Source organism: Cavia porcellus, unplaced genomic scaffold (assembly GCF_034190915.1).
Source record: "Cavia porcellus strain 051 isolate PalLab524CR breed Dunkin Hartley unplaced genomic scaffold, mCavPor4.1 scaffold_22, whole genome shotgun sequence".
Taxonomy (NCBI): domain Eukaryota; kingdom Metazoa; phylum Chordata; class Mammalia; order Rodentia; family Caviidae; genus Cavia; species Cavia porcellus.
In genome coordinates, this window is record NW_026947505.1 from 26,934,363 (window position 1) to 27,078,541 (window position 144,179).

The 144,179-nt window shown below is 37.8% G+C and overlaps 3 protein-coding genes and 1 pseudogene across 9 annotated transcripts; 3 read left to right on the forward strand and 1 right to left on the reverse strand.

Annotated features, from left to right (window-relative positions):
- Window positions 1-9,067: 9,067 nt before the first annotated feature.
- Window positions 9,068-103,716, reverse strand: Serac1 (serine active site containing 1). 6 transcript variants are annotated; one of them, XM_063232956.1, is made up of 17 exons: window positions 69,598-69,729; window positions 56,208-56,296; window positions 54,334-54,370; window positions 52,033-52,169; window positions 50,451-50,540; window positions 46,660-46,791; window positions 44,722-44,843; window positions 43,503-43,631; window positions 34,199-34,312; window positions 33,138-33,300; window positions 20,605-20,755; window positions 19,251-19,392; window positions 18,265-18,359; window positions 16,972-17,069; window positions 15,841-16,023; window positions 10,766-10,909; window positions 9,068-9,858 (listed from the first exon to the last, which is right to left on the reverse strand). In XM_063232956.1, exons 2-17 carry the CDS (start codon window positions 56,293-56,295, stop codon window positions 9,722-9,724), a joined length of 1,962 nt encoding a protein of 653 aa, XP_063089026.1. In that variant the 5' UTR covers window position 56,296; window positions 69,598-69,729; the 3' UTR covers window positions 9,068-9,721. The 6 variants fall into 6 exon arrangements, with proteins under 6 accessions (XP_063089026.1, XP_013006541.1, XP_063089027.1 ...); XM_013151087.2 differs by lacking the exon at window positions 69,598-69,729 and having other exon boundaries at window positions 50,451-50,556; window positions 52,033-52,129; XM_063232957.1 differs by lacking the exon at window positions 69,598-69,729 and having other exon boundaries at window positions 50,451-50,556; window positions 56,208-56,263.
- On the forward strand, window positions 69,710-78,197 carry Gtf2h5 (general transcription factor IIH subunit 5). 2 transcript variants are annotated; one of them, XM_005003134.3, is made up of 3 exons: window positions 69,710-69,848; window positions 70,607-70,679; window positions 77,773-78,197. In XM_005003134.3, exons 2-3 carry the CDS (start codon window positions 70,645-70,647, stop codon window positions 77,951-77,953), a joined length of 216 nt encoding a protein of 71 aa, XP_005003191.1. In that variant the 5' UTR covers window positions 69,710-69,848; window positions 70,607-70,644; the 3' UTR covers window positions 77,954-78,197. The 2 variants fall into 2 exon arrangements, with proteins under 2 accessions (XP_005003191.1, XP_003468487.1); XM_003468439.5 differs by having other exon boundaries at window positions 69,745-69,883.
- LOC100716448 (proteasome assembly chaperone 1-like) lies at window positions 79,167-88,778 on the forward strand (annotated as a pseudogene).
- On the forward strand, window positions 91,034-105,687 carry LOC134472168 (uncharacterized). The gene is made up of 3 exons (XM_063233340.1): window positions 91,034-91,166; window positions 102,398-103,133; window positions 103,652-105,687. The coding sequence occupies exons 1-3, from the start codon at window positions 91,034-91,036 to the stop codon at window positions 103,842-103,844; spliced, it is 1,062 nt and encodes a 353-aa protein (XP_063089410.1). The 3' UTR covers window positions 103,845-105,687.
- Window positions 105,688-144,179: the final 38,492 nt, after the last annotated feature.

Sequence of the window (144,179 nt, forward strand, 5' to 3'; positions counted from 1 at the left end):
TGGTGGAATGGTTATGTTTACAGGCTTTTCCTGGACTGAGCGACTCTTCAAATTATCTAGAATAGAGTCTCCAGAGGCAGCAGTGCCCAACACTCCTGAAGGGCAGTCGCATTAGTACGTTACCCATTGTTCTTACTTCCTTAGGTAGGCTTCGGAAGGATTAATTTTATTGACATTTTCAAATAACAACTTGATATTTATAAACTAACTTTTTCATTTTAAAAAAAAAATTTTCATTAATTTCAACTTTAATTTATATATCTTTTTTTTCTTTTTTGGGGGGTGGGTACCCAGAATTGAACTCACAAGCTTGCACTTGCCAGGCAGGTGCTTTGCTGTTGAAATGTATCCCTGGCTCTTTTTCTATTTCTAAATTTTATTCTTTTCTAATCTTAATGAGAAGTTGAATGGGCTTTATTAATTTTAGTCTTTCATACTTAACAATAAAAATAAGTTTATACTTTTTAAAATAATTATACCCTTAATGGCATCCTTCACATTTTGGCATGAAATGTTCTTATTAATTGCTAAATTTTAAATTTTGCTTTTATTTTCTATTTGATTGAAGGTTTAAGGAACTAATTTCCAAGGAAAGGGTCTCTTGGTTATTTTTGCATTTTAAAATTACTTCTAGTTTTATTAGAGTGTAACCTAATGATATGACCAGTAAACATATCATTTTATTGTTTGTGGCTATGTGCAAATCGATTTTTTGGAACTGATTTCATCAATACATGTTTTTGTCTTTTAGCTGTAAAACACAATCTTTTGTGGGTAAGAGTGAGGTTGAGTCGATGGGTCAGCTCCTCTCTAACCTGCCGGGACAGGTTCTCTCTTGCAAGACGGATCTGCAGGGGACGTGAAGGCTATAGTTTTAGCTCTGCTGTGACAGCTTCCCCTGTTCTTACCAAGATCCTTTCTTACCGTGGTTGCGAACCTGTGGCACATGTGCTGCAGCAGGCAGCTTGTATCACTGAAAACTCCAAAAGGTTCACCTTCTGTGCCTTAGATTTTGTTAAATATATGTTGTTTGATGCAAGGCTTTCAGATCTCTAGAGGCTTTGAATAACTGATGGCCTTTGCTAATTCTGACCGGTAGAATAACATGTCTCTGGGGAGAGTGTGTCCCTGAATTCTTCATATGACTGTACCTGAATTCTGACCCTCTGGGCTCTCTGTTCATGACATGGTCTTACTTAACTATGAACCTGGTAAAGACACCTTCCTGCTGTGTTCTTTTTCTTTGAAACTATCTTAATGATTTAAGTCGAATTTTTTTTTTTTTTTTGCATTTTAGATATACAGAATACCATTCCTCACAGGGAATCTGCACTGTACACGATGAATCTTGCTGCTGCGTCCCCCCATTCCCATCCCTCTCCCCACTCCTCAACCCCTCTTCTCCTCACTTACAAAAGCTTTGTTTTCTTTATTTCCTTCTATTTTTTCTTTTCCTTTCCTTCCTTGCCCCCTCCTTTGTTCCCCTTCCCATCTGAACAGATTTTAAAATCAATTTGTAAATTTTCATTTTTAAAAAAAGCCTTTTGAAATTTTCAAATGGGGCTGCATGAACAGGAATAGATTATCTTCCAGAGATAATCCAGGAGCAGAATATATTTTTCTCCATTTAAGGCTTACATTAATGTTTCTCAAATTATTTGTTACTGAAAAAATTTAAGCATATATGAAGTCAGAGAGAGTAGTTTGAAACTTCATACATCAACTAAATGTTAACAGTAACATTTTGCTTTTTATTTTTTCCTTTGCTGAAACATTATATTTGATTCTAAACATTTTCAACAAATATCTCTAACATTTGTTCATAACTTTAATGCTGTGATTGTAGCTAACAATTTTTACTTTAAAATTCATGTGGTAGGTATACTGTTTTCTTAAGGCTTCCAACTACATTATAAGAAACCCACCTGTTGTGAGATGTCAGTTAGAAAAATGTTAAAGTAGTCTAAAACACACCTTGGAATTTTAAACTATTATATGTGACTTCTGTATGTCAGTTCTTTTGGATTATGTGGATGGTAATTGTGAAGAATGGATTGATTCGGCAGCATATATACTGAAATTGGAACAATAATGAGATTAGCATGGCCCCATTGCAAGAACTTTTTTCCCCCTCTCATTTTTGTATCTTTTTGGGTTTTTTTCTTGTCTCCAGAGCAGATTAGAAAATTTAGTACAATGCTCAATAAAAATGTTGATAGTAAGCATCCCTTTGTTACTCCTGTTCCCAAAAGGAAAGTTACAATATTTGTCATTATGTTATTATTTTTGTCTTCAGATATCCTTTGCTAGATTAAGAAAATTCTATTTCTGGCTTGCAGTGTTTTTCATTAATGGTCACTAACTTTAACAAAATATTTCTGCATAAAGGTGATGATTCCTTTTATATGCTAACAGTGAATTACATCAATGAGTTTCTCAATGTTAAGCAAAACTTACATTCTGTGTAAACCCAATTTGGACAGATATCTTTTTAAATATTGCTAGATTTAGTGTCAATAGTTTTACTTAGGACTTTTACAATGGCATTCATTAGTGAAGAGGGCTTGTTACCTTTCTCTTTTTGTACTGTTAACCTCACAAAATGAGTTGGGTAATAGTCTTTTCTATTAACTGAAGAAATTTAACATTATATAACTATTTCCTCCCTATGCTCATAGTAGTAGTTGTTAGGTACACAGGGATGATTTTGGAAAAAAATGTAATGCCAGCCCAAATTTCAGCTTGTGTGTGGGAGCTCCTAGAGTACCTACAAAGGGGAGTCCATGTCCAGTTTATCGAGCTGGGTCTTTTTGGTTAAGGACAGGGAGGTTTGGTAGGACAAGCTCAGGTGGGGTGAGGCAAAGATGGGGGAGCGAGAATACCTGGGTACATGGCCATTAGCAACGGCAGGCAGGGCTGAAGTGCAGGGGGCTCAGGAGGATGAAGGAATGGCGTGTGACTGTTCCCCGAGTTCGAGATCTTAGACCAGTGGGGGTCAGATCTGTCACCTTCTTGGATTTTTAAAGGTAACAAGGAACAAGCATGGGGGTGTGGGTTCTCATTGAGCTGCTTTAGGCTGAGCAGGGGTAAAAGTGTGGGGCCCATAAGGGGAGCTGGTGACAAACAAGGCAATGGCCACGTGAGAAGTGAACTGAGACATCTTGTGTTCAGACAAAACCGGGAAGACTAGGGGCAAATATGATTAAGAGGAATATTGAAACAGTGGGCCCAAGGAAAGATGTGTGAGCCAGGAGTTCCAAGAAGTGGGCAGGTAGCCAGGAAAGGTCCAGGATGAGGCCTGATTTTATAGGGTGGTGACTTGATCACATAGCCTCATGATGCTGTCTCATATGAGTCCAAACATCCTGGTGAAGAAACAGGCCCCCTGGTGAAGGACATAAAGCCCACCTTTTTGTAAACCAAGTCTAGTCCTTGATAGTTTTGGAACACAGCAGCAGCCAGCAAGTCGATTTGATCTTGCAGGTTTGCAAGTTCAATAGGTACCTGCTTAGATAGGGAAGAGAAACGGTGAAGCCAAGGAGTTCAGCCAGGCAGGCCAGTCAAGGTGGCGATGAGCTGAGGGCAGGACGTCCACGTGCAGCAGAGCCGTGAGTTTTATTTGCTTTTGGTCAGGAACTGAGATTGTCCACATGGGCAGCCACCAGGCAGGGGCTGGGGCTGAACTCACTTGGAAAGAGCTGAGAAAAGGTAGAGGCTTTAGCTGGTCTGGTGCCAACAGCGATGGCTTATCTGATTCCTATCAAGAGAGGAACTGAGTGAACAGCTCAAGAAAATCACTGTTTGCCAATGGCAATATGCTGGCTAGATCAATAGAAAGTGGAGGCAGATGGTGGAGACAACCTGTGTTGGAGTGAACTTGATAAAGATGTTCCACAGCCAGAGGCCAGGGATTACTTCTGAAGCAAGGTTGAGTTTGGGGGAAAGGGTATTAATTCTCATGAGGGAAAGGTGATGAGTTGAGCACTTTCTGAGAGAAACCTACTAGAAAAACAGAATGGCCTGACAATGAGTTTTGAGGTCAGAGTAAGGGTAGAAAGGTCAGCGGGAAGTGCTGTAATCAGGACCATGTAGGGTCTCTCCCATGTTGGATGAAGAGGGACCTTTTTAAGGGTTTTGAGCAGGGCCTGCTGGCTGGGATGGAAGGGAAGAGTGGGTGTGAAGGCTGGGCAAGGAGAAAGCCACAGTGTGCTCAGTAGTAGGAAGGTTCAATTGGCCTGAGGTGAACAGGAGTAACGTCCTAGGGATGAAGGGGACCCAGCCCTGCGGGCTGTGTGGGCAGGGCTCTTCATGGAAGAAGGCCAAGGTAGGATGTTTGCCAAGGGATGGTGGAGTTTAATGGCTGAGATTTGAGAACAAGAGAAGTGAGGTGATGGGGTCTTTTGGAGTTTGGGTGACAGCAACGTATTTGGCTCTTTTGTCAGATTTGTCAGGAGCTGCAAGGCCCAATGGGTAAGTGGAAGACAGCCTCCTTTAGTAGCAGGATGGCTGTCTGTTTTTAACATGGCTTTTGTTGGAGATGGAGAGTTCTGTACAGTAATAAAGTTGAGAAGAATCCAAGATTGTTTGATTAGGGCTGTTTTGCCTGTTGTGAGGTGTTTTCCTGGGGAGTGGCTGGGTCTCAATTATGTGACTGGAATTAGAAATGATAGTATATGGCACCTGGCAACCACTAGGAACTTAGGGACTTTTATCTATGAACCAGCCATTAGCTGTCTATGGGATGGCATTTTTATGCACATTGGGAGTGACTGAGATCATGACAAGTGGTTTGAAAGCAGCTGTGAAAGATAACCTGGGCTAGAGAGGGCATGAAGGTGTGGGGTTTTTTGGGGGGAGAGGAGCATTATTTTATAAAGGAGTCTGGCTATGGGCCAAAATTGGGGATCTAGAGCCAAAGAAACCCAGCAAGCCTGAAGAACAAGCGGTTTTTGGGAGGGGAACTGACTGGATGAGAGCAGTGTGGTTAGTTATGATGCTGTGAGGTGGGGTAAGGTGGAGCCCCAGGTACCGCCCCGCAGTCTGGACGAAGTGTGCTTCGGAAAGTGAGGCATGGGATCTGCAGAAGGGAGGGGCAACAGGGTAAGATACCATCAAGACAGCAGAGGCCTTTGCTATTCAAATGCAGAATCTGGTTGAAATTGTGGCTGTGATAGCCTGGCCTCGCAAGTGAGGACTGGACTATCCCTTGAGCCTTGAAGGAGGGCTGTCCAGGTTTACAGGTTAAAGCACTGGAGGAAGAAGGGTTTTGGAAGATGACTTGTCCAGGGAGTGAGAAGCAGGTCCCATCCCAGGAGAATGGGGCACTGGGGAATTGCCAGAAGTGAACGAAAGAGCAATTTAAGGGAGAGCTGCTGTGTAGGAATGGAAAAGGCTGGCTGTCAACTCCCCATTGCTGATACTGAAGATTTAACTGTGGGTCCCAAAATGTTGACAAAGAGGAATACACAGCCCTCACTTGAGGACATTTTTTAAATTTTTCATTTATTTATTTATTGGTCTTTTGGGATAAGGTCTTGGTGTACAGTTCAGGCCGGCCTTGGGCTCATTTTGTAGCCGAGGCTGGTCTCAAACTTGCAACAGTTCTCCAGCCTCCGCCTCCAAGTGCTGGGATTACAGACGCACAGCACCACAGCCAGTAAGGACATTTATTCTTTTTTAAATTTTTATTTTTATTTTTTTAAGGACATTTATTCTTGAGCAGAAGAGTGACCCTGAGTACTTGCGTGATAGGCTGTGGGCACAAGAGATGCAGGTCTGGTCAATCTCTCTCTAGAACAAGTCTCTTCAGGTCAGTAGGACAGGGCATGGGACTGGATAGCCCCAATCTCACTTCCAAGTTGTGACAGTCCAGTTTTCATGGCAAAATCTAGAGATGCCCCTGCCTTGACTAGTAGTTTTGACTGCTAGTCCCTTGCTATGGTTTCTACCTAGATGTCCCCCAAGACCCTCATGTGCTCATAGGTGGCACTTTTGGAAAGTGATTGGATATGGGGGGTTACAGCACATTTGCTGTTAGCAGGTGGACAGGTCTGTAGGAGCAGCCTGAAAAGACTCCTCTCCCTCCCCTGCTTCTTCCTGCACTATTTCTGCTTCTGGCCCACAATGCCCCTCTGCCAAGGCTTCCTGCCTTGGAGCCAGCCAACTATGAAATAATAGCCAAAATAATTCAAATTGTGGGTGGTTAAGCACTGAGTTCCACTAATGGGAGAATAACTTAAGGTGTACCTCCCCTGCTAAGATGTATCAGTCATTCCTTTTTTTTTATGTCTTCACTAGGAAATTAGATCAAAACAACCTACCTTCCTATCAGTGAAAGAAAAGCCTTCTGTCAAATTTTATAATGACTTTTTCAACTTAACTTTTTCCTAAGATATTTACCAGGTTACATAGCAAAGCCTGACCAGTGTACACAGTGGCTATGATAACTTTTACTGCTCCACAGCCTTTTAGAATAATGTATCAAAACAGCAAACACTCAAGTTCAGTACTACATGTAAGTACAGGAAAATGCACCCAGAATCTACCCAGAAATGTACATTACTCTAGAAATTTACTGCATCTGTGTAGTAAAACACTACATTAAAATACAGTGGTACCTTGGCTCATGATGCTTTTGTTTACAACCAGAAGCATCTCGCAGAATTTTGTTTTTGTTTTCAAACTCGCATTGGGTAACAAATACAAACGACACACCATGGGCATCTTTTCCAAAATCATAGGATAAAATTCATGAACTATATATTTAATTATATGATATTATTTTAAATCACACTGAAGGGGGCCAGGGATGTAACTCAGTGGCACATCACCTGCCTGGCAAGCACAAAGTCCTGAGTTCAATTTCTGGTACCAAACAAAGCTAAGGGGATAAAACTATGACTGATTAACAGTATTTCCCAAGTCCTTGTGGGCTTGAGTATGTCCATTATTTCCTCTGTACTATGAAGCAGTTTAGCTGAGCATCAAAATTTACTGTTTGTTTTTCAACATTACTGTTTTTGTTGCTGTTTTGTTTGAGACAGGGTCTTGCCATGCAGTTCAGGCTGGCCTTGAACCACTTTGGAGGCGATCCTCTTGCCTCAGCCTACCGAGTGCTGTGATTATAGGTGTGTACTACCATGCCCTGCTCAACATTACTGTTTCCAACATGAGGTTTTTGTTACTTTTTTTAGAGGTCTCTGCTTGCATTTCCAAATATAGCATTTTAATTATTTCCCTTTATAGACTTTGGCTTAATAAGATCTGTCTGGCATACCTGTAATTGCAGCACTGGGGAAGGCTGGGGCAGGATCACCAGGAGCACAGGGATCCCCACTCCTTTGGTTTTCACTGATAATATCTGTCCATTGAGTTTACAGTTGATTTTTTTTTTTTTTTTTTTTAGGCAGGGTCTCACTATGTAGCTCAGGCTGGCCTTGAACTCAGAGCAATCTTCCTGCCTCAGCCTTCTAAAGAATAGGATTACAGGAAAGTGCCACTAGGCCCACCCCTGGCTATTATCTTCTAATTAAGAATTTTATTTTTCTTTTCCATCTATTATAGTTCTGCATCCATGATGGTAATGCTATTTATATACTTTGATGTGCTGTTTCCACAAATTCTATAATTCTGCTAACTGGTTTGGTTTTCAATTTGTTTTCATGTCTCCACCTTTTTTCTGTGTATTACTTTGTTGTCCAAGATTATGTTCCATTTAGACCGACTCTTTGGCCTTCATTACACTTGTTTCATTTTGCTGTATTATGTTGCCTTTCACTTGGTATGATAAGCTTCATCCAAATCCTTGTCTTTCTGATAAATGGAGGGTTGACTCACCATTTTATAAACAGAATAAAAAAATGCTAAAGGCTTGCCTAAAAAACCACATATTTTGCAATATACTGGATGTCTCTTCCACCCTTCTTAAAAGCACAGCTGTGATAGTTATTAGCAATTTAAGGGAAGGTGTTTCATTATATTAATGTATTAAGGTATTTCATTATATTAATGAAGTTGCTTCTACTGTGGTTTATCTGCCATAGTTCGTGGAAAACAGAACCAAAAGTAAGCACCAAACCTATCAAACCTCTTCTCCCCATGTCATCCCATTAGCTAACACACTTAAGCTACATTCATACCACAAGACGAGTGGGTAAATCATTCATTTTGTGGCTATATAATTAAAACAATTAGAAGTTGATGCAATAGGGTTTGCTGATGACCTTGCTTACCTTCAAATGCTGGGCTCCATTTTCAGCTTTGACACTCCCACTCTACCCAAGTCCATCATCTTCACAATGTTAAACACAGACTTAGCATTTGAGCAGCAATTCTGCTCGAGTAAAATAAGTAAAAACATCTATCCAAAACCCCCCCAACTTTGTACACAAATGATCATAGCATCATGATTTCCTAATAGCCACATGAAGGACAGAACCTATATGCCCAACAACTGATGAATAAACAAATATAGCAAATTTGGGATAATTTGAGTCATAAGCAATAAACATGCTGAGATATATAATATGTATATATATATATATATATATGTATATAGAAAACACGAAGAAAACAAGCACCTAGGGGGCTGGAGGTTTAGCTCAGCGGCATAAGCACCTGCCTTGTAAGCAGGCGGTCGTGAGTTCAATCCCCGGTACTGATAAAAAGGAAAAAGACAAAAAAAAAAAAAAAAAAAAAAAAAAAAAAAGAAAACAAGCACCTACTGTATGATTCCACTTGTATGAAATATTCAGAGGTGGCCAAAACACAGATATGCAATGCATACCTGTGTTAGCAGGGGCTGGGGACACAGGAGTGGGGAATGACTGCTGGTGAGTTTCTTTTTAGAATAATGAAATACTCTAGAACTAGATGATGATGATGGTTATAAAACTAGCTATACTAAAAACCAATGAATTGTATGTTTTTAAAGGCTGGATTGCAAGCTATGCAAATTATATCTTGATGCTTATCCTAAAGCCTGTCAAGATTTTTAGTACCACTTACAAATGAGCAAAGAAAGTATACTTAGCTAAAAAAATCTGAAAATGTTGATACGATATATATATATGCTTACAACAGTTTTATTTCATACTCTGGTCAGTAATGGATTAAATCCTTATCTGGGACACATGATAAGCATAGGACAGCTATGGTCTGTAAAGAATTACTATAGACTGGAATTCTAAAAAATTTGTCCTCAGCAATATGAAAACAAAAACATGTAAGGAACTCATCCATGCATGACAACAGGTCTAACAAAGTTAATACTATTGATAACGTGTTAGACAAAGATTCAACTGAAAGTTAAACATTAAAAATTTAAACTGATATTTTAAAATTTACAGCACATGGATACCCAGAACAAAAACAGAATCTTCTATGGTCTAGTCCACTCTTCTCTCCATTTAGGCATTCTCTCTGTAGCATGTTTACGGTGAGCTGAGTTGCCCACCAGGGCTCCCAGGTAAGAAGATGGTCTCTCTAGCCCCAGCAATTTTGCTCAGTCACCAGGCCCAGCACTGTGGGATTTCTGTAAGCCAGAAGCCACTCCTTCTGTCACTGCCACTGGGTGTGCATGCTTTCCAGTGTGTGAATGGAGAGCCATACTCTGTTGTCTGCACCACTCTAGACCACGCTGCTGCATCCTACTCAGGGCTTACATGGTAAGAGTATCAGCTTTCTTGCACGTATTCACATAAAAAATGGAAGAAGCCAGCAGTTAGTTTTCAAGATCTTTGGCTAAAGTTTCACGGATGAACTGTAGAGTACGCTGGTACAAAAAACCATCCTTTTTCTTTGGCTTACAAATGTTTAAATGGTTAACATCCACGGGAATTAGATCTCCAATGCCTAAGTCTAAAAACAAAAATGTCAATATATGTCAATACATCTAAAAGGCTTTCCCCCCCTTGTCAGGACTGAAGTCAAACGGGTAGTTTTTAATGCTATCTTGGTTGTGATAAACCCCACAAGATAAAGGGAAGTAAAAAGAAAATGTGTTAGGTATATGTATCAACTCCCCACAATAAATGTAATCATGTACTGCAAACACGTACTAATAAAAATTTAAATTTTAAAATAGGTTCAGTCAAGCTGAGGAATTGACTGTAAAGGAAAGCATTTCAAGGACTGACATGTATGGGGGAGCTACAGTACAGACAGTAATACAGGAGGCCATCAAGAAGAAAAGTTTGAGGCCTACCCTCAAGGAGGCTGTAAGTTTTTAACCTGTAATAATACCTGTACTGGTAGGTATTACCCATTTCCTTCTACTCAGGACCATGAAGAAGCTGTAGTTTTAACATCAGTATTTTTACCACTTTGGGGTGTTGCTTGCTTGAATATATCTTCCATTCACTAAAGCTTCTGGGCCTTTACATCCTACATTTACTAAACCTTTTAAATGAACAGATTTTTTAAAAAATGTTTCCAAATGCAGCTATCTGTTGAGTTGTCCCTTTTAATTCAGCTACCAGAGCGCCTGGTGTGACCTGCAGCAGGGAGGTTACTGCTGACACCTTATTTACATGTAGGCTGTTAACCTTTGTTGTCTAGTCAGTTAAACAGAGAGGGGAAGGGTAATGACAAAGCTGTACGTTTTCAGGGAAGTTTTAAACTGTGGCTAAAACAATAATAGAATTAGATTTTAGATCTTTGTTAAAAGTATCTCCTAAAACTGAGAAACTGGATATAAACTGATACGATTAAATGTGAGGTACTGCCCACTAGCCATCTAATGACCCAAAAGTTTCAAGAATTTTACCTGCTGATTCCTCAGGCACCACATGGAGTCTGATCATGTTGCCAATAGTTGTTGGCTGTGTCTCTACAAAATTCAGCACCTGGAACTTTTTATCTTTAGCAAACTCCAGAAAGTCATCCTGTAGTGCTTTAAGTGCAGGAGAATCTGTAAAATTAGAATAAGAATGTGACAGGTTCTGCTTACCACGTTTAAAATAAAATGCACTGATTTTTCAAATTTAGAGGCCATCAAGATTCTAACTCAAGATGGTGGCCTGAGAAGCCACTGTATGGTTTCAAATACAGGCAAAAGCCCCTCCTCCCCCAAAATTGAGAGGACACAGATAGCGGGGAAAAACGGTTTCACCACACTTACTGGCTAACCGGAAGCAGAGTCTAGGATATTCAGTGTATGAGACTACAGAAGGCCCTCAGTCTCCCATGAACTTTCCTGCCTTTTCTAGCCTCTTGCCCTCAAATATGAAACGGTAGCCAAGAAAAACAGCACCAGGCATCAGAGGAAGCCTACAACCTTAAAGATTACTAGATGAGCCTGGCAGAAAAGTCAACCCAACCACAGAAGAAACAAAGCCAAAGAAGGAAACAAAGGAACTTTTATCATTATTATTATTATTTGTGGTTTTTGAAATTGAACCAGGGTCTCTCACACACACTAGATAAGCATTCTATTGCTAAGGTCCACCCCTAGCCCTTTTAATTTTGTTTTGAAACAGGGTCTGCCTGAGTTGCCCACGGAGGCCTCACACTTGCTATCCTCCTGACTTCACCTCCTGAGGTGACACTTGGCTCAAAGAAACTTTTAAAAATCTTCTAATTAGCATCTTAAGAATGATCTGAGTCAATCCCTGGTACAAAAAAAAAAAAAAAATCTGAAAAGAAATGGAAGCAACAAGCTAGAAGAGGGTACTATGAATAAAGAGCCTTCAGAGAAGACAAATGAAGAGTCAAGACTGCTGAAAAGAGGTGACCTGCATGTAATTCTGCCACAGAGAAGAACCAGGGCAACAAAGGAAAATTTGTATTTCAAGGAAATGTTTGAGGAAACCTCTGAAATCAACAAGGCTGCATGGAGAGACAAAAAAGGCAATCTAAAGAAAAGAACAAAAAGCAAACTGCAACTTCAATTGGCTCCCTGGCTGAAGGGATGCTTACACTGCTGGGAGAAGGGAAATGGGCCAGTTCCCCAGCCCTGCTTGTAGCAGCAGGCCAGTAGTCCTAACTGCAGGGAGCTGGGCTGGGGCACATCTCACTGGCCAGAAGACGGCTCCTTCCACGTCTAGAAGCTTCAGGATCAGCTGCTGTCACTGCCACAGACCAAGTCCTACCTGTGCTTGCTCCGTGAGAGCCAGCCCATGGAGATTTAGTAACATGCCCCTATGTGATCAACACATAACTGAAAATATTTACAAGGAAACTTTAAAATCCCAGAAGAAAATGAAGATGATAGTATCACAACATACAAAATTTACAAGATCCAGCTAAGTAAGTAGGGAGCAGGAAGTCTTTAACAATAGAGGCATATACCAAAATACAGAAGAGCTGAAGTAAACAACAGTGTACTTTTAAGAACTCAAGAGCAAATACAAACCAAACCCCGAATCAGTGAAAGAAATAATCAAGAGCAGACAGTAAGTCAAAGACAATAAGGAAATGATACAAAGAATGGATAAATAGCATTTCTTGGTTTAGCTAGATTAATGAAGATGAAAAGACCCAAATAAAATTAGAGATGAAAAAGACATTAAAATTGATACCAAAGAATTTTACAAGATAAGAAATGTTAAAAATATAAAAAGCCTAGAAGAAATAAACTCCTGAATACACACAATCTACCAAAACTGAATTGAGAAGAAACTGAAAATTTAAACAGATCAATAATAAAAATAAAAATGAAGCAGTAAAAAAAATCTCCTACCTAAAAAAAGTATAAGACCTGATGGTGTTATTGCTGAATTGTATGCAACATTTAAAGATATAATTCTAACAAAACACTGAAAGAAACTCTGCCAAATGTTTTTACAAGGTCAGCATTATCCTGATACTAACACCAAAATTACAACAACAAACCACAGATCATATTCCTGACGAATACGGATGCAAAAATTCTCAAAATACTAGCAAATTCAATAGCATGTCAAAAAGATCATACATATACCACAATCAAGTGGGATTTATCCCAGTGATGCAAGAATGTTTCAACAAACATGAATCAATAAATGTGACCACATCAACAGAATTAAGAACAAAAATATATTTTAATAGATGTACAGAAAGCATTCTATAAGACTCAATATAAAAACTAACCAAATTATGCATACTTAAGGCTATACATGAAAAACCACAGCCAATATCACATTGGATAAAGAAAAGCTAAAAGTGTTCCTCTAAGATTGAGACTTTCACTGCTGTTATTTCATACAGCATAGGAAGTCCTAACAGTGACATTTAGGCAAGAGAAAGGAACACAGGATATCCAAAATTGAAAAGAAGTTAAATTATTCATGTTTGCAGATGACATGATTTTATAAACAGAAAACCAAATGGTTGGTCAAAAGCAACATAATTCCTGTTGGAATACACAAACATTTACTAAATTTGTAGGACAAAAATCAACATAAAAAGGATTATGCTCGGGCCTGGGGATTTAGCTCAGCGGCATAAGCACCTGCTTTGCAAGCAGGCAGTCGTGAGTTCGATCCCCGGTACCAATAAAAAGGAAAAAAAAAAAAGAAAGGATTATGCTTTTATATACTAATAATGAACTTGATGAAAAAAGATGACTTCGTTCATAATAGTTACAAAAATTCAAAAATAAACTTAGCCAAGAAAGTGAAAATTTCTACAATGAAAAGTATAAAGAATTGATGAAAGAAATTATTGAGAATGCAAGAAAATGGAAAGATACTTCATGTTCATGGATCAGAAGAATTAGTATTAAAAGTACCACACAACCTAACAAAGTGATCTACAGGATCAGTGCAATTCTCATCAAAATACCAATGACTTTCTTCACAGAAGTACAAAAAAGAGCCCTAAAATTTATATGCCATGACTGAAGACTTAGAATAGTTAAAGCAATCCTGAGAGCAAAAAATGCAGAAGGCCTCATAGTATATGACATTAAAATATACTACAAAGTTACAGTAGTCAAAATATCATGATGCTATCAATTAAAAGACATAGAACAATGCAACAGAGTAGGGAAGCTAGAAATTAACCATACTCACATGAATTATTAGTCAACTTATTTTTAACAAAATGCCAAGAACATACTCTGCAGAAAAAGCAGTCTTCATTAACTAGTGTTTGCAAAGTGCACGTGCGTGTGTGTATGTGTAAAAAAGGAGAGGAGAACCACGGAATGAAACTAAGTCCCTTCTCTAACTGTACACAAAGCAACTCAAATGATCAAATGTAAAAAACTAAAAAAAATAAAATTACAATTAGAAAACACAGTGAAACACTTCAAGACATCAATATAGACTATGTTTCTTTAGGTAGGACCCTAAAAACAACATAAATATAGTCAAGTAGAATTCTATTATCTTATATTAAGAAACTTCTACAAAGCAAAAGAATTAAGAGATAATCTACAAAATGGGAGAAAATAATTTACAAATATTCATCTGTCTAGTGGTTAGTATGTAGAATACATAAAGAACTTAGGAAACTGAACACTGTAACACCAAATAATCCAATTTTAAATTAGGCTACAGAACAGACACTTCTCAAAAGAAAACACTAATGGCCAGCCAACAAGTATAGAAAAGATGTTCATTCTCACTAACCATAAGGGAAATGCACATCAAAACCATGATGAAATACCACCTTACTACAGTTGGCATAGTAATCATCAAAAAGGCAAAAAACAAGTGCCAGTGAGGATGCAGGAAAAACGAAGTTTTATACACTTCAATAGATGTAAATTAGTATAGCCATTATAGAAACAGTAGGAAAATTCTTCAGAAAACTAAAAAAGGTACCATATAATCCAGCAATTCCATAATATACTAAAAACATACTTGCACCCTCATCTTTATTGCAGCAATATTAATAAAAGCTAAAATACGGAATCAACTAGATTCATCAGTTAGACAAACAGATAAAGACAGTGCGGTATATACACACAAATATTTCTGAGCCATAGGAAAAGAATGAAATTCTGTCATTTGGAGCCAATATAAAGCTGGAGGTCATTAAGTGAAATAAGCCATATTCAGAGAGAGAAATGCCATATATTCTTACTCATTTGTAAGAGCAAGTCAATCTCAGAAGAACAGAATACAATTAGAAACTGGGAAGGATGCAGCATTGGGAGAAATGGAAAGAACCTAAGTAAGTGGCACAGGCACCAGTGACAAGGAATTAGTTCTGGTTTTTCTATAATAACTACTAATAAAAAATAATCTTTATTTTAAAAGGACTAGAAAAGCATAAAATTCTCAATGCATATTAATGACTGAAGAGATGGAAATGCTTATTACTTTATTATACCCTGCATTTATATACCAAATTATAATAATGTATCCCATAAAGACAAACAAATATTTCAGTTGAATTCAACAATTTTGAGAAAGACAAACTCCACAAAGCAGAACAAAAAGAAAATATGAGCTAAGAGACAACTGGTGTATTAGGCTCAATCCAAGGAGTCTAAATTCTAATTAGTAGCTGTTTCAGGGAAAAAATGCTTACTGATCAAACATTTCATCTATTTTGTAGTACTTTATAATAATATGCTAAAAATCTTAAAAGTTTGTGTTTAATAGTTGATGATTTTCCAAATTTAGGAAAAATAATTTACTAATAATTTGGAATAATACTTAAAGCAAAACATTATGTACAGCTTTTCTAAGTGCTTAAGACAATACTACCTTGTGGTTATACTTGAGGAAATAGTGGCTTAAGAACAAAAAAAGAAAGTATCAAAGAGAAAAGTCCAAACCAGAAATTTTCCATGAATAGGCTAAATAGTCATATGAGTAACAAAATGAGATAAACTCAAGGAAGAAACTAGTTTTCTCTTCCTATATAATTAATATTAATATAGCCCAATTTCTTGTGTGACAAAATTACCTTTACTAAGTTCTTTTACTTCCAAAGAGGGAAAGAGAAGATAACGAATATTGACAGAGTATTCAGCTAAACGTGATCCATGATGAGGGACACTGTAAAAAATTATTCCTCTGGTATTCTTTATAACAGTACTCATTTCTGGCTTCTTGGAGGCTTCCAACAGCATCTTTTTGACAAGAAGACCTAGCCACAGAGAAGAAAGAACAATGGTGGATAAGCCATCTTCTTCACCACTATTTTTCTTTGTAAAAAGGCAAAATAAGAAATAGATACATTATTTTAAAACCAGTTAAACAATAATTTTTTGTACTACAAAAACCAAGTCCAAGATGTTTCTGATCCTCTAGAATTCACAGTAAAAGCCTACTAACAAGGTAAGACTAGAAACTTAGTCTGCAGGTCATCTGAGCTGGGTGTCCCATCACTGAGGTACTGCAGCTCTCCACCCTGCCACCTGGCCTGCACCCAGGAGAACATTAAGATGCAGTTATAGTTCCACCAAGGACACCCAGCTGCTGTGGAAAAGGCACCTAGGAAGGCATCTTTTCTTCGATCATCCTACCCAGGTAGTATGTCCAAAGAGTACAAAGATGGCGACCACAGATCTTTGAGGTTGTAAAGGGCTACAGCCACTTTTCTTTTAGCAAAAAGGTGCCCTGGGCTCGGTCATCCTTTATCTGAGCATTTTACCACATAAAGTAGGCTGGGGGCCGTAGAATGGGCATCTTCAAGGTAGATGGGAAAAACAGCTGGGTTGGGGGAGACTGGGCAGGAGAGCAGCATGGACACCAAAGAAAGTCTGCAATGGTGAAGGAGAAAAGGAAGGATGAAAGCCCCGGGCTACCCAGGAATGCTGGCTTATCCAAGTCCAACTTGTAAAAATCCTTCAGTGTGAGGCTAATTACCAGAACACAAAAGCATCAAGTTGTCAAGCCCTGCCCTCTTGCATGGTTTGTACTAGCTGTCCCACTTCTAGAAAAGCAAAAAGCAGGGAAGAAGAGTAGCAATGTTAAAATAGGGGTGATGGGCTGCTGCAAGTAGGTAAAATAGAGAAAACAAAGAATTTCACATAAACCCCACTGACTTGACAACTTCACAATGGTCATTCTGCAAAGATCAAACCATCCTTACCTCCCATGCTATGTGATATCCAAATTACTGGCCTATCCCCAACACCAGCAGCTTTGAGCTTCCTAAGAAGTTCGTTGCTTCTGAATGCAATGGACTTTCTGAACAAAACGAAAACAGGAGGCATGACAGGAGGCATGATCTCCCAAATCTATCTGCTACTAACTTTATAAGTCAGAATGCTATATACTATATTTTGGACTGAAGGATACCCTTACTTGCTCAGTTTCTGAAGATGCTCATTCTCTTTCTGCAACATATCAGCACTCGCATAACTAGAGCCACCTAAGTACAGAACAACCCATTCATATACTAAAGAGTATTGTTTTAGCATCTAATGTGTCTGACAATTTTTTTTTCTTTTTTTTTTACCTGAAGATTATGATTTAAGTGTCTGACAATTTTTATAGGTCTTAGCTCAGCTTCCCCTAGCACTCAGGGTGTGTGTGAGTTCCAATTCCACTGTCTAACTATAGAAGTGTCTCTAGAGACTATTGTCTTTTGTGCATTTTGGTTCACTTGCATTCATGCTACAAATTTTAAGCTTTCATTATTTTGGTTTATTATTTAGAAATATACTAAGAAGTCATTCAAATCAGTGACTTCAAAATAGTAATTTTAAAACTAAAGGAAAATTTCAAAACTATCCAGGCTGACAGAGTTCCCAAGAGAAATGGGAGGGAGACTGGATCCTGCTGCTTGCCAAGCATCTTCTCAGGCACTTCTGCAGGCTCCATGCAGATGGCAGTATTTTAATAACACTGGGTAGACTTTTTCCCTCAATCTATACATGAAGGTTCCCACACAGTAATAATTTGTGTAAGAGTGGAGTCAAAGGCAGGACTGGGCTACAATCAAGGTCCCATTCCCAGAAAACCACGGCTGTTTCCTATTTACTCAGCCAGGATATGGGCTATAAGAGAGACATAACAGCTGAGTTTACTCAGCATCTTTCCTCTTTGCCTCCTTTTGCCAGCATGGTTGTGAACACAAAAGCAAAATACATCACTTTTGCTCCTGGTAGAAATTATATACTGTTACCGAATCCATGATCTTTCATTATTGAGTTACAAAGGAACTAGGTTAGGAGCTCAATACTGACAATTATCTAAGATTTCTTCATTATTTTTATAAGAAAACCCTGGCTGGGAGTAGAGCACTTGCTTGGCATGTACATGGCCCTGAGAGTCATCCCCAGGACTAAAAACAATTCTGCCTATAGTATTAAAAGATAAAAATCAATTCCCATCTCAGAGGATCTTCTTCATACTCAGTGAATATCTCCTCTAAAGTTACCTTTCCATTGGGCACCTTGCTCTCCAATCACTGAGGCTGGTATCATACTCCACAGATATAATTCGAAGAGCAGGACAGTCTCTTGCTAACCATGTCTAAGCAAAATGAAAGTTATATAAGAACATGCATGAATTTCCACCTCCTCAACTTACTTATTAGTTGAATTTGTATCTAAAGGCCTCATGCAATGAACAACTAACTAAAGATGACATTGAAAAGTTTGAAGGTGACTATAAAAACAAGGATTCTATGTTTTTGTATCTCTGGATAAAACAATATGAATGCATTGCCAGTATATTCTCAATATTAACCTGCAATAGCCCAAAGCAAAACTTGTTTTTGGAGTCTAGATCCAACAGGCTTTTAAAAGCATTTAGTCAAAAGCTACAATCACAGACTGTAATCCAACAGAGAACTTTGGTACTGAGAATTCAAGGATAATAGTGACAGTTACAGGTCATCTTTGGGACCCCTGATTTTATGGTCATCTTCATACTAGTTCTCTGCCTTTGTGAAGGTGAGCAAAAGGTAGTCAAGGAAAGCCCTGGAAACTATTCCCACCTATATACAGCATCAATTCAAAATGAGCTTTAGTTAAGTTCCATTAAGTGAATTTAATCTAGAGTTGACGCCCTTCGGAAAAAATAATATAAAACAAATGAAAAGTAGAATTACTTCTTCAAAATCTTTCTAGCTTTATATTATAAAGATTATAAAATTGATTACATAATTATTTATATTATGCTTCAATGTAAGTGAGTTATGTGCTTATCCCTTCTGTTTTACTTGCAGAATATACTTTTAGAGGCTATACCCTATAGAAACTATGTAACAAGATCACAAACCCAGCTGTTAATGTAAGGTACTACAGGAGTCTCCTCTCCAAACCACAGGAAGAGAAAAGGTGCAAGTCATAGGGAGACTGCAGTAACAGTGGCACTTCAGTGTGGGTGCTTGAGCAGCCAGCCAGAGCCGCTGCTTCTTACCTTGGGCCAGCATGTAGTGTACCTGTCTTCATCCTCCCAAGCCTTTGCAATCATAACCTGCTCACTGTCCTGCTGGCGCCATGTTTTGAATGCTGCTCCCATAAGGCCATGAATAAAAAGGACATCGGCTTTAATGGGTTGACTAAGAGGAGAGAGAGTTTTAAAAAGAAGCAGAATAAATGCATTATTGCTATGTTAATATTTTATGTATCATTCTATGGGTGATGCTTTGGCAGGCTTATTATGTGACATAAAACAAGGATTATGGCAAGTTTGAAAGCACAGTGTTGCTGAAATATTCCTGAAGGACTTTGGCCAAAGAAATACACAGAGCACACTCACTGCTCTCCCCATAAAAAGGGAGCTGTGCTTAGCATATCAGCCACAAAGGACTACAGTGAGCTCAGTGGCTCATCAAGTGACAGGCGCTATCATCAGATTACCCTCTGAACAAGTTTGTAAGAATATTCTAAAAATCAAAGCAACGAAAATTGGTAATATGTTGATACAGTTTCAAAGCTAGTACATACGAAATTTCAAAATTTTATTAAAGAAAACTATATCAGAAATAGAGTAAGTGAGACGTCAGGCTAATATATTCCTTCTTTGGTGATATTAAAAATTAAAGGCAGTGCATTAGTTACAAACTATAGTATACATGCAATCATGCAACACATACACAGCATACATTTTATTTACAAACTGGAATTGAACCGGCAATCTCTTTCAAATTTAAAGGGTTTTCTGGGTATTTCTTAAAATTATTCTTAAAGCATGAAATGAGCATACAAGAACTATGTACTTTTTTATTGCCACCCTTCCTATACTTACTGCCTCACACCACTGGAAATAATAACCAGCAATAACCTTAAAAGAACAAGAGTCTATTTTATTTTATTCCTTCCTACTCATGTGTTGACTCTCAGCATAAACTTGCTCCAGCCTGGAGCTCCAAGCCCACACTGAGGTTCATCTGGCTGCTTACATCAATGAAGTCTCATCTTCTTCCAATTCAGAGTGACCTCTGCAATCCAAATCAGTTCCTAACGCAGATCTAGGTGAAAATGCTTCGAAACGAAGACACATTACAAAGTGTAAGTGCTACAGAGCCTAACAGGTGAATGCAACCTCACTGAAGTGTAGCTGTCTACCGAGATCCCTGATGATTTTCTTCTTGTGCCTTCAGGACACCCTTCAGTTCTTGTGAGGTTATTATGAATAAATTGTTTCAGTATTAATAAGGTATTCAGTATGAATAAGGTATTGAACTTACCTAAGTATGCAGAAGTATTAAAACTTTAAGCCTTCTGGCTTTATGTGCCAAAAAAGAACACCACCAGTATTGTTTGCTCACCTTGTTCGATGCTGGGGATGGAGTACATACACACCATCCTGATATTTCTCTTGCACAGTTTCTCGGTCTAGGTTAGCTAGAGTTCTGGCAGCGTGTGAAGCCTCCATAATGTGCTGAGACTTCAATGCTTCTGCCATTATTGACACCCAGCCTAGTGAAAAGAAAAGATCTAAATACTAACACAAATCTGTCTCACACTGTAGAGAGGATTCAAATGGGAACAATCTGTTGGAGAAAGGCAAACCTCAAGTGTTTGTCTTGGGTGGGGGAGCCTGAAATGCTAGCTCCATTTTGCCCCGGGAGCCTCAGTCCCACAGTATACCATCATGGATCCCCAATTACAGATTCCTTGAGGGATCTCACAGAAAGAAAGAGGGGTACAAGAACCATCTTATCTATTCAGAAAATCTAATACAAACTGCAATTATTGGAGGTGAGATCACAAAAGGGAAGAACTGTGATGTTTTACTTTTTGCAAGAATTATAAAACCCCATGGGTTAAAACACACCTGTAATCTTAGGTAGAGGCTGAAGTAAGAGGACAGTGAGTTCAAAGCCAACTTGGCCTACAAAGTGAGTTCAAGGACAGCCTGAGTTACTCAGCCCCAAAACAACAAGGCCAACAGAAAATGCATGGATAATACTATATATATATATATATATATATATATACTATGTCTTAATTTATGGTTTATTTTTTAAAACATCACATATGCTCTCTGGCATGATGGCACATGCCTGTAATCCCAATACATGGGAAGCTGAGGCAAGAGGATGGCCATGAGTTTGAGGCCCGAGTACACAGTGAATTCAAGCCCAGCCTGAACTAGATAGCAAGACCTTGGTCTAGAAAAATAAAATAAAACTCCATATATGTAAATATGTATGCAAGTGCATGCATGCACACATACACACAAAACCACACAAAGATATAAAAAGGTACAGTACATCAAACTCAAACAGTTGTTACCTCTTAGAAGGAAAGTGGGATATAAGAGAGTTCTGTAAAAAAGGTAGGTTTAGGGCTGGGGATTTAGCTCAGCGGCATAAGTACCTGCCTTGCAAGCAGGCAGTCGTGAGTTCAATCCCTGGTACTGATAAAGAATGAAAAAAAAAAAAAGGTAGGTTTGATTTTTTTGCTGGATCTGTTTTCTGAGGTAGTTATAGTGAGACCCTATTTATACATTATTTATATAGCTTAAAATGAAGCTGAAAATGAGCCTTGAGATCAGACTTGGTCTCAAATTTCTATTCCCCATTTAAGTGCAGTTTTGTTTTTGTTTTTTTGTACCAGGGATCAAACTCATGATCTTGCACTTGCTAGGCAAATGCTTATGCCATTGAGCTAAATCCCAACCTTGAGTTTTTACACATCTTCATCAATAGTAGGTGTTAGCAGTATCTTTAACTTTTGTAAATCTAAATGCAAAATTTTGCAAGTCTGATACTATTTAGACTGATATAAAATATATAAAAAACGAGTAAAGACAAAGAATGCCTAAGGGAATGAAACAAAACAGGGTACCACAGAATTCAAATTGGAGTGTTGGGAGTAATGAGAGCTCACCAAAAAGAAAATACAAGTAATTATCTGAAAAGTTTAGCTACACAGAGGAGAGCTGGGTGTGGTGATACCTGGAAGGCCAGAAGGCTGAGGAAGGAGAACTGCAAGTCCTGCCTGGACAACTTAATTACTTAATAAAACCCTATCTATCTCAAAAAAAAAAAAAAAGTCTGCAGATATACCTCAACGCAAAGGTTTGGATTCAATCTCCAGGACTGCTGAAAGGAGCCTGGGGAGCAGAAATCAGTGGAGAAATGGGGTTACAAATTTTAGTTTGTTTTTTCTATTTTTATCTTCCCCTAATTTGTGTTAACCCGAAGGGCCCAGCTGAAAGGGAACAGCTAATTTTGCAGACTATCCAGAGACAGTGAAAGGAGATGAGAGCCATGCATAATTGGAGGCCTTGTAAGAGATGCCCCTTTCCCTATTATCAAGAAAAGAAATTGGGGTGAAGCTTAGTAGGGAGAAACTGAAATTATTTCAGTGAAGTAGGAGAAAAGGTCATCTCATGAGAAGGAAGACTATGAAGAAGGTAATACTCATTGCTAAACACACAAGGACATACTGCTAGAGAAATAGGGTTCTCTGACAAAAATGACAATGCTTTAATTTGTTGCTCTTGTAAGCACTGCAACAATCAGTCTGCAATGATTCTGGGCTTAGCCGCAGTAGCAGCAAGTAACAGGCTTCATATATGACTGGGCTCTTGAGCAAGGGAGTATGAAAAGAGTATCAGGAAATGGAAGTTGTAGATACTAGGAAGAATGGTTTACTGAAATGATGAACCAGGAAGACAAGCAGAGGAGAGGTCACAACAAATCAGTAAAACTGATGGACTGTGAGAGAAGCAGAATCAGAAGACAAGATTCTGGTAGAGAAAAAGACTAGACACAGCGGGAGCAGATGCGAGGAGGATTGTGCGGAGCCAGTTGAATCAGTGGTTCTTCAGGTGAAGCAGCTTCAGGCAGTGACTCAGTTGAAGGTCTGGCATGGGAGTGGAGTATCAGATAACTTAGGACCAACAAAGGTCACAGAACTGCGGCCAAGATGGCTAATGGGCTGTCAACCAGAAGAACTGAAAACATGGAACAGAGCAAGTTCCACTTGGAGAATGGTGAGCTTTTTCTGTAATACAATTTGATCAAAACTAATTTTGCTCCAGTAGCTATCCTGCTTAAAATTCTTTCATCTCCATGCCATCAATGAACCTGAAGATAGGTCAACAGAAATCATCCAAAGTACAACAAAAAAACAAACAAAATTAAGAGTATCGATAACCTCCAGGACAGAATCAAGAGTCTAATACATATTTCTGAATTTCCAAAAGAATGGAAGAGAGAAAAAGAAAAATACTTGGAGATATACTGGCTGGAAAGTTTCCAAATTTGGTGAAAAATGTCAACACACAGATTGATTTATTTCAGTGGACTCCAAGCAGGCTAAATATAAAACTCGCAGTGAGGCACTTTAAGTCTACACTGAAAATCATATGTAATCTTAAAAGAAAAAAAAAGTTACACATAAGAACAAAAGTGGGAAGAAAAGAATGTTTTCATAGGACAATGGATGCCAGGAGAGGACAAGATGACACTTTAAAAGTTCTGACAGAAAAAAATAACATCCACAAAAAAGTTTTTGTACCTTTTGATTTTTTACTAAATAAAATCAAAACAAGTATATTTTCAAAAAATGAAAGTTGAGAGAATTTAGAGCCAGTAGACCTGTAATATAAGGGTTACAGGAAATTACATCAGATGTAAATTTAAATACACAGAAAAGGAAGAGCACTGAAAATAAAAATTAAGTAAATAAAAGGATTTTTCTTTCTAAATCCTTTAAGTATCACTTTACCATTGCTATCTTGGTTACTTTTCACACTGTAGAGACAAAACACTGGATACCCAAAGTAAAGGAGGAACAGTTAATTTTGGCTCACAGTTTATAGAGGTTTCAGTCCACTGGCACCAAGAAGGGTGGGATGGCAGAGGGGCATCACAGAAGAGGAACAGGTCATGGTGGGCAAGAAGCAGCCGAGCACAAGCAGCAGCAGTAGCTACCTCTTTCTTTTATCCCTTCCAGGCTCTTTGGGTGGTGCCACCAACACCCAGGTGGGCATTCTGATTACCCACATCCAGAACTATGCCAAACCAATCCGTGGACTAAGTTAGTAATCACACACTCTTAATCCCAGCATCACATCCAGCTACCTCTAAAAAGTCCCATTTATGACCACATGAGGCTTTGGGGACACACCTAGACACAAGGCCTAACATTTGCTATGATTTGCCGGGTGTGGTGGTACACATCTGTAATTCTAGCACGTGGGAGGCTGAGGCAGCAGGATCAGTGTCAGTTCCAGGCCAGCCTAAGCCACATAGTGAGTTCAAGGCCAGCCTAAACTACATGGAAGACCCCATTCTCAAAAAAACAAAACCAAACAACAGCAACAAAAATTTTCCATAATTTGAATGTCTGTCCTCTGAAATTTGGGTGTTGTCAGCATGACAGTGTTAAGAGGTGAAGCCTTTAAGAGATAAATAGGGCATAAAGGCTCCTCCCTCACATGTGGAATTAAGGTCTTCCTGAAAAGGTCTTCGTGCAGCAGTAGACTAGATGGCTGGCTTCTCCTTCAGGCTTTGATCACGTGATAACACATCAAGAAAGCCTAACCAGACATCTTACTCTGGACTTCCCAGCCTCCAAGAGAGTGAGAAATAAAATTTCTGTCCTTTATAAGTTATCTAGTCTGAGGTATTTAGCTAAAACAGAATAAAATGGAGTAAGACAAATATTCAAACAAAAATAGTGAGAATGAGGGGCTGGGGATTTAGCTCAGTAGCATAAGCGCCTGCCTTGCAAGCAGGCAGTCGTGGGTTCGATCCCCGGCACCAATAAAAAAGGAAAAAGACCCAAAAAAAAGAGATTAAAAAAAAATAGTGAGAATGCATCATAACCCTAGAACACATTTTGTCAGGGATATGAACTGCAGTGTTGTAAGAGTCTCATATTATATGAAATGGCATGAGATTAATTCAAGGATGTAGTTAAAGATATAATGGTTTTAAAATATATACACACAAACCGTATAAAAATACAAAAGAAGAAAAAGAACAAAATGTAAAATATAGTCAATAAAATAGTCAAGAAAGGCAGGGCATGGTGATTCACGCTTGTAATCAGGATGAACATTGAGAGTTCGAGACCAGCCTGGGCTACAAAGTGACCAAGGCCAGCCTGAACTGCATAGAAAGCCTGTGTCAAAAAAAGACAAAAAAAAAAAAAAAAAAAAAGGCAAGAAAGAGAAAAGACCAAAATACAGAGGTAACACAAAGCTAAGAGCAAGGTGACAGTCAATATCAATAATTACACTAGAGGGCTGGAAATGTGGCTCAGTGATAGAGTTCCTGCCTTGCATCCACAATGCCCTGAGTTTGATCCCCAGCACCACAAAACAAAAACAAAAACAACAATAACAAAGAATTACATTAGGGGTAAAGAGACAAACACTGACTAATAGGAAGAGACTATAAAACTGAATCTAAAAGAAATATCCAATTATATATCCAATCTAAAAGAAATATGCAATAATATTCAATACACTGTTTATAAAAGATCCACTTTTTAATTAATTTTTCCCTTTTATATTAGTATATATTTCTGATATATACAAAATAAATTCATTACGGGGAATTGGTACATATACATACCTATCACATCTTGACCCTTTTTACTTCCCTTTTGGCTTCCCTCTTATTTAAAGTCACAAAAAGTGAAAGTAAAGAAAGAGGGAAAGAAGCTGGACACGGTGGCTGACACCTGTAATTCCAACACTGAGGGGGCTGAGGCAGGAGAATCACAAGTTCAAGGCCAACCTGGACTACACATGAGACTCCGTCTTGGAAAAAACAGAAGGGGAAAAGATGAAACTCTACAGCATATGTTACAAACGGCAAGCATAAGAAAAAGCCAGTGTGGCTTTTAAAACACTACACACAACGCAGACTTACAGGAAAGGAGTATTTCCAGAGAGAGCCAAAAAGGGAAGGGAGAGTGAGTGCATGCATCCATGTGCATGTATGTGTACATGTGTACTTGCTGGTCAAAGGATACAAACTTCAGACAGACAGGAGGAATACATTCAAGATCTCCATCATACAACCTACAGTTGGTAGTAATGTATGTGTAAAAATTCCCAAGAGAACAGGTTTTAAGTGTTCTTATCACCAAAAAAGTGAGGTAATGTATATATTACCTCAATTTATCCATTGCATGATGAATACATATTTCAAAACAATGTATACCATAAACATACCCAATTTGGTCAATTAAAAAATATTACAATTACAGGGGAAAACGAACAATACATATATATATGAGGGAAGAGCAATCACAAGGTAAATTAGAAAACATTTCAAATGGCTCTAGATGTATGAAAATATATCTAAAATTTGAGTGGTATATCTGGAGCAAAGTGAAAGAAATTTATAGCTTAAATGCCAGTGTAAGAAAATAACTATATTGATTTTAAAACACATCTTCAAATTTTTGAAACTATTCTCATCATGAAATGATGAATTTAAATCTCTTCCTTGAATATGGGTTAGTCTTAGAAACTACTTTGTAATCAATACATTAAGGTAGAAATTCCTCCCAAGGATAAGTTATATAAAAGAACATGTATCTGGCTTTTTCCTTTGAAACACTTACCCTTGGAACCCATCATGTTTCAAGGCAGCTTTCAGCCTGCCCAGATGATAGCCAATAGCAACCTGAAAGCCATGTGAGCAAGCTCTCATTCATGTGTGGTCCCTACCACACAGCTGTTACTCTTGCTATCATGCATGAGGCAGATGTATGCCCTGCCTACAGAATCTGACTCAAATTTGAGATTCCTGACAAAAATAAATGCCCACTAGTCGAACCCCAGAGTTCTGGTGGTTTGATGCATGGCAAGAGACAATTGAAAAAAGAAGAAAGGTTAAACCAGTGATCTAACCTCAAGCTATGAAAAGAACAAATTACAGTCACAATACGTAGAAGAAATAATAAAGAGTAACTTTTATATTTTTAAAAAGTTATAAAAACTCAAAACATTAAAGAAATATGCAACAGACGCCATATTTAGTTCTCAAAACTTAACACATGGGCTGGGGATTTAGCTCAGTGGCATAAGCGCTTGCCTTGCAAGCATGTAGTCCTGAGTTCGATCCCCAGTACCAAAAACAAAACAAAAAACAACATGTATGCTATTAGTCCTTTAGATAAAAAGGCACTAAACTCTGACCTACATTTTATCAAAATTAAATCTTGTGTTGGTCTAAACATACTCAAGGATTCATAGTTTGTAGTCTAAAGATATCAGAGTATTCAATTTCTACTGTATTTATAGGAATTAATATCTCCAGGTATGTGTATACTTATTTGCATCTGTGTGTCTATCTTATCTTGCTCTATTGAAAGAGCCAATAAACAAAGACACCTCAGGAGCCATAAGGACTCTTAGCACTTAGCTGTTGGGCTCCAATAATCATACTTCACTAAAAGGAAATACAGTTCCTCAGAGAAATGAGCCTAAAACACCGTATTAGGCCAGAAAGTAAGAAACGCCCTGGCAAAGACTGATCCTGGGCATACCACAAGGACACAGGGACCAGCTGGTTAAGACTACCACTACTAGTGTCAAGTGAGACAATCTGGCAAGTTATTAAATCCAGCAATAAGTTAGGAATCACTATGAACAGAAAATCATGTGTGCAAGCTGACAGACGGAAGAAGAAGAAAAAGAAAGAGGGGAAGGAATACAGGGATAGAGGGAAAGAAGGCTCTTGCTTCTAATAAAATGCCAAGTGCTGAAAAACAAATGAAGATGGGCTGGGGATTTAGCTCAGCGGCATAAGCAGCACCTGCCTTGCAAGCAGGTGGTCGTGAGTTTGATTCCTGGTACCGATAAAAAGGGGGAAAAAAGTGTAAAAAAAAAAAGAAAAACAAATGAAGAAAGTAAGCTAGAGTTGGGAAATCATTTTGTAACCATTAAGGTATAGGCTGGATCAGGCAGGAATTTTTGGAGTATGAGAAATTAGATATCTGCCTGGTCTATTAGTTGCAAAGGAGAAAATAAACTATACATTGGGCTTCTTTTTGGCGTACACTAAACCATATTAAAAATTATATAAGTTCCGGGAGAACATGGCAGACAGATAGCAGTAGCTACGGAGGCTCTCTGAAACACCCAGCTTAGAATCCAGGAATGGTGCTGAGTAAGGAATCATAAGCAAGAGGAGATATGCCCGGTGACCCAAGAACGAACTGGGCTGAGAGAAACCAACTTGGAATGCAATCCTGGTGCTATAACAGGAATAGATAAAGCCTCCACGTGGAAGCTGGAGCCCACGCCATTGGAAGCCGCGATTTGGGTTTCCAGCCGCGCAGCGGCTGCGTCTGCATCGGCGCAGCAGGGAGAGAGACATGCGGAAGCTCTGAACGGGATCCGTGAACGGAGTTCAGAGCGGGACGGGCAGGGAGCCATGCATCCACCTCCGGTGAGTGAGGGAAAACTGGGTCTCTTCCCTACGGTTTAGGAGACTCCAACAGAGGACATTCTAGGACCGGGCAGACTTGCGGGAACAGGGCGCTGCAGTGACTTCAGTCACCAATCCGCCTCTCAAGTGGGATTAGTGAGCAGTGCCTAGCCCACGTGACACTGCTGGCTGAGACCCAATAGGCTAGCACAGCCCAGGTCCCAGCTCCTGAAGGTGACCTGGAGGGGTGGGTCCCGCATAGGCTGTCTGGTCTGTAACTCCCTGGTGCGCTGCTGTGGGTGGGAACACCTAGCCGGCCCAATTCAATCAGACTGTGGCTGACAGGGAAGGAAGTTGGGCCTCCTATATACGCTTGCATATATAAGGAACAAAGAATATGGGAAGAGGCAGCAACAAGAAAGGGTCCTCGGCCCCTAATCCTGAGAAAGAAGCAACAGCAGACACAGCACCAACAGACATAAAGCGCTATCTTGAGAGCCTCATAGACAAGTTCAGGAATGAAGTTATTAATGACCTGAAGCTAGACATAAGCAGAATAGTTAGAGAAATGCTAAGCACCACCCAAGAAAAAAACAGATGGTGGAATGGAAGAACAGAAAAAAAGGGAAGAATTGTTTAATAGAGAAAATAGAGAAAGCATAGAATACGTGAAGCAGGTTCAAAGAGATTACCAGGAAACTAAAAAGTCTATTGAAAACTGGCATAACAGCTTGAAAGAAACTAAGGACAGATTATCTGAACTGGAGGGCAGATTTGTAATATGGGAGCATGAAATGAAAAACTTCTTAAAAATAACAAAGAAACACACAGCAACAATACAAAGGCTAGAAGATGATAAGAGGATCTATAACTTAAGAATTAAGAACATAAAAGAAGAAGTAGGGACACAAACAAATGGACTACGAAAGCTATTCACAGAAATAATCCAAGAGAATTTCCCTAAATTTAGCAAAAGGTAAAGATACTCAGATGTATGAGGCATACAAGACCCCAGCCACCTACAACCCAAACAGAGCAACACCCAGGCATATAATAATCAAAATTCCAGAAATCCAATATAAGAACTGAATATTAAAAGCCGTCAGAGACAAGAAACAGATCACTTACAAGGGAACACCCATCAGAATTATAGCAGACTTCTTGGCACAAACCATCAAATCACGAAGAGCGTGGGGGAAATAATTTAAGCTTTGAAAGATAATAACCTCCAGCCAAGATTGATATATCCTGCACAACTGTCCTGGAAATTGATGGAAAAACAAGGTGCTTCCAGGATAAAGATGTATTGTATTCTTCTGTCTCCATCGGTCTTAACAGGTTGTATCTTATTGGATTTTATTATATGTGATAGTATAAGCAAAAACTTTTATAGACAAGGAGATTATACAGAAACCATTGTTCATTTTCTGTTAGCTGGTTCTAAATACCCTGTAATAATGCAATTATCTTGAATGGTTTTACAGTGTCTTGATATGTTTGGTGCTACAGTATACGAAGTTATAGTCAAAGATTTCAAGGAAAGAGTCACTATGGTAACTACTTTTATGTCAGGATATCTTTTTTTATTTAAGGAGAAAAAGAAAAAAACAGAAAAAGGGTACAAGTAATACAAAATTTAAAAAATAAGCAGTAAGAAATCACTAATAGATTACATATTCTCATCTTAGAAATAGCTGTTCAAATTACAAAATTGAAGCATATAAAGTAGACTTTCAAACAGTGAGATACTAAACAAGATGATACTAAATACTTTCAAAACAAGATGATACTAAATCAGCACTAGCTATTATGATGTCTTGTTTTCTCTAAAATAGCTGTTCCTACCATCCGACCTTCTCTGCCTCATTTCTGTTGAGCTCTTTTTCTGTCGTTAGTTGTCAGTTTGTCTTCTTCATTTCACTTTCTGCTCCATTCATTGTGGCCTCTCTGCCACTGTTTCTGGAGTCTTGGTATTTTCCTTTTTTAGAATATTCTGCAGTATTGTCTGTAGAGTTGAATTGGTGGTTGCAAATTCCCCTAGTTCCTCTTTTTCCTTTTTATCGGTACCAGAAATCGAACTCATGACTGCCTGCTTGCGAGGCAGGCGCTTATGCCCCTGAGCTAAGTCCCCAACCCCTTTTTCTTTGTTTTTTTTTTTTTTTTTGTATCCTTAGTTTCTTTCAAGCTGGTATGCCAGCTTTCAATAGAGTTTTTAGTTTCCTGGTAATCTCTTTGAACCTACTTCACGTACTCTATGTTTTCTCTTATTTTCTCCATCAAACAATTCTCCCCTATTTTTCTGTTCTTCCATTCCACCATCTGTTTTTTCTTGTGCGGTACTTAGCATTTCTCTAACTATTATACTTATATCTTGCTTTAGGTTGTTAATAACTTCATTCCTGAACTCGTCTATGAGGCTCTGGAGATAGCGCTTTATGTCTATTGGTGCCGTGTCTGATATTGCATGTTTCTCAGGATTGGGGGCCGAGGACCCTTTCTTGTTGCTCCCTCTTCCCATATTTTTTTGTTCCTTTTATACAAGCGAATATAGGAGGCCAAGTTTCTTTCTTTGTTGGTTACAGTTTGTTTGAATTGCGCCAGCTAGGTGTTCCCACCCACTGCAGTGTACTAGGGAGACACAGACCTGGGAAGCCTATGCTGGGCCCGCCCCTCCAGGTCAACCTACTGAAGGCTTCACTGCTAGGGTGCACCTCCAGGCGCTGGGATCTGGTTTGGGCTAGCCTACTGGGTCTTAGTCAGCGGCATCACGCAGGCCAGGCACTCGCCACCAATCCCACTTGAGAGGGGAATATGTGACTGAAGTCACTGCAACAACCTGTTCCAGCTAGTCTGCCCGGTCCCACCATGTCCCTTGCTGAAGCCTCCTACTCTATGGAAGGGTCCCCGATCTGCTCACTCACCAAAAGTTGATGCAGGGCTCCTGGCCAGTCCTGCTCTCAACTCCACTCACAGCTTCCCACTCTCAGAGCTTTCGTGCCTCCCTCCTTGCCGCACTGATTGGGACGCAGCAGCAGCTGCAGGAAATTCAAATCGCAGCTTCCAGTAGCATGGGGTCCAGTTTCCACACTGAGACCTTATTTGTTCCTGTTATGTCACCAGGATTGCGTTTCCAGTTGGTTTCTCTTAGTTTAGTTCGTTCCTGGGTCAGCAAAGTATATCATCGCTCGCTTAGGATTTCTCACCCCGCAACATTCCTGGATTTTAAGTGTGGTTTCTCAGAGAGCCTCTGAAGCTGCTGCTGTCTATCCGCCATGTTCTCCCGGAAGTCCCCATGTCAGGATATCTTGATGTGAAACACTATTTTGCTTAAATGGTTATGTTTTGACCTGCGCTGTTCTGTTGTTATGCCCTCTTTTATCTCAATCCCCCCCTTTTTTTAAAATTACTTTTTTATTATCTTTTTAATTAAGGGAAAAATAAATAAAAAATAGCAAGATACATTATAGTAACCTATTTTGATTTCTTATTAACTTGATTTGAAACCCTGTATTGCCCTCACCATCTTGTTTTGACTGATTTTCCCTTATTCTGCTTTCCTTGATAGTACCAAGTTCGAAAGTATAGGCAACAACTGTGAAGACAATAAGATTCATTATGACACCCATTCTGGTTGACTATTATCTTGTTTTAAAGTCCTGTAATGTCTCCAGTGTTTTGGTTTTAGTCTTTATTGTTTTGTTCAATTTTATTATAACTGATGATTTAGGCAATTCTTCTTAAAATAGTAAGAGGCAGTATGGTAACCATTGTTGATCACCTTGTATTTTGTTTTTACATTATCTATTATGTCCATCCTTTTGATTTGACTGACTCTGTTCTGATATGTCGCATTTGGTTTTACTCTCTTCAAAAAAAGTAATAAGAACTGTGGGAGTAATATGACCCACAATGTATAATTGTCATTGTACAAAAGAAAAGAAAAGAAGGTGCTCTAAAGGTTATACCTGCATATATGTTTGAGTGTGTAGGATAGATAACCATATTACTGAGTTTTTTTTGGATCACTGAACAAAACTGTTTGCACTTTCACTGTTTGAAAGTCCACTTTATATGCTTTAATTTTGTAACTTGAACAACTATTTCTAAGATGAGAACATGTAATCTATTAACTAGTGATTTCTTACTGTTTATTTTTTAAATTTTGTATTACTTGTACACTTTTTTTCTCCTTAAATAAAAAAAATTATATAAACAATCAAATGATAAACATGGCAAAACTTGCTCTTCTGCTCTCAGTGAGTGTCACACATTAACTTCTTTAAGTCTGGATATCTGCAATCTCAAATAATTCCTTACCACCACCAAAATAATATACTGTAAGGATCCTAAGCAGTCTCAAGGCTATTGAAAAAAAATGTAACAATGAAAGGTAGCAGTGGGAAAGCAAAGGATTGGATAAAAAAATACTCAGCATACAATAAGGTTGTTACCTGAGTGCACTATTGCTGAATGAAGATGTTCGTTCAAAGCCATATTTCCAATGACACGCATTATACTTCTCTGGATTTTAGGGTAGTCCTTGTGTAGTTGGTACAGCCTCTGAAGTAGTTGCAAGCCGCCATTTGCTTCAATGCTATCACTGTGTGTGGGTATCTAGCATAATAAATTAATGAAAGCTTGCTTTACGTTGCACAATTCACTATACAAGATAACACAGCATGCTTTGGGGACAACCAGGTGGCTCCTGCTCTAGAACAGACAGGCAAACAGACTCCTCAAAATTCTTGTCTCAATTTACTTAAATAAACACACTCCTGTCTCTGTAGGAAGTACTTCAAAATTTGTGATTACAACAGAAAAAATTCCACAATGCCAAAAAATGTAAAAATCACTGGTATATGCTATAGTTGTATTTCAAGTGCACATAGAGGGATGGTGCAACTTTCAGAGCTTTCAATGATACAAAGAGCCTGCAGCAGCACAAGTGCAACAGGTTTGCCACCACAGGTATGTAATTATCTAATACTTCCTTTTTCCCTATCTTTCACATTTTTTGGCAGATATTTTAATGGAAATTAACTATCTGGTAGTATATGTAAAAATAGATCTGAGAAAAGTAGTAGAAGAAAAAGTAGCTGAAAAGTGAATGCTGTATTTAAACAATGGGTTTTTTTTAATTCTAAAAATAAGGATTTTTAGAAATAATTAGCAAAACTAAAGCTTATGAATTTTTACTAAATCATGATTATCTTTTTTTTTTTTTTTTTTTTTTTGAGATAGGGTCTCTATGCAGTTCAGGCTGGCCTTGAGCTCACTCTGTAGCCCAGGCTGGTCTCGAACTTGCAACAATCATCCTGCCTCAGCCTCCCCAGTGCTGATGATTATCATTTCTAACAAATGAAATGGGAAAGAAAGAAGAAATTTTAAAATAAGTGAAAAGCCTTTAATTTTTTATAATAAAGAAGTACTAGCTTTCTTGTATGAACCAACATATAGAATTTATTTCAACCTAACTATCCAAAGTAAACCACAAGTTTAATGTACAAATTACCTCAGAATGCTTTATTATAGCTTCCAAACCAAACATTTCCATTGTAGCTGACGGAACTTCTCCAAAACTCTCAGCATAAGGAAGTCCATTTCCTCCAAAACACCATAAGCCACCCTGAAATTAAGATAATTAAATTTTACTGAAAAATAACATTTCTGTGCTATATACAGTATTAGAAAGTTCTAATAAGCATGGATCTCAAAATACTTTAGAAACTTATAGGAAACTGTATGCCAACTTATTCGAAACTGTATGATGTTTATTAGAAAATACATGAATTATCAGAACAGAACAATCTTTGCATCTTTCTCCATTTTTTCTTCTGTATCTTATTGAAAAGGATAAAGAACAACACACAATTGTTTACTAAGTAAGAAAAGACTGGAGCTGATAATAATGTTCCAATGTTCTCTCTTTCAGTCACTAGTAATTTGTACAATATATGATTTCCAGATTATACCAACAGGGTCTCCTACAAGCCTAATAATCAAAAAAAAAAATTTTAAAGTAGTATGAGATAAATCAAAGACCACGAAAATAATGATTACTGAGTTTTCAATTCTTCCCAAGGTGAAATTCAAGTTCATACAGAATAATAAGAAAGAATAGCTAGGAAATTTTTCAAATAGAAAAGTAGTATAGATTATTCCTAAAAGAAATTAGAACACAGTATAAAGAATAAAATGGGGGAAATTTTTCCAATTCTTTCACAGATCAAGTGTTAATACCAGTACACAAAAGTATTTCCTAAATCAGTGTAAAACATACCAACAATGCTATAGAAATATGAACCACCACCATGCAGAGCATGGTGGCACAAGCTTGTAATCCAGCACTCAGCAGGCTGAGGCAGGAGGATCATCACTAGTTTGAGGCCAGCAGAGGCTATATAGTGAGTTCAAGGTCAGCCTGAACTACAGAATGACACCCTATCTCAAGAATTGAAAGAAAGGAAGAGAAAAAAAGACAGACAAAAAGAATGAGTGAAAGGAAAGAGGGAGAAATATAAGCAATAGTTATAAATAAAAGGTTCATGCAAAACAAAAATGCCTCTAAAATGTCAAATAATGTTTACTATTGTTCACCATGACAGCCATGTACACTGACTGAAAAACTACACTTTCATCAGATGGGTGAAGTTCCTAAAGGGTGGAAGATGACATTACTTGCTCCTGGTAATATCATTGGTAACAACAATGGCACAACTGTGGAGGACACCTGGACATCAGCTACCAGAAATACAAGTGCTCTTGCCCGTTAACAATTCATCCTATGGCAATACACACTGGAAAGTCTGTTTCTACAGTACTGTTTTTTAAAAGAATAACAATCTAAAACCCATCCTTAGGGGTTTGGTTACATAATTATGGTTCAGGTATAAAAATTTATGAGACTCTTCACATATAGTAATACACAACTGCTCCAAGAAAAACCTTAATGAAAAAAAGGTGGCACTGAACAATGTATCATGTATTACCATTTGTGTAAAAGATCATGTGTCTATGTGTGCGATATGTGCGCACGCGCGCGTGTGTGTGTGTGTGTGTGTGTGTGTGTGTGTGTGTGTGCGCGCGCGCGCGCGTGCATGCATGAGCTACTGGGAAGTGAACCCTTTGCATTGAGCTACTAGCTCTTTTATTTTCATTTTAATTTTTATTTATTTCTTTATTTTTGGTACAGGGGATTGAATTTAGGACCTTGTGCTTGCCAAGTAGGCATTTGTGCCACTGAGCTAAACCTCCAGCCCTCATTTTTATTTTTAGATACCAAGTTACTAAGTAGCTAAGGCTGAATTCTAATTTATGATCCTCCTACCTCAGCTTCCCTGAGTTCTATGATTAAAGTCTGTGTCACCATGGCTAGGTCCCAGCCCTTTCTAAATTCTGAGACAAGGTCTTGCTAAAACACTAACTTGCCTGCACTGAGCTTTAATTTATGACTCACGTGCCTCAGTTTCTCAGACTGCTAGTATTACAGGTGTGCATATGCACCACCACTCCTAACAAGTCTAGTGATCTCTGTTTGAAATAATGTTCATAAGGTTCTGCATCCTGAGTTAAGTTTATGAGGTTCAGGGCTCAGTAGACTAATTAAATACTGAAAGAATTTTAAGGACATTTTACAATTTTTATTCATGCTTTCTCCAAAATAGTATTTGTTTTCCAAGTTTAAAAATTCCAAAGATTCACATTATTTAAGCTGAGAACTGTGAAGAAACCAACTCACTGAAAGCTATTTTCTTCAGTGAGGATGGGTAGATTCTATGCTTAAGTTCATTAACAAGATGGATCAATGGCCTAGCATGCACAAAGTCCTGAGTTCAATCTCCAGCACTAACAGGGAAAAAGAAGATTTACGACCACAACCTGGTTCCCTAAAACCCCTCTTATTGAATCATTTAACTTCTTTTTACATTAAATGTCCCAAAGAAAGAAAGGGGACGGGGCTGGGGATTTAGCTCAGCGGCATAAGCACCTGCCTTGCAAGCAGGCAGTCGTGAGTTCGATCCCTGGTACCGGTAAAAATGAAAAAGACCAAAAAAAAAAAAAAAAAAAAAAAAAAAAAAAAAAAAAAAAAAAAAAAAGAAAGAAAGGGGACACAACAAAAATGACCTAGGATTTTAGTTTTTCTTGATTACTTTGTGTAGTATGAAATAATATAGTCCCACGTCAATTGGTGTTGCTGGCAAAGCTTGTTAAGGTATTTATGAACTGGCAGATTATGCAGTTAGTACAAGAAAAAAAGGAGTAAGTACAAAAATACTCACTCAGGGTATGGTGCCCTAGGTTGTATTCTTACCCAAAATATGAAAATAAGTAGACATATTCACTGCCGCTTTATCACTGGACAGAGATATACAAGACTAAATTCATAAAGCTGGGCATGGTAGCACATGCCTGTAATCTCAGCACTCAGGAGGTTGAGGCAGGAGGATCACAGTGAGTTTGAGGCCAATCTGAGCCACACAGTGAGTTCAAGGTCAGCCTGAACTACACAGTGAGACCTTATCTCAAAAATAGATTAAAGATTTAAGATATGCTACATGTCGAGTTTCACAAAGGAAATGAAAAAACAATTTCTTAAGGGTTATGGAAATGAAAAAGTAGAGAGGGTTGATACAAAAGGGCAAAAATAAAAATTGAAAAGCAACAACAGTAAGCTGTAAGAGAAAATGTCAACCAGGTAAGTTACTAAAGAATTTCTATCCATATTAGATTAATTATAGGTAATGCTATCAAACACTATATATAAATATTTTAAATTATAATTCTCAAATTGAGTATATTTGAATTAACAAGGTATTAAGGTATTTCAACAAGTTTATACAGCCAAAATGATTTAATATATAATGGATATTTTCTTACCATATTATCTATATTAAGCATAATCCTCAGAGTTATCTCTATTGTTGTCTTTGGCACACAAAAATACTTTGATTCTATAAGTAAGTTGCAGTACACCAAAATGTAATCCACTATTCTGTGCAATTTATATGAACTTATAAAATTATTTTCAGATTCTATAAAAAAAAAAAACTAATATGATTGATAGCATCAATTTGGGATTATAGGCAACTACACTGAAGAAGACAAGACCCTACAATATACATTCTGGTTTGATAACTGCTAGTTTTTGAAGTTCTATGCTATATACAAAGTTGTGTTTTTATTAATACTATTATATATAGCCAGTTCTATTGAAGATAACAAGAGACAACACAGGAACTATGGTAGAAGTCCTTGCACAATGGTCTTATATGTCTTTTTTGTTTCATGTGTTTATAGGAATATGTTTTGTTCTGTCTTGCTTTGTTTCGTTTCTACCTCTAATATAGAAAGAACAGAAATACATGTTAAGACTCATGCATGTGTAGAATCTATAAACAGTTTATGAGAGCTGATCTTATGACACATGATGAAATGAACAGATACTTTGAGGAAAAAGAGTCACTAAAGAACCCAGTGCTGATTCTGGTGTGTCATAATGTGAAACCCAGCAATAGTATTATTCTCTGTTCAGAGTGATATTAGCCTGCTTGGGTTTTTTCTATCTCAACACAATTGAAGACATGGATAACTGCATGTATGACCATATTTCTAAGTTTTTATTGAACAGTTGAACAGAACTGTTTGCAGTCTCGCTGTTTGAATTCTCACTTTACATGTTCCATTTTTGTATCTTGAATAACTATTTGTAAAATGACAATATGTAAACATCAACCAGTGATTTCTTACTGTTTATTTTTTCTCTGAATGCATGTATTATTTCTACCTATTTTCTGTTTTGTTTAGTCTTTCTTTAAATAAAATTTTAAAAAAAATTTTGATTCACAACAGAAATATCCCAACTGTTATTTACTTAAGCCAAACATAAGTTTGTACATAGCTCTTTTAGGAACATTATGATTCATCCATTCATTTTTGGTAATTTGTTGTGGGATTCTTTATGAGGCACTGTACTCCATATTGAGAAAGTTATAAGCTATTGGAAGAGTGTAAGAACATCTTTTAAGTAAGCAAGCAAATAAACATACTGTAAAATTACACAAGAAGTATTGTTACAAAGGGCAATCTGCACAGTGAACACTGGAAATGAAGAGAAAGTTTGAAGAGTTTCCCAGGTAAGACTGGAAGGCAGGCAACCATGTGACAAGCTGAAGATACCAGGTCCAAGCACAGAGAATGTTATGTGGATACATACTTGGCAAGGAGAGAAAAGGCCATCCTGGCAGGAGCTCAGTGAGTGCAAGGAGAACAGAAGGGGACAGATCAATAAAGCAGGGGGAAAAAATGATGTCAGGCAAGCTGAAGCCGAGGCCTAGCAAAAGATGTGAAAAAAAAAAAAAAACTAGAAATGAGCTGAATTTGTTCTGCTTCTATTACTTCCACTTGAGAGCAGATTTACCAATAACCAAAGTTAAGGGGGAGGGATTTGGGAGTTTCAGGGCAACAGTGATGAGTTTGTTCCAACAGAAAGGATCTCTGATCTGCACAGGTAGCATCAGAAGCAGTGTACCTGGTGGAGAACCTGAGGGTCTGAGGAAGCCTGACCACCTATCAGAAAGCAAGTGTCTAGCCTCTTGCTCTGTGAAAGCACTGAAATCTTTGTGCAGGTTTCCCGTATTCTCTGGCATTTAAGAAATCTACCACACCTAAACCACTGGTTAGGTTTTGCTATCACAACACAATGTCATACTTATATGGAGATTGGTATCCAGGTGGTCTTCATGCTATGAATACCCACATCAGAAAAACAAAGAAGCCCCCAATAAGTAAATTAATGGTGCACCTCAAACCCCTAGAAAATCAAGAACAATGAAAATCCAAAACTAGTAAAGGGAGGAAATTACAAAGATCACAAAGAAATTAAGGAAATTGAGATTAAAAACACAACAGAACTGATAAATCAAACAGCTGGTTCAAAAGAATAAACAAAATAGACAAACCCTTAGTTGATCTTACCAACAAAAGCAAAGACCCATATCAATACAATTAGAAATGAAACGGCAGCTTAGCAGCATAAATGCCTGGTTGGCAAACGCGAGGTCTTGAGTTCAATCCCTAGTATACGCCACCACCACTAAAAAAGAAATGAAACGGGGGCTGGTGATATAGCTCAGTGGTACAGTGCCTGCCTGGCAAGCATGAGGTCATGAGTTTGAGTCCCAGTACTTCCTCCCCGCCAAAAAGAAATGAAACAGACAAAAATCACAGACACCACTCAAATCCAGAAGGGTATCAGTAACTATTGAAGCCACAGGCATAGGGAAGGATTTTCTCAACAGAACTTAAGAAATAATACCAAGGTCTGAGGATTTAGCTCAGTGACATAAGCAACTTCTTGGCAAGCACAAGGTCTAAGTTCCATCCCAGAACAAAAAAAAAAAAGAACAAATGGATACACATCACATTAAAACACTTTTGCACAGAAAAGAAATCAATAGTGAAGAGATGACCTACAGAATGGGAAAAACATTTTTGTTAGCTACTCCTCAGAGGACTAACATCTAGAGTATATCAGGAACTCAAAAAAATTAAGATCCCTGCAAAATAGAAGATCCAATAAAAAAATAGTCAATTAAAATATAGACCTCTTGTACTTCTCAGAGGAACAAACAGTTTTTTGTTGTTTTTTTTTTTTTGTGGCATCAGGGATCGAACTCACAACCCTGCACTTGCCAGGCAGGCGCTTATGCTGCTGAGCTAAATCCCTGGCCTGAATAATAAATATATGAAAAGATATTCAACATCTCTGACCATTAGAGAAATGCAAATTAAAACTACACTGAGATTCCATCTCCAGAAAGAATGGCTGAGATTCCAATTTCCAGAAAGAATGGCTATCATAAAGTATCAAGTAATGAAAGCTAACAAGGCTGCTGTGGACCAAGGCAGAAGAAATCCTAGTACAACCACTGCAAAATCAGTATGGAGATTCCTCTAATTCCAGTCAGCCCACTATTCCCCTTCCAAGTATCTTCTCAAAAGAATTAAAGACATCATGTTGCAGTGATAAATGTATATTCACGTTTTATAGCATTACAACTCATAGTAGATAAATCTCTCTCTCTCTCTTTTTTTTTTTTATCAGTACCGGGGATCAAACTCATGACCATGCACTTGCAAGGCAGGCACTTATGCCGCTGAGCTAAATCCCCAGCCCAGTAGCTAAATCTCAGAAGTCGTCTGTATGTTCATCAACAGATGAATAGATAAAGCAAATCTGGTACTTATATACAACGGAATTCTAGACTGCTATGCAGAATAAATGAGTAATTTGAGGAAAACCAATGCACTTAAGACCACAATCTTAAGTGAAATAAATCAGATATACATGGTTTCCCTTATATGAGAAAACTAAAATATAAAGAGTAAAATAAAAAATAACAGAAAGTAGGGAAATAGCTCTTTCCCTACTGCTCTCCTCAGATTCAGGGCAGGCCCCTGCAAACCCACAAGCTGCAGCCCCTTTGAACTGCTGTATGGCTGATCCTTTTTTTCCAGACCCCTGTACTATCCTTGAAACTGACCCCCTAGGAGGCTACCTTCCCAATCTCCAATTAGTCAGACAACAGATTCAAAAGGCAGCCAATCTCTCATCTTGCCTTCTCCCAACATCCAACCCTACAAAGATGACCTCATTGGCAGGTCAGTCCTATTGAAAATTTACACCCTCAACCCATAAAAGCTAAATGGACAAGGTCCCCATAGTCATCTATAGTACTCCACTACAGCCCAGCAGCAGCTATCAGAAAAAATGTCAGAGGGGCATGGAAAGATCTCTGATTGCTTCCAGGACTTATAAAGAGGTAAATTTTCTGGCCAGGGTAGCCTTCCAGAACCACAGAGCCCCAGGATCTACTCACCACAAAAATGGAGGGCCCCGGCATCTTCCTAAAGAGGAATACTGTTTCTATGTTAACAGGGCAGGTTTCATCCATTACAGTCCAAAGCCTCTAGGCCAAGCCACCAGGTTCAAAAACAGGCAAAGGGTGACTACTCCATGGGATGGAGGGGAGGCTTTACCAAACCAGGTAGATATCCTGGCTTCTCCCCATACTTGACCCCCTGTTCCCCATCTTTCTTCTGTTATTATTTGGACCCTGCATAGTAAGATGTATAAGAGATTTTCTCCAAGGATAGATTCAATCCACGACAGCCTGACAGTTCCTCCTGATGGCCCACTATGACCACTGTCCAACGAGAACCCCACACTGACCTGCGCCGAGGACACAATGTCATAAAGCTGTTGCCAGCCCTTCCCTTCTCCCCAATAATTTCTTCTTTTTTAGGATGCCCACAGTCCCCAGTCACACATGAAGAAGCCCCGAGAAACTTCATCTCTTACCCCTCTTCTCTTTCTATAACACAACAGACAGGAATGTCAGGTTTCCAAACTAGACCCTGGCCCAAAACTAACAGAAAAAAAACTCCCCAGCAGATCTGTTACTCACACCTGGGGGAGCACGGTGTTCAAAAGGAAGCCAGCAGCATCCCCATGCAGCTCAACCAGCTTGTAGCTGCCCCCACAGCTCAACCTGCAGAGAGGTAATTCCATGAAAAACCATGAGGCATACTGTGCCTGCTAGCACTCCCTATACCCAACACTGCCCTTCTATCACCTAGCCTCAGATCCCCTACTCAGAGACCCAAAATTTTGTACCCCCCTCATTGGCAATATCCACTCCCCTAACTAAATTCCCCTATTAAAAACATGTCTTCTCCCCTTGCACAGGGCCAACAGGTACCCAGTCTGCAATAAAGTCCTTACCCGCTGCTTCAACCATGCCTGCCTGTGGTCTCAGTTGTGCCTCAGTTTACCCTAACTGCCACTATAAAAAAAGACAGACACAAAGGAAGAGAAATTTATGAGGTATTCAGGAGAAACAATTCAAAAATTGCTTTGTAGGGAAAAATCTGTAATACATGATGTCAGCAACTCACACAGCAAGCAATCTGTTCAGCCTAATGTCAGATTGCTGAACACCATCAAAAGGCATGACCCATTACTGACTCTGTCCACGAAGAGGAATCACCACTACAAATAAGAACTGATGTCACCAAAAAAATGAAATAGTACAAGAATCTAAAAGAGACTTCTTAAATTATTAAGGGAAGTACAGAATAGAAGGCAAGATGAAAGAACAGGATACACTGGAGAAGTAGCAAGAGCCAAGAGCAGGACAGCAGGCAAACAAGTTCAAAATTTGTGTTCTGCAGGGTCACTTCAAGAGATGCTGCTAAGCTGCACATGCAAGGAAGAAACTGAGCATGATTCCTAGTCCTTAATGTACACTACTGGGTGGGAATCCTATGCCATTCACCGAGCAAAAGAGGAATAGTTTTACAGAGAGGGCAGGTTCAACCTGTTAAACTTGAGATTCCTGTCATACACCAAAGCTCAGATGCTAGTAGGAGGATGAATAATCAGATCCACAGCTTAAGAAAGAATACAAAGTTAAATGTATCAGTTGAGGCACTATTGGCATATACTTTCATGTATCGGTGATACTTGAAATGTATTCATTTCACTTATATGTATTCATTCTTTAAGATTCAATTTAAGTTTCTACTTTTGAAGTCATAAATGACCTGTAAACAGAGTTAAACACTCTTGAAGTGTCTTGTATTGCTTTTGCACACTCCTGTGACTATTTATCAGATACCAGATGGCCTACTTTTGGCACAGCAAAAAAACAGAAGTCAGTACATTCAGTTTCTTTTAAGGATCCAGCTGCTGGCCTCTGGACCCTTAGAAAGTGTAAGCTCTCAATAACATTTTCTGAATAAATAAATGGACAGACCTTCTGAGCTGCCAGACTCTGACTGCTTTCACTGAGAGCCAAGGATGTAAAATACTGGATACATTCATCTAGCTCTGTTTGAGGTAAAGAAGCCAGCAACTGTCTGAGTTCTTCGTCAGTGGAACAATCCTGAAATAAAAGGAAAAGCAAATATAAATAAACTTAACAATTGATTTACAATTAAAAAAATACTCAAAAGAATCAAAGCCAAAACATATGCATATCTAAGCGTGTACACAAGCATACACAGGTATTAGCAGAGATAAACTAGTGCTTTGAGTTTTGCAAACAGTCACCCTTTAGGAAAATAATCATTTAATTTTGAACTCTACTTTCATGTCTGCTACTGTATCTGAAAGACCTACAGCAAATTTTAACTCTCTACCCCTCCTAGGCTTCTTTACACCTTGACTCAAAATGAATCATTATACTCTTTAATCAAAGTTATTGTTTTCCAAATATAGAACTCATTACAATTTCATTTTCTCTGATAAAACTCATTACTGTGTCATTTTCTTTGATAACTAGTATCCCAGATATTCATTCTTCTATTTTTAAAAAACTGCTTATGTTAAAGTTTTAAGAATTTGATTTCCTAATCTAGGGGAGGTTCTCAAGAAACAACCTTCAAATCTGTAGTAATGGTTCTCAACTGGGGGCTAGTTTGCTCACCAAGAAATAACTAGCAATGTTTAAAGGCAGTTTCAAGTTGTTACAACTGTGGCTATTTTTAGCTTCTTGAGAATAGAGTATAGAGTGCTGCTAAGCATCCTGCAATACCCAAAAGAGAGTTTTCCATAGAATATTTGGCCCAAAACGTCAGTAAGAGTTAAAAGTTGAAAAAAACCTCATCTACAGCAAACTCAAGTATCGATTTGCTATCATAGGAAATTACTCAGTTACGGAGATTCCCAGTTCCCAAAGACAGAAAATAATGAGTGAGAAATAGCTCCTCCTAAGGAATCACATCTTTGCTTTGAAAAATGTAATTTCAGTTTTATAACCTAGTTTACTCACTTGTGAAAAGCAACCAACAATTGCTTTTTGAAAATTTCTTTTGCACCCAAATTTAAGAGACTATATTGAATTATTTTCCAGGGGAAATAAAAAGGGCTAAAATGCAATACGTACAATATAAAATGAATATATTAATCATGTATCAAAACATGTACTAAATAAATAAAAATAAACTTTTATACTTTGTGCATATGTTACTTACTTCTTTTAAAGGTGGCAAACGAGGTGGTGGAAGAAAAAAGCGAAGATCACTGTCTTTGCTTCGTGCCAAACCAATAAGAGTTCTTGGGTCACAGGCTTGAGCAACTGTCCTATACTGGTAATCTGGCGTAAAAATGTATTTTTTAATAAATACCTAAACTAGCTTATAATTGTTATAGGAATTAAATGAAAAAATTACTTGAAAAAAATTGTAATTTTTAAGCTGTTATACAATATAATCCCAAAATTTCCCATGTATTTTTTGACAAATTACAACTACATTTACAATATTTGAAATCTCAATACTCAAAATCTTTCTCAACATTTTCTGTGTCTGGGGACTGAGTCACAGTCTGATTTCCTGGAAACAATGAAGCGCAAATAATGAAAACTCCTAAGTCAGTTTCTGTTTAACAAGTTTATAAATAATCCTGGCATTCAAAAGCTGTTTCCCTCAATATTCAAAACACTAAAAGCTGCATTGAAGTTTAAGTCCAGTGGTGATGTTACAATGCTTTGGCATCTATGCTACCCATGAATATTTAGATAATGGTACTCTGATTTAAACATGCCATTCTTTATTTATCAAAAACAAATTCCAATTGTTGAAGCTGACACTGTTTTCCAAAAGGGCAGCTGATAACTTCAGGGACTACTTCAGGATCAAGTGGAGAACTGTTTCAAAATCCATATGCCAGGGATCTTCTGATTTTTCTGATTTAGTAAGGCTAGAATGGAGCCCTGGGAAGTCAGACAATTTTTTGGGGGGGAAGCAGGTTTTTTAAAAGATGTTTATTCTAAATCTGTAATTATACTATACTTGTAAGTTATTATAATTATCACTATTAACCAATGAAAGAACTTACATGGAGGCAAAAATCTTATTTTGATTTTTTCTTTGAGAATATTATTCTTTTCTATTTCTTACTTTTTACAAGATGGTTCTACTAAAAAATTACAGTTTGGTCAGTATGTACTACAATCAGACCACATTTGAGCTTATCCAAAGTTTTATTGAAAAATCTGTGGTTTAAAAATGCAATTAAGGGGCTGGAGATTTAGCTCAGCGGCATAAGTGCCTGCCCTGCAAGCAGGCAGTCGTGAGTTCGATCCCTGGTATCGATAAAAAGGAAAAAGACAAAACAAACAAACAAACAAAAATAAAAATGCAATTAAATATTTTATAATTTCTAAAAAGTATAAATACACAAACAGGGTAAACTTAGCTAATTATTAGAGTCAAATTGACTGTCAAAGTGAAAGGAAATAAATTGTATAGCACACCAAGCAATTAAAAAATACATGAGTATCTTGGTTTACGTATTTATGATTTTGAGAAAGATGGCTGTGGTTATGATTGCATGGAGAAGACACCTATGGTTATTTTTGTCACCAGATAGAGTTTGCAAACAGAAGCAAAATTTTCCTAAACACTTTTGTTTAGAAACCAAACTACAAAAAGAAGCATTCATGAACCAAGGTATTATTCTACTTAAGTAGGAACCAAAAGAAAATGCAAGCAAAACACTAGACAATAGCTATCAGAATCAAGAGTTTTTTCCAAGGACATATGTAATCAAAGCTTATGTTAAAAATAAATAAATATGTAAGTTTTGATGCTGTTCTTACCAAACACATGTGGCTACGAGGCTAGCAAGTTTCCTACTTTACCACTGGAGCATCTTCTCAAAATCCTGAATATATTTTATATTAATCGCCCTCAAAATATTCAAAAATTTCCCCTTGCATCAAACACACTTATCCTATCGATCTTGGCAATGTGTCTTTCATTGTAATAAGTTTTTTTTTTACATATAAATATACACTGTATTTTAAGGTTCCCTGAATTATTTTCCTTCTTTCACTTCATTCCCTCCTCTTTTACACCAGAAGTCATGAGCTAGCTGATGGAGTTCCACAATTTAGGTGGTCTCATTACCATGCCAGCGATGGGCCTCTGACATTTCCCGCACAGCCTCCAGTCGTGCGGTCCTGTCCTCTGATTTGCTTTTCCTCAGAAGCAGCCACAGGGCACACTCATGAGCTTCTACATCAACCGTGCTAAAAGTGTCTTTGGGAAAAAAAAAGACAAACATTCAAAAACAAGACCATGTGAACAGCTGGACATTTTTATTCTACACTTCTATTTCACATAGTAATTTATATAAAATTTTTTTAAAAAGATAGTAATTTATATTCAAAATTCACAAGAAAGTTAAATCCATACACAGGCACTGATGATGAGTGACATGTTTGTTCTTAGCTCTCTCATCTACTCTTAAGTTTTGTGTGTACTTCTGTTTCACATACTAGTTTGGAGACCACTATGCAGCAGCTCTGAGCAGGATTTAAATTTTACTAATTGGCTTTATATGTTTATCTGTGAGTCTGTGCTAGGCCTAGACCCCTTGCCTGGTGATGGGAGCTGATTCATAGTAAGTCAATCTCTATGAATCACTGTTCCTGGCTGAGGTCTGTAGTGGCCTGTGAGGCCAGAGATACTTCAAAGGGCAAGATAAGGCCACAGCTGCGGACACTCTGGCTCCAACCCCAATTAACTAGGTAGAGACTGCAGCTGTAAAGATTACTCCTACAGTCTCACTTCTACCATGCCTTCATGATAAGACAGTGCTACTAAATTGACTTGATTTATGACTTGGAGACGTCCTTGAAGTGACTCCCAAGGTCCTGCTCATTGCCTGCGCTTTCCTCAGTCTCTCTGCCCTTTGTCCATGGTCCTAATATAAGTGGACTGATCTAGAGAAACTTTTGTCTTTACCCTCGAAACCTCGAGCTTAATTAAAGGGTTTTGACCCTACTGGAGCCCTAAAAATCATACAATTTGTCTCTTTTTATTTAACCTCCGCCATACACTCGTTTGGGAGATCGAGGATCTAGGATAGAACCAGATACTATAGTGTCTTTCATTACTTTGTCACTTTTTCCTCTTTCTCTCAAAAAAATTTTATTTTAGAACAGATCAAATATATAAAGGATTGACTATGCCTATCTCATCAGAATTTATTAACTTATTTTGCCATATTTCTTTCACCTATATGAGCTAGTGTGGCAAAGCTGAGAATACAGGCAATTACAAAATTCTGAACACATGCACAGAATAGTTCCCAAAGCCCTGCAAATGGATTTTTTTTTGCAAGAACTGAAGCAGGCTTTCAATAGGAAAGCCTAGAGCTGATGTCAGCCTGAGATGTGGGACCCCAGCACTGCTTCTCAGGATCTTATATAGACTTCTCACAGGTTTCCTCAAGATTATAAAGGACATACACATACCGTGAAGAACTTGCTATCACAGTTTTCTGCAAAGCCCCCGCTGCATCTTCCAGACACAGCATAAACTTTTATTTTTGCTTTTACTCTTTTTCTCTTCAATCAGCCCAAGCTCACTCTGCAGAGCTACTTTCTCTCCCACTCTTACTTTTTGAAATAAAATTACTGACTGCTTTTTTCCTTGTTTTGTTCAATTCTTTGTTTGAGATGAAAAGAACCTAGAATCTACTCCACTGGGAGTGGTGAGAAACCCAAAATTCAATAGTATTTAGTTGATGAGCCATTCTGAAGCAGGCTACCTAACAACATACATGCATGTATGTAAAAACTACTTGAAAGAAAGGTTTACATACACCATTTTATCCTTCCACAATTCAACTGGTATTCCAGAAAAACAAGCTGCATTCTCTTACATAAACAATGCTATTATCCTATCCGAGAACAATGACAAAAACCTTCCAAAGCCATTTTATATTCAGCCTAGCTCCATACCAAAGTTTTTCAAAAATCTCTCCCACCCAGCCCCTTTTTTATTACCTTCATTTAGGCACTAAGGATTAAACCCACAGACACTGTCACTGAGCTATGTGTCCAATCCTTTTAGTTTATAAAACAAGGTCTTGCTAAATTGCTCAAGTGGGACTTTAAGTTGCAATCTTATCTCAGCTTCCCAAATTGCTAGGATGACAGACATGCACAATCATCCCCAAAGTCACAAAAATATCTTTGAAGGGTTTTTTTTGCATTTATTTTATTGGTACATTTTAGATATGTATCAGATAATATTCAAGGAACTGGTACCTGTACATGACATGTCTTGCTGTTTTTTCCCCATTCCCTTCCCTTCAATCCTTCTTCCCCCGTAATTTACAAAAATTATGTTCCTATGTTTCCTCCTATTCTTTTTTCCAGTCCCTTGTTTCCTTTTCCTCTCCCTCTCTTGTTCCCCTTCTCATTTGAACATTTTCCTCCTACTTCTCTATTATACATTTTGGTTTCTCACACCAGTGAAACAATGTGGTATTTAAACAGATGTGTCCCATTTATTTCACTTATGAGTATGGTCTTAAGCTGCATCCATTCAGCTAGAAATTCCTCAAGCTTATCCTTCTTTATGGCATATTAGTACTCCACTGTATAAAAAAAATCACACACCTTAGCCAGGAGTGGTGGTGCATGCCTATAATCCCAGCACTCAGGAGGCTGAGGCAGGAGGATGGTTGCAAGTGCAAAACCAGCCTGTAAGATCCGTTCTCAAAACGCCAAAAACCAAAAGCAAAAACAAATCCCCACATCATCTTTATGCATAGATCCGTTGAAGGGCATTTGGACTGTTTCAAAGATTTAGCTATTACAAACTGTGCCACTATAAACATGGATGTACATATATTGTTGTGGAATGATTTCAATTCTTTTGGGAAGAGAGCAAGAAGGGGAACAGCTGGGTCAAATGGAACCTTTAGTTTTAGTTTCTTGAGGAATCTTAAAAATGTTTTAAAACCAGGATTTGTCCTGGGCATGGTAGCACACACCTATAATCCTAGCACTTGGGAGGTGAAGCCAGAAGGGCACATATTTGAGCCGATCCTGGGCAATTTAGCCAGACTCTATCTCAAAATTTAAAAAGCACTGGAGATGCAGCTCAGTGCAAACACTCTAAGCTCAATCTCCATTATCATCAGAACAAAACAAAAACAAGATTTGTAAACTCTCTTTACTGTCTTTTAATTGTAGAAAGTTTTCCTATCTATTCTTCTTCATGTCAACTTTGAAAAGAGCTAGACATGACAGCACATGCCTGTGATCCTAGTACTTGAGAGGCTGTGGCAAGATTACTGGGATGAATTCAAGGACAGTCTGCGCTACACAGTAAGTTTAACGCCAGCCTGAAGCACATAGCAGACTCTATCTCAAAAAAACAAAAAGCTTTGTAAGGACATCAGGTCAGCTTTTTTAGCACTAACTTCACACTGTAGATTTCCTATTTATAAAATCTACATTTTTGATGCAAGTCTCATTATGAGAAAGCATAGGAGTGGTATTTTTTAACAAGTTAAAATTCTGCAACACTCATCAACAGAATAGGTCACATTTAATCACAATATTTATTTATAACTATTGAACAACAAAGATAAAAATATGCAAATCAGTAAGCCCTTAAAATTAAATATAGCCAAAGAAAATAATGTTAATAAAATTTCCATAGCTATTAAACACATTAATATAATCTGGGCATAATGATACAAGTTTATAATCCCAGTTTGCAACCACAACTTTGGAGAATGAGGCAGGAGGATCACAAATGCAAGGACAGTCAAGGCTAGCCTGGACTAGAGTAGACCCTGTCTCCGTAAAGTCAAATATATACAATTTTTTTAAAAATCCCATTTAAATGACTTCCAGATTATTGATGAAGATTCAAGTTAAATGTTTGATACTTACCAGTAAATGGACTCTGTAATAACTTGGCTGATGCTGCCAATATTTTTCTTACTGCTTTGTGAAGTTCTTTTCTTGCCTGCCAGGCAATCCCTAAAATGATTACAAACTTAAAACCAAACATGCACTCTTAATGCTATGCTGTAATAGTTCAAAAAGAAATGCATAAACTCCAAATTTTTTATAACGAAAAATACAGCATCTTTATCTTTTTATTATCAGGATCAAAGTAACTTAAACCACACGGAAATATAAAGGTCTAACTTTAAAAATAAAATCACTCTTCAAGTCTTTGAAAAAGTAGTACAAAGAACACTAAAGCTATCAAAACTCATGTTTACGATTAATTTTATGTAGGAAAATGACTCTTATAAGTAGACCACCTAGAACTCAAACTTGAAGATACTTTACTAATGAGATTAAGCTTCACTATACAGGTAAACTATAAGATATAGCAATAATTTATGCAAGTCAAACTATAAAAGCACATTATAACAGCATGTTGAAAGGCAGGAAGGTGATAGAATAACAAACAAGATAGTGTAACGATACAGTTCATAGACCTGAAACAATGCAGTCTGCCCTGCAGCCTGCATAATGTGCTCATAGGCACATCCTGGCTGTCAGTGTAGGAACAGGTAGCAGTAAGTCAAGCTGGAGATTCACCAAGCTAACCCACATCTGATGGAAATATACTCCTCTGCTCTAAAGTCATGTTCACCAAGAAACTTGAAGGTTCACATGTGACCTAAATATTGACAAAAGCAATGTCCTAACTAATAAAGACAAGTTTTAAGCTTCTAAAGTTGATAAAAAAATGAACTGGTATTCATTTTACAATCATAATGAGTTTAGTTTGCATGAATAAAGCCCTTGGAGCAAAATATCAAGCAGGCATCGTAGTGTATACCTTTAATCCCAACACTCTGGGAGGATAAGGCAGAAGGATCACAAATTTGAGCCCAGTCTGGGTAACTCTGTGACTTGTTAAAACGCTATCTCAACGTCTACAAAATTTTAAAAGAGCTGGGGGTATAGTTCAGTGCAAAGGCCCTGGGTTCAATCCCTAGCACCTAAAAAAGACAAAAATAAAACTCTGACTTACATGACAAAATCTTATCTTTGTACTTGCCAAACTTGGGCCAGCCTCTGAACTAATGGCTGAAGAGGGAATTCCAGGTTCAGACTCAAACAGCCAGCTAATCTTCACTTCACTCAACTCTCGGAGAACTACAATCTTTGGTCAAATATGTAACTGTAAAATGTGAACTTCAATTACTACTTTAGGAACTGAGTTTAGTTCTGAGTCTGGTGATTCTTAAAGCCTATTTATCTTATTAATGCTGTAACTTAAATATACTCTTTTTTTTTTTTTTTGGAGACAGGGTCTTACTATGTAGTTTAGGCTGGCCTTGAACTTTACTAGTTCAGACAGCCTTGAACTCACAGTAATCCTCCTGACTCAGCTTCCAACATGCTGGGATTACAGGTATATCCCACCATGCTCTGAAAATAGACTCATTTTGAAATTCAGTAACTAGCTTCCAATCTTCACAAAGATGAGGTTACTTTACAATAAACTTACCATGACTTTCTCTTCCGTCTGAAGAACCTGTGTGCACATATATATATGACTTCATTTTTTCTGTTTCTACCACTTGAGTGTCTAATGTCAAAGACTTCTTCAGAGCCAGAATTTCATATGTAAGAAATAAAGATCCTCTTTAAAAAAAAAAAATCATAAATTATGTGATCTAAATATAACACAGGAGCTACTCTTTTTTAAACTTTTCATAGCAAAATTTATTCTTTATTGAAAACAGAGTAATGTGCAAATGACACTGTTTTCATGTGTATGTATATGTACATATCTCAAATTTAAATAATAGTTGCATAATTATGTTCAAAACAGAGTATTAGTGGTATCCCAAAAGCCATCTGTGTTCTTCTCCTTGACCTAACACATTTTTGTCATCCCTACAAGTAATTTTTGTTTTGATTTTTGCTGGTCATGATGGCCCACCCCTGTAATCCTAGCATTCTGGAGGCTGAGGCAGGAGGATTGCCATGAGTCTGAGGCCAGTCTGGGATACACAGCAAGACACTACCTTGAAAAACCAAAAACTGAAAAAAAATTACTTTGTATTTTCAGGTTGAGACATTTTTTACTTAAGCACGTTATTATTTCCAATAGGGTTATAACCAAGTCCTGCTGACAGGGAGCCATGAAAAAAAATTATTGTTCTGATTTTTGTGATTTTGTTTTTTAGTTTTACTACCTCTATATGGAACTTAAACAGAACTCAGTTTTGCCTCTTTTTGAAATTCATATGAATGAAATCACACTGTATATATTTATCAGCCTTCTATTTGTGTGATTTACTATTGCACGCAAGTGTAGTTTCTGCATTTGTATTTTGATATGATACACAACTGCATCAGTCAGATGTAACACACAGTTTACTACATGGATATGAGCATATTCACATACAGTATCTAATTTGAATCTATTATAAACAACATGATTATACATCTTCTATACCCATATTGTGCATACATGCATATGTTCTTCACCTAAAAGCAGAAACTTTCTGATATATCATCTCACTAGATACCAAACTGTATATAGATTTGTACAAATATATAAAGGTTTCCCCTTTTCCTCACAACTATATTCAAAGCCTATTTTAAATATGAAATACAAAGTTTGTTGCATATCCAAATAAAAATTTTTCCTTCCTAATCCAACTGACCAATACTTTGCTAAATCTATACACATGCTGCACTTCATCTGGACCCAAAGCTCATCAGCCTGTGCTGACCTGGTTCCCACCCTACAGCAAGAAAATCCAGACCCAGATACACCAGAGGAATATGGAGAAAGCTCCGAAGAATTCTCTGCTCTCTTGAGGATCCATCTGACCAGGTAAGAGAAGCAAATGTTATTCTATACTTTAATCACACTTTTCAAGAAAGACAAAGTTCTTAACTAAAAGCTGTATGATTTTCCTAACTATAGCTGTAATCTAAACAAAGGAACTACATTACAGAAAAGGGTATGCATTTATCCTTTGCTCAGAATGAGTCAAAGGAAAAAAAACTATCTCGGTATCTGTCACATCCATAAAGTATACTTCTTTATTGCTTTTAGATTAGTGAAACAAGTACACTACAGTATTATACAAACATTCAACAATATGGAAAGGGCTACACCAGCCATTGTACATGTGCCTCCAAGGGAGCATACGCTGGCAGAGACGAATCTGTTAGTCTTCTCGGTTGACCTAAACTTCCTTTCTTGGGAGCTTTAGGGCAGTTTCAGGCATTTTCTTTTTATTATTAATAATATACAGTGCTTACATAGAATAACAGGAATATGCATATAACATAGTTTGATAATTTCTACCAAACCATCATCCTGATTTTAGGGTTTTCAAAAATAATTTTTTAATTAAAAAAAACTTTATATATCTCAAAAAAAATTTTACTAATCAATTTCTAGCCTCTTCACCCACTTTAGGATCTAATATGAAGTGTTAAGAGTACAGAGCTTAGGGGCTGGGGATTTAGCTCAGCGGCATAAGTGCCTTGCCTTGCAAGTGTGTGGTCATGAGTTCGATCCTCGGTACCGATAAAAAAAAAAAAAAGAGTACAGAGCTTGGAAGAGTGACAGTGTGTGTGTCAAGAGCTCTCCTCACATCTACAATGCCAGCCAGGCAGAAACTCTAGTGTACAACTGGACCCAAGAGAAAATATCCCCCAGGCAACAGAGTACAGTAACTAAAGGTAACATTGAAGTGGTAAAACTGAAGTGATTAAATCATTTCCACTGACATTTCAAAGAGTAATATAATAAAGCCGACTAGTATTTACAGTTGACACTTACCCTAAAATAAGTGATCCAGTAAATTTTATTATATTTCCTTCAAAAAGAAAAGGAAAACATCAATGTAATGAATTTCACTTTTTTTTTTTTTTTTTTTTTTTTTTGTCTTTTTCGTTTTTATCGGTACCAGGGATCGAACTCACGACTGCCTGCTTTCAAGGCAGGTGCTTATGCCGCTGAGCTAAATCCCCAGCCCCTGAATTTCACTTTTTAAAGTGTGAATCTCTACCTATTTTGTATATACTAACTGGGTAAGTTTACTGTTATGTTTCTATTTACATAATTAGTTGGTATCAACACACGACTTCTCATCCTAAGATACAAACCAATCAATAAGCACTAGATGCAAAAATAAAATTTAAATGTGTAGCTTTTCATACTCATTCTCTCCTTTCTCCACCTCCTGTTCTACTATCCCCACCAAATCACCAGGGACCCCAAACCCTATCCCACTGCTGAAATGGCCAGGACTACAGGCTTCCAGCGATCACAACTTCCAGGGAGTTCACCTCCCTTTTCATTCCTTTTAGTTATGAACTATTAAAATAAAGAACAGGAGAGAATTTTCCCTCGCATAAGTAGTACTACACTGAGGGATTAGATTTGTCAAGTGGTAACATAAAATGCTAATTCCCGAAGTAATTATGCTGTAATTGGTGATTAAGTGCCAATAGTAGCTCGCTTAAAATATACAAGTTTATAGTAAGTCCCTGATTTACAAATGAGTTCTGTTCCAGAATGTTCATTAGATTCATTTATAAGCCTGACAAAGTTAGCCTTACACACTGCTTGTTCTGGCAGATGATATGAAAAGAAAAATTCCCCTTTCTGTTCCCACTTTTCTTTTTCTATTTTAAATACAGAGTCAGAATTTCCTAGATAAATAGCATCTATCTTAAAAATAGACCTGTTTTAAAAATCAAAAGGAAACTCCACAAAGATGGGGGAGCTTACTTAATGTTGTATCCTGGGGACTGAGAAAACTATTTACTATATGGTTGATGGCTGATAAACATAGCTTACTGTCAAATAAATGAAAGATGAGCTAATCCAGTCTTCTCATTTTACAAATAAACAATGGTCAGAGAAGGCAAGATATTTCTTCCATTCAAAAAAAAGAAAACACTAGACGAACACCCTCTATATGCCACATAGAATAGTAAATAGGATATAACGATAAACAAGTAACTACCCTCACACAGTTTACAGTCTATGAAAGAAGTCAGGTAATTAAACAAGTTCAATACTCATTCTCCCGAATGCTAAGGAGCAGATTAAAGTTGGCCTAGGATGTCAGGAAAGCCTGGCTACAGACACTAGGGGAGGCAGGAGTTAAAGCAGACCCGAAGTCACAGTAAGGTAAGGGCTGCTTTCCTTGCTCACCGCTGTATTTCCAGAACCTAATAAAGGTGCTGGCACCACAGGTTTGAGAGTGTTTGCTCATTTGTTATTTCCCTTTTTGAGTGCAAGCTGGTCTTGAACTCACTATGTAGCCCACACTGATCTTAAACTTGCAGCAATTCTCCTGCCTCAGCCTCCCAAGTGCTGAGATTACAGATGTATAACACTGTGTTCAACTGACACCTTAAGAGCTTAATAACTATCTGCTAACTAAGAAAACAGTGGTATCTTGGTTTAGAAGGATAAGTACAAATTTGACAGGAAAAATAAAGGAGGAAAGAGAATCCCCAAGAAAAATGATCATATTTGGTTCTGGGCTTACAAATTTGAGATGGACCATTAGTACAGAAAGACATAAATCTGAGACTTTTCATGATTTTAAACATTTTTGTGGCCTACTCTGGAAAACTAGCCATAACGTCATCACTATTTATAAAAAACAAAATAAATAAAAAACTGTTGCTTGTACTCACGGATATCTCTCCAGTATGTACGCCTTTTTGGTGAGGGCATAGAGGTTCCTAGTCTTCTGCAACAGATGACACAATAAGCCAAGGACATTCTATATAAGTAGAACAATTACAACAAATTTAATTTAGTATCAAATTGCTACCACTTTTAAAATTATTAGAACATACTACTATCACAGTAGACTGCCTACAGAGTTCAAATTTTCAAGACATGGAAAAAAATCTTTTCTATTAAAAAATGTTTCACTCTTAAAAACAGATTTACTAGCATAAATTTTGCTAGTGCTTTATTCTTCAAATTGTGTCCAATTTTGAGTAGTGATTAACAGGAAACCAGAAAAGTAAGAATGAGAATTTTTAAAATGTTTTTAAGAATACAAACAAGGAGTGATCGAAATACTTGACTGTTTAAATGTTTAAAATTTACTACACTAAGACATATCACATTTGCATCCCTTGAACTATCCCTCTTTGATCATTCTTAACACTTTCTGAAGCAGTTGTGGAAGTCCTCTTTCTCAAGTGTCTTTATGACATGTGATTAAAAAAAAAACATTCAACAAACGGTGCTACTGAGTGCCATCCAACAGAAAGACAGACTCATAAAAACACTGTGGTAAGACCTCATCTACCTGATTCAGTGGGTCTGACACTGCATATTCTGGGTCTTTCCCAAAGTCAAAATGACCACAAAGGCAAATGTTTTGAATCAATTCATGGTCGAGATACCCACAACACTACAGCTAAAGACACTGTAGAAAGAGGACTTACAGAACTGCTTCGAAATGCAGCAACAATGGCATAGGCATGTTCAAAGCAAAGAACGGTATTCTGAGAGGGGCTAATGGGCCGAGTATCTCTTACTGTGATACATGTTTTTACAATTTAGACTTTTACTGTGTTATCAGACCCTATGTGTATATATAATGCACATTTATCTTGACGACTAAAGGCCCCACACAAATGAAAACCAGCTCTGCATAGAAGACATATTTAGACAATCCACAGAATTATTTAGCTTTTCTCTAGCTTCTTAAAGAGCGTATCCCAACTCTCTCTCTCTTTCTTTCTCCTGAGACAGGGTCTTGCTGTGTAGTTCAGTTTGGGCTTCAGTTCAGCCTCTCGAGTGCCAGGATTGTAGGCATGGGTCAGCACCAACATTCTTTAAAAGCTTTGAAACAGCTGGTATGCTACCAAAGAACAACTACTGCTGACTTATTTACCAACTACACCAAAATGATCAAAATATAATGAAAGCTTCTACAGCAACTTGATATTCTAGAACCATATTAGACTGTCTCTGGAAATTTAAACTTTTTTTTCTTCATTTTGCTAAAAGGGTAGAAAGAAGATGCCTTGAGGAAATGGTTCTTCGGGTCAACATATTAAAAACTGCTAGCAGCTTTATAGGGATTAGAGGAAAATCACTTGGTGTACACAAACAAACATCTGTTAGAGGTAATACAAAACAAAAAGACTTCAAGCTGTTTCTTAACTGTGATTCCATCGTGTCAACTGGTGGCTAAGCAAACCAAATCTGGCAAAAGGTATAGGAGGAAAGGTTCTTTTTGAAAGGACACTGTATCTTATTTTCCACTTGTCTAATGGATTGTTGTCACTTTCCTGTGAGACTTAAATAGTGGTAAAAATATAAAAACTTTAATAATATGTGCTTACAAAACCAAACAAAGCTTGGGTGAGCTGTAATTTCAGGATTTGGGAGGTTGAGGCAAGAGATCAATGTGAGTTCAAGGCCAGCTTGCATAATACAATGAGCCCTGTCTCAAAGACAAAAACAAAACAACAAAGCTTGAACACCAACCAACTTGTATTTTACTTAATGAATGTTTTGATCTTGATACCTACTATAAAAAATTATACAAACATCCTTTATGATTATTTTTCTCCCTTTCTAGCTACTACTGACACTGTCTTTTCTTATTCTCACATCTTTGGTTACTTTTTCTCAATCATTCAACAAACATTTATTGAGCACCAACTACCTATTACAGACAGGAATGTGAGACGTGAATGTTGAGCCCCTGCACTCACTGACCTTACTGAATGGGTTTATGGGTGGCCTCCACTCAGTTTTTAAATACTAATGCTGCAGGTGGCACATGTCCACAATCCCAGCTCAGGGAACCTGAAGCAGGAGGACTGAAAATTTAATCCGAGCATAGGCAACTTGGTGACTTAGTAAGATCCTGTATTAAAAAAAAAAGCTAAGATTTGGGCTGGGGATTTATCTCAGCAGCATAAGTACCTGCCTTGCAAGCAGGCGGTCATGAGTTCGATCCCCGGTACCAATAAAAAGGAAAAAGAAAAAAAAAAAAAAAAGCTGGGACTTCGGAGAACATGGCGGACAGATAGCAGCAGCTATGGAGGCTCTCTGAAACACCCAGCTTAGAATTCAGGAATGGTGCGGAGTAAGGAATCATAAGCAAGTGGAGATATGCCCTGCTGACCCAAGAACTAACTGGGCTGAGAGAAACCACCTGGGAATGCAATCCTGGTGCTATAACAGGAACAGAAAAGCCTCAGTGTGGAAGCTGGAGCCTGCGCCATTGGAAGCCGTGATTTGGGTTTCCCGTCGCCACTGCTGTGTCTACATTGGCTCCGCAGGGAGAGAGACGAGCGAAAGCTCTGAGAACGGGAATCGAATGGAGTTGAAAGCAGGACGGGCGGGGAGCTGTGCATTGACCTGTGGTGAGTGAGAGAAACTGGGACTCTTCCACGGTCTAGGAGACTCCAACAGATGACATTCTGGGACCGGGCAGACTTGCGGGAACAGGGTGCTGTAGTGACTTCAGTCATGTATCCCCTTCTCAAGCAGGATTGGTAAGCAGTGCCTAGTCTACCTGACGCTGCTGGCTGAGACACAGTAGGCTAGCACAACCCAGGTCCCAGTGCCTGAAGGTAGGTTGACCTGGAGAGGCAGGCCCCGCATAGGCTGCCTGGTCTGCAACTTCCTGGTGCACTGCGGTAGGTGGGAAAACCTAGCCAGCACAATTCAATCAGACTGGCTGACAGGGAAGGAAACTGGGCCTCCTATATATGCTTGCATATATAAGGAACAAAGAACATGGGAAGAGGGAGCAACAAGAAAGGGTCCTCGGCCCCCAATCCTGAGAAACATGCAATAGCAGACACAGCACCAATAGATATAAAGTGCTATCTCCAGAGCCTCATAGACAAGTTCAGGAATGAAGTTATTAATGACCTGAAGCTAGACATAAGCAGAATAGTTAGAGAAATGTTAAGCACCACCCAAGAAAAAACAGATGGTGGAATGGAAGAACAGAAAAAGAGGGGAGAATTGTTTGATGGAGAAAATAGAGAAAGCATAGAATACATGAAGCAGGTTCAAAGAGACTACCAGGAAACTAAAAACTATCGAAAACTGGCATAACAGCTTGAAAGAAACTAAGGACAGATTATCTGAACTGGAGGGCAGATTTGTAATATGGGAGCATGAAATGAAAAACTTCTTAAAAATAACAAAGAAACAAACAGCAATAATACAAAGACTAAAAGATGATAAGAGGTTCTATAACTTAAGAATTAAGAACATAAAAGAAGAAGTAGAGACACACACAAATGAACTACAAAAGCTACTCACCAAAATAATCCAGGAGAATTTTCTTAACTTAGCAAAAGGTAAAGATACTCAGTTGTATGAAGCATACAGGACCCCAGCCACGTACAACCCAAACAGAGCTACACCCAGGCATATAATAATAAAAATTCCAGAAATCCAATACAAGAACAGAATACTAAAAGCTGTCAGAGACAAGAAACAGATCACTTACAAGGGAACACCCACCAGAATTACAGCAGATTTCTCGGCACAAACCATCAAATCACGAACAGCGTGGGGGGAAATAATTCAAGCTTTGAAAGATAATAATCTCCAGCCAAGATTGATATATCCTGCACAACTATCCCTGGAAACTGATGGAAAAACAAGGTGCTTCCAGGATAAAGAGGAACTAGGGGAATATGCAACCACCAATTCAACTCTACAGTGAATACTGCAGGATATTCTAAAAAAGAAAAATACAAAGAATCCAGAAATAGTGGCAGAGAGGCCACAATGAATGGACCAGAAAACAAAATGAAGACAAACTGACAGCTAATGACAGAAAAAGAGCTCAACAGAAATGAGGCAGAGAAGGTTGGATGATAGGAACAGCTATTTTGGAGAAAATGATGTCATAATAGGTAATACTGATTTAGTATCATCTTGTTTTGAAGTCTCATCAAGCTTTTGTTCTTCTTTCTCCATTGGTCTAAACAGGTTGTATCTTATTGGATTTTATTATATGTGATAGTATAAACAAAAACTTTTATAGACAAGGAGATTATACAGAAACCATTGTTCATTTTCTGTTAGTTGATTCTAAATACCCTGTAATACTGTCACCCTCTTAAATGGTTTTACATTGTTTTGATATATTTGATGCTACAGTATACGAAGTTATACTCAAAGATTTCAAGGAAAGAGACAATATGGTAACTACTTTTATGTTGGAATTATCTTGTGGTGAAACACTATTTTGCTTAAATGGTTATGTTTTTTTCTGCGCTGTTTTGCTGTTATGCCCTCTTTTATCTCAATCTCCATTTTGTTATTTACTTTTTTATTTTTATCCTTTTAATTAAGGGAAAAATAAATTTTAAAATAGCAGGATATATTATAGTAACCCACTTTAACTTCCCATTATCTTGATTTAAAGTCCTGTATTGCTCTCATCATCTTTTTTTGACTGATGTTCCTCTATTCTGTTTTGCTTGATAGTACCAGGTTTGAAAGTTTAGGCAACAGCTATGAAGATAGTGGGATTCATTATGACGCCCATTCTGGTTGACTCTTATCTACTTTTGAAGACCTATAATGTCTCCAATGTTTTGGTTTTGTTGGTTTCGTTCTTTACTATTTTGTTCAATTTTATTATAACTGATAATATAGGCAATTCTATTACAGATAGCGGGAGGCATCATGGTAACCATTGTGGATCATTTTATATTATGCTTTTACATTATTATGTCCACCCTTTTGATTTGACTGACTCTGTTCTGTTATGTCACATTTGGTTCTATTCCCTTCCAAAAAAGTAATAAGAACTGTGGGAGCCACAAAACCCAAAATGTGTAATTGTCATTGTACAAAAGAGGAAAAGAAAGTGCTCTAAACGATATAACTGCATGTATATTTAAGTGTATAAGATAGATAATATTATTGAGTTTTGTTGGATCATTGAACAGAACTGTTTGCAGTCTCACTGTTGGAATGTCCACTTTATAAGCTTTAATTTTGTAACTTGAACAACTATTTCTACGATGACAATATGTAATCCATTAACTAGTGATTTCCTACTGTTTATTTTTTTTCTGTAAATCTGTATAACTTGTACCCTTTCTCTGCTTTTTTTCCTTTTTCTCCTTAAATAAAATAAAAAAAAAAAGCTGAGAATGAAGCTCAGTGCAAAAGCCCTGGGTTCAATCCCTTCACTGTGGAGATTCACCAAGGTTCTATCAGTTTCTTTCCTTACTATTGCTCATGGTATCCACACTTTCCTTCTGGGTTCAAATTGTTCCTGATGAAGGTGCTGCAGATCTTTTGATACAAGCTTTTTTCAAGAGGGTCTATGCATTAACACTCAGACTTATTTCAAACATGCTCAAAAAAAACCCTGTCTTTTAAATTCTGGATATAGGGTTTAGAACAGCATTAAGTTTCCATCTGCATATAATGGTATTTCTTCTTGCCCAAAAGAAATCTGTGGTTAAGTTTAATTATTGTTTCTTTGAAGGCAAAACAACAGCCAAGAGGCTCAGAATGTATTCTGTAGAACATGCTACCTGATGTCAAAACCAGTATACCTGCAATTTGGTTTTTTGGGTTTTTGTTTTGCTGGTTTGGGTTTTTTCTTTCCTTTTTTCCTCTTTTTTTTGCTACTGGAGATTGAACCCAAGGTCTTAAACAAGCATGCTAGACCAGCGCCCTACCACTGAGCTACAGTGGTTTTTTTTTTTTTTTTTTAGCGTCTTGCTACATTGCCTAAGCTGACCTAGAACCTGTGCTCTTCCTGCCTCAGCCTCCTGAGTAGCTGTGCCACCACACCTCGCTTCATGATTTTCTTTTTAATGCTTGACTTCACAGTCTTGTGTACCCAAGGGTACCTGCCCTGCAGGGCTAATCACTAAGGGTAACAAAGACCTTGCCTACTAGCTCACCTTTCATATCCAAAGTAACCAAACTGAAGTCCATAACCCCTCTATTTCCTTTATCAAACTCTTACATAGCAAGCCAGCATTCCCCTGAGCCTAAACCACCCAAGGGGAAGGTGCCAAACAACTAGGGCAGAGCCTGCTAAAATTATGCACACTACTCAACCCTTACCTACCCTGTCTCATTCATTCGTTCTTACAAAACCCACAGGCACAGCTGTGTGTCCCTACGACCCTAGTAGCTCCCCGACAGGCCCCTGCACAGAGTGCCCACTATCCCTTGGAAACTATTAGTAGTAAACTCAGTTTTTCAAAGCAGTTGTCTCTGTGCTGTCACCTCACCATATCTAGTTTAAAAGTTACATTTTTTAAACAAATCATGGGTTAATTTCCCTCTCTGTCCTTTACTTTCCTCATCTATAAAATAATGAAGAGGCTAGGTAGTGGCACACACCTGTAATCCCTGCCTTTGGGAGGCTGAGGCAGGAGGGTCACCATGAATTTGAGGCCAACCTGAACTACACGGCAAGTTCAAAACCAGCCTGAACTACACAGTGAGGCTTTGTCTCAAAAAGCCAAAAATAAATATGTTCTTACAATTTTCTATTTTATGTCTTCTGTATGGGTTCATTTTTATATATCCTGCTCAGGATGTAAGTGTGTACTTGCAATCTCAGAACTCATATCTTTCTTCAATTCTTCAGTGCTCTTTAATGATTAAACTCTGACCCCCATTCATTTTTTTCCTTCTAACATTATGAATAAATGTATATTAGACTTTTTACTCTACTCTTCAAATTTCAACTTTTTCCATATTTTCTACCTTTTCCTCTCTCTGGCATGCATTAAAGTTTCCCTTAATTTATTTTCCAATTTGTCAATCCTCTGCTTAGCTGTATTTGGCTCACATTCTTGCCTGATCCTTTTATACATTTTGTTTTGTTTTGTCTTAAAGCGCAGTCATTTTTTTAAATAGCTATGTTATTGTTCTTCCTGTAACTACAAGCCTTGGTAGTGTCCTCCCTGAATGACTAGGGACTGGCCTATGACTTTGGCCACAGGACAGCAGAAACATGGCACAAGCTGAGACCTGAAAAGCACAGGCACATTCAGGTTTGTCTTGCTGCTGGTGCACATAGCCACCCCCATATAAAGCAGCCTAAATTAGTCTGATGGATAATGAGAGAAATATCGAGCATTCCCCTTAATACAAATAGAAAGTGAGAGCCAGAACTAACTGCTAGGCATGGGAAGCCACACTAGACTAACCAACCCCAGCTGATCCTACAAACTAACCTGCAGAACTCTAAGCAACAGTAAACAGATGTCTTAGCCACTAGCCTTACAAGGGTGTGTAAAGTTGCAAAAAACTGATACAGTATCTGTGGTTCCTAAACTTTCCTTTAGTCTTTAAACATACTTATTTTAAAGTCCTGGTTGGAACCACTATTTGTAGAACTGTGGCTGTACATACTTCATGGATGAAAAACCCCAAGACTACAAGTGATAATGATTTACAGTTCAACCTTCCACTCTTTCAATCAAGTTAACATCCTCTTTCCTTCTCATAAGAGGAAATTTTCCAGTCCCTGTTTCCTTGACAGTTTAGTCCTTCAAAACTCTTTTAGGTTAAATTGACTTCACATGCACATTAGGCCCAAGCAATTAAATCTCTATCAGGTCTTGATAACCCTTAACTTGTTTCAACTTTCTCCCTTGTACTGACTTTCCTCTTCCTTCTTCCAATTCAGAGTTCTTCTGTTACACTTTACATGGAATTTTCTTGTCTATGGAGAAAAGAAATGTTACTTCCTTGGTTTAACTCTTTTAATAGTAGGCATGGTGATGTGTGCCTGTAATCCCAGCACTCCAGGAGGTTGAGGTCTGGAAGATTAAAAGTTCAAGTCCAGCCTGGGAAATTTCCCTTGAAGGGATTGGGGATCTAGCTCAATTCCAGAGCTAGCCTCAGTCCTCAGTATAACAAAGAAAGAAAAGAGAGAAACAGACAAGAAAAAATCTTCTGATAATTCTCCATTGTCTAAAACAATATTTCTTAAAATTTTGGTCTGTAGAAAACACTGTTTTCTATCTAATAATCCCAGAAGATTGAGACAGAAGGCCACAAATTCCAGCCCTGCCTGAGAAACTTAGGAATTTAGGGAGACCTTGTCTCAAAATAAAGAATAAAAATGGATGAGGCTACAGCTCAATGTGATGGCACAATGTACAGTCAAGGGTTAGGACAAACACAATCAAATCAAACATAAAAGTTTTAGCAACCACAAGATTTCTATGATCTTTTGTAGTCAAAAACCTCTCCATCACCTATCTGTGAATGACTGATCTGATTTCTTTCCAGATAGCTTTGTCTTTGCAACAATGTCATGTATATGAGACCCTACATATACAACCTTAGTCTGGCCTTCTTCACTTTGAAAAATATACCTGTGAATCACTCATGTTGCTGTACCAGCAATGAATATATTGTGGTGTCAGGATCAAATCCAGGCCCTCGAGATGCCGGACAAGCATTCTACTACTGAGCTACAACCCCTGCCCCTCCCTTTTTTCACAGATAGGGGTCTCACAATGTTGTCCAGACTGATCTTGAACTTCTAGGCTCAAGGGATCCTTCTACCTCAGTTTCCCAATCAGCTGGAACAGGTACATGTAACTTCATATTTAACTGTTTTCCAATATGACTATTATTTTCTACTGCAACCAACAAAGCAGGAATATAAGGGGTCTGATTACTTCACATCTTGATGTTTGATGCCGTTTGTCTGATGTTAGCCTTTGCGGTAAGTACATTATTAGTATCTCTTTGTGGTTTTAAGTTGCAGTTCTCTGAAAACTAGGTAATTTTTTAATATATGCTAGACATTCACATGATGTGAAATGCCTGTTTGAATCTTTTGAATTTTAATTTTTAAAATGATTTGTCAGTTCTTTATATATTTTACAAACAAATCTTTATATTAAAAAAAACCTTTTTAAGACATATATTGCAACTATCTCGTTTAAACCTGCAACTTTTTTTTTGACAGAGTCTGGCTATGTAGCTCAGGATAACCTTAAATTTACAGCAGTCTTTATGCCTCAGCGTGGGATTCCAGGTGTATGCCACCATACCCTGCCTATTCACTTATTTAAAGGCATCTTTCAATGAAGAGGAATCTTCTGAATCTGTTTTTTTGGGTTTGTTGTTGTTGTTTTGTACCAGGAATTGAACTCACAAACTCACGCTTGCCAAACAGACACTAAGGCCGCTGAGCTAAACCCCCAGCCCCAGGAATTTTTATTTTGACAAAAACCTCTTTTATAAAAACAAAAAAACTGCTTTTATTTTTCCATGGCTACTGAATTCTGTATTCTAAAAAAGTGTTGCCTTCCTTATGTCGAGTTACAGGCAACAAGTTAGTTAGAAACATTATAGGCAGTCAGGGCTGCGCCCTCAAGGGAGCTAGAGCAGAAGTTCAGATTCCTTGCAGTGGGGCTGGGGATTTAGCTCAGCGGCATAAGCGTCTGCCTTGCAAGCAGGCAGTCGTGAGTTCGATTCCCCGGTACCGATAAAAAAGAAAAAGACAAAAAAAAAAAAAAAAAAAAAACCAGATACCTTGCAGCCCTACAAGAGACAATCACCTCCTGCTGTGGGCCAGATCTCAAGACAAAACGCAAAGCAAATACAACTATATCCTAAGGATGGACAGTCCAAATAGTTCTCCATCACCCTTAGGAAGTCAGGAGTCAGCATTCCACCATGCTACAGGAAGATTCACTGCTGTTAAGCCTGCCCGCTTAGTATGAGACTTGCTCCCCCATTTGCTCCTAATGTAATCAATCTACCTAAGCAATTAATCTTATTGACCACAGTTCTGTTCCGCCACATGCTCACTCTGCAAGTTCCCATTTTTCCCCACCTTGGACCCATATCACCTCATGATTTTACTCTATAAAAGCCCCTATAAGAACCCACTCGGGACCCTCCCTTTTTCTCAATAAATATATTCCACTCTTTTTTTTTTTTTTATCAGTACCAGGGATCGAACTCACAACTGCCTGCTTGCAAGGCAGGTGCTTATGCTGCTGAGCTAAATCCCCAGCCCCTGTATATTCCACTCTTAAATCTCTGTTCCTAAAATTCATTCTTCAATTTTATAGAACACGAACTCATACTAGACATACAGTAAATTGGAGTTTCATTCCCCTATATCAGTAGCATCCTATGATTTTATCTTAAAGACACTGTTTTAGCTTTTACATTTAAATCTGTGATTCACCTCAAGTTAAATTTTATGTGTTGAATGAATTGAGATTGAATTTTCTCCTATATGTGTATCAAACAGTTCCAAAAAAATTTTGGTGAAACAGTTTTCTTAAGATCTTTTTTTTCCTTTCCCCACTGAAGCGACTGCATATGATTTAAAAATCTTGTATATATACATCTACAATATTTGTACATCTCATATATATGTATCATACTTATCTTGATTACTGTGGTTTTAAGTGCTGAAGCTAGTTATATAAGATCTTCCGCTTTGTTCTTCCCTTTTGTTGTTTTCTTCCCTTTTAAAATGGACTAGAATATTCTACATCCTTGATACTGTCATATAATTTTAGAGTCGTCTTGTCAATATATATTTAAAAGAATTTTGACAGCTGGGTGTAGGGGCACATACCTGAAATGCTACTCTTCAGGAAGTTAAAGCACAAGGATCATGAGTTCAAAGCTAGCTAGGACTATTAGACAATCTTTCCTTAAAATAAGGGCTTTAGGGATTAGGGTGTGATTATAGTAAATCTATGTAGAGAACAAAAGAGCAATTCTAAGGAGAGGCTGACTGGAGGATTGCTGCAGTTTGAGGCTAGCCTGGGCTACATCCTGAGTTCAAGGTCAGCCTGGACTACACAGCAACACCCTAACCTCAAAAAACCAAAAAATAAAATACCAAACAGGGTCCTGTCATACTGCTCAGGCTGGCCTCAAATTTACAAGCATCCTTCTTAGCATCCTGAGTAGCTGGAGTATACTCATGCACCACTGCACTCAGCTGTTCTCTAGCTTCCATATAAGTTTTTGCTTTAATATGTCAAGTTGCAGGAAAAACCATAGTGTTGTTAATTGGTACTGCACTAAATTTATAGAATTGGTGAAACCATCTTTTTGATACTGATTCGTTCCATCCACAAATATTATACATCTTTTCGTTTACTGGGTCTTCTATGTGTTTCAATACAGGATCATAACTTTCTCCCTATAGAACTACTTAGTTTGTAGTCTAACCCATTTCCAGATACCTTCATTTTGAATGCCATTATGAACCGTATCTATTATTAAAGTTTCTGGTTAATTACTGCTGATATATGGAAGATTTTTACTCAAAAATCTTCCCGAACTTAAGGCCAATTCTTTTTTTTTTTTTAAACTCTTTTTTGAGACAGGGTTTCACTATGCAGTTTAGGCTGGCCTCAAACTCACAGCAATCCTCCTGCCTCAGCTTCCAGAGTGCTAGGATTGTAAGGTGTGTCCAACACCCCGCCTAAAAGCCATTTCTGGTATCTTCTAACCAAAGTAATGTTTTTCACTATCACATCAACATTTTGTATCTTTTTGTTAATTGATCAGAGTGTCCCTTGGCTTTCACTAAAATTAGTTCATCATTGCATCCCATGTGTCTAGAATAATGTCTGACACATATCAGGTGCACAGAATGTTTGCTGAATAAATGGGTAGAAGCTTTAAATATGGGCGATCTTGAGAAACAAGGGAAGGAAAACTGGTTTTGAGAGGATGAGAGACGAAAATGAAATTAATTTGAGAAGTGGAGCTAAGATTACTCACTGCTCATTAATATGCAGGCATCAGGCCAGCACTTGGCGCCCAGAAGTGGCAGTTCAAGGTGAAGGAACTCAGATACCTTACTGATTCTCAAGGAAGAAAATGCAGGCAAGAGGAAAACGCAAAGAAAAGGCACTTGAGAATAAATGAACTTGGGGAAAATTTTTAAAAGAGGGAAAAGATATGGAAACCAATTGGAGAAGATTCGAGGGAAAGTAAAAGGGACAAGCTAGGTTCCTAAGAGCTCACACAGCGGGGCTGGAGATTTAGCTCAGCGGCATAAGCGCCTGCCTTGCAAGCAGGCAGTCGTGAGTTCAATCCCCGGTACCGATAAAAAAGAAAAAGAAAAAAAAAAAAAAAAAAAAAAAGAGCTCACACAGCCAGGTGCGGTGGCCCATACCTGTAATCCCAGCACTCTGGAAGGCTGAGGCAGAAGGAATGTAAATCGAGGCCAACCTGGCCCAGTGTTCAATTCTCAGTGTGGCAGGGTGCAAAAAAAGGAGGTGGAGATCACACAAACATAGGAAACAAAACCAGCATGAGCTTAACTGTAGAAGTACAATTCAACCTAAGAAAAGGAAAGCAAGACCCCAATTGGTAAAAAGAGTCCTCGATAAGACTACCAAAGGAATTAATTTTAGAATCTTCTGGAGTCTCATTTTGGATTTACTACTATCTTTTTTGAAGTCTTATTTTGCATTCATTGTTTTGTTTTTATTGGTTTTGTTCTATTGTTTTTTTTTTTATTACATCTGAAGGTATGGGCAGGTATTTGGAAGACAAAAGGCATTATGGTAACTATGTTGACTCCCTATTATACTGTTTTGAAATCCTGTGTCAGTTACACTGTCTTGTTTTGATTGGTTTTATTCTCTTTAAAATTTTTTTAAAAATAAAAAAATCTCCTGGAGTTTCACTGTAAAATGATTTTTGGGCCCTCCTCATTGCTCAATCTACTCAAATTCCAGAGCCAGAAAGGAACCAGAAGCTGTGGTTTAGAAGGCGCAGGTGTGAGGGATGAGGCTGTTTCCTCCTCCTCATCGCTTCGTGACTACCCCATCGGGTTGATGCGCCTCCCGGCAGGCGCTCTACCACAGGCCTGGTTAACTACCAGAGAAGCGCAGCGAACCGGAAAGAAAACCCAGGTTCCGGAGGGCCTGGCACAGGTCCTCTCGCCCGCTGCAGGGCAGCGGGTCACTGCGGGACCGCGCACCCCCCCCAGGAGCGCTCCGGCCAGGTCACCGCCCACGCCACTCCCCCGCCGCGCTCAACAGCACAGAGCCCTCTCGCCAGCCCCAGGAGCCCTCTCCTCCTTCCTACCTGCCCCGGCGCCGGCTGCGACTGCCCCCAACCGCTCTCAGGGGACACCACCAGCAAGAACGCCAGCACCTCTGCGCTGCTCTCACCCTGCACCCTCCGGCCGGCCGCTGGCCGCACGTGACCCCGCCCCAGCCCAGCTCTCAGCCCCGCCCCTCCCGCGCTCCGCCCACAGGAGCGTCCTGGGCGTGACGGCGCTGGGCGCAGGCGCACTGCATCGACGACGCGAAGGCGCTCTGCGTGTGTGGGCAGAGGTGCGTGGCGATCTGAGTGACTGGGGGAAATTGAGGTGCGTGGCGAACCGCGGTGTCCTGAATAAAGTCGAGGAAGACGGGGAAAGCCAAGAGCCAGTTTTCCGGCTGTTGGGTTACAGTGCCATGTCACGCAACTTCTTCAGGCCTCTTGTGGCTGGGCTGGGAGGCTGTCACGCGTTTGTTTAGAGTGAATTTACCGTGGAAGCGACTTGTTCGCTCCAGGTGTGAAGGTAGAAGGATTAATTTGGGATACGCTAGGCAGTGTCCTTCGAGTTCGTTTTCTTGAGGAATGCAGTTTGTTGAGCGAAGAAACACAAGATCTGGAACCTAGCTTGTACTTTTTTGTTTTCTGAACTGTAACGAAATATTCACTGTGTCTTATCTGTAAAATGAGATGGTTCGAGCTCTGTAATTTCTGCCTCCCTGGATTTTGCCTTTTATTCTGGCTGACAAATCCTTTAGAAAAACGGACCACTTTTGCAGTTGGTTTTAGCACACCAATAATGTAGAAGTATACTTTCATTGGGATTCATTCATTGGCGTTCATTGATTTCTTTACAAGTAGTATTTGTGTATTGTTAATATTCCAAGTAGACCCTTTTAGTTTTGTTTTAAATATGAAAGTGCTGTGTTTTCTTATTGTTAACCCCCTTTCATAGATATTTAATTCACCATTTTGCCTCATTTCAAAGGTAAATCCGAAAAGTATATTGAAGTTGATGCTTTTGAATTTTGTATCACTTTTATTCTCTTATTAGTATTCTTGAAGACATCTGCACCTTCTGACTGGGAAAAGATGGTCAACGTTTTGAAAGGAGTGCTAATAGAATGGTTAGTAATTTTGATATTTTCTGAGTTTTAAATGTACATATTGAATCTTGATTTACATATGTATGTACTTTTCCTAAAATCATATGTGTTTTGTTGTAAGATCTGAAGTTCAGCTTCAGTTTTCTTATGTAAATTGTGGGACAGATTTTGTCACTATTTCTTTGAGGTGCCAAATTTCAGTGTCTTCCGAAAATTCAACCTGGCAGAACAGTGGACTATGTCTCCAGCTTTTTTTGAGACAGGATCTTGGTGGACTCAAAATTAGGAATCCTCCTCCCTCAGCCTCCCAAATAGCATTGATTACACACATAGGCTGTCATAAATGGCTGTGTCCAGTGATTTTTTGACCTATGGTAGCATATTTGTTCGAGTAATCCTATGAGAGAAACAGGGCTGTATTCTCAAGCCATCAGAGAATGATTGGAATTTTAACACCTGCACAATTCAGGAATTTGTAGAAATCTTCATCATTATCAACTGGTCTTTAGAGAAAGATAAAAGTGAGATTTTTTGTCTCAAAATTATAAAGTCGGGCTCCAGGAGACTGGGAGCATGTCTCTCAGAGGTCCTGGGTTCCCTCCCCCAGTACAATACCTATCAGGAGACACAGAGACAGACTAACTCCTTTCCATATCTTTCAAAGGAAGAACTAAAAACTATAATGGGCAGAGTTGAATTCCTTAAAGCAGTCTAATACATAAGGCTTATTCTTCACCCAGTTTGAAACCTGAACTGTTCAATCAATGTTGCTTAGTCTTCACTTGATTGTTAGCCACACCAGTAATTCTCTTATCTAGAATCCCTGCCCAGGGGACACACTTATTGTCTGAAATTACTATTACCTGCCTTTCTGTGCCCCTAATGTGGTCCATTTCATAGCTGACAGTACTGTTCACTGTGATGGCAAGGCTGGGGAAGGAAGATGGGCAAGCCCTAGGATACCTCCACCATTTAGAGAGAAGAACAGAAATAGAAGTCAAGCCATATATGTAGTTTTAAATTTTCTGCTGGTCACATTAAAATGTAAAAAACATGAAATGGTTTAGCTCAAGATATCCTATATATATATGTATATATATATATATATATATACACTAGTCTTGTAAAAAAGTTAATATAGCTTGCTTTTACAGCACATAGTACAGAGACTAATCATTATTTCAACTGCTCTGTAATGAAATATGACTAGTAGGCCAATTTGCTGATAGTGCAGATTTAGACTTTTGACAAGGAAATCCCAACAAAGTCAATGAAAAAGAAAATAGCCAGTAAGCTAGGAAGGAATCTAAGGCAGGATATGTTTCAGAGAGGTGAATTAGTTGTACTGATGAGATGTGAAATGAGACCATTGATACTTATTTAGTACTGATTTAGTGGAGTGGTGGAAAGACTGCCAGTTTAGAGTACAGTACTTGCCCCTTTAATCCTCTAAATGCCCATAACTACAAATAGACCTAACTGAAAACTTAATGCCTTGTTCATCTTAACTAACCATTTATCACACTCTGTGGCCTTAACTTTGGCAATTTCAGATATGACAGCAAAAGTAACAGGTTTTTTGCCTTCATAATTTCTTTATAGAAGATTTTTACTGTGGATTTTAGCAACCTCAGCATATATTTTTTGGTCTTATTAGGACAAGAACTTTCATATAAAGGGAACAAGAAGACAAATTCATTATAAAAGGAAACAACTTGTTAACACAAGGTTATTTATGTGTAGGGATTAAGACAAGCCATTTCATTATCATGCCAATTGAAACTGGAATGTTTGGGAAATTTGGCTGTAATCTCCCTAATCTTGATTTCTCTGCAGGTCAGATGAAATTAGTTTCAGTTTAGTGATTTGGAACTTTAGCATGAGTAATTCCATTTTTTATTTTTAGCTTGGTCTGTACAGGAGCTTTAATCCAAAACGATGGCCTACTATAATTTTTACTTAACAGAGCATACAATAAAGAAGCAAATGTGTTTATATCAGCAGCACATATAAAAAAGCAAGTAAGCCAGATTATTATGTTGGCTTTTTATGCTTATCTTCAGTAAACTGAAAAATCAAGGCACTTGGATATAATAAAATTCTTTCATCTCAAAGATTATCAGATACCAAAACCTAAGGCCAAGACACTGGAGGCCCAGTGGTAGAAACGGTGCTTCGCACAAGGCCCCTGGTTCAGTCTTTGATATTAAAAAACTAAAAACTATAAATTTATACTTCTGTGTCAAAACAAAGTTAGTGAACACTTTTCTTTGGGATTCACCATCGACTGCCAGTTTCACATCCAGCATTTTCCCAAGTCTAGCCAGCCACAGCGCTTACTAAAGCAGCAGCATATGTCCAACATGTGTGAGTCCAATTCCCGGTGCTAAAGCAGACCTCTGGTGTGCGGTTATTAGAGTTGGTTTGGCAAGCACTTCAGAGAAGCTTCATCACAGAGATAGAAATTCAAACCTGTTTACAGCAAAGTAGCAAAGAATATGGTTTAGGTTTTACTTCATTAAAGTGATAGAAATTTATTCCATTTAGAAAATTTGTGTGGATATTAGATTCCAAAAACATTTAACCATTGCTGCCTTATACCTTTTAATAGCACCTTATTATTTAGAATAAATTGGTGCCAGGGATTTAGCTCAGCAGTGTGTGCCTTCCTGGCAAGCATGAGGTCGTGAGTTCAATCCCTTGTACCAGAATAAATTGGTATCATCGATGAATGCCCTTGAGCTCAACAATAACAATATATCACATTTAAACATCAATTTTATAGTGTCCTGTTTGTCTTTACTACCGTGTTACATTTGGAACTGAAGTTTTATTTTACAACACAACTATTCATCCTATTGTGTAAAGTGTATCCTTCCAAGAAAATGTGATTTTTATAGATTATATTGAGAATGTTGTGGGGCACCAGTGTCACCACGTGGTGGTGAGGTGGCACCTTATCCCTTGTTTGTAGGGAATGGAGGAAGTTATTTGGTTATAGAGCACTAAGCTGAGGAGTTTTGCCTTCCTAGTCCTCCAGCTCTCATACCTGTTTACTCCTAAAAATTGCTATTTTAGGAGCTAAGCATTGAGCTCAGCGGCATAGGAACCTGCCTTGCAAGCAGGGAGTCGTGAGTTCAATCCCTGGTACCGATAAAAAAAAAAAAAATTGCTATTTTATTCCTTACCCTAATCCCGCCCCCATATAGTCAAGGAAAAGTTTTTAAACAATCTGAGTATAATGTAACTGGTTTCTTCCTAATAGCAATCTCATTATTCTTTCTGTAATACAGTGTGAAAATACCCGATTAAATTGATTTAGTAAACCCAAGTTTCCTTCTAGAATTTTTCGCTAAGCTCTTTGTGTTTGCCTTGTTGAGATTTCCTTTTTTTTGTCTTTTTCATTTTTATCGGTACCAGGGATCGAACTCACGACCGCCTGCTTGCAAGGCAGGTGCTTATGCCACTGAGCTAAATCCCCAACCAAGATTTCTTAATATATAGTTTATTGCTTTACAAAAATTTATTTAGTTTATTTAGTTTGGTACTGGGGATCGAACTCATGACCTTGCACTTGCCAGGCAGGTGCTTATGTTGCTGAGCTAAATCCCTGGCAAAAAATTTTTTATACTGTGTAATTGCCAAAATTAGGCAGTTCTAAAAATGTGAAATTTAGTATTTTCTGTATCTGTTTAAATCTTTGTAAAACATTCAATCCATCACCATATTCTTCTGCTTTGAGACCCTCATTGTCATGCACTTTATGTCTACTTTTCCTGTTTTTCATTTCCCCCAAAAAGTCAGACTCCAAACCCATCCATCATCAGTTGTATTCTCATTGTCTTATGTCTCCGTTCATCTACTTTCAATATATTTCCTACCTCCCCCACAAAATCCTTTCCACACACTCTTCAGCCCACAGTAAGATAACAGTAACAGGATCCTGTACCTTCAACCTCTTCTCTGAACATTCCCCTTCCACCCACTCATGTATCTTGCTCCTAATTGCCATTTTTGAGAAATTCTCCCTTTTCCACAGAAACCCCCAGTTATGAATCTCAAGTTCTCAGTCAGCACCACTCACCAACCCTCTTTGTAATCATCTACAAACACCCAAATCTTTGATGAATGTTTTCCTTTGAAGGCTACTGTCAGCAGTTTAGTAGCTCTCCTCTCAAATCCTTAGTGATTTTGGTGTCTATGTGGACAGTCTTTCAGTACTCCATCCTCTCTAGTCCCTGTGTGCCAATGAGCTTGTCCTTCACTACGCCCAGCCACTTATTCACTAGTCATACCTAGACCTGTTCTTTTCAAAACTGCCATCTCTTTAAAATCTCATTTTCAGACGTCTGACTCTGATCATTACCTCTTCTTTCCAAAGCAGTTCCCTCTAGTATTCGTTCCGTATTTCTTCTTCAACTGCACCAGACCTGCAACTTGTTGTCCTCCCACCTTTTGGTTCCCACATCTCTTTATATTTCCACTCCTCTGCTTGTAGTGAAATCTCTCAGACATTTTTCTGTTCACTTTCTCTAACTGCTGTCCAATTCTGAGACTTGCTTTAGACAGGCTTTCTCACCGCTCATCCAAATTGTTCTGATCAAGCTCAGTAACATTCTGAATCCAGTGGTCATTTTTGGTCCTTGTCTTCCTATTAGCAGCATGGACACAATTGATCACCTCCTCTTTCTGAGTAGCCTTTGTTCATTGAGCTCCAGAATTTTGAGATTTTCTTTATCTCAGTGATCATTTCTTCATCATTTCCTTTGCTTTATTCTTTTTCTTTTTTTCCAACATTTTGATACTGGAATGTCTAGGAGGTCCTTGGGCTCTTTCTGTAACTATATTTGCCCTCTTGCTGACTTTGAGTACATTTACATGTCAATATTGAATTTTATTCTTCACCAGTCATTTCCAGAATTGTATATCCAGCTTTTCAGCTTCTTCACTTGGGTATAATAGACATGGCACATGTAACATGCCTAAAAGTTAAGTTCTTGATCTCATGTGCAAACTTGTATTCTTCTCATCTTGGTAAAACACAGCTCCATCTTTTCATTTGCTCAGACCAAAATTCTGAGTCTCTGCTCTCCAAAAGATCCTTACTAGTGTCTGCAGATTGTTACCAGAATTCAACCACTTTTCATTTCCACTTATACCACAAGCCCAAATTATTATTTTCTTTGTTTAGATCACTCCATACATGTTTCCCTGTTTCTGACCTTACCTTTTGATCGCTCTAATCTATGTGATCCTTAAAGTTAGTTTGTATATTAAATCATGTCACCAGTAAGCATTCAGATCATTTCCAAGGCCCTTATTCTTCTAATCTTCAAAATAAATCCTGTGGTAACTTCATTTAATACTTGTCCTTGAAAGAAGTATACTATTGTTTTCAGTAACTTACACTGGCCTGTTTTATATTGTTGTCTTTGCTTCTGATTTTGACATTCTTCAACACATGAAAAGAGTGAATAAAATTATATTTTCTTGGAAAATTACAAAAATCTGTATTCAACTTGCCATTTTTATAGTCATCTTTTGCTAAACACTTTTTTAAATTAGATTTTAAAGTGTCTTTTGTCATTATTTGAGATTTTTATTTAAGAATCACATTTTAACACTGGGTATAGTGTTACAGGCCTTAATATCAGCACTCAGGAGGCAGGAGGATTGCACTGAGTTCAAGACTAGGTTGGACTACATAAATCGGGAGATCCTGTGTCAAAGAACCAAACACTGAATGTAGTGGGACAGGCCTGTAATCCCAGCACTTGGGAGGCTGAGGCAGGATGATCACTGTGAGTTCAAGACCATCTCAATTACATAGTGAAACCCTGCCTCAAAAAACAAACAGAAAGTCATATTCTTATCAATCAATAATGCCCACCAAAAAATTTTATTCCTCTTTCTTTGATGACTAAACTATTCATTGCAAACTAAAAATTATAAGAATTAAATTTGGATTTCTTCTTTGAATTTAATATTCTAAAAGAATTCTACTAGAATTTCTTTTAACGTATTACTGCCAGATTGAATCATTGGTGGTACAAATTTAGTCACTTTTATGGGTCTTTTTACTAATTAATAAAAAACCAATGGGACAGTCATGTATGCACTTCTGGTGATTTAAGCCACTCTGCAGCTAGCCTACAATGCAAACCAAACACTGTCCTTGGTATTTAGTGCCTTTAATTTTCATGACAATTTTTATATATGCTCACTAGGAACAAAGGAAGGTTAAGTACATATTCAAGGACACATAAGTGAGTGATGAAGCAGAATTAAATCTTGATATAACTTTTCCTATAAACCCTGCCTTATCAAAGCATTATTTTACTTGATTTGTCACAGACAAAATAATGAACAATTATTGATTTCTTGAATATATCGTTGTGGATAGTGTCTTGGTTACTTTTCTCTTGTTGCTGGGACAAAATACCCGACACCCAAAATGAAAGAAAAAAGGTTTATTTAGTTCACAGGTTGTGGAGGTTTCAGTCTGTAAACAGCTGACACCAAGACAGGGTAGCATGGCACAGGGGCAGTACTTCAGGGAAGCAGAAGACAGCAAAAGCAGCAACAGCAAAAGTGGGGGGAGTAAGACTGTTTTCCTCCCTTACATTATAAGCAGGCTGTCCACCCACACCATTTCCATGCCCTCTTGCACAGGCTCAGGATGTTTATAAAATGAGGACCCTGGACCCCTGTTGAGTCACTTAGTTAAGCTTCTTAAATTTCTCAACCCTCAAGTTGACACAGTTTATCAACCATTACAAATAGATAAGGGAATTTATTTTTAAATCAGTTAAAGTTGCTATGATTCTAGGCCCTGTGAACTACACAGTTGGAATACTTTAGTTTTTTTTTTTTAATTGGTAGTGACATATTAGTCTTTAGAGATCTTACCATTGGCCTCTTTCTCTGAAACTTATATTCTCCGTCCTAAAATGAAATCATATCTATAAATCATTACTACTTGAAGTAGAGAGGAAATGACAAATTGAGTAATAGTTCAGAACTTTAAACATAACTGGGACAAACATAACTGCCTAAGTCTTTGTGGTGTGGTTAAACCACAAGATGTCTTATAATTGTGTGTTTAACTCTACAGTGATCCTGCCATGAAACAATTTCTGCTGTACTTGGATGAATCCAATGCCCTAGGGAAAAAATTCATCATTCAAGATATTGATGATACTCACATCTTCGTAATAGCAGAGTTGGTCAACGTCCTCCAGGAGCGAGTAGGTGAATTAATGGACCAGAATGCTTTTTCTCTTACCCAGAAGTGAAAAAACTAGATACTGGATACTCGGAAATTACAGGAAACAAACATGAAAAGCTATCTCTATTCAGTATCTTAATTTGATTACTTTGAGGATTCCCTAGGAGAATGCTGTGGGGAAGATTAAGATCCTTTGTTCATACAAAGCCCCTGAACTGATTTTCTTGTTTAAAAAAAAAAAGTTTGAATGTGGCTATAATTTGGTAATTTGGCTTTTGTTATCTTTTATGAAAATATAAATGTTTCTCTTACCTTTTGTGTGTTACGTGTGTTACTGGAAATTATACCAAGGCCTTGTGATTCTGGGCAAGCAGTCTACCACTAGGTACACCTCCAGCCCTTTATTATCTTTTTTAATACGTTAGAAACATAATGAGAGCAAGGTATAGCAGCATGTGTCTGTAATCCCAGCACTTGGGAGTGGCAGGAGGATTGTTGCAGTTTTGACCCCAGCATGGGCTACATAGTACAAGGCCAACCTAAACTGTATAGTGATACTATGTCTCAAAAAGCCAGAAATAAGAATAAAGTGTGCCTTAAATTACCAGAATAGCCTAGATACTTATTTTACTTGTAGCTATTAATGATTGTGGGGTTTGGAAGTATGAATATCATTTAAACTCAAATTGAAATTTTACCAATTGACTGTTTAAATATGCTAGGGTGAAAACTTTGACAGTATTTATGTCTCACAAATAATATGTGTGCCCCAGCCAGCTTCTATTGGTTAAGAACATATGAACATAAATTACCATTTTCATTTCCGTTAAAGAAAAAAAATTTTAAGTACAGACAGTTAGAAACAACTAAATGGGGATGGCAGGTGCTGCTTTGCATCTTAAGTTTTTCCTTTTTCAAATTTTGTTGGTTACATTTTTCTTTTTTTTTTTCTTTAAACATTGTATTTTTTATTAAGATTATAAAAAGAAATCAGACATTTATGTGTGATTTATAAAAAAAGAAAAACATTTTAGGATAACTGTGTTTGAGGGAGTTTTCCTTTCCCATCCAGGCTGTTGGGTAATGGCACACCCAAGGCAAGCCTTCTCTCTAATAGATGAATCATCTACACCTAGAACTATGCTAAACCAACAGTGGACTAATCCAGTATCACACACTTATGATCCAGCCACCTCCCAAAAGCCTCATGTATGATCACATGAGGCTTCTGGAGGACATCTAGATGTAAGCCACAGCACTGATTAAGTGTTGTCAGAATAATGGTATTAAAAGCATACAGTAAGTTGGGTGTGGTGGTGCACGCCTGTAATCCCAGCATTCAGGAGGCTTCAGCCTGGAGGATCAGCAGGAAGATCATTGTGAGTTCAAGACTAGCCTGGGCCAGAAAGTGAGCTCATGGCCAACCTGAACTGCTAGTGAGACCCTGTCTCGAAAAAAAAAAAAAGAAAAAAAAAGGGACCAAAAAAAAAAAAGAGTAAAACAGGGAATTATATAAAAAATTCATTTCTGAAAGAAAAATGATTTTTGAGGGTCTCGCTATGTAGTTCAGGCCAGTTTTGAAGTAACTGTACCCAGACTGGCCTCAAACTCCGCAATCTTCCTGCCTCAGCCTCCCAAGTGCTGGGATTATAGACATATGCCACCATGCTGGGCTTAAATAATGTTTCACAAACTAATTTGTTCTCTATGAGAGTCCCTATTAAATTTAAGAAAAGTATGAACAAATTGAAACAGTCAACCTTATGGGGAGCAGTATATTAGGTTAAAATATATTGCACACAGCTCTGTGATTGGTCAGAGGCAAAGACAGTAACACATAGGGACTCTGCTTCCCCTCCTGAAGATAGCACTGTTGTGATAGGTTGCTGGTGGAAATTTTCCATCAATAAAAAAAGAACTTTGATGATATGTGAAAATCGTATCAAACTTAGCTTACCTGCTTCATTTTGGTATGTGTAATCAAAGTATCCTTGTGATATTTTAATTCACTTAAACATGCATTACTGAATCTGGAAATTTTTACAGACAAGTGAATTTATCATGATTCCCACACATATAAATTCAGTTTTGATTTCCACATAGTAATGCAGAATCTTCATAGGTTACTAATACATTTGTTACTACAACTTGCTAAACTGAAGATATGTTTCTTCAGAACTTCCAGCTGTACTAAAGTCTTACTGAATCTTTTACTTCAGTCATGGCTAAGTCAATTTTTAATATGCCTCACACATTTGTTACCTACTACCTTATATTGAACATGAACTGAAGGAAAACTTTTCTTAGAATCTAAGGGTTAAGATATGGAGAAAACTATTGAACAAGAATTGTAAAGAGTGTTGAGTGACATCAGAGGATCAGGGGATGCAGCATTAGCTGGTGCAGAAGAGGGTGGCATAGCTTTTTCAAAGACAAAAAACATGTCTGGAAGTTTCTCTGCTGGAAAAATGGCCCTGCTCCCTATTTATAATTGCTGTAGGAAATAATGCAGTAGCATTTTGCTGTTTTTTGGGGCGCATTCAGTAGTCTGGGAACAAGTTGGTTGTGCTAAACTAATGAGTGGTGTAGAAAAACGGACGCTCTACACATCCTCCCAGAGGCTCACCACGTGTATTATCATCTCAAGTCAAACCCTGCGACTGTCCTCTGTCAGTGAAATTGTTATGTTACTGAAAATCAGCAGTATCAATGGCTAGAAAACGTTTTCAGCTCCTGGTCCAAAGAACATGCAGGTATCTGTTCTCACATGTTAACATGTCACCAACTATAAAACCTCCAAATCTACTGGCAGCTTGTCTTCTCTTTTTCTGAAAGCCTTGAAAACACAGAACTTCAAAGATCCTGCATGTTGCTCTTGTTAGAACATCTGAATATCATATACAACCTTCCTGCATGAGTGCTGAGTTACTGTCAGGTGTGGCAGTTCCCAGCAATCCTGTGCTACACCAACATGATGATGCTAGACCTCCTGATGGCAAAGGCGTTTAGGCCCATACTTTCTTCCAGAAGCCTGAAAGGGCTGGCTAAGAACATTCCCCAGAGCACAGAGATTCTGAAGAAACTGATAACAAATTCAACTCAGAGTAACATACATAATAAGCTGGAGGATCGTCCTCTGACGTCTGCCAGCCTCTCTACTGCTAAGGGGTACAGCAAATACTGCTCTGTAGGTTACTTTAGGAGGCTCTACGTTGAGGGTGATAAACTTCAAAAAAAATTTTTTAGTGTTGAGTGAAGAAAATTATTTTATTAGCTATTGTTAGTTAAGAATTGTGTGCAGGCACATGTTATATATTCTTCAGATGCTATTAAGAAGGATCAGACCCATGCCACTGGAAGGCCACTTTTAGCAACTTAGCTCAAATATTTGAAATTTGATTGGCATGGTGTGGTAGATTAACTAATGATCAACTTGTAACACCCAGCTGAACTGAATCAGCATGGTGCTGGGTGTGGAAGACCCACTTGAGGACTGGTCAGCAGCATAAAAAGAACTAGGGATGATGGTATGCTATTGATTTTTCTACAGAAGCCTGTTATGCTGGCTTTCCTGATAAGAACTTGGCTGTCAAAACTGCCTCAACGAAAGTGAAGATAGAATTTCAGACCTCAAAGACTAGATTGCAGCTAGTGAACAGGAAAGGAAAGATCTTCTTAAAAAAACAAGGAATCAGGAAATAACAATTCAACAGCTGCAAGAGGATGCAAAGAAAAACAACATAAGACTAATAGGGATAAATGAAAAAGAAGGGAACAACACAAATGATATCAAAAGGCTATTCACAGAAGTCATAGCTGAAAATTTCCCAAACATGAGAATGGAAACTGACATTAGTGTTAGTGGATATAGAACTCCAAATAGCCATAACCAAAATAAAACTACACCCAGACATATAGTAATCACCAACCCAGAAACCCAACATAGGAATAGAAAAGCTGTCAGAGAGAAAAGACAGATCACCTATAAAGGAAAGCCTATCAGAATTACAGCAGACTCCTCAGAGTGAAGCAGACTTCTGGAGTGAAGTATTTCAGATCCTGAAGAAAAATGATTTTTAACCTAGGCTGATGTACCTTGCAAAACTGTCCTTCAAAATGGATGGAGAAATAAGATACTTCCCCATGACAAAGAACAGCTGAAGAATTTCATGAACACCAAGGCAACCCTGCAAAGAATACTGAAAGACAGTCTAGATACATATAGGAAAAAACCACTTAGCACGGTACACAAACAGAAAGGAAAGATAAAGATGCAACAGCAGAAAGATAATATGTTAACAATAAGCCATTATATAACAGTTATAACCATCAATGTGAATGGTCTCAATTCACCAATTAAAAGAAACACACTGGCAGAATGGATCAAGAAACAACATCCAACCATATGCTGTCTGCAAGAAACCTATCTAACTCAAAAGGAAACTCACAGACTGAAAGTCAAAGGATGGAAAACAATACTTCAGGCAACAGGAACTGAAAAAAAAAGTGGGGGTAGCTATTTTGTTTGCAGATAATGTGAACTTCAAACCAAGAATGATCCTAAGAGATAAAGAAGGTCACTACATACCAGTTATGGGAAAACTTAAAGAGGAAAAGATAACTATCTTAAATATATATGCGCCAAATTCCAGAGCACCCAGCTATACAAAGCAAGTGTTAGTAGAAGTGAAAAATCAAATTAGCAATAACACAATTATAATAGGAGACCTTAACTCACCACTGACACCAAAGGCCAGATCAGCCAGACAGAAAATCAGCAAAGAAATAACAGAACTGAATCACACCTGTGAACAAATGGACTTGATACAGACTTGATACAGAGTGTTCCATCCAATAACATCAAAATATACATTCTCAGCAGCACATGGGATATTCTCTGAAATAGACCATATATTAGCTCATAGAACATATTTACATCAATGCAAAAGAATTGAAATTATCCCATGCATGTTATCAGATCATAGTGCCATGAAACTATAAATTAATGATAAACTGCAAAAACCCAAAAAACATGTGGAAATTGAATAATACACTTTTGAGCAATCAGTGGGTCACAGAGGAAATTAAAGAAGAAATTAAACAATACATACAAGCAAACAAAAATACAAATAAAACTTACCAGAATCTGTGGGATGCAATGAAAGCAGTCCCCAGAGGAAAATTTATTGCACTCAGTTCTCACATCAGGAAAATAGAATGAATACAAATAAACAACCTGTTGCTACACCTCAGACATCTAGAAAAAGAACAAGTCAAGCTGAAAGCCAAAAGAAGGGAGGAAATTATAAAAATCAGAGCAGAAGTTAATACATAGAGATTAAGAAAACAATCCAAAAATCTAATGAATCAAAGAGTTGGTTCTTTGAAAGAATAAATAAAATTGATAAGCCCCTAACCAGCCTTATTAAAAAGAGGGAAGAAATAACTCAAATTCATGTAATAAGAAATAAAAAAGGCAAAATCACTACAAACTCTGTGGAGATACAGAAGATCATCAACACCTATTTCAAAAACCTCTACTTTCATAGGTTTGATAACACAGAAGAAATGGACAGATTCCTAGAAATATATGAAGTACCAAAGCTGGGTCAAGAAGATGTAAAACTGCTGAATAACCCAATCTCTTAATGAAATTGAATATGTAATTAAGTCCTTACCTACAAAGAAGAGCCCAGGCCCAGATGGATTCACTGCGGAATTCTACAAGAAATACAAAGAAGACTTAATGCTGACACTCCTTAAACTCTTCAATGAAATCGAAAGGGCAGCAACTTTCTAAGTCATTCCTGGAAGCAAATACTACTCTAGTACCAAAACCTGAGAAAGACCCAACTAAAAAAGAGAAATACAGGCCAATCTCCCTAATGAACACAGATGCAAAAATCCTCAATAAAATATTGGCAAACAGTATGCAGCAAATCATCAAGATTATACACCATGATCAAGTGGGATTCATCCCAGGCATTCAGGGATGGTTCAACATACATAAGTCAATAAATGTAATCCATCATATCAATAAAGCCTAAAGGAAGAATCACATGATCATCTCTATAGATGCAGAAAAAGCTTTTGATAAGGTCCAACACTCATTCATGATAAGAAACTTACAGAAAATTGGAATAGATGGTCTTTACCTCAATATGATAAAGGCCGTGTATGACAAACGTACAGCCACCATCATATTAAATGGCCAAAAATTGAAGGCCTTCACCTTAAAGTCAGGCACATGACAACGATGTCCCTTATCACTGCTCCTATTTAACATAGTACTGGAAATACTAGCCAGAGCAATTAGACAAGAGAGAGAAATAAAAGGAGTAAAGTTAGGAAAAGAGGAAGTTAAACTATCATTATTTGCAGATAACATGATACTCTACATAGAAGACCCTCAAAACTCCATTGAAAGACTCCTACATATAATAAATAAATTCAGCAATGTAGCTGGATACAAAGTCAATACTCAAAAATCAATAGCATTTCTATACACTAACAACAAAGTCACTGAGAAATAAATAAAAGAATCCACACCCTTCACACTAACATCCAAAAAAAATGAAATTCTTAGGAATTAATCTTACAAAAGTAGTAAATATCTATACAGCAAAAATTATAATACCCTGAAAAAAAGAAATTGAAGAGCATCTCAGAAAATGGAAAGACATCCCGTGCTCATGGATAGGAAGAATAAATATCATAAAAATGGCCATTATCCCGAAACTGTTATACAGATGCAATGCAATCCCAATGAAAATACCATCGACATACCTCATAGATCTAGAGAAATCAATCCTAAAATTCATCTGGAACCAGAAGAGACCTAGAATAGCAAAAGCAATTCTAAGCAGCAAAGGAAAGGCAGGCGGCATCACAATCCCTGACTTGAAGTTATACTACAAAGCAAGTGTAATAAAATCAACAAGGTACTGGAATCAAAATACAGCTGAAGGGGCTGGTGATTTAGCTCAGTGGCATAAGCACCCGCCTTGCAAGCAGGCAGTCGTGAGTTCGATCTCTGGTACCGATAAAAGCGAAAAAAACCAAAACAAAACAAAACAAAAAAAATACAGCTGAAGATCAATGGAATAGATTAGAAGATACAACCACAACTACCAACACACTCAACTACCTTATCTTTGATAAAGGGGCCAAACATGTTCCCCGGAAGAATGATAGTCTCTTTAATAAGTGTGCTGGAAAAACTCACTCTCCACATGCCAAAAACTAAAACTAGACCCATGCTTATCACCATATACTAAACTAAAATGTAAATGGATCAAAGATCTGAATATTAAAACAGAAACACTAAATCTGTTGGAAGATAAATTAGGTAAAAATCTTGAAGACTAGGGGCAGGTAAAGAGTTCATGAGCAGGAATCAAACTGCACGGGAAATACTTTCCAGAATCAATAGCTGGGATCATGCCTTATTAAAAAGTTTCTGCATGTCAAAAGAAATCTCCAGCATAGTGAAAAGAAGACCCACAAACTGGGAAAAAAATCTTAGAGAACTGTCCCTCAGACAAAGGACTTATGTCTAAAACACATAAAGAATTTTTAAAAATCAGACCCCCAAAATTCAGACCCAATCCAAAAATGGGCATCTGTGATGAATACACAGTTCTAGATGAAGAAATACAAGTGGCAAATACATACATGAAAACATCATCATTAGTCATTAGAGAAATGCAAATTAAAACCACACTGAGATTCCATCTCACTCCTGAAAGAATGGCCAAGATCAAGAAAACCACCAACAACAAATGCTGGAGAGGCTGTGGGGAAAAAGGAACTCTCCTGCACTTTTGGTGGGAGTATAGACTGGTACAATCATTGTGGAAGGCAGTCTGGAGATTTCTCAAAAATCTGGGATTGGAAGTCCCATTTGTTCCAGCTATCCCACTTCTAGGCATATTCCCAGAAGAACTGAAGACATCATACCACAGTGATATATGTGCACCCATGTTTATAGCAGCACAATTTGTAATAGCCAGATCTTGGAAATAACCTAAGTATCCATCAACTGAGGAATGGATAAAAAAAGTTGTGATATTTTTATATAATGGAATACTACTCAGCTATAAAGAATGATCACATTGAGATATTTATAAATAAATGGGTGCAGCTTGAGACCATACTCACAAGTGAAATAAGTCAAACTCATATGTATAAATACCAGTCTCCCTAGTGTAAGAAATGATAATACATAAAAGTATGTGGTAATCATGATTCCCCATTATATTGCTTTGAAGCCTTATAATGGCTTCATTCATTAATTGGAATGGTTTTATTCTGGGGTATTTGATTTTACTGTCTGTGAGGGCATGAACAGCTATTTTGAAGAAAACAAGACATTATAATAGCTACTGCTGATTTAATATCTTATTTTGAAGTCCCATCAAGCTTTTGTTCTTCAGTCTCCATCGGTCTTATCATGTTTTGTCTTATTGGATTTTATTATATGTGATGGTACAAACAAAAATTTTTATAGACAAGGAGATAATATAAAAACCATTGTTTGTTTTCTGTTAGTTGGTTCTGAATATCCTGTAATACTTTCCTTCTCTTGAATGGTTTTACAGTGTCTTAATATATTTGATGTTATAGTATACAAAGTTATACTCAAATATTTCAAGGAAAGATACAATATGGTAATTACTGTTATGTCAGGTTATCTTGTAGTGAAACACTATGTTGCTTAAATTGTTCTGATCTGTGTTGTTGTGTTATGTCCTCTTTTATCTCAATCTCCTTTATTTTTTTTAATTAAGGGAAAAAATAAATTAAAAATAGCAGGATATATTATAGCAACCATTTTGATTTCCTATTAACTTGATTTGAAGCCCTGTATTGCTATCACCATCTTGTTTTGACTGATTTTACTCTATTCTGTTTTGTTTGATAGTATCAAGTTTGAGGGTATAGGCAACTACTTTGAAGACAATAAGATTCACTATGATGCCCATTCTGGTTTGAATATTATCTTCTTTTGAAGCCCTGTAATGTCTCCAGTGTTTCGGTTTTATTGGTTTTTTTCTGTACTGTTTTGTTCAATTTTATTATAACTGATGATTTAGGCAATTCTTTTTAGGATAGCAAGAGGCATTATGGCAACCATTGTTGATCACCTTGTATTCTGTTTTTACATCATGTACTATGTCCAACCTTTTGTTTTGACTGACTCTGTTTTGTTCTGTCACATTTGGTTTTATTATCTTCAAAAAAAAAGTAATAAGAACTGTGGGAATAATAAAACACAAAATGTGTAATTGTTATTGTAAAAAAGAGAGGAAAGAAAGTGCTCTAAAGGATATAACTTCATGTATATTTAAGTGTGTAAGATAGATAACCATACTACTAAGTTTTTGTTGGATTGTTGAACAGAACTGTTTGCAGTCTCACTGTTTGAATGTCCACTTTGTATGCTTTAATTTTGTAACTTGAACAACTATTTCTAAGATGACAATATGTAATCTGTTAACTAGTGATTTCTTACTGTTTATTTTTTTGAAATTCTGTATTACTTGTATCCTTTTTCTGTTTTGTTTTTTCTCTTTAAATAAAATTTAAAAAGCATAGAGTACAAGGGAGCTCTCTGAATAGGTGGTGTTATTTCTTCTTGTAGGTGGTGTTTATACACACATATATGTTTGTGAAAATCATTCAACAGAACACTTAAATTTTATTCACTTTATGCTAATTATACCTCAATAATAGTAAAACAAAAACTACTCTTAAAAACAACTTTTATATAATTGACTCTTTTTTTAGTATGTGTTTATAGTACATAATGTACATTTATAGTATATTTATCAAAAGGGAGTTTGTACATACACATAAAACATATTAATTCTTTTTTCCCTTCCCTTCCTACCCTTCCCTGTTCCCTCCAACTTTTGTCCTCTGCACAATTTTCAAAAGCTCTATTTCTATTTTTTCCTTCAGTTCCCTCTTTTTATCACTGTAGCTTTATAATATAACTTGACATTCAGAATTATTGTGCATCCTCCTTTGCATTTGTTGTCCAGGATTGCTTTTGCTACTTTGGATTCTGCTTGTTCCATATTAGTTTTAGGGTTGTTTTCCTAGTTCTGGGGGAATGTTATTAGTATTTTTATTGCAATTGCATGAAATCTATGTATCACTTTGGAATTATGGCTATTTTGACAATATCAATTCTACCTACCCAGGAGCACTGCCTTTTTTCCATTTTCTGATGTCATCTTCAGTCTCACTTTTCAGAGTTGGTGTAGTTTTTGTTGTAGATATTTTTCATTTCCTTGATTAGGTTAATTCCTAAATATTTAAAATTTGGGGTCTTGGGGTATAGATAATCATGTCATATATACATACACACATATATATTATACATATTTACATATATTATATATACATATATAATGTAAATGTATGTTTAATTTCTTTCTCTTTCCTGATTGCTCTGGCTAATGTTTCAAGTACTATATCGTATAGAATGTTGGTAGTGAACATCTTTGTCTTGCTCCTGATTTTAGAAGGAAAACTTTCAGCTTTGTCTCATTCAATATGATGTTGGTGGTAGCTTGATCATACATATATTTATTAGGTTAAAATAGGCTCTTTTATACTTATTATAGTCAGGGATTTATCATGAATGGGTGTTAGACTGTCAAAGAATTTTTTCTGCATCTATTGAGATGATCATGTGATTTTTAGTCTTCTTCTGTTTATGTGATATATTGTATTTATTGATCTGCACATGTTGAACCACCTTGGCATTCTTGGGATGAATCTTACTGGTTGGGATATATGATCTTTCTAATGATTCATTGTATTGTTTGCCAGTGTCTTGTTGAGTGTTTCTGTGTGTATATTCTTTCATTAAAGAGACTGGCCTGTATTCTTTTCAGTTGGGTCCTTGTCTGGTTTTGTGATCAGGTAATACTATTTTTCACAAATGGTTTTGGAAGAATTTTTTTCCTTTCAATTTCATTAAGTAGTTTGAAGAGTATTAGTGTTACATCTTCCCTGAAGTTCTCATAGAATTCTGTTGTGAATCCATCATATCCAGGGCTTTTCTTAGTTGGTAATTTTTTTTTATTACTGCCTCAATTTCATTGCCTGTTGTTAGATTATCTGGTGTTTTTATGTCTTCTTGATTCAGTTTTAATAAATGACATGTATCTACAAATCTATCCATTCTTAATTTCATTGATTGCCTCAATTTCATTAATTTATGTTCTGATCCTTATAATAATCTTCCTTATACTAGTTTTAAATTTTGATTGTTTTTGTTTTTTAGGATCTTGAGGTACATCATTAGGTTATTTATTTGCACTTGCTCTGTTTTTCCAATTTAGACATTCACAGCTATAAACTTCTCTTAAGACTTCATGTTATCCCATAGGTTGTGGTATGTTGTGCTGGCATTATCATTTGATTACAGGAACAAATTTGATCCTTGATTTGTTCTGTGACCACTTATTATTCAAGAATGTATTGATTGATTTCCATGTGTTTGAATAATTTCTTTTGCCATTGATTTCTTGTTTCATTGCACTGTGATCTGATAATATGCATGAGGCTAATTTGATCTTTCATATTTATTTAAGCATGCTTTACGGGCTAGTATGTAGTCTATTTTGGAGAAAGTTCCATGTGTTTCTGAGAAGAATGTATATTCTATTATTGGGTAGAACATTCTGTAACATTTATTAAATCAATTTTATGAAGTGTGACTCAACTCTGATATTTCTTTGTTGATTTTTTTGTCCAGTTAATCTCTTTGTGATAATAGGATATCGAGGTCCCCCACTATAATTGTGCTGATGTTTACTTGGTCATTTATATCCAGTAGCATTTGCTTTATGAAGTAAAATATGCCAGTGTTTGGAGCATATATATTTATGATTGTTATCTATTCCTGTTGCATTTTGCTGTTAGCTAATATGCAATGACCTTCTTTGCCTCTTCTGATAAGTTTTGACTTAAAGTCCACTTTGTCTGAAAATAGGATAGCTATTCCTGCTTATTTGGGGAGCCCTGTTGCATGGAATATTGTTTTCCATCTTTTGATTTTTAATCTTTGATTTTCTTTTTGTATTAAATGTGTTTCGTATATAACACACCACTGGGTTTTGTTTTTTAATTCAATCTGCCAATTTGTCTTTTGATTAGGGAACTGAGACCATTCACATTGAGAGCTATTACTAAAATATATCGACTTATTCATGTCATTGTATTATTTTCTTGGTGGTGATCTCCCCAACCACATCCTTTTTTCCCCTTCTATCAAACTGATTGTGCTACCTAGTAAGGTTCATTCTGTGAGACTTTTTGGGATTGTTCTAGTCTTTGCTTCTAGTCTTTGCTTCACTAAATTGCTTCAAGTTTAGCAATTTAGTGAAGCCAGGGATGTAACTCAGTGTGAAAGCCTTGATATCTATCTTCAGTATGAGAGAAAGACAGACTCTCAAGGGTCTGGAATCACCCTTCCTGGGCTCAAATACTAATCTGTCATTTACTGCATGACATTGGGCAAGTTCATATAATTTCTCTATCTCAGTTTCCCATCTATGAAATAAAGATGATAATAGTACCTTCCTTCATGTAATTTCTGTGAGATTTAAATGAAGTTTAATCCTTAGAATGGTGCTCGTTATGATTTAAAAATGTGTGCCCCCTCAACAAAGCCTCAAGTATTGTGGGCTTGATCCCCAGTGCAGCTATATTCAGAGGTGAAATGATAGAGGAGATCATAATTTAATGGCATTATTGAGAAGGATGGGAACAGGAAGTAGGGCCAAATTGAAGGGCATGGTTTATAAGGTGTGCTCTTGTGGATTATACCTGGTCCTGAATCTTTGCTTTCTGGCTTTTGCTGTTTCCCTTTCTCTCTGCTTCCTAGTTGCCATGAGGTTAGCAGCTTTCCTCCCCTACTCTTTTCTGCTTCTTGTAGTCAGAGGATTGCAAGGAAAACAGTTATAGTATTTATAGTATTATTTATAATACTATAGTATAATACTAATTTATATTATTTATAATTTATAGTATTATTTATAATGGTCACTCAAGGAGTCAAATACAAAGAAAGTTCAGGAAATCTGTCCACACACCAAGGAATCCAGCTAAGGGACTGGATCCCACAGCAATGTCCTACATGAGTCAAGATGAAGACCTAGGGCCCATGGCAATGCCTCCCATGAGTCCCAACTGGAGGCCTAGAGGTCACAACAATGATGCATGCAAGTCTGTTTCATGGATCTGGTTGGGAAGGTCCCAAGGTCAGTGGTGGAAGCTAGAATGTCTTTTCCAGCGGGATGAAGGATCTGTGCCAGTAGGCTGAGGGTTCTGCACTAGAGCCAGGAAGCAGTGCTCAAAATTAGAACCAGAGCTCCTCCAAAAAGTGTCACAGCCATCCTCAGTGACAATGATGTCCTGAGCTCCTCTGATGATGAGAACAGCCACATTCATACCAGGAAGCCAGAATGACAAACTTCTGGATATTTAACAGCACATCATCTTCCCCTTTAGAGACAGGAAGCGTGCTCAAAGTAAGGGCCAGAACTCCCCCAAAGTTAACTGTAGCCATTTTCAGTGACAACAAGGTCCTGAGCTCCTCTGATGATGAGAACAGCCAAGTTCATATCAAGGAAGAAGTTCAACAGACTCCTCCAAGAGAGCCCATGACAACAGGAGAACCAACAGCACCAAACAACAACAACCACTCTTCCTCTCCAGGTCTCCTTTTTATGTTTTATGTAACAATGCTCAGATGGGCCATCTACACTCAGCATGATGCTAATTCAGTTCAGCTGGTTTGTAAGTTCACCATCAATTTTCAATCTACCACACTGTTATAATATTTCTGCCTTAGAGCCAGCAAACTGTGGTTGAAACCTGTGAAATTGAACCAAATAAAACTTCCCTCCTTTAAATTATTTGAGGTTTTTTTCACAGTAATATAATGTGATAATTTGCTGTTGTGTCAACTGAGGAAGAAATGCATAGTTTGGTTGTGACTGAATTGACTTACTGAATATGAAACATCGACTCATCAACAGTGTGAATGGTACCACCAATAGACTTGTAGGGAGTTAGAAACTAGGAAATTACAATATACTCTTTTGCCAAATATAACTCTTTTCCAAAAGGAAGAGAAAAAGGAAGGCTTGCTTCTATTTCTTTGGAGGGTCTCCAGTCTTCATTTTACCTTAGCTATCCACCTCTTAGCTTCCAACACAGACCCTTCAGCCTTCTAGTGAAGATCTTTTACCCTTCCATTGCAGACACAGGTGCTACAGTAACTGCCAGGCCAGGCTTTCTACCTTTAACTGTATCATTCGAATCTGCAGCAGACAGACAACCCTTTTGACTCTTGCACACCTGACTGCAAGTGGCATTGTAAGGAATGTTTATTACATCTGTTTCTCCAGTGACCACTGACTGATACGTGGAAAGCTGACTAACATAGCACTAGGCAGGTAATAAGCTATATTTTAACATTAACGAAAATCTCAGTGAACAGATCCTTATGGAAGTTTGAAAAATTGGCACTTAGGCAGCAAAGTTTAAAAGTTGAGGTTTAAATGTTTATTTAGAGCTAAGGTCTCTAAATAAAGGCTAGGGGGTATAGCTTAGCATGTAGCAGATCCTGGGTTCAGTTCCTTCTAAAAGGGGGAAAAAATCAGTGCTTAATGTGAAATCTTTTCCCTGCCATGGAGAAAGAATTTGTGGATCATATATTAAAATTTTAATCTTGGGCTAGAAGTATAGCTAGTGGTAGACTACTTGCCTAGCATGTGAGAGGTCTTGGGTTCAATCATCAGCACTATAAAACAATAAATAAAAATAAAAAGTTGAATCTTAAATCGAGGTATAGTGGTAAACAACTGTAGTCCTAGCTACTTGAGAGAATCACTTGAACCCCTGAGCTCGAGATCAATAAGAACTTGATTTGTTTTTGAATCTTGATCTAGTCTGATTCATGGTATTGAAGAAACACCCTAAGATTCTTCCTTGGGGAAACCCAAACCTTCCATACCCTAGAATTTGTCCTTACTTTGCTCCCTGTATCATCTCTTAGGAGGCTGTATCTTGTAGTGAATGAATTTACTTTGGATCTCAGACTTAATTTCTACTAAGGAAATAATGTATTTACTTTTTTTGCCATTATATTACAGAAGAGTATATTTTCTTAGTTTCTAAACCTCTATATTTGGGATTACAAAATTATATTTATCTATTTTCCTCCTTTGTGTTCAACTGTGTACAAGAATTTGCAAAAATTTTCTTGGTCTCAGACTTCACATTTGCTCTATGTTTTCACATTCCCTATACTATGGCTATTATAAAACAAAACAAAACAATTCATAAACAATGCATGAGTACGTTTTTTAAAAAATTTTGTCTTGGGGATCAAACCCAGGGGCAATCTACCATTGAGCTATATCCCCAGTCTTTTTTATTATAAGATGGAAAGTTACTAAATTGCCCAATGTGACATTAAACTTGTAATCTTCCTGCCTGTGTCCTGGCTAGCTGGGATTACAGGGATGTACCACCACTCCTAGCAAAAGGCATTTTAAAATTACTTAAACATCACAGGAAAAAGATTTAGTATTTTAGACTAAAATCGGTACTTTCCAAACCAACATCAATATCCTAACATGTGAACTATATATAATACGTAGTTTTTCCCTAGAGCTCATTACATAGTGCTAGTATTATGGTCTTTTACATTTTTGACATTTATTCCATAGTTGCCCTTGAAGAACTTCATTTAAAATCAAGCCAAAAAAAGGAGACTATCTCACTAATTTCAGGTTGCTAGGCAACTATTCTACTACATCTCTTCTATTGCTTACGAGGTGTGGAAAGGGTGGCAAAATATATTTGATTTTTATGTACCATATAAATGATTTTTTTCTAAAACAATCATTTCTAAGAAAACTATTTAATTTATAGGATTTATATTATTTCTCCAAGCCAGGTTACTATTTTTTACTTTAGCCTTATTAAGATAAATAAAATTAATAATTTAGAATTTTAGTTTAGAGAAATGTCAGTGTATACCTTCATCCTAAATGAAGTTTGTCTTAAAACTACATATCAAAGACAAATATTTTTCTTTTTACCTCCCTAATTGGTATTCATATTTGACACTTTTGTGACATTTTGACACATTTCATAAGTTCAGAGCTGCCAGCCCAGAGCCTCAGAACCAGATTATTTCCACTAGGGAAACTTGCCTATAATTATATATATTCAGTTTACGAACATTGCTTTAATATGTGATCAGAAAACCACTTATAGATATATACTTTTCAACTCATATGTTTACTTCTTAAAACAATAAATTTAAACTAAGGATCTGGCAGAAGCCATGCTGGGACTAGGAGGAGTACAACAAGAAATCAGTTTGCCCTTGCTGTAAGCCATGCAAACCATGTAGGGCCCAGGAAGACAGAAGCCAGTTCTTCCCATAAGCCACACAAACAGTACAGGGCCCAGGAAGAGAGAAGCCAGTTTGCCCTTCCTGGCAGCGGGCTGAGAGTCAAGAACTGCCCTCTGCACCCCATAAATAACCAGCTGATCCAGAGGACAGGGTGAGTTGATAGCAACAGAGGTACAAAAACAACTAAAGGCTTATATGTTTGATTGACTTTGCAGGTCTAAGGCCAGTAGTCTGAGCATCTATTAGGAAGATAATAGTTTGTAATATACCAAATATGAGGAATTTCCTTCTGTTTTGTTTGAAATCCAATATTGTCCTCTCTGTTTTGTTTTGATTTATTGTTTTGTTTTATTTAATATTCTGTTTTGATTGGTTTTATTCTGTTTTGTTTTATTTGATTTTACTATGTCTGATGATATGGACAACTATTGTGAAGGTAACAAGATATATTATGGTAGCCGTTGTTGATTTCCTATTATCCTGTTTGGAAGTTCTGTACCACTTTCACTGTTTTGTTTTTATTGGCCTTATTCTATTTTTGTTATGTTTTATGCTCTTTAAAATAAAAAAATTAAACTAAAAATATGGCTGATAGTGTGGCTCAGTGGTAGATCTGGTGTGTAGCATTTGAAAGACCCTTGGTTCGATTTCCAGGACTACATAAATATATACATACACATACTTATCAACAATGCTCATTATTTTAAGCAGCTAAAGATAAAATTCTTAACTAGTATATAGTCACTTAATTTAAAAGATCAAAGAAGATAAGGCAAAACTCATCTAATCACTTTCTAACCACTTTTCTAAGCTTTATCACATCTCACACTCCTGCCAAATAGTTGCCTGGTGTATTCTTTAATACTCCAGGGAAATTCAGTACTTGGCAAAGTAGTTTTATTTACTTCTTTTTTTTAACATAAAATATGTAAATACTGGTTAAGATGTAGAATCATTCCTACAAATGTTGAGTGTTATTTTATTCCAAAGTATTATAGCTTTCATATGAACACCTAATTTTCCTGCTTATCCACTGATTTTGCTTATGTATCCATTCAGTTATCCATTGTACACCTAATTTTTTTTAACTCAGAATCAAACCCAACTTTGTATTTGCCAGGCAGGCATCATGCCACTGAGCTACATCCCTAGCCCTGCACATCTAATTGACATCTGGCACCAGGATGAGACTACAATAATGAAACTGAGACTTGCTCTTCTTTTTCCTAAAGCTCAAACTTTTTCTTAAGAAGTTTGCTTAAAGCATCAGTGATTCAAAATAGATTAGCATTTATTAATGCTAGCATTACTTTGAAGTTTTTAGGGGTTTGACAAAATAAAGTTTATTTCATACTCCTTTAACAGTGCTAGGTAGGTCTTCTTTGCTGGTGGTCAGTGCTCATTACAAGGGATACTGCAACCCAGGCCTTTTCCATCTAGTGGCTTTATTTCCTGGGGCTGCTAGTTCTTTGCATCTAGCTGGACAAGAGGGGAAGAGAGTATGGAGGTGCACACTCATTTCTTAACTGCCTTGGCTAGAAGCCAGATACAGTTGAGCACATCACCTCCTCAGACATTCCACGGGAAAACTTCAGTTACAGAGCCCCACCTGGGTGGAGGATCTGTCATATGGAAAAGCTTATGGAGAGGTTTGGCCATCTCTGCTACAATATCCAAGGCTTTTGCATAACTTTTTCAGCTCTGAGTAAGGTTATTTCAGTTTCAGTCAGTCATTGCTGGGATTGCTCATTTCTGCCTGACACTTACACATACTTGCTTTAAGTCTTCAGAGATTCCCTTCCTCTATCTACATTTTATATAAAAATAGTTGTAGAGTGTCTAATAATTGATTCTTTGCAGTAATGCCTAATTATATAGATATAACTTGATTGTGTTTATTCAACCTATTGGCAAACATCACTTTCAAGTCTGAAGTTTGCAGTTACAAAATGTAAGCTTTTAGACTCATTTTGATGTTATGTGCATTCCAGGAGCCTTGAGGCAGAAAGAGCACGTTTGAGCTTAACCTGGGAAACTTAGTGAGATCGTGTCTTAAAATTAAGAATAAAAATGGCTGGGGATATAGTTCAGTGTAAAAAGACCCATATCAGAAAAATAGATAAGTACAAAAATAAGATTTTTTTAGAGCATTAAACTGAAAATGGTTAGCATTTTCATAAAACAATTTCTAAAAATAGAACTTAAAATGATTTAAACACAGAGACTTAAATGGAAGGCTTTTTTTTCCCCTAAGTGTATGTGAGTTCTATTGCATTTTCATGGCTTTTTAAAAAATGAGTACTCATGAGCTCTGTTAACTTCATGAATGACATATCACAGTTTATTCTGTGTCGCTTTTAAAGTTTTGTCTTAGGGCAATGATAGCGAACTTTTTAGAGCTCTCAATGATAATAATAGCTGGCTGAAGCACATATGCCATAGGTTTGCCTCCACTGTCCTAGGGTTTCAGTATCTTTATCTGGCAAATAGTAGTGATATAGGGGAATGAAACTCTCAACCTACTATGTTCCGTACAAGTTCATGTTCTCTAAAATTGAAGAATGAATTTTAGGAACAATGGAGGTTAAGAATAGAACATATTTATTGAGAGAAAGAAAGCTTCTGTCTGAGAGAGACAAAAGGGGTCCTGAGCAGGTTGCAAAGACCGTTTTTTAAATGGACTTCTATAGGGTAAAAATCATTGGGTCAGACAGGTTTAAGGTGGGGAAACTAGGAACTCACAAGGTTGACAGGCATAAGGCATAACCTTATAACTAAGGTTAATAATAAGATTAACTGTTTAGGTAAAACTCAGGGACAAATGGGAAAGTGAGTCACACAGAAAGTGGGCATTGTTAGAGAGCATTGACTCTTCCCTAGCAGGTTAGGATGGTGACTTCTGGCTTCCTCGGGGTGATAGGGAACTATTTAGACTATCAGTCCTTAGGATGTGGATGCATTTGTTTGATTTTTTGTCTTGAGGCCAGGCCCATAGCAGGAGATATCTGTCTCCCCCACAGTTGCAAAGTATCTGGGCTTCTGCACTGGTTCCTTTGAGGACCTAGCCCTGTCTCTCTGCCTATGGTATTTTTAACTAACTCAGCTGCCTGTAACAGTAGCACTAATCCACAAAGACCTGCAAACACAAAGGGTTGTAAAGGTCATTGAAGTCCTCAGAGCTACATGTAAATTGAAACAGCTGGGAAGATTTTGTAAGCAGTCAAACCTAAATCGCAATTTGTCATCTCAGAGAAAAAGATGTTTCAAAGTAGTGAAAGTGTGTACAGTATTTCCAAAGGTCGGTGACACAGGCCACTGTCTTTTCTCTGCCCCACCTCATTCACTGTGTGGCCACAAGATGGCAGCAGCAGCTCCAGGCACAGCATCCTCTCTCTGAAAGAGCAACTCTAGACTTTCTTGTAATTTCTTCCCTTTAGAAGTTTAAAAATTACCCAGCAAGCATTTTTTTTTTTTTTTTCCTGTACCGGGGGTCGAACTCACAGCCTCTTGCTTCCAGGCAAATGCTTATTCTGCTGAGCTAAATCTCCAGGTCCAGCAAGCATTTTTAAAAGGTGGATTACGTCTGGCTATATTTACCAATTAAAAAAGAAAAAATTAATGTATATTTTTTTCTCATGCTGGGGACTGAACCCAGGTCTTCATGCATGACAAGTAAGTACTACACCACTGAGCCCCAGCCCCAAGGCTTAAAATATTTATTAATTCACTTAAAATAATAATAAGACACTTATTTTTAATATACATCACACATTTTAATTTTACAACCATATTTTCTAGAACAAAAAAATGAGGAAGAAGATTGCTATTGTTTTTACATTTTCTTTTTTTGTGGTACTGGGGATTAAATGCAGGACCTTCACATTGAGCCACATCCCCAGCTCTTTGTATTTTTTTTTTTTTTTTTTTTTTTTTTTTTTTGGTATTTATTTAGTTCTGAGATAAGATCTCACAATGCAGTTAAGGCTATATGTGAACTTACTCTATAGTCCAGGCTGGCTCAAACTCATGGCAATCCTCCTGCCTCAGCCTCCCAAGTGTGGAGATTATCGGTGAGACACTATGTTCAGCTTAGTTTTAATTTTGAGACAGGATCTCACTAAGTTAACTAAATTGAACAGGAAAGGGTCTAATGCTTCACATTGTTACGTATTTCTTTATTTTGGCATAATAAAGGAGAAATGATTTCTCATTTCTTCTTATTCAATCTGTTGGGTGTAGAACGGCCTCTAAGTCCTTTCATCCATGAAAAATGCAAATGATATGTCTTAGTCACCTTCTTTGTCATTGGGACACAACACCTAACATCTATAACTAAAGGAGGAGAGGTACATTTTGATTCACAGTTTGTTGAGATTTCATAATTAGCTGAGTCTGTAGTCAGCTGGCTCCAAAGCAGGACACATATGACAGAGGCTCATGTAAGATGTTCATGGTATGGTAGACATGAAGCAGAGAGAGAGAGGAGGGAGAAATCAGGGAGGGAGATACACCATGCCAGGCTGAGGCTCAGTGACCAGCCTCATTGCCCCAGACCCCGTCTCCTAATAGCAAGTCAGCTATAAGACTCCATAATCTAATCATCTCCAAAAAAACCCCTATGAAGCTTTGGAGAAACATCTACACATAAACTATAACGTTCCACCCCTAATCTCCAAAAGACTCGTGCACATTCCTTTGTGTGAAATGCATTTAGTCCATCTCTGAGAGTTGCCAAAGTCCTAACGTTTGAACATTGCTGAAAAGTTCAAGTCTAAGGTCTGAGATTTAAGGTAAACTCTTAACTGTGAGCCTCTGTAAAAGTCAAAAAGAAAATCAAATGTTGCTAATATACAATGGCACAGGATAAACAGCCCCATTACAAAAGGGAGGAATGGGGATAATAAACAATGATACTAAAGCAAGGCCAAAGCATGGTAGGGCAAACATTAAACCCTGCAGCTCCATATGCTATATGTCGTGCAGAGAACAAGTAGAATCAGGACAAAATAACATTATTTTTATAATGGTCACCGGGAGTTAACACAAAAAAATGCAGGAAATCAATCTGCAACACCAAAGATATAGAATATTTAGTCAAGGGCCTAAATCCCACAGCAGCATCCCACATGAATCCAGATAAAAACCCAGAGCTCAGGACAATGCCTCCCACCAGTCCAACTGGAGGTCCAGAGCCCACAAGAAGGACTCACGCCAGTCTCTTTTATGGATCTGTGCCAGGAAGACCTAAGGGTCAGCGGTGGAAACCATAAAGTCCATGCCAGTGGGGTGAAGGAGCTGTGCTGGTGGGATAAGAGTTCTACATTGTAGTTAAGAAGTCATACAACAAAGACCAGGGCTGTCCTGAAAGGCACCACAACCATCCTCAGCGACATGGAGGCCCAGAGCTCCTCCAACGACAAGCAGAGTCGGGTATGTGCCAGGAAGCAGCATAACAAGTTCATCCTGGAGACCAAGAGGCACACGTCTTCCCCTCCAGAGATAGGAAGCAATGCTCGATGTGAGGAGCAGAGCTTCTCCAGGAGAACCAACAGCTCAGACAGCAACTCGTAGGAGAACCCACAATGCCTCAATGCATTAATGCATTAATACCTAAATGTCTCAACCCTCCACACCTCCCTAATTATTCTGGCAACTTTCCTCAGGTGGAGCATCTTTGCTCAATTCCATGCTGATGTAATCCAGCTGGCATTGACCACCAGTTCTTAATCCATAACACTATACCAGGTGTTATGGTTTGTGTCTAGATGTTCCCCCAAAGCTCATACAGTCATGGGGGTGGGCTTTTCAGACGTGGCTGAATCTAGAGTGCAATTGGTGGTGCAATGTTGAGATTAAAGGTGTGGGAGTGGGGATGGATGATTGCTGGATCAGTCCACTGATTGGATTGGCACTGCCCCAATCCCAGTAGACTGTATATAAGGGACAGAAAGGGATTTGTCTCCTCCACAGTTGTTGCTTTGCTACTTTCTGCCCATAATAAACTGCCAAACTTCTCTACCTTGGAACCAGCCAATTATGGACTGAAACCTCTATGAACTGTGAGTTAAATAAACCTTTCCTCCTTTTGTGTGTCAGGTATTTTGTCTCAGCAATGAGAAAAGTAAGACACTGGGGAAAGTTGTACTGAAGAGATGTGAACTACAATGGGTATGGGCAGCCCTGTCCTTATAGAACTGCCTATAGTTATAACCCCTCATGCCTTCTCTTTTGGGCTGATTTTTACTAAGTCCTTGCATCTTTTCTCATTATGTTCCAAATTCCTGGCTTATTCAACTTTCTGGAGTTACCACTGCATTTTCAGCTTCATGCATTTTTTTTTTTTTTAAGGGGCACTGTTCCTGGCTTCCCAGTCCTTCTTCTGAAATGTGTGAAATCCTTCCTGACCCCACAACTCTGGCATTCTGTATGCAGCACCACATGAATTTGACACCAAGGTCTCTTGCCAGATGGAGCAGTACCAAGCTCCCTTGAATTGGGGCTCCAAAGGCCTCTGAGTATTTGAGCCTTGTGAACTGAATCTTGGGGAATAAATGCTTCTAGGCTGCCATTCTTTGGAACAGGTTGCCCTGGGGTTCTCTTTTCAAATCAAGGTCTTTAGCTTTTGCAAATTTATGCCTTATAAGGCTGGGCATCTTGCTGGTTCCTGTGATGCCTCAAATTTTTAAATAAGAGGCAAATCTTTTCATTTCATAGAAAGATATTTAAAAATTTCATTGTAGAATGTGGATTCACAACAGATTTGACAGATTACTCTGACTCCAAGTTAGAGGTCTTAAACAAACCATTTTCCTTTTAAAATACAGAGGAAAAGAGATCTCTGAGGGGCAAGGGACAAGGTGAGGGGTAGAAGGCTGGTTCTGAGAACAGAAAGAATAGTAAAAGTAAATATATGGAAAACTGTGTCAGGAGAGTAGTTTCAAGGTTAGTACATTTGCAGACAAATACCAACAGTCTTGGTGGTATTAAAACATTTCTTTTATGTTACGTAAATTGTATTTATAGGCTCAAGTAAGTTCTTTAACTTCATAGTTTTTATTTTTCATCATTTTACTCTTTAAGGCTTGACAGCCAGAGTCAAAATTTGCCCGAGGTCCTTGATTATTGATCCCAGTTTGTGTGTGTGTGTGTGTGTGTGTGTGTGTGTGAGAGAGAGAGAGAGAGAGAGAAAGAGAGAGCCAGAGACAAAGACAGGCTTTTAAAACTGTTATACATATTTTATAGTAATCCTGTTTAGAAATAAGTTTTGAATGCAAGGGACATATTCTATTTTTTCTTTGATTTCCCCATTTAGGACACTAACCTGAACCATGATACTCATTATATTGAGTTAAAGAGGTTAATGATATAATGTATTCCAGACCTAAATGGTGTTTTATTTCTTAAAGTTTTCAAAATTAAGCTTAGGTGTGCTGTCATGAAATAATGCTGATATTAGTATTTTTATTAAATGTTTTACATAAGCCAAATATTTTTAAAAATCCTATACTCCCCCCCCCCATATCATTTTAAAATTGCTTTTCTTTTGGTACTGGGAATCAAACTCAGGACCTCATGCTTGCCAGGCAGTTGCTGTGATGCTGAGCTGTATCTCTGGCCACTAAAACTGCCTTAAAAAAAAAAAAAATCTAGGTAGCACGTGTCAACATCCACAGGTGCGGAATTTTATAATTTAACGGATTCTTAGACCAACTCCTTTTTCTTTCTGAGCAAATTTACACAAGCATCATGCATTCTTAATCCTGAAATTAAGTCAAGGCTTTTGCAGATAAGGCAAAACAGAAAATAACACTGAGTACTTACTCGCAGAGTGGCTACTATTAACTATGCCTCAAATCAAGAAAAAAATGCTTGTATTATTTTTAGTTTTAAATACACATGTACGAATAGTCCGACAATCTGCAACACTATTTCTTTGTAATGATAGGAAATGAAAGAGATGACTAAAGTTTCCGTTCTTAGCAGAACATGGTGGTGGGATTCTAGCTCTTGTTAAAACGACGCTATCTGCTCATTTCTTCGTAAGATACTCTATATGAGATCACCACCACCAAACACTTCAAAGACTGTTTTCATGGGGACCCACGCTGGTCCACAGCATTGGCAAATCTGTTCTCTCTCGCAGGTCACAACTGAAGACACGACGTGATGTCCACTTCCGGCTCAAACTGAGTGCGTGGACCACAAACGAGTCCAGGGTGAGGGTTTCTCAAACGAGCGCGGTCCTCCGAGGCCGTCCTCACCCCGGCCAGGCTGCGTGCAGCCGCGGTCTGGCAGGCAACGGCTGCGGGAGGCGCGCGCGCGCGGGCGTGCGTGCCTGTGCGCGCGCGTGTGAGCAGCAAGGCGGGAGGCGGCGCAGCGCCTCCCGTGGGGCCCGTGGGGGCGGCCTCCGGGTGGGGGAGGGGCTCCGCTGGGCAGCCGCCCCCGTGCCCGTGGCCCGCGAGGTGATCTCGGCGTGGTGTGGGGGCAGCAGCGAGAGCGGGAGCCGGCACCCGGCGCGCGGGGCGGAGCAGCGGCCACGAGCCCGGCAGCGCCAGCGGCCGACGCGCTGGTCTGGGCAGGCCGGCGGGGAGGCGCCGCTCGCTGCGCCGGGTCACGTGGCGCGGTCACGTGGCGCGCAGCCGGACCGGCGCGGCGGCGGCCGAGGGAGGCGGAGACTTGCCAGAGACGCGGGGGGGAGGCGGCGGCGGCGGCGGCGGCGGCGGCGCGGGGCTGCTGGAGGCGGAGGCGGAGAGGCGCGGAGAGCTGCGGGGCCGCCGCCACGGCCGCTCGGGAGGTGAGGCGGCGCGGGGACCGTTGTCACGGCCGCGGCGGCCCGGAGCGCCCTCCGAGTCCCCGCCAGCGTCTCGCGGCGGGTCCTCGTGCCGGCGCCGGCGGGCGTGGTGGGCGCGGCGGGCGGCGCCGGGCTCGGCCGCGGCGTGCAGGGGCGCAGTGGGCCGCTGTGGGGGCGCCTCGCGAGGGCGCGGCGCGGGGACGACGACCGACCCGAGCGGGGCGTCTGTTGCTGCTGCTTTGCCTTCCAGCCTTTGTTTCAGCGTGTGAGGAAATGGGGCGAAAGAGGAGCTCGGGATGTGTGTGTGTGTGCGTGCGTGCTCGTGTGTAAATCAGGAGGCGTTTGGCTTGGAGCCACCCGCCCGCCTTAATTGTGGAGCGGTTTCGCGGGGCAGAGCGGGCTGTGCTTCCCCCGGCCTCCCCCGTCGCGGTGAAGTGGCTTCCCCACCCGACTTTGCCCACCTTCTTGTCCTCAGTCCGGACTCCCACCCTCCTTTCCCTTCCTGTCCGCCCCACCTTCAGTGAAGCCCCGCGAGCGAGCAGCGTGTCTGCAAAAGCGGCCCAGTCACCTGTCGTGGCAGCTGCATGGAAATCCCGGCGCTTCTGCTGTCTGGAGTCTGTGCTGTTTCCTCTGGCAAATCACGGAGATTCCGCTGCCAGTACCACCCCTTCCTCTGCCCTGCGCCTCAAAACCCAGTGCATGATGCTGACGTGAAGTTTGACCCGCTTGGGGCATGTAGCATGAAAGAGGCTACTTTCTGTTAGGACACTACTTCAAGGTTGGGGAGGTGAGAGTGATCTACCTTTGTGGAACAAATGAGGGTGACACCAACCCTCACTGGGGTTGATGTTATTTAAAGGCCTATTTTTAGTCTTCTTACCTACAGATCTGCCCAGATGATCAGGAAGTCTTGTAATACTACTTCTCCTAGGGATAATCAGTTCCCTTGGACAGGGAACTGTTTTCTGGGTTGTCTACTTTTATTTTGCAGTAGTTGTAAAATAAAACTTATGGAAAGCAGTGAGTCCTTTTTCATAGACAGATTTTAGCACAGGGGGACTTATTTCTGGGGTTTTAAAGAATATAAAAACCCGTTCCAGGATTCCTTTTGTACCTGTTCTGTGTCTGAGGTTTTGACCATTTCACAGTTGGAGTTTAGTTTTTGCAGGCAAACCCACAGGGAATGGTGTGGTCCTGGCGGATTCTCTGCCAGGCAGCGTATGGAAGGCTTGCCTGGGGTTGGAGAGTGGGTTGGGTGTGCAGTGGCAGTGCACCTTGCACATAGCCACACTGCAATCCAGAGGGAGTCGTGCTGAGACTGCTGCCCCTCATATGGGACAGTTGGAGCTGATCTCAGCATTGTGCAGTGATAGACATATTCCGAATGGGAGATTCACATGTTTCTTGCTTTTTCATGATAGTTTATTATATTGGAAATGACTATATGAATACATTATGAATATTCTAATCTAGTGTTCGGTTCCTCAATTTAAAACAAGGAAAGGTGCATGAAAATTATTAGAGAATGAATATTTAAAAATTTATAAGTGCTGTGTTTTAGTAAGGGTTTTGCAAGTAGCGGTTTTTTCACATGTTGGAGGTGGTGTTGACCTCTAGATTTACAAGCATGTAGTACTGAGCTGGAGGGGAAAAAAAAATTTTTTTTTAACAGACTGGAACTTTCAAATACGGAGGGTGTAGAAAGCTATGATTACTCATGTGCCTGAAAAATGTATTTACTGTATATTTTAAAATAATGACCTCTTCATTTGGAAAGGATATGTATCATACTGAATTTTCTAGTTTTCAAATGTAGCCATAAGAATAACAGTTTGGCTAGTCATACTGATTTTTTACTAAAACTGAATGTAATTTTTTTTTAACCATTGACTCGATGGGTGGTACAGAAAGCCTATTTTAGATTGAATCATCCATAGTTCATGCAGAGATCCCAAGTATTGGAAGAATAGTAGAGACAGTAACCTTACTTCAGGCCAAATTTTAAAAGTTTTATAGGGCAGACTGTGAAGACTAGGTTTTCAGTTTGGGTTTGTTGCAGGTAGAGTATTTGGATTCAGGGAGATTTATTGATTGCCTACAGTAGGCTTGAGTAAGCTGGTGGCAGTGTGTCTTCATGTGTTCCACGGCACTTACATTACTACAGATTCTCCTATTTTCTTCTGAGGTGGCAAGATGATAGGACACAGAATGTGCCTTTGTAAGATGCAGTGAAAAATTGGGTGAAGCTTCAAACCTGAAATGCTATGATTTGATTACTGTATTGGTTCTTGTTTAGGATTCTGTAAAGATTTTTCAGTATTACTAAACCTTGCAGAAATTATTCGCTTTCCCTATGACACTGCATGGACTATATAATTAAAATGTCCAGTTTGTTTTAGTTTGGCTGGGATAATGTTAATTTAGTTACTAAATGTTAATGTACTAAATTTTCTGTGGTAAAATACACATAACATAAAATTTGCTGTTTTAACCTTTTAAAAAAGTATACCGTTTAGTGGTATTAATAAACAGCCATTACCACCATGTATGTCCAAAACTTTTTTCATTTACTCAGACTGAAGCACTGCCCAGTAACTCTCCATTCTTCTCTTCTTCCACGCTCTATTTACTATTTACTGCCCATTTATTTATTATGAATTTAACAATTCTGTGTGCCTCATACAATTTATTTTTATTTTATTTCAAAGGGCAAAAAAAGCACAGAAAAATCAAAAGGCAATCAAACAAACAAACAGCAACAATGAAAACCAAACAACAGTATTAACCACAACAGCAGCAGCAACAACGAAACAAATTCTGCGGGATTTCAAAACAAGATGATAGGAATTTAATCATGGTTGTTACATCGTATAGTGTTACCTTCAAAATAGTTGCTCAGATCGCTGCATAAATCTTGAATCACACAATTTTTATCCTTTTGTTATTGACTGACTTCAGTTAGCATAATGTCCTCAATGTTTACCATATTGTAGTGTGTATCAAATTTTTTCTAGGGCCTAGAAACCCGTTATATTTATGTATCACTTTTTTATATACCATATTTTGTTTGTAAATATTTGCCTACTAAATGTTAATTCATGATGACCAGAACAAAAAATGTCAAACTTTTAATTAAAACAGGAAAATAAAACTAGTTGTTATTTAATGCATATTACTTCTTTAAAATATAGCTCCCGTGGAAGATAAAACTATTAAGTGTGTAATGTCCTTGCTGGGTTCTGTCAATTCCATGTCATGTGGATCTTGACACATGGTACATCTTTTTAAAATTTGTGGCTGATGTAGATGAGTTTTTGTTTTCTAGATAATGTTATCATGGTGATGTATTTTTGTGTATGGGAAGTATGTACTTAAAATTTAAATACCTCTTAAAGGGAAATGTGTGTAAATACTGTAATCCTAATATAGGGAAAGTCAAGTTCAGCATCACGTATGAGTATAAAGCAAATGTTCTGATAACGGTCCGACATACATTATTTTAAATGTTTATTTTTTTATTTTATTTTTTTTATTTAAGAGGAAAAAGAGAAAAACACAAAACAAAACAAAGCAGTGTAAGGTTACACATAATACAGAACTACATAAAAAAAAAACATAACAGTAAGAAATCACCTGTTAATAGATTACATAATATCATCTTGGAAATAGTTGCTCAAATCACAGTATCAAAAAATACAAAGTAGACATTCAAACGGAGAGACTGCAAACAGCTGTGTTCAATGATCCAAAAACATTAATATAGTCAGCTATTTAACATCCCTAAACACACTTGCTGTTATATCCGTTAGAGCTCTTTTTTTTTCCCCTCCCTCTCTTTTTTATAACAAAATTTACACATTTTGTATTTTATTACTCCTTAGTTCTTATTACTTTTTGGGGGGGGAGAGAATAAAGTCAAATATGGCAAAACAAAGCTGTAAGTCAAAACCAAGGATAGACATAGCACATGATGTAGAACAGAGTACAAGGTTATCAACAATGGTTATCAACGTTGTCTCTTGTTTCCTTAAAAGGAATTGTCCATCTCATTAGATATTATAAAGCCGGACAAAACAGTGGAGAACAAGACCAATAAAACTTAGGCATTGTGAACATTACAGGACTTCCAAAGGAGACAATAGTCAAACCAGAATGGGCATCTTTGTGAATCTTATTGCCTTCAAATTAGTTGCCGATATTTTAAATGTTTATATGGTAAAGAATGGCATGAATGATAGATGACAAACTGGAAAAACACGTGCAATATAGAGTTGTGTAAATCAGCAAAAGGTGAATATCACCATAGAAAAGTGGGCTAAGGATGTGAGGAAATCTTTTTAAATGTGTTTCTTTCTGCTAGGGCTCAAACCAGGGCCCTGAACATGGTAGGCAGAACTTTTAACTGTTTATTATAAAAAATTTTAAACATTAAGGAAAGTAGAACTGGTTTGAGGTGACCCACACATCTGCATTCTAAGCATTCGGGAAGCTGAGGCAGGAGAATGAAAGGCTGTAGGCCACGTTCCAGGTTAGCCAGGAATAAACAGTGAAACTCTTAAAAAATTAGAGACTAATATAATGAAGCATTTATTGTATCTGCCACTTAGCTTCAGCAGTTAAAAGGTATCACCAGTCTTACTTGAGGCATATATCCCTCTCTTTTATCCTTAGATTATTATAATTATAATAATATTATTACTATTTTTTGGTACCAGTTGTAACTCACAACCTTGGACTTGCCAGGAGGCACTTAGGTGGCTGAGCTAAATCCCTGGCCCATCCTTAGAGTATTTTAAAGAAAATGAAACAGTTGCAATTTTGTCTATAAATATTTTAGAATGTTTCTAAAACAGAAAGTTTCCTTAAAAATAGTCACAAAGTTGTTACTGTTACACCCTACAACAATAATTACTAGACCTAGAATATAGCCCAGTAGTCCAATGCTTACCTACATTTGAAATTCAGCACTACAAAAAGTAAAAAGGTTAGTATCAAGTATCCAGTTCCTGGAGTACCAAGTATATGTCATGTAATATATATGACCTAAAGATTTGAACAGGTATGTTTTTGGAGCCTTTTTCTTTTCATTTCTTTTTAAATGTGGTGCTGGGAATTGAACCCAGGGCATTAAAAGGATAAGTAAGATACTGTTTGTTACAGACTAGGATGTGTCCCTACCCACTGCCCTTCTTTTCGTAGCACTGGAGGTCGAACTCAGGGCCTGACGCTGAACTGTAACTCCAGCCCTTTTTTTTTTCGTTTTGAGACAGTATCTCCTGGAGTTACTATGTTACCCAGACTAGGTGGTCCTTTTCTCTCTGCCTCCCGGAGTGTTGACATTATGAGCATGTATGACCACGCCTAGGCCTTATTTCCACATTCTTATGTTAAAGGAGATAGGGGCTTTAGAAAATAATTACGGTTCATTGGGGCCATGGGTGTGGGTAGGTCTTTCATGATGGGATTTGGTGCCCTTACAAGACACCAGACAGCTTAGGCTCCTATCTCTTTACCCACACAAAGACAAAGTTATTTGAGTATACCTTGAAATCACAAGTGCCAACAAGCCAAGAGAAAAAGCCTCAGAATGAAACCTATCTTGCCAGCACCTTGATCTTGGCCCCCCCCCCCCCCCCCCGCCTGGAACTGTGAATAATACATTTCTGCTCTTTTAGTCACCCATTCTGTGGTACAGTTGACGCTCTGTATTGTCAGGTTCCCTATCTAGAGATTTAGCCAATCACATGCTGAAGATATTTGGGGAAAAAACTGTGTCAGTACCAAATGGGTATAGACTTTTCTTGTCATTATTCCCTAGGTAATACAGTATATCAACTATTTATGTAGTATTTTATGTTGTTTTAGATTTTGAATGTAATCTAGAGGTGATTTTATTTGGTTATATGCAAGTAATATGCTATTTTATTTAAGAAACTTGAGCATCTTCAGATTTTGGTATCCATATGGGATTCTAAAACCAATCTCGCCCTTCCTACTTGTGGATACTGAGGAATCAGTTTTGTTACAGCAGCTTGTGTAGCCTGAGACATTTTCAATTATTGTGTTGACAATTTAGATTTTAATGAATATGAATCAGTTTAGTGCTTTTATGATGACTGACTGCTTCTATTTCTCTGTTTGGTAATACTAATGTTTGGGCATCTCAAGTGTATGCTCTCAGACATAGAGGTACAAATTAATGTCCCCATTTTAAATAGTTGTCATTAGGTTTCATATACAAAATGTGCATAGTCTTTGACCCAGAAAATCCACTTTCAGTAGGAATTTATTCCAAAGAAACAATAGAAAAAGTTAGCAATGATGTATGTGCATAGTAAAGAACTAGAAATGATCTTAAATAGTGAATTGATTGGATTATGACACATTCATCACATCCAGCCATTGAAAATAATGATAAGCATCTGTACTAACTAGTCTGAAAAGATGCCCATGATACATTATTAAATTGAAAAAGGTAGGATACAGAACTATATTAATAACATAGCTATAGACAGAAAATGCTGAACAACCAGACTGTGGAGGCTAAGCTAGGAGAATAGGCTTCAGGAGCTGACTCATGGATAATCAGTTAAGGTTCCGTGTCTCAAAGACTGTGCTAACTGGTTTTTGTTCTTCTGTCAGTTGATTCAAATTTCCTGGAGGGAGTATATGAGTGACCTAGTTTGGATACTATGTCTAACCATTGGATGTCTGGTGTCTAATTTGTGTGTGTGTGTGTGTGTGTGTGTGTGTGTGTGTGTGTATCTGTCTGTCTGTCTGTTTGTGTCTGTGTTCTGTGTTTGCACCTGTAGTGCTGCTGTCAGTTGACATTCTCATAAAGACTTTATAGCATCAGGGAGGGAGGAGTCACAATGAGAGTTGAAGTGGTTTTTTTGGTTGTTGTTGTTAAATTTTAAAACAGAATCTCTACTACATAGTTCCAGCTGGCCTTAAGCTCATTAGGTAGCCCAGACTGGCCTTGAATTTTGTCTTTCCTCACCTTGCTGGGATTATAGGCATGTGCCACCATGCCTGGCTTGGAGAGTTTGAGGTGCCTTTACCTAAAGAAAGGGGAAGACATTCCAGGAGGACAAGGAAATAGGTATCTGATATCTATTTAGTGAAAATTAAATACATTTTTTGCTCAGAAATGTTGAATTAATTATATCTCTAAAAGTTACTGCCAACAGGTAAGCTTATGCTTTCTTTTCCCTTTAAGCATCTGTTTAACATGTTAGGATTTATTCCAGTGTATGAACTCTGGTTTGTTGCTCTCTTAGAAGATGATTGGTCAAAATTAAGCTTTTGATTGTTTGTGGGTTTGAAAAATTATGCTGTTTTCCATTTTAAATGTGGTTTCATCAAAACCAAATGTGTTTTTCTGATGTCAGTAAATAAGAATAGCAGTTTTTGTACTTAGGTGGTGTAAAGGATACTCACCCTTGAAAGAGAGTATTTTGAGATTAGAATTAAAACAGTATTCATAGAAAGCCTTTAACAGTAATTGTACAGTATATTGTATAGAGGGCTCTGTAAAAATATAGAGGGGGGCTGTACAGATAATACAGTTATTTGAACATCTTTTTCACTGTTACTTTTAATTAAAAGTTCAAGTAGAGCCAAAATGTATGTGAAAGGGCTTTGCAAATATAACACACACTACAATGTAAGGTATGTCTCACTTAAAAAACAAACTAAATATTCGTCCTCGTATGGGTGGTGCACATTTATAATCCTAGCTTGGGAGGCTGAGGGGGGAGGATCACAAGTTTCAGGTCAGTCTAGGCTACAAAGCAAGTTCAAGGCCAGTGTGGACTGTGTAGCAATATTCAGTTTTCTTTTGGTAATCTGACTACTTGGGTATCTTTTCCCAGCTTAAAATGAGTATATTAGAGCCACTTACGTTGAAGATTTTCAATTTCAGATCTGTTAGTGTCTCGTTAAGTTAAAGGATTTGGCCTTTTCAGTGAATTTTTGTTTCATTTTGAGACAGTGTTGCCTACAGTGGACTTGAAATTGCGGTTTTCTGACTCCGCCAACCACAGTGCTGAAATTAGTATGCCTCTCCATGTGCAGCTTCAGTAAGTAATTTTTATGAAAAAATGTCAGCTTGTGTTTTTTATGATTCACCTATTGATCTGACTAGTTACTAATTTCAAAAGATGATTTTATATTACCTTGAAATAGTGTTTCTTATTTTCAAATACTACTCAAAAGTTGTATAGACAGATCTTACTGGGTTCAGGAGTTTTGTATCTTGTTAAATGTCTTTTCCATTTTTTCCCCCAACAACTAAAGGAAGAATGAATTTTTGAGACAGTTTCTCCTAATTTTTGATTTTTCAATCCTACATAGGGAAATCAAGAATCTTGTGTGGATAATGCTTTTGGGGCCATGTCGCTGTCCACTGTCATTGACTATTAATAGTATATTTTATCTCCTTTTGGAAATACACATTACTGTCTCTGAGAATGGTGGTAAGATAATAGTGTCAGAAGTCGTTAAGTGAACAGCAGGCTGAGTTGTTAGTGCTGGGATAATTTTAGTATTCATGAAAAATTGATTAGCAGTAATGTTACCATATTCCAAGGATATACAGGGTTACTTTCACACATAATCAGTTTCTTAAACTACAAACAATCCTCTGAATTACAATAGAAGATGAACAAATGCAGCTGCAGTGGTTAGAGTATCAGTGACTATCTCATAAGAAGTTAGGCTTACACTGTGTGCACTTAGAATGTTGATCAGCCAAAACTGACATTTTAGGTGGTCAGAGTTACTATTCAGAATTATTAAGCTGGGTGTCGTGGCACACACCTGTAATCCCAGTACTCAGGAGGCTGAGGCAGGAGGATCTTTGTGAGTTGGGGACAGCCTGGGTTGCAAAGTAAGCTCAAGACCAATGTGAACTGCATAAAGAGACACTCAAAATCCCCCCCCCAAAGCAGTTAATAGTGAGAAGTTTAACTTTGTATTCATATTTGTTAAATTGTTTAAAAATGTCTTAAAAAATAATGCTTCTATTTAATGTATTTGGAAGAAGATGGTTAAAAGAGGTTTGATTTTTGAGGAGAGCCAGGTTAATGAATGTGGTTGACATTCAGGCCATGCTTTACAGCCCTTATAAATAGTTTGAACCTTTTGCATTTTTGTTCTTGTCATCTTTCTCCATGAAATGAGAAACTCTGTGTATCATATGTAGAAATGTAATGAAACAAATAATATGACATTGAAGTGCTTCGTATAAAAACAGCTCTTAATAAATGATGGAAAGCTCAACAGTTTGCTTATCTTACTGTTAGTAATTTTTAATACTGTGGACAGGAGTGAGAGTGAAAATGACACACGTATTGTTTTGTCTCCGTACCCAGTTTAGATTCTGAAGGACTTGGAAATAAATTAAGTAATGTAGGATTGGGGTGCTGCCCAGAATCTATCCATTATAGCTTACTAGAGCATCAGTTTCTAACATTTTTGGATTTATTGTATCCTTTTTTAAAAAAATCACCTTCTTCCTCATGAATCTAGAGGTGATAGCAATCAGGTCTTTTGTTACTAGTGGAGAGCAGAGTGCAGAGCAAACTAGATATGTGAAGTCCAGAAATTATTACTATAGTTCAGTTTATCTTCATCACTTTATTTTTAACTAATGCCTACCAGAACTTTTCTGGACCATTAAAAGCTGCACAACTAAAATTTTTGATCAATTAAAATGTTTTGAAAAATTTTGTGATACAGTATAAAAGTAGTCATAATGAATGTGATTTGTATCTTAGTTACTTTTTTGTTACTGGGACACAATACAGGATACCTGTAATTCAAAGAGAAAAGTTTATTTTTGTAGAAGTTGCAGTCCGTAGCCTACAGGCTCCAAAGCAGGATGGTATATCCAGGGGCATGATAGAAGAGGCTTGCTTATGGCATGGCAGACAGGAATCAGCAAGAAATCAAGGCAGAAGGAAGGATATATATCCTTCCTGGCCACACTCCTAGTGATCTGCTTTTTCCCACCAGGCTTCACCTCCTAACATCACACCCTGATAATCTAGTGTTGAGTATCACACACCCGTGATCCAGGTACCTTCTAGAAGCCCCACCTATGGGGTGCCATATGTCTTTGAGTCTATGCATGAGTCTTTGAGAGGACATCTGGATATAAACTATAACATATGTGCATTTTTGTGCAAGAAATGTGAAAGAGAAATACATTCATTGTAGATCTCTCCTAGTCTAACAATATTTTTCTTTATGGAAGTATATATAGAAGTAATGATATTTATGAGATACGCCAAAATCAACTTTGTATAAATTTAGTATAAAAAGTTTATTGTAAAATAGGATGGTCTCAAGGTCGATCACATCATTCAGAACTAGCATGACTTTTCTTAATTCTGAGAGCTTAAAATTTTATTTTTTCTTTTTTTCCTCTTGGATTTCTGTGTTTTCAAATAATTGTGGTCTCCTTGGCTGACTGATGATTTTATAAATGGAATCTTCTTGGCCATCCTTTACTGTTGTTTAAATGAAGTTCTTTCTCCTCCATGTGTTACAGAAAGATGGCATGTGCTTGACTGGGAATTGATGCCTTTCTCTGGAGTGTACAAGATAGCTAAGATTTGTGGGAAATAGGGCAAAGACTGTCAGGTGAATGATACCAGTAATCTCTGGAGTCAATTTAAGCCAATTACTTCAACCTTTTAATTTTAGTCGGTTATTATCAAACCTTTTACTAGATTGGTAATGACTAGCAAAATTGGTTTGAGTTGGACCTCCTTTGGTGCTAATGAGCAGTGAAGTGGACCCCAAGGTGAGATGTCTGCAGAAGGAGTCATGCTGCTTAGTGTGGACTCATTCACAAATTAGAGCATGAACGAGCTCCTAGAAGCTAAGATTTGATTCAGTTTTTTTCTCTTCATTTTGTGTCTATCTCATCTTAAGTACTGTTACCACTTATTCACAGAAACAAACTATCTTGTAGCATAGGTGTATTTAACTTTTCTGGAAGAAGATAATCAGCTGGAAAGCAAGCCTTTAGCTAGTCCCCTGTCCCCTCCACTAGTGAAGACTGAAACCAGGGCCTTCACACTGAGCTGCATCTGTAGCCTTTTTAATTTTTGAGACAAGGTCTCATTGAATTGTGTTTCCCAGGGTGGGCTTAAACTTCCAGTCTTCCTGCCACAGTCTCCCAGATTATAGGCATGCACCTAGCTAGCTACAGAGTTTTTAGTTCAGTGGTTTAATCATGATCACACTTTGTTCTGCATGAAAAATACTTGGTGTTTTGGTCCCTATATTACTTGGTGTGTGGAACTTCAGTGTCACCTGGCATTTACAGCTTTCTTAATTCTTAGTGTGATAGTATGACTAATAGTCTTAATGCAATTTTTACTCCAACATAAGGTAAACCACACACACACACACACACACACACACACACACACACACGAACATTTTAAAGTATATTTTCTCTTCTTTTTTTTGGTACCAGGAATCGAACTCACAACTACATGCTTGCAAGGCAGGCACTTATGCCACTGAGCTAAATCTCTAGCACTCTTATTTTTTCTTCTACTTCTTTGGTTCTTTTAGAAATTTAAAACAGAAAAGTAAACTGGGCATGGTTGTGTATGCTTGTAATCTCACCTTCTCAAGAGGCTGAGGCAGAGGAACGCAAGGGTTGAGGACAGTGTGGTCCATGTAGCTAGACCCTGTGTTAAAATAAAGTACTGGGATGTACCTTAGTGGTAGAATGCTTGCCTAGTATATGCAAGGCCCTGGATTTAGTTTCTACTACAAAGCAAACTCTTCCCACTCCCAAAGAAACAAGCAAAAAATAGTACTAAGATAGATTGACTCTAAACTGTGAACTGTGCTGAAGATAACAATTTTATTCTAAAATGCGCCTTTTTGAATATGTGAATTTCTAGAAATCCAGGTACATGTGGCTGCAGATAGATGGCTCCACACCTGTGTTGTGTGGTTTTTTGCTTTCTTCTTTTCAGGTTGATTGGCTGGTGCTAAAATTTGAGTCTAGTTTTGACAGTGCAGAATCTTTCTTCAGGACTCTTTCTTCTGGTTTGACCTGATTACTTTTGCAGACTTAAAGTAGCTAAGCTTGATGTGTGAGGTTCAAAGAGGGAAAGTTTTAGATTCTAGAATGAGACTGGTTAGAAATTGTCAAACAAATTAAACACAAGGTAGGATTTGGCCAGAGATGCTGCATTAAAGTTTTGCTTTCTCTAGCAGAATGCCAAGCTGTGGGGAATCTGAGACATTGGATGTAATGGGAAGAAATACACAGTTAGATGAGATTCTGAATATGAGTTTGGACATGACATATATTTGAAATATGTGAAAACAATTGTAGCAGATAGGATAGGTAGCTTTAAAAAAATTTACGTTACAGAATTTATTATGTCAGTATAAAACATTTTCCAGTTTGTTGGTTGCTTTTACAGGTTCATGATACATTTCATTTGTCAAAGTTTAGATTTTCTTATGTAGTTAACTCATTTGTGTTTTCTCCCATAGTTCTACTTCCATGGGGTTTTAGAAAGGATTTCCCCATGGGCTGTTAGAAATAGCTTCTTTGAGGAAGTGCAGAGGCCTGGGTGGGAGCAGTCTCTTTTCATGGTGGGCTTCATAGGCCACGCTTAAAGATTTTAGTTTTTATTGTAAAATTATAACTTCTCAAGGGTTTGAATACTCAGGTATGGCATGAATATGATGAGTTATATAATATTAACTGAAACTGGTCTTGCTAAAGAAAACTAAACATTCTAGAGTATAGTTTGATCTGTTGAGCCTGCAAAGAAGCAGTTGGTGAGTAAGGACCTGGTGATTAACAGCTATGTTCAAAGAGCACAGAGTATTTTTGCTTGGAATCGTATGAAGTAAACATTTTTTCTTTTTGCTTGTGTGTGTGTGTGTGTGTGTGTGTGTGTGTGTGTGTGTAGGAGGCAATTTTCGTATTTTCTACCTTAGTAATTTATGAATAGTCTGTCATTTACTTCCTTTTTGATCACTTAGGTTAAAAAATTGCATGCAGCAAAGTAATCTGTTAAAGTTATAAAAACAAGATATATGGTTTCATTGTATATAAAAATTTAAGAATATATTAATGTACCTGAAATTGAGCTTGTAGCATCTCCAGAGGTTTCCACCATGTTTGTTGTAAGATCTGCTCTGATTTTTATACATATGGATATGCAGTAGAACTGGATTCCATCCCAGTATAAACAAGCAGGGCACCTGTCTGAACCACATAGTGGAACTGTAGCAAAAAGCTACAATTAGTATTAAGGGTGATATGGTTCTTCCCTATATTTATTAATTGATGGAGTTAAGACTCATCTCCACCCACACCCGCTGGACTCATGCTTAAGGTTGATGATCAGTGGACACCTAGGCAGGATTTTAGTTGTATTTGAGAGCCTTCTGTGTAAAGGTGGAAGGGATTGGTGTTTCAGGTGGTGACAGGTGAGCTTCCTGCCAAGTTGGCATAATGGGAACAGGACTCTTCTGAGTTGCCATCTGTTTGTGGCTGATAGGAAACCAGCAGTGATTTCTGAGGAGTGAGGAACTGTTCCATTTATGTTGAAATATTTAGGAATTAGTAGTGTTAAGACTCTGCTGATCAGGTCTAAACATTACTGGGCAGATTGAGGAAAGTAGATTGCATAGTGTGAATTTTTTTTGTTTTGTTTGTTTTATTACTGTGAAATTCCTCACCATTTCCAAGGAGGCTAAGACTTTTTCCTGCTTAGATTAACTATTTGAGATGGCTAGTTTGCTATTGAGTTGCCTGGCTGGAGGAGTGTTATTTACATGCCTGTTGTATGCTGCCTATGGTGTGTGTGCCTGAAGGGGTTCCATCTGTCTCCAATTCTCTTGGTGTGGTTTTTTTTTTTTTAGTTGTGGCAAAATTTTGTTTTTAATTGTAATAAAGCATACATAACAAAATTGACCACTTTAGCCACTTTTAAGTGTATAGTTCAGTAGCATTATGTACTTTTATATTGTCTTACCATCATGATATGTCATCTTTAAGCCAAGCATTCTGACACACTTAAAGATAGTGAATGCTTCTTCTCCACATACCAGATATTTATGTTCAACTATTAACATGCTCTCTTCTATGTGATCTCCTTTGGATTTTAAACTTGCACTTATTTTCATCCTTTTTGAGAGCTGTTTCACCAAATGGTGGTTGTATGGCCGTTTCTTCTGATTTGCTACCGTTGTACCTGCAAAAGCTCTCTTCCTTCAGGCAGGCCTGTTTTTTTTTTTTTTTTTTTAATGCCTTTTAAAATTTTCTATTATTATATTTTTTCAAACTCATTTTTTTCAAGGAAAACAAGCAAAAAAGAAAAACTAAAACAAAACTTCAAAACATGTCAATCTGGGACAGCAGTGGTACACCCATTGTGCATTGTCACCTCCAAATCTTTCACCCAGAACACAAGACATCTGCATTCAGTTGTCTAAACAATATCAGCGCAAGTCTTTGTTTTCAGTGAACTCAGACAGATCGGTAATTTAACTAGATACATACATATATGTATGTGTATACACATAAATTTTATATACATATATTATTTTATATTTTATATATGTTATATATATTTTATATATAAATATACATATTTATATGTATATATTTTATATAATATATGTATATTTTATATACATATATTATTTTATAGACATATTGTTTCAGCTTCTCACAGTAGTGAGACAATAGAATGTTTACATGTGTGGGTCTGATTTATTTCACATATGAATATCTCTCAATATGCATCCATTTACCTATAAAAGTCTCCAGTTTATATCTTTCTTTATGGCTGAATAGTACCCGATGGTATAAAAATACCACATCTTTTTTACCCATTCCTCAGTCAGAAGGCATTTAGATTGTTTCCAGTTTCCAGCTATTACAAATTTTGTTGCTATAAACATGGGCGCACATGTATCACTGGGGTATGTTGTTTTTAATTCTTTTGGGAAGATACTTAGAAGAGGAATAACTGAATTGAATGGGACCTCTAGTCCTAGATTTTTGAGGAACCTCTACACTGATTTCCTGAGTGGTTGCATCAGTCTGCATTCCCACCAATAGTAGAGAAGGATTCGTTTTCCACCACATCCCTGCCAGCATTTGTTATTGGTTGATTTCTTGATAATAGCCATTTTTTCTAGGGTGAGGTGAAATCTCAGTGTTGTTTTAATTTGCAGCTCTCAAATGAGAGTGATGTTGAACATTTTTTTCATATATTTATTTGTTTTTTGTATTTCTTCATCTAAAAAGTATATATTCTTCTCAGATACCCATTTTTGAATTTGATCTTTAAATCCAGAAGTACTGATGTTTTTGAGCTCTTTATATATTCTTGATAGTAATCCTTTGTCTGAGGTATACCTGGCAAACATTTTCTCACAGACTGTGAGTTGTTTCTTCACTCTGTTGGTGGTTTCCCTTGCTGTCCAAAGCTTTTTAATAAGATCCCAGGTGTTGACTTTTTTGTGATAGTTCCTGTGTAGTTGGGTTTATATTCATAGTGTTTGCCTACAGTTAGAGGGCATTTAGGTTGTTTCCAATATCCAGTTACTACAAATGTCTTCAAGAGTTTTACCTATTCTGTCTTCTAGTACATTTAATATTTCTGTCTTAATATTTAGATCTTTGACCCACTTTGATTTTAATTTAGTGAATGGTGAATATATGGGTGCAGTTTTAATCTTTAGTTTGTACAGAGCCACTTTTTCCAGAACCACTTATTAAAGACGCTTTCTTACAGTGAATGTGTTTGACCCGTTTGTCAAAAATAAGGTGGCCGAGTAAGTCTGCAGTTGTTTCTGCCTCTTCTAATCTGTTCCATTAATCTTTGGGTCTTTTTTTTTTTTTTTTTTAATCACAGCAGCTCTACAGTGTAATTTCAAGTCAGGGATTGTGATACCCGCTGTCTGGTCTTTGTTGCCCAGGATTGCATTTGCTATTCTAGGTCTCTTCTGGTTTCAGATGAAGTTCAGAATTGTTTTCTCTAATTCTGTGAGATCTACTATCAGAATTTTGATTGGAATTGCATTGACTCTGTGTAAAAGTTTTGGGAGGATGGCCATTTTCACTATATTGGTGCTTCCTACCCAAGAGTAAGGGATATCTCTCCATTTTCTGATAACTTCTTCAATCTACTTTTTCGGAGTACTGTAGTTGTCAGAGTACTGTAGCAGTCTATTACATCCTTTGTTAGATTGATTCCTGGATATCACAATTTTTGGTTGCTATTGGAAAAGGTATTGTTTCCCTGATTTCTCTCTCAGTGATTTTGTGCACAGGAAGATTATTGATTTTTGAGTGTTGACTTTGTATCCAGGTACACTACTGAATTTGCTTATTAAATCTAGTAGTCTTTGGGGTCTTCTAAGGAGAGTATCATGTGATCTGCAAATAATGATAGTTTAACTTCTTCCTTTTTCATCTTTATTCCTTTTGTTTCTTTCTCTTGTCTAATTGCTCCAGCTAAAGTTTCTAGGACTGTGTTGAATAACAGTGGACATCCTTGTGTTGTTCCTTATTTGAGAGAAAGCTTTCAGTGTTTGTCCATTTAGTATGATGTTGGCTCTTGGCTTGTTGTAGAGTAGATGGCTTTTTATCAGATTGAGATAAAGATCATCTATTCCAATTTTCTGTAGGATTTTTATCATGAATGGGTGCAGGACTTAGTCAAAAGCTTTTTTCTGCATCAATTGATCTATTGATCATATGGCTTTTGCTCTTGGCTCTGTTAATATGGTCTGTTACATTTATAGATTTACATATGTTGAACCGTCCCTATATCCCAAGGATGAATCCCATGTGATCATGGTGTATAAACTTGTTGACCATTTGCTACAGTTTATTTGCCAGTATCTTACTGTGGATTTTTGCATCAATGTTCATTAGAGAAATTGACCTATAATTCTCTTTCTTAGTTGGGTCCTTCTCTCATTTTGGTATCAGGGTAATGTTTGCTTGCAGAAATGAATTTGGAAATATTGCTTCCCTTTCAATTTCATTAAAGAGTTTAAGTGTTGTTAGGTCTTCTCTAAATTTCTTGTAGAATTCAGCAGTGAATCCGTCAGGGCCTTGGCTTTTCTTTGTTGATAGATTTTTGATTACATTGTCTATTTCACTGGTTTATGTAGGATTTTTATATATTCTTGATTCAGCTTTGGTAATTCATGTGTATCTAGGAATCTGTCCATTTCTTCTGTATTTTCCATCTTACTAGAATACAAATTTTCAGTGACATAGATCTGTATTTCACAGGGTCTCTTGTGATTTTACTCTTATTTATTCCTAATTGCGAGGATTTGAGTCTTTTCTTATTTTTTGATAAGGTTGGCTAAGGGTTTGTCAATTTTATTTAATCTTTCAAAGAAACAACTCTTTAATTCATTGATTCTTTGTATTGTCTTTTTTCTCCAGTGTATTAATTTCTGCTCCGGTTCTTATAATTTTCTCCCTCATTCTAGCTTTTGATTAAGCTTGTTCTTTTTCTAGAAGTTTGAGTTTTACCGTTAAGTTGCTTATATGTGCTTGCTCTGTTTTCCTGATACGGGTATTTACTGCTATAAATTTTCCACTTAAGACTGTCTTCATTGTGTCCCACAAGTTCTGGTATGTTGTATTGTTGTTATCATTCAACTGTAAAAATTGTCTAATTTCTTCTTTAATATCATCTGTGACCCATTGGTTGTTCAGTAGGGTGCTGTTTAATTTTCATGTGTTTTTGAACTTCTTGTGGTTTCCTTTGCCATGGATTTTCAGTGTCATTGCACTGTGGTCTGACAGTAACTTTGTTTTGTCTCTCCTATAATACACTCTCAAGGAAGTGATCTAGAATAGCAAACAAGTCTATTCCCCTTTAATCTTAGAAGTAATTGGGCAGTAGCTAGAGTTTCACCTGTGGCACAAGTGCCTGCCAGGAAATTGCACAGTTGTGGTGAGAAGGCAGCATGTGACTGTTCGGTTTGGGACCATATGTTTCTGTCTTGTTTTTTCTAAAATCTGTGAAAGAGCTCTATCAGAGAATTTTTGATTACAAGTGAAAAAGATTTAACTGCACTAACATATATAAAAGAATTTATTGGGAGAATTTGGGGCTATTGCAGAATACAGGCCAGGAGCCAGAGACTGGAATGGTGTATGGTAGGAAACTGGGCACTCTTTTCTTCCCCTTGTTCCTCTGTTGGTCTCTCTCCCATTGTCTTTGCTTAGCTTCCCTCAGTATTTCTGTGTTATTCTTTTTTGTCACAGATTAGCATCTTGTACTCCTTGATCTCGGGGACTTTCAGCCCTCAATTTTTACCAAGTTCTAGAGAGAGACTGTCTTGTCTATTCAGGAACTACCGAGCATGGTGGTGCATGCCTGTGATCCTAGCACACAAGAAGCTGCACAGAGAGGATTGTTGTGATTTCAAGGCCATCCTGGGCTACATAGTGAGTTCAAGGTCAGCCTGAACTACATAGCCAGACTTCATCTCACACTAGCCAACCAACCAACCAAGCAACACAGAATTTCCAGAAAGAATGGATGCATAGTTGTAGAAAATGGCCATTCCATGTAACTGTGGGGAGGAAGGCAGCCCTTGAGGAGAACAAGGCAATTCAACAGGAGGCACAGCCTTGCTGAAGTTTGCATTTTATTAAGGACATCCCTTTGACAGTTAACAAATGTGAAGGCCTCCACACTGTGAGAATATCTAAACCTTGTAGCAGACCTTAACCTGGGTATAGTACCTGTAATCCCAGCTACTCAGAAGGCTGAGGCAGAAAGATCCCTTGAGCCTAGGAATTTGAGACTCACCTGGGCAACAGAGCAAGGCTTAAAAAAAACAAAACAAAAAAAAACCTAAAGCACTGTTAGTTGCACTGCTAATAGCAAATCTAATACATTGAGGTGAACCTGGTATTGAATTCTGAAATTACTTCTTATAAGATCAAATTTCTTCTCTAATAAAATAAATTTGGCCAAATTTATGTGGCATAGTTGACTTAGAAATAATACTTTTAACTATGTTTTACTGTTAAATAATAATTTCTTATTAAATAATGTGTTTTGATTTTTGGTTATAGTGTGTTTTAGTACAAATATCCAGAGACAGAGTCTTCAGTTGAATACATCTTAGAGACAAATTGTTCAATTGATTTAATAAATTATAGCCTGTTTTCATAGCAGCATTGTTTGAATTTAAGAGTTCTCTGTGACTAGTTTTTTTTTTTTTTTCCATTTTAAACAGAAAAAACAAAACAGTTTCAAAACAGGCCACTCGGAGAGTAACAGTAATTAACACTTTGGGTATTGTTATCTTCATGTAGTTATTCAAAGTCCAAGATTTGGGCATAACATCTTATCCAAGCAATATTAGCACAAACTTTTCTTTCCAAAGAACTATCTTAATTATCTTGTGTATAAATATATTTTTTTTCTTTTTCCCTTCTTTTCCCCTTTCTCTAGTCAGTTTGTCTTTTCTTTTGAACAGTTTCTTCCCAGTTCACAGTATCTATTGTACATTTTGGATCTTATTTACTTGTTCAGTTTCTCACACTGGGAGACAATACGATGTTTACGCATGTGGGTCTGATTTATTCCACTTATGAGCATGGTCTCTAGTTGCATCCACTTACCTATGAAAGTATTCAGTTTAGCTTCTTTATGATTTTTGTAGCATGCTGTTATATTAAAAAAACACATTTAAAAAAATCCGTTCCTTGGTTGATGGACATTTGGGTTGTTTCCAAGATTTAGCTGTTACAAACTGTGCTGCTATAAACATGGGTGTACATACATAGTTGTGGTATGACGTTTTAAATTTTTCTGGGAAGATAACCCTCAAGGGAGTAGCGGGGTCAAATGGGACCGCAGTTTTTAAAGGAATCTCCACACTGATTTCCATAATGGTTTCACCAGTGTACATTTTCACTAGTGTGAAAAGTGTAGCCTCATCAGCATTTGCTGTCAGTTGATTTTTTAATGATAGCCATTCTTTCCAGAGTGAGATTGGAATCTCAGTGTTATTTTAATTTGCATCTCTTGAATGATGTTGAACATTTTTTTCATGTATTTACTTGCCATTTGTATTTCTTCATTTGAAAAGAGTGTATTCATCTCAGATGCCTATTTTTGGATTGGGTCTTTGAATTTGGGGGTTCTAATTTCTTTCAGTTCTTTCAGTGTTCTAGATTTAAGTCCTTTGTCTGAAGGACAACTGACTATAAATTTTTCCCTCTTTGTGGGTTGTCTTTTCACTCTTGTAATTTCTTTTTCTTTCTTTGTTTTGTCTTTTTGGGACAGGGTCTTGCTATGCGGTTCAGCCTGGCCTTGGGCTTACTTTATTATAGTCCAGGCTGGTCTCAAACTTGCAATGATCCTCCTACCTCAGCCTCCCTAGTGCTGGGATTACAAGAGTGTGCCCTACCCCCTTGTGATTTCTTTTGTTGTGCAAAAGATTCGTAATAAAGATCTTTGATCCATTCGGAATTTAGTGTAATACATGGGGATAGAAATGGGTCTAGTTTTAATGTTTGGTATGTAGAGAGTTGGTTTTTCCAGCACCATTTATTAAAGACGCTGTCTTTGGTCCAGTGAACCTGTTTGGCTCCTTAGTCAAAGATAAGGTGACTGAGTGTGTTTCGGGTTGCATCTGCATCTTTTATTGTGTTCCACTGATCTTCAGGCATTTTTTTTCCCCAATGCTATGATGATTTTATCACAGTAGCTGTGTAGTATAATTTTATTTCTGGGATTGTGATACCCTCTGACTTGCCTTTGTTGCCTAGAATTGTTTTTGCTACTCTAGGTCTCTTCTGGTTCCCAGTGAAGTTTAGGGATGTTTTTTCTAAATCTGTGAGGAATGTTAATGATATTTTGATTGGGGTTGCATTAAATCTGTATGCAAGTTTTGGGAGTCTCTGGCTGGGATTTGAACAAATGGAGTAGCGTAATGTGGATAATATATTTCTGAAAAATGAATATGAATAGTTTAAATTACACTTTATATGCATAGGAAAAGTTTGCTACTAGAACAAATCCTCTTGTAAAAGCTTTTCTAAAATCTGCTAGTTTACCTTTATAAATTAGAATTGTTCTATATCTTATTCTTACATATCAGGATCCACCAGTGGATTGTCCTTACTTGTTATTGTAGCTAATTTGAGTCCCTGGTTCACTGGCAGATCAGACACTCCACTGACTTCTGAGGTTATAAAAAGTAGCTGTTTCTCTTTTAGTAGTTTGATTAAATACGTAGATAACCCTCTGTGAGTTGGAGAACTCTATATGAATTGGCATTTTGTTGGAGTTGAATACCCTGTGATGTTAGTTAAGGTTTGTAAAGTAATAGGTTTAATAGAGGATACATAATTCATAGAATTATTTTATAATACCCCAAAAAAAGTCAAATGCAGAAGAGTGCAGGAGAAGTTTTCACTCACTAGAAACCCAAAGAATCCAGCTGAGGGCCTGGATCCCACAGCAGTGTCCTGTGCAAGTCTAGCTGAAGACCTAGAGCTCATGACAATGTCCTCCATGAGTCTTGCTGGAGGCCTAGAGCCCACAACAATGTCTCAGTGCAATTCGGTATCAAGAATCTGCATTGGGAAAGCCTGAAGGTCAGCAGTGGAAGCTAGAGAGACTGTGCCAGCGGGATGAATGATCTGTGCCAGCAGGCTGAGGGATCTGCATTGGAGCCAGGAAGCAACGCTCAAACGATGAACCAGAGCTCCCCCAAAGAGACTCGCAGCCATCCTCAGTGGCAGCGAGGACTCAAGCTTCTCTGACAATGAGAACAGCTGAGTTCGTATCAGGAAAACCAGTGTGACAAACTTCGCCAGGAGAATCAACAGCAAACCATCTCTCCCTCCAGTTCTCTTTGGCAACAATCCTCATGAGGATGGGCCTTTCACACTCAGAAACATGCCTCAGTTTAGTAGATATTACAAGTTGACCATTAGTCAACTATACTCTTTGTGAATTATAAACCTATGTATGGTATTACAGGGATAATAGTATTTTTAGGAACTGCTATAATTCCAGTGTAAGGGGGATCAAACCCAGGGCCTTCTATATGCTAGGCAAGTTTTCTAGCACCAACCTACATTTCTAGCTTCAGTAATTGCACTTTTGAACTATTCTTTCTTGACTGATATAAGAACAGTGGCCATGGGGGCTGGGGATTTAGCTCAGTGGCATAAGCGCCTGCCTTGCAAGCAGGCAGTCGTGAGTTCAATCCCCAGTACCGATAAAAAGGAAAAAGACAAAAAAAAACAAAAACAAAAAAAAAACAACAGTGGCCACCAGATGTGGTGTCACTTGCCTGTAATCCCAGCACTCAGGAGGCTGAGGCAGGAGGATTGCTATGAGTTTGTGTCCAACCTGGATTACAAAGTAAGTTCAAGATCAGCCTGAATTGCACAGTGAAATTCTATCTCAAAAAAACAAAAACAAACAGTGGGTAAGAGATCATAATACTCTGATAACCAGGTCTTTGATACTAATTGAGTGTCCTGCCATTCAACTCACTTCTGACTCCACTGCCTGGACTTACTGTGTCTACAGGTTTTGGGACTTGGGTCTCCATAAGGATAGTCTCATAACAGATGTCAGCTGTGAGTCTTTAGTCCACCTTTACTGAATTCCTACCACCTTTTTAGATTTGATAAATTGCTTGAACTTGTGGAAAGCACTTTACTCATGATTGGTTTTATGATCGGGGATATAGCTAAGGAATGACATGAAAGAGACAAGGCAAGGATTGGGATGGTCTTGAACAGTGAACTTCCATACTTTCTCCCCATGGAGTGCAAATGAATCCATGTGTTTACTAATGAGGAAGCTCTTTTTTTTTTTTTTTTAATTTTATTTAAAAGGAAAAAGAGAAAAAATAAAGCGGTGTAAGGGTACAAGTAATACAGAACTACCAAACAAAACAAAACAAAACAGTAAGAAATCACCAGTTAGTAGATTACACATTATCATCTTAGAGATAGTTGCTCAAGTCACAGTATCAAAGCATACAAAGTGGACATTCAAACAGTGAGACTGTAAACAGTTGTGTTCAATGATCCAACCAAAAACATTAATATGGTCATCTATTTAACACCCCTAAACACACTTGCAGTTGTATCCTTTAGAGCACCCTTTTTCCCTCTCTTCTTTACAACAAAATTTACACATTTTGGGGAGGAAGCTCTTTGAGTTTCATATTGAACCTACAATGTGAAGTCTAATTATGTCATTAGTTCAATTTTCATTCCCTGTTCCTCTCTGCAGAATAGGTATTGAGTTGAAAGTTCTAACACATCACATGCTAAGTCTTTCTGGAGTGGCAAAACTAAGGGCCTACCCTGTGTCACCTTATTAGCATAAAGTCAAATGTCATGGAATAGATGCTCATCAGGAATAATAAAAGGCACTCCGATCACCTAGGTAATTCTAAGGGTTCTGGAAACTCTGTGTCAGGAACTAGGGTAAAACTTAGATTTTTTATTATACCACAGTCATGAGTTAGATAAACCTTGGGTTCTTGCCAAAAGTACTAGAGAATATTAAGAGGTGAAATGTTTAAGCTTTCTGGATAAGGATTGCAGTTGATGCCATAGAAGACCCCCCCACCCCAAGTGGAGTAAGGAGACAGGAGAGCCTTGGTGAGAGTGCTAAGAAATGCTAGCATTTGAGCAGTGGATAAGAGTGAGAGAGGGAGGAATGCCTAATGAAGTAGAAGGAAAGCAAGAGCAGATGGTTGTTATAGAAGTCAAGGGGAAATTGTATTTCCAGACTGCTGCTCTTCAGTAGAATTTTCTGTGATAGAAAAGGTGTGTGTCTCTGTGTTGCCCAATAAGGTAATTACTAGACATGTACAACGACTGAGCAGTTGAAAAGTAGCTAGTTGAGTTGAGGAACAAGAATTTATATTTTTATTTCATTATACTTAATGTAAATAACTATACATGGCTAATAGTTAATGTTTTGTACAGCATATTTTGGACTTAAGATAATATGGTTATGGACAATAGGTTAAGAAGAATAAAGACTAGGCAAACTTCTCCCTCTTAAGCAATGGACTCTGGGGCTAAAGTTTTAGAATTGATTAAGACTATATGCTGCTCCTAGCAGAGGATTTGGGCTGTTGGAAACAGTCTTGGAAACTTTGAGGCCTTGGGATCTGATCTACTCATCATCAGACACTTATTAAATGTATTATCAAAATGAGACCAATATTTGGTTGATGAAGAATCTTAAACACAGCAAATGGAATGAATTCCTTTAATGTGTGTCAGTATGGGTTGGGTTAAGCTGCATATAATGGAAAACTCTTTAAGTGACTCCTATGAGAAGAATATTTACTTAGCTTTTTCTCACCATCTTTAGAGTTAAGTTCTTGAGAGTGCAGATGGTTGCTAAAGCTCCATAATCACACTCTAACCAGGCAGGAATAAAAGAAAGCATGGGAAGGGCAACAAGACTGACCTGCTGGCCACATCTGTCCCCTTGAAAGGTCTTTCTTGGAAGGAATAAACAGCTTGACTGCAGTTACATTTCATCAGTCAGTCTTAATCACAGATGAGCCTGGAAAATAAGTGTTTCATCTGTGCCTTTTGCTGCCCCAACTAAACTGTGTCTGAAAGTCCTGTAAATTGCACAGCTTTTACAACAATGTGCTTTGTTTCTCAGAGTTATTCTGGAGATCTTAGCTTGGACTGCCTACTTTTCAGATTTCAAATTTCTGGTAACAAGTCTGGAGTGAACCTGAGTACTCCCTAGGACAGTGGTGGCAAACCTACAGCATATGTCACAGCAAGCTGTTTGTATCATTGAAAACTCTAAAAGGTTTGCCATCACTGCCTTAGAAGAATGTACTAATCAGAAGTCAGTTTCCAGAAGCAGATTTCTAGGGTGGTGTCACTGGGCTTACCCAGGCCTCAGTCCTACCTGAAACTTGCTTCTTGCCAGAGACCATACACATGGGGCCACAAGCCAGACAAGACTCCTACCTTTGTGGAAGCTTAGGTCATTAATTTTCCTAGTTTCCTGAAAGGAATTGAACTCCTTTTCTCTGCCTGCATTCCTTTACCTTTCCCATTAAGGATACAGAAAAGTCTGAGAGGAAAATGGGAGAAAGATGGAGATGGTGTTTTGCGATGCAAAAGTGGATGAAAATAGAAAGTGTGGAAGAGAAGCCTTTCCTTCAATTATATCATTTGTAGCTTGTGAAGACATCTTGTTTTTCAGAAGTGTGGCCGATTGTGGAGATTTTGTAAATGTTTTGCTTTTGAAATGGATGTGGGTCAAGCATTCTTTTACTGGGTTTTTATTTCTATCACTGATTATCCACATCACTTTAGCCAGTCACTTCTCTCTAAGCTTCATATGTTTTCTCTGAGGGGTGCTTGCCACGTCTATGTTGTGGTTTGTATGAGTGAATGCATGATTTTTGAAAGTGTTACTCTGTCATTAATCATAATACCATGCATTATATGCAGATAAAGATGTCTTTATCTGTGTTTGCATGTGCACATGTGTGTATTCATGTGCCAGATTGAACCCCCTTACCAGTTTAAATATAAACTGTCTGTGGTACTTTAAAAACTTGTTGCTGATTTGTGTTAGAGATATTTTTAGGTTGACATGTGATCGAGATTTGAATTGTCTACCAGCCACAGATGGCTAAAACAATAATTACAACCTGGCCTGGGCTGTGAAGCTATTTCATAGTAAAATGTTTAGGAAGTGAAAGACCTACAGATAGGTGTAGCCAACTACCTAAGTTTTAACTCTAGATATTCTTTTAAAAATAATTCTATTGATTATTAGTTATTAATAATAACTTTAGTAAAAAGACTTAAGAAAAACACTCCAGAAGAGAAAGCCCCTTGTCAGTGTTGTTGATGGAGGTAAAGATTCTGAGAAAGCAAGTTATTAGCTAGAAAATAAAAACCTTGACTAAATATTGACATTAAATTTGGTAATGGCATGAGTCTGTAACATGGATGAATCTATTAAAAAGAAGAGCTCAGCTCCTGAACATTGAGATTACCAGTGGTGCATGACCACTTGCTAGTCATACCCTTCTAAGTTTTGATAAACTTAAAATTCTTTAAGTATTGGTTTATACATTTATAAAATAGGGTTTTATGATCTCACTGGAAGGTTGTAAATGTAGAGTAAGATGTGTACTGTAGTAATACAGAAATCCTTAAATTTTTTGTTCTACCTCCCCAGTAAGTAGATCATTAACATACTAATGTCATTCAGCAAGAAGTATCCTATTTTGATAGACTTCAGTTTTAATTGGGAATAGTTTTTGTCTTTTCTCACATTGTTCTTGAGCTTGTTTGGAAGCTCTAGCAGAGGAGCAGACCTACTTATATATCCCTGGCCAAAGAACAGTCTTTTTCTACCAGGGTTAGTTGTTCTGTTCTTTAAAAATTTTTTAAAAAATTTTATTGGCACATTTTAGCTATGATAACATTCATGATATCATTCATATGATAAGATTCATGATAGAGAATTTATACTTGTACATAATATATAGTCTTTTTTTCCTGTTCTGCTCCCTCTCCCTTCAACCTCTCTCCCTCCTTTATTTACAAAGCTTTGTTTCATTTTTCCATGTCCCTTCTTTCCTTTCCTCCTCTCCTTCCCTTGTTCCCCTTCTCATTTGAGCATTTTCTTCTCATTTCCCAATATTTGTTATATATTTTGATCTTTATTTACATTTTCAGTTTCTCACGCTAGAAAAACTGGTATTTAAACATGTGTTGGATTTATTTCACTTGAGAGTGTAGTTTCAAGGTGCATGCATTTAACTGGAAATGTCTCAAGCTTATCTTTCTTTATGGCAGAATAGTAAAAAAATCTTAATTTATCCATTCATCGATTGATGGACATTTGGGCTATTTCCAAGATTTAGCTGTCAAAAAACTGTGCCATATAAACATGAATATGCATATATGGCTGTGGTGTGATGCTTTTAACTCTTTCAGGAAGGTATCAAGAAGGGCAATAGCTAGGTCAGATGGAACCTGTGTACTTTTAATTTTTGGGGAACCTCCACACTGGTTTCTACAGTGGTTGCACCAGTCTACATTCTTCAGCAAGCAAGTGTACAATTTCAAGAGGGATGAACATGGAGTGTGAGGGAGGAAGAGAACAACCATGTGGCCACCAAATCAGTCAGATCTACTCTGGTGATTAGTGAAGTGACAGATGACCCAGCCAGATTACCCTCACCCCCAACTCCTAATTATCCCTAATTTTCAGATGGATCACAGTGAATAATAATTGTCTCTATATATCCTTTTAATAGTATATCCCAAATGTATTTCAATTGAAGTATATTCCAATTTTGAAAATTGCTTAATGGAGCTGGATGTGGTGGTGTGCACTTGTAATCCCAGCATTCAGGAGGTTGAAACGAAAGGATTGCTGTGCTTTGGAGGCCAGCCTGGGCTACATAAATGAATTCAAGGCCAGCCTACATACACTGCATAGACCCTGTCTCAAAAAAAAAAAAAAAAATCGCTTAATAGAAGAATGTAAATGAAATGACAGTAGCAACATCCAGTGTTCATTGAGTGTTCTACCATGTGGCAAGGAGGTAATTAAGTACTTTGCATATGTTCATTTAACTTAACATTTCCTCTTCGTTGAGAGTAGAGGCACAAAAGGTTCCAACCCCAGGAGGTCTGAGTGTGCAGCCTTAAGCTTAAACATTCCTAATTTGAATATATCATTTTGGATCATTTTACATTTTAGATTTCTAGATTGTATGCTCAAAGGCTACTCCAAAGTTCAGAAAACTCTGAAATCAGAAATACTTCTGATCCCAATAATTTTGGAAAAAAGATGTTGAATTCTGTTAGTAATTGCTTTTGTTTGCTGTTTCTTTTTTCTTTCTTTTTATTTTGAGATTTTTTTCCAACCTTCCAAAGGAGATTTTATTTTAAAGGAGTAAAACAAAACAATAAACAGAACAAACAAAACAATGAGTACAGTGTTGGGTTACAAAAACAAGACAGTAGAAAAATCACAAAGTTACTACACTGTATATTGTCATCCTCTAGATGCTTTAGACCTGTAAAGTCTTTGTCTAGTCAAACTACACAAGTGTCAAGTTGTTTTTTTACTTCGGTTGCTATCATCTTGGCCTATGTTCCAAATCAGCTAGTTGCTTGCAGGAGTGTCTGCTCTTCTAGGTTCTTTACCGGCCTGTGTGACTGTCAGTTGCTGACTGCCACTTAGGCACAGGAGGATGCATCTTGGCTTCTTGGTTCTCTCCCTGCCGATGCAACTGCTGCTGGCTCATAGAAGGGTGCAGTTTCTGTTTTTACTGTTTCTGTGCTGCCATTACAGTCTTTACTGGGTCCCCAATTCCTCTCCCTTCCCTTCCCTTCCCTTCCCTTCCCTTCCCTTCCCTTCCTTTCCTTTCCCTTCCCCTCCTCTGCCCTCCTCTTCCTTCCCTTTCCCTTCCTTTCTTTTCCTTTCCTTTCCATTTTGAAACAGGGTCTTGCTAAATAGCCCAAACTGGGTTTGAAGTTATGATCTGCCTGTCTGTACCCCAGAGTACTGGTATTACTGGTGTGTGCTACCATGCCTGGCATTTCCTTTGTTTTTAAAGCTATTTTGTTGCTTATAAATCTAGATGTAAGAAAAAAATATTTTGGAAAAGCTAATTATTACAATATTGATACAGAGTGAAATGTAAATGTATTTGTATCTACTTTAATATGTCAATTTTAATCAGTAACATTAAAACTTTGTGATTACTTAGGCAATATAATTTAGTATTTTCAGATCTGATCATTCTACTTTGTGTATTTTAAGAACACTCCTTGAACTTTGTTATGGATTATGATAAAGTCTTCCTTAACAGAATATTCTTGTCAGTATAGTTCTTGTCACTAAATTATCCTGGGTTTGACCAAAGTGTGTGTGTCTGTGTGTGTGTGTGTGTGTGTGTGTGTGTGTGAGAGAGAGAGAGAGAGAGAGAGAGAGAGAGAGAGAGTGAATGAGAGAGAGAGAGAGAGAAAGAGAATCGGTCTGTCTCTTTCTTGATGGTCTTGCTGTATAGTTCAGGTTTGCCTTGAATTCACTGTCATCCAGGCTGGCCTTGAACTTGCTGAGTGCTGGGATTTATAGGTACGCACTAGCATGACCAGCTGTTTTCTTTTTGTTTGTTTTACTACTGTACCATCTGCTTTAATACAGAATGCTGCAAGGACCAGCCATTCCATCAAGCTTCTCAAAACTCTGACCCTGATCATTTTGTTGGCCATTGGTTATAGCATTTATCATGTAGTATTGGAGTTTCTCTGTCATGCCTGTCTTCCTTTATCATGTTGATTGACTAGGGACTGGACTTTACAAAATTGTATTGCTAGTACCCAGCCCAGTGCCTGGGCCTAACGTGGCCACTTCGACTATGTCTGGCTTGATTATCCTTTGGCTGGTTTCCTTATTTCACACTGAAATTTACCCTGTCCTTTTACTTTATTTTTACTTTGTTTTAAGATAGGGGCTCTCTAAACTGTCCTCACTGGCCTCAAAGTTTCAACCTTCCTGCCTGAGCCTCTCAAATAGCTGAGATCATAGGAATGTACCACTCATTTGGCTGTTTGTTTTTTTCCTTTGCTACTAGAAGATGGAACCCAAGGCCACTGCACTGAGCTATGGTTCTACCTTTTTTAAATTTTGAGAGTCTTGCTAAATTACTGATCTGCCCAAGCTAGCCAAGTGTTTTTTGAGACAACATTTTTCTTCTTTTTTTGGTACCAGGGACTGAACTCACATTTGCTTGCAGGGTAGGCACTTATACCACTGAGGTAAACCCCAGGCCCCAGCCCAAGTGTTTTTTAAAGTTCCTTAAGCTTTTAAGATTCCTTTCTGAAATTCTGGAGCTTCACTGAAGAAAGTAAAGATAATCTACCCCGAGCTTTGTTGTGCTTAAATGTGACTATTCTTTTTTACTTTTTCTTTTTGACAGAGGGACTTGCTATGTAGTTCAGACTGGCCTCAAACTCCTGCTTCAGCCTTCTGGGTGATGGGATAACAGGTGTGTGCCAGTACACATGGCTCGAATGTGGCAACTTTTAAGGCTACCTTTGCATTTGTCTTAGAATTTATATAGCAATGCAATGTAAATATAAGCAATTTTTCAAAAGTCTGTTCTCTGTCTTGCTTTTATCAATTGTTGCTTATCATGTGGTAATTAAGAAAGCGTTTATGAACTAGTCAGGTGGGTAGCTATTTTGGGTTAGGTTCCTCAGGCTACATCATGGCTCACTGATGAGAAGAGGGAAGGCAAAGAAATATCTAATGGAAACAGATTTTTGAATCTTGTATCTCAGAGAGGGTTTGTTTGTATGTCTTCCTTTAGTGAATTTTGGAAGTATAGCTTTGATTTAGGGGTAACTGTCTTCCAAAAGTAAAGTAAAATGTCCTGAAAGGTTTGATTTTAAAGTTAGAAAGCACTAGGCATGGTGACATGTGTCTGTAGTTCCAACTGTGAACTTAGGAGACTGAGGTAGGATTCTAGGAGCTAACCTGTACAACATAGTGAGACTCTGCCTTTAACAAAATAACAAAAAAGAACAAAACAAACAAAGCTAGAAAGCACTGAGAATGAATTTCCTCAGGGGAGCTTATGAAGTGCTGCATTAGAAAACTGATAAGAGTTTGCATCAGACAAGGCAAACGGAATCACAGTAAGGATGGGATGGGCTATTAAAGGGTCTTATTAGAACAACTGTGCAATGGAGGCTTTTAAAAAGTTATTTGCAGGAAAAAAGTTAGAATCTTTTGTTTCTAAACTAGAATTTAGGAGTAAAGGATTAGGTACCAAGGGATTAGTTTCAAAGTTGCTGGTCATGTGATGTTATGAGTTGGAGATGGACATTGCTCCCAGGGAGCTGACAGTCTGGTAGGAACAAGGGAAAAGCCTTATCCATTGGTTTTTAATTCAGGGTGCTGGTTACTATCTGATGTGATTATAGGTGAGTTTCAGGCATCTAGAAATAGAAGTTTTGAGTTAGGAATTACCACTGGTCACCACCATTTTCTCTGGCAGTCCTCTTTATTTTATTTTATTTTTATTTTATTTATGCAGCACTAAGGATTGAACCCAGGGCCTTGCATGTGCTAGATAAGAGCTTTACCACTGAACTATATCCCCAGCCTCCCTGCTTTTAATCTTTATTGTTAAAATTTTGAGACAGTGTGTTACTAAATTGCACAGGCTACCCTTGAGTTTGTAACCTACCTCCCTTGGCCTCCTGTTTAGCTGAAATTATAGGCATGCACCATCATGCTTGGCTCTTTTTATTTTTCCTTCCTTTCCCTGCACCTCCCAGTAATTGTGATCTTATTAATAGCTAAGAACTTTAGTTCTATATAAGATAATGGAATTAATAGCTTATACTTCTTCAGTACTTAATTGTATGCTTAGTGATAAGCTCAGAGAGGGAGGGATAGAGATGAAGTAGAGGATCTCATAGACACACAGAGCCTCAGAATCCCAAGTCCAGTCACAGGGAGGAAACAGTAGAGGAGGTTGGAAAAGAAAAGGGAAGAAGAAACTGAGGATTTGATCCCTTTATGAATCAGAGAGATCTGCTGAGAGTATATGGAAATTTGCTCTTTAGAATCCTCCTAGTTCTCTGAGATTAGTTTTGTCACCAGCATTTTACAGATAGGAAAGCTGAGACCTTGAGTGGTTAAATAATATAGCTCCAATTATACCAGAAGTAGGAAGTGGTGGCGCTGAATTCAGTTAGGCAGTCAGCTTCTAGATTTTCTCCTTCTCAACGACTACTGCTTTCCAAGTTTATAGAGTTGCAGCCAAAAACAGAAATGTGACAGTTAAGTTTACATAACTTTACCATAGTAGATACAACAGTTCTCATTATATATTTATTGTTGATCTTAGCCAAAAAGCTGAGGAAACAATTGTACATGGTTAAACAGAGGGCTTATGGACTTTGATTTATGTGAAACTCATGACTTGGCTTTAGAAATGTGGCCCACCCTTGTTAGCTGCCCTTTGGAGAAAACAGAGGACCTGCATGTTGAGGGATCTACCCAGACCTTGTTGAAGCTTGGCTTGCATCTCTTGGGGAAGTCAGAATGTTTTCCATTGCAGTATGATGTCCCTGGAATGTATGTTCTTTATATAGACATGGTGTAAATGAAAGTCTAGTTGAAACAAGTATGTAAGATGCTAAAAATGCCCTCATCAATATCAAGGATCAGGTAGTGGCATCCAGTGTTTTTATTCTGTTGGGTCTTGGCAGACTCTCACTTTGCGTGGGTGTTACGACTTTAATCTTGGTTGGTTTCCACTTCCTTCTTGACTCTTCTCATACTCCTCTTTTGATTCCTCTACCTTTACTGGATGTGGGGTGTTGGGTTTCTACATGGTTTCTTAGTAGTGCCTTTCCTCCAACTTTTTTATTTCTTGCTGAATTCACCCTGTTTTTTGGCTAACTAATCTTTATGTTATTGACTAAATTAATATCTCCAGTGCAAACTTCTCATATTCAAGTCTTTAGCTACCTTTTGTTTTGTTTTTCAGACAGGGTTTTGCTATGTAGTTCAGGCTGATCTTGAACTCATTTTGTAGCCCAATCTGGCCTTTAACTCTCAGTGATCCTCCTACCTCAGCCTTCTCAGTGCTGGGATTACAAGCATATGCCACTCTGCCTTTCAGCTACTTTTTTTTTTTTTTTAACTATTACAAAAGTTTATTTAACAAAAATCTAATATGAAAATGTGTATGATCTAGTTTTCAGTTATAATGAAGCTAGGACTTTGAAGAGGGGCAGTCAATCATTATGTAAACTAGTTCCAAGGCTTCCAACATGATGATACTATTTCCTGGTATTACCATCATTCCAGTATAATTTTGTGGTTTACTAGTTGCCAACTTTACATATCCATCTATCAGAAGATTCATAAAGGGATCAAATCCTCAGTGTATTCCTTGGACATGTCTACCACCATTTAATTTCAGTGATAAATTATTGCTTATAATTTTTTTCAGCCCTTCTTTTCTAATCTGTAGGCTCCAAAATCCTTGGAAAAGGAATCTGTGGCCTCTATCATGCTCCTATGGTGGGCTTTTCAGCTACTTTTTGACCCTGCCACTTGGATGTCTCCCAGACATTATAAACTTAGCATGCCAAATGGAACCTATTTCAGAGCCTTCTTGATTCATTACAGCAACTTCCCAATACATCTTGTTCTTCTTAGGCTCAGTTATGGGCTCCACCAACAGGGAATTGTTCATAGCAGTACTCTGGCTGATACTTACTGAGAGTTTATTATGTGGCAGGTACTGCTTTAGAAGTATTACATGAATTAACACAAATTATTTTGTCTTTAACAGTAGTACAATGTGGGTGATAGTGATACTAGTAATGCTAATTATTATTGATTATATAACTCCTTGTGCATAACAGGCACTGTTTTAAGCATATTAAAAATCCTTATTGAATTCTCACAACAAGTCTGTAAGAAAAAAATTATATTTTCTGAGGAACAGATAGGAAAATTGAAACATAGAAATTAAGTTACTTTTCCAGGTCCCTCAACTATTAAAGTGGTAGAGCTTGGAATATACCCTTGGCAGAGACTGAGTATGACTCTTACTTTGTCTCTGTGGTTACCTGAATTACTGCCCTCCCTTCTTTCTTTCCTTTTGCAGTCCTAGAGATTAGTCCTAGGGGGGCTCTTTACTGCCAACCTACGGACTCAGTCCTTTTTAAAATAAATTGCTTGGGTTGGCCTCAAACTTGTGATCTTCCTGATTCAGCCTCCCATGTATCTGACATGCACCACTGAGCTCAGTTTATCTAAACTTATTTATAAAGTAATGATCCTTTCCTAGTTCAGTTCATTGAAAATTCCCTTGATTCTAACTCCAAAGCATTCGTCCAGGGTGATTTCTGCTTTTTATGTCTGGAGAGCATCTTAGTGCAGCAGCGTTCCTCACAACAGCCTTCTGCCTGTGTTTTCTGCTTTCATTCTGTGTTTTCCAGATTTCTTCCAAACTATTCAGTGGCTTTTCAGTCAGAATAAAGTACAACTCCTTTTTGTGGCCTATAGGGCCTTTTCTTATACCCCCTTCCCCAGTGGCCCAATCTTTTTCCTTATGCTTAATGATGAAGTCTTTCTTCCCTCTTAGACTTTAATTTTCAGTCCTGTCCTGTCCCATCCCATCCCCTTGTCCCATCGCTTCCTTTCTCTTTCTCTCTGTTTCTATTAGAATGTGAGCTCTCTGAGGGCTAGAGTTCAATAAATAAGTATTTATTTATTTATTTTCGAGACAGGATCTCACTGTGTAGTTCAGCCTGGCCTTGAACTCACCATGTAGTCCAGGCTGGCCTCAAACTTTCAGTGGTTCTCCTGCCTCAGCCTCCCAGTGCTGGGGTTACAGACATGCAGCACCATACCCAGCCAGGTTAAATTTTGACTACTTTGTTAGAACTCTTTTTCAACTTGGAAAGTGTGTTGTGAGTTCCTTAAGAGCCAAATCTTCTGTAGCACCCACCCCTAGATTATGGAATGGTGTACCCTCTGCTACTTCCTGAAATCCTGGGCTTATAAGAATCCCAGAACATTAACAATTGCAGTTTTTGTTGCTATTCTTTAGTTTTTCCTGTCTTCTTCCTGTGCCATCGTACTTGAATTTCAGGAGAGGTAGAGTGCTGCTACCTAACTCGTGGCAGGTCTTGTAACTCTGAGTGGCAGGAAGAAGTGGTGACTTTGCATGCCTGTGGAGAACTGGAGCCTCCAAGTGTCTGAGCTACTTTTTCACCTGGGGGAGGCATTTCAATGAGGCAACCTTTAGGTCCAGATCAAACTCTCACCAACTGAGATTCTTTTTGGTTGCAAATTGAATGGATTTGCAAATTCAAACCAAGCCTAATCATCCTTACAATCACAGGCACAGTCATGATTTTTGTAGCTCTCTCCATGCCTTCCCTAACCCACTCTGTATCCCAAGGGACTCCACTGAAAACACCTTGATCTACAACTACCTTAGTGGCAAGTTCTGTTACTTTTTTTTAAACAACCAAACCTCCCAGGATGTGGTTCAAGAAAATGTCTCATGAAAATTTTCAGAGTAAGCATAAAGAATTTTGGCTAATAGTGGTAAATAGGCAATAACTGTAAGTAATTTAATATCTTATTTGTAGTTCTGTTGTAGAAGGCAATAAATCATCAGTTCATTTAAGACCTGTGGTTTCCAAAACAGTGAGAGTATTGAGTGAGGGTGTGCTCCTGCTATGAGATGTAGGAGTGTGCAGCTCACACATACTTTGCAAATTGGAGCACATTATCTCTTACTGAGTAGGAGTAATGACTGTAATAAAGTAGAGAGATTTTTCTTCTAAAGCAACAAAAACAGCATGCTCTTAATTGACAGTGGACGTGTAAACATGACCCTAACTTATGACAGTTTCAAGTGTTCCTCTGGTCCTAATCTCATAATTTATACAGGTGACAGTAAATCAATATAGATGATGTCAAGTTAGTACATTTATGCCATAAAACCCTTTCACCTCTCTTTTGGAAGAATTGGAAAGCAGTGGTACAGAGCAGCATTTCCTATGCAAGCCTACAAAAGTGTTCCTGTTATGTGACTAGCTTGGGCCCAATTTTTTCATAGTCTACAGATGTTGGCTTGCCACTTTTACCCCTCCTCTTAACTCAACTTTAATGACCTTCAGGAAGTCAGAGAAATTTTCTTATTTTTTTGCTGCCTTCCTCTTTTTTCCCACTTTTCTGTCTTCTTTTCAAGATAGGAGTATAACTGTTGTCTAGGCTGGCCTCAAATTCCTTGGCTCAAGTGATCTTTCTGCCTCAGCTTTCTCAGTAGCTGGAATCACAGGTACACTAAGAAATAACATTTCTTAGTAGATACTAAAAGAGTATTAGAAAAAGTATTGTTGTGTTATAACTCACATACAGCATAGGATAAAGTGGCTTTTAATATTTATGGCATTACTTCAGAAATATTTATTAATTTTTTTTATTTTTTACTTTTTACTTTTTTGAGACAGGTTCTTGGTATGTAGTTCAGGATCGTCTTGAATGAACCATGTACCTCAGGCTGGCCTTGGACTTGAGGCAGTCCTTTTGCTCAGCCTCCCAAGTGGTGAGATTAAGCATGCAGCATTACATCTGGGTAAATATTCATTAAGTTTTAAATAATCCATTTAAATGAGATATTCACAGTACAGACTGTGTATTAATGGAGGTAGTTTATATTAGGGTCACCAGAAATAATGATTTGACCTTGATCACACTGGCAATCCTGCCCTTCCCCCCCAGCCCATCCTAGCTCTTGGGAGAACTCAGTGCAAGTGGTGTGGGTAGGTGTCCTCTTTAGTGTCTCACTAGACTTGGTTATTGTTGACTTTTTTAGTGGCCTGGAGTCTTTTGGCTTTCGTGTGGAAGCTCTGCACTTTGAATATCAGATCTTAATACTAGGGTACTTTAGGCTATAGTGTTCAGTGATACAAAATGCAAATATCCTAAAACTACTGCAGCAATCCCTGACATCTAGATACCAAAAATATTCCTTCTATTTTTTTGGCAGGAGTAATCTTCTTGGGCCATCTTAAAGTTGGCTTGGGGCAGTTTTGCTTTCTTTACTTAAAGACCATCACATGAACTCCCATCATCTAATCCCTGGAATTCTTCCCACTTCCTTTGATATTGTGACCCGCTGTACCAAAGCCCACACAGGAGACAAAAGTATATGTGGGCTCCCTTCCTTTTGTGCTAAATTCATCATCACAAATGTGGAATGACAGAACGGTATGAGATCTTAAATCTGTTGCTTGTCAATCAAGAGGACTGCTGTTTGTTTGCTTTAGATGAAATGTTGGAGAAGGATAAAGACTAACGTTAAGTTTCTTTGAGACCTCAAAGGATTCAGACTGTACTGTATAGTACAATGAGCTATATTGACAGTACAAAAAACAACTGTAGTACTATAACTTTCCTTCAGTTGTTTTTATATAGGATCTTGGAAAGTTTAGAGATGAGATAAAGGGGGAAAAAAATCACTGTTTTTGCTTTAAGTGTAAAATAATTTGCCTTGCCATGCCTTTTCTGTCAATCTCTGTCTCTGTCTCTCACTGTGTCTCTGTATCCATGTCTATCTGTCTGTCTTTCTTGGTAGGGATTGGGCCTGAGCAACACCTGCTCACTTTATTATTTTTTTTATTTAGAGAAAAATGAAATAGAAAAAGGGTACAAATAATGCAGAATTTTAAAAAAGTAAGAAATCACTAGTTGATAAATTACATATTGTTATCTTAGAAGTAGTTTCTCAGGTCACAAAATCAGAGCCTAAAAAGTAGACAGACATTGACAGTACAGCCATTCTGATTGATAAACAAAGACTTAGTAGTATGGTTATCTATTTTGTACACTTAAACATACATACAATTATATCTTTTAGAGCACTTTTCTTCCCTTTCATTATCACACTATTATATATTTTGGATCTTATTACTCTTACAGTTTATTATTATTTTTTATACTAGAGAGGCAATATGATATTTACAAATGGGAGTGTGATTTATTTTACTTATGAGGATTGTCTCAGATTGCCTCAATTTACCTATAAAAGCCTCAAGACCATCTTTTTTATAGCCAAGTAATATTCTATTGTATAAAATGCCACATCTTTTTCATCCCTTCTGCAGTTGATGGGCATTTTGGTTGTTTCCAAGATTTAGCTATTACAAATTGTGCTGCTATAAACATGGGTGCAGGTATATTGCTGAAACGTGACCTTTTCAGTTTTTCTGGGAAAATACCCAGGAGGGGAATAACTGGATTGAATGGAATTTCCAATCCTAGTTTTTTGAGGAATCTCCATACTGATCTACGGTGGCTGCACCAGTCTGCACTCTCACCAACAGTGGAGAAGTGTTCCTTTTTCTCTACAGCCTTGCCAACATTTGTTATTGGTTGATTTCTTGATGGCAGCCATTCTTTCTGAATTGAGATGAAATCTCAATGCTGTTTTAATTTGCATTTCTTGAATGACCAGTGATGGTGAACATTTTTTATGTATTTATTTGTCGTTTGTATATCTTCATTTCAGAAATATGTGTTCATCTCAGATGCCCATTTTTGGAGAGGGTCTTTGAATTTGGGGAGCTTGATGTTTTTCAGTTCTTTGTATGTTCTGGATATTTGTCCTTTGTCTGAGGGACTGCTTTCTAAAATTCTTTCCCATTCTGTGGGTTTTCTTTTCACTTTGTTGGTGATTTCTTTTGAAGTGCAAAAACTTTTAGTAATATGAGATCCCCATTGTTGATTCTTTAAAGTATTTCCTGTGCAGTTGCATTTTGTTCATGAATTCTTTGCCTACTCCTATGTCTCCAAGATTTCTACCTACCTTGTCTTCCAGTAGATTTAGTGTTTCTGTTTTAATATTTAGATCTTTGATCCATTTTGACTTTAGTTTAGTGAATGTGATAGACGTGGGTCTAATTTCAGTCTTTGGTACTCACTTTATTATCTTTTTAAATTGAGATAGAGTCTGATTAAGTTACTTAGTTGCTGAGACTGAGCTCAGATTTGCAATGCTCCTGCCTCAGCCTTCCAAAGTGCTAGAGGATTACAGGACTGTGTCACTATACCCAGTATGATCTAGTATTTTCTAGAAGATGTTTAAATGTTTTTATTATTAGAATTAAGATAGTCTTTATACTTCAATTTATCAAATTGATGTGATGCCAGCAGAGATTGTAAGTACTTCGAATGAAACCGACAGGATGGGAACAGATTTATTCTGCCTATTTCTAGACCTTTCAGTTGTACATAGACTCTGGGACTCATCACCCCCACACTTGTTTAATCTATTTGGTCCCCAGTGACTTTGACTTTGTTAAAATACCCATGCTCCATTGTCTCAAACTTTTTTTTTTTTTTTTTTTTTTTTGGTACCAGGGATCAAACTCATGATCTCATGCTTGCCAAGCAGGTGCTTATGCCGCTGAGCTAAACCTCTGGGCCCCAAGCTCCATTGTCACAGTGCAAAACCTGTCAGTGACTTTGTGGCACAGTATACAAAGAACCTGGCATTGCTACTCTCCTTGGCATTGTCAGTATTCATAGACACCATCATAGTGCCTTGGAAAGATGATAGACTGAAATGCTTAATGTTGAGTACACATCTTTGGTCTTTCCTGGAAAAAACCTAAATATTACTTTGACAGTATCTTTTGTCTGATTTGAATTTTTGTATTATGGGTTTAGAAAAACAGTTGTGGTTGTTGCAAGATTTTTTCCCCCAAAATCAGTGTGTTTATTCTGTTATTTTATCTTTTAATAACTTTCTGTAAGTAAACTTGTGAAGAATGTTTTAGGCATGGTACTATGATAAAACTGGTGAAAATGAGATTCAGAGAGAAGTAATAATCTCTGTAGTTAGAGAGATTGCCTGGGTGAATTAAAAGTCTTTTACGCAGACTTCCTATGAACCCAAAACACGTATTGGTTGTAGTTTTTGATAATGTAGAACAATTGATCTGCATAATCGTTACTGTAGAATAGTCAAACTCATACATTATTTAGTTTAATTTTAAAAAAATACCATTAAATTTACATGTAAATTGTGTCAATATTTATCCATGATTTTAGCTCAAGTATGCAAGTCATATTCTGATCTTAATGCCATGGGAAGTACCAGGCATGGCACTAGAAGGCCACTATCAATATATATTCATGAAGAAAGTCTTTAGCACATGGCTTAATGATAGAAAAATTGCATAATTTCAGATAATTATGTTGAATGAAAGAAATAAAAACAAGAGTGCATCTCCCTTTCCTAGGCTAGTCTTTTGGCAACAGAAAATAGAAAAGTATCCTAGGTCTGTTTCCTCTTTCCCTGGGGTATGAGTCTCTCTATTTCTTACTGAGATACACAGTAGTCCTACTTTCTTCCAAGAAATTCTCAAAGCAGCAGACAGCTGTGGACACTTCACATGCTTTTGGTTTGGAATACAGCATGTGAACCTCTCTGGCCATAAAGTCATTCCTCAAACCAGGATGCTGTTATTTCAGAATGTTGTCATGAAATGAGCTGATGCTTCTTTATGATCAGGCTAAATGTGATTAACCATATGGCTAGATAAGAGATGCAAGATGTTCCATGCAAGGGTTTGATTTTCTCAAGAACCGGGGAGTCAAAATTGACAGTTTGGTAAGCAAGAAAATTGTTTTTCTCATATATTGTTTCCTTTTATTTATCAGCTTGAATATTTTGTTGAATGTTGGGCCTTGATGTGAGTTTTAATTAGAAATGTAGTATAACATTGATCTTACTGTGGTGGCAAGACTAATGTAACACTGAATGCATTTAAAGAAAAGAAATTTTATACATCATAAAATGAGTAACTGAAGCCATGTCAGATACATGATGCCCACCCACCTACCTGCCTGCCCACCTGCCTGCCTGCCTGCCTTCCTTTCCTCCTTCCTTCCTTCCTCTTCAACTAGTTACTTGTTACCTTTTTGCTTCCTGGTTAAGGTGGTTTGCTTTTCTTCACCAAAAATCTATTTTCTTAGCTTTTTGGAACAAATGGCTGCATAGTATTGATTTTATTTTTATTAGGAAGATCAGTTTCTTATATAGTTCTTCATTAAAATTAGACACTGCTTCACACCAAAAGAGATTAGGGGGAGCTGTTACACAATTTGATTTCTACCTTAAATGAGGCTTCAATGCCTCAGTACTATTGTAATTTGGCTTCAGGGACAGAACTAAATACCTGATTCTTCTTAAGAAGGCTGCCATAGTTGGGTGATTAATTGAAGACAGTTTCACAGTTGACGTGCTAAGTCAGCTTCAGGTTTGCAAGAAATAATCTTATATTCTAATGATATTTGAAAGGTGTACTTATCTTGCAGTACACATTTGTAATTGTTTAAATTGAGAGAAAGAACCGCTGTCATTGGCCATCTAAATTAGAAAGCCAGC

What these genes read in the sequence shown, in the direction of transcription:
- Serac1 (XM_063232956.1), bottom strand. Translation starts at nt 56,295, where the DNA reads ATGTCCTTGGCTTATTGTGTCATCTGTTGCAGAAGACTAGGAACCTCT. An exon ending in ATTACAGAGTCCATTTACTG is followed by an intron (nt 46,792 to 50,450) that starts GTAAGTATCAAA and finishes TTTTTCCCAAAG; the next exon opens with ACACTTTTAGCACGGTTGAT. An exon ending in AGTAAAAGAACTTAGTAAAG is followed by an intron (nt 10,910 to 15,840) that starts GTAATTTTGTCA and finishes CTAATTTTACAG; the next exon opens with ATTCTCCTGCACTTAAAGCA.
- Gtf2h5 (XM_005003134.3), top strand. Translation starts at nt 70,645, where the DNA reads ATGGTCAACGTTTTGAAAGGAGTGCTAATAGAATG. An exon ending in AAAGGAGTGCTAATAGAATG is followed by an intron (nt 70,680 to 77,772) that starts GTTAGTAATTTT and finishes TTAACTCTACAG; the next exon opens with TGATCCTGCCATGAAACAAT.
- LOC134472168 (XM_063233340.1), top strand. Translation starts at nt 91,034, where the DNA reads ATGTCCTACATGAGTCAAGATGAAGACCTAGGGCCCATGGCAATGCCT. An exon ending in CTGGTTGGGAAGGTCCCAAG is followed by an intron (nt 91,167 to 102,397) that starts GTCAGTGGTGGA and finishes ACTCTATATGAG; the next exon opens with ATCACCACCACCAAACACTT. An exon ending in CCGCCACGGCCGCTCGGGAG is followed by an intron (nt 103,134 to 103,651) that starts GTGAGGCGGCGC and finishes CCCCACCTTCAG; the next exon opens with TGAAGCCCCGCGAGCGAGCA.